Raw genomic sequence first — 123,497 nt, forward strand, 5'->3', positions numbered from 1 at the left:
GCAACAAAGGTGACGTGAGCGAGGGACCCGTAACGAACCTCCAACGTTGGTCTTGGGTGGGCTACAAGACGTGTATCCTGACCCGGAATTCTGCCATGCCAACAGGTTTTTCTTCAGGTCTGAAAAGCCAAGCAGTTCTCACAACAAGATTAACAGCAGTTTCTGTTAGAGGCAGTCTGTGTAAAAGCCTCATTTGTAAAACCAGTAGAAAGCACCCTTAAGAAGGTGCCAACTATATAAAAGGACAGTTTGTGAATCATTCGCCGTCCATGATTCAAAATGTTCTTAGAATAAAGTAGCTTGTGCAAAATTAAGGATCCTTTTAACGCGGGACCCCTTGAAGAGTTAACCCTAGACGGGTTCAGTACTTGAAAGTAGCAAAGAGAAAGTTTGGAAACTATGTACATTCAGTTTTCAACTTTTCTAGATTACTGAGACAGTTCTGGCGGTAGCACTGGTGCCGGCATTCCTCTTGGATACCGATGGCCGTCAGGTGCTACATATGATTCTCCCTCACACCAGATGGGGGTCTGAGTGCCCACTGAGTTCTGTTCTGGAGTAACCTTGGCACAGGTTACCGTTGGAGTGGGTTCAGTAGTTACCGCAGTTTCTGTGGTAGTAACAGTACACACTGTGGTCTGAGTAAAGTGCAGGTAGAAGTGACAGTAGTAGTGGTTGTAGTGGCAGTTGTCTTGACACAAGGTGGCACTGTTGTGACAGGAGACGGCATAGCAGGGGTTTTAGTGTGGCATGTCACAGTGTCTCTTTGCTTGTGCACATTTAAAGCAAACCAGCCCTTTTCACCAAGGTGCCTGGTGTAGATGACAGTATCTCCCAGATTCAGGTCTCTGTCTGGATGTCCTTCCCAACTTAAGACTTCCACAGTTTCTCCCTTCTGTTTTTCTGCCCCGGGGAACCCCATAAAGTCTGGTCCGGGATTCACCCAGTGGTACATTGTCCGTTCTGCATATAACTCACCCGGCAGGGTGGTGGGTGTAATTGGAGCCTTCATGAATTCCTCCATTCCCGTGGTCTGGTCCCAAGGCTCAAGACATTGAAGCCGGTGGGTACCGCGGGGAGGTGGCACTGCTACGGGGCCTATCAGCAGTTCCTCTGTCACTGGGGCAGGGTCAGCATCCTTACCTGCCACAGCGGTGTCTCCGGTGCCGGTCGTTCCACTGGCGGCGGCGTCTGCAACGGTGCTGGCAGCAGCTCTGGAGGCGAGGCAGGGAGCGGTGTTGGAGGCGGTGTGGATTCCTCTGCAGTCCGACATGCGGCCTTGGTGCTCAGCTGCATCTGCAGGAGCTGATCGATTAATTCCTCCACGCCAGCCTGTAGGAAGTCACGGCCAACGGGTGATGCTCAGCTGCGGTGCCTCTCCGGGTGGCTGGGGGAGTCCTCGGCCTCTACCCCTCGGTCCGGCTCCGGGCAGCTGACCATGGCATCCTCCACGTGGCTCGCTCCTTCCTCTTCTTTCTCCCGCTCTCTTCTCTGGAGGCGGTTTCTGTTTCTTTGTCTTCGCCCGCCATGGAGTATCAGGAGGTGGATCTCGGCTGCTGACGGACACGTCCTCAAGGTGCAGAGATATGTAGACTGGGCGGCCATTATTTTTCGCACTTCTCAGTTCGTTCATGCCCACGACGGCACGCCCTTCTTCTTCTCCTGCGCTCCTCATGGCGCTGTAATGGTGGCAGTTTTTGCAGGAATTTTGGCGGTCTTTTGCAATACACAGTCCTTTAGTAAATCACAGTTCAAGCACAATTCTGGCACAGCTCTTATGCACACATGACCCGATTTTCAGGCTTAAGTAGATCCTGTTTGTGATGCCAAAAGAGGCGCAGTGAAGAACGAGGACACAAGGTTGCAGTCTCTTTACCTTTTTACTGTAAGCTTCAGCATCCACAGTCCAGAGCACCAGATCACAGGGCAGGCAGAGTCCGGCCGGTCTGAAGGCAAATCCAGAGTTCCCTTATCCAGGTGGAAATCAGTAGCCTTCCTCTAGCGCCTGGGTGTTGTAGTACCTTACTGCTGAGCCTCCCATAAAGTCTTCACAACTGTTGTAGATGTTCTAGATGTTATGTCTCTTTCTCTGTCCCTTGATGGATAGGATAGGACAAACCCATATGACTGGTGGCCTGAGGCTTTTAACAGGGACTCTAGCACGCCCCCACAAATTGCCACTGTGCCTCCTGGGTGTTGGGCAGATCAGTAAATTGAAATTATCTGTCCTGCCGGTCTCTGGAGCAAGGCATAAAGGACTGTTGCTCCCTCGGTGTTCTGGCTACCGGGATCCTGCGCCTCAGAAGGAGGCAGCCTGTGTAGGGCAGAACTCCTTCTGGTTTCCTCTCCTTTTGCTATGACTTCTCCTCACTCTCCACAACACAGTTCTCTGTTCGTGTCTCTTTCTTGGTAGCTGCCGCACGTCGGGCAGCCGCAGCTCCGTGACCTTCTGTCTAGGCCTCTGACAGGATCCCACCCCTGTCAGGGGCCCACTAACTGAGCGGAGCTCAGCTAGCAGCTGCCTGAGTGGAGCTCAGTCAGCTTCTTTCTGCCTCACTTTCTATCCAGACCACCAATTTTACCTAATTGTGAAGAGTGCCCTAATAAATAAGAGCATAGCTCCCCCTGGTGGACTGGAGTATGAAGTGTGTTGTGTGTTGGTGGTATCTGGTAAAGAGATCTCCTTTATTGCCTTCAAATGTAACATCACTCCCCCCTAGAGGAGAATGACATTACTGCAACGACCAGGACCCTGGGGCACTGCATATCCATTCTGCCCCCATATGATTTCCCCATCCTGCCCCATCTGTCCCATGATCCTGACCCATCTGCCCCATGATCCTGACCCATCTGTCTCCATCGTATCCATTCTGCCCCGTGATCCTGCACCATGTGTCTCCATCCTGCACCATGATCCTGCCCCATCTGTCTCCATCCTGTGTCTCACATCCTGCCCCCGTGTCTCACATCCTGCCCTCGTGTCTCACATTCTGCCCCGTCTGACACATTCTGCCCCCTGTGTCTCACATTCTGCCCTGTGTCTCACATTCTGCCCTGTGTCACACATTCTGCCCTGTGTCACACATTCTGCCCCCTGTGTCTCACATTCTGCCCCGTGTCACACATTCTGCCCTGTGTCACACATTCTGCCCCCTGTGTCTCACATTCTGCCCCGTGTCACACATCCTTCCCCCGATGTAGTTTTCATACCTGCCCCGAGTTGCTATCATTCCTGCCCCCTGTGTTTCCATAACTGCCCCCTGTGTTTTCATTCCTGCCCCCTGTGTTTTCATTCCTACCCCCCCGAGTTTTCATTCCTGCCCCCCGAGTTTCCATTCCTGCCCTGTGTTTTCATTCTTGCCCCGGTTTCATTCCTGTCCCCTGTATTTTCATTCTTGCCCCCTGTTTTCATTCCTGCCCCGTGTTTTCATTTTTGCCCCGTGTTTTCATTCCTGCCCCCTGTGTTTTCATTCCTGCCCCCTGTGTTTTCATTCCAGCCCCGGGCTTGCCTCATTCAGTTAAAAAAAAAACACCTTTCTTACCTGGCCGCTGTCCAGCGCCGACATCCATCCCAGGCATTTCAGCGCGGACTCGCCGGCTAATGACAATGACGTCATACGCCGGCGACGTGCACGCTGACGTCAGCTGCCAGCCTCCGATTGGCTGGCGGCTTCAACTGTTGCCTTGCGGGCCCAGACAGTTTCAGTGTACCGTCAGAAGCCTGCAGGATAAGGGACATACATAGCAGTATGGTGGATATATGTCAGGATGGGGCCCAGGATAAGGGACATACATAGCAGGATGGTGGATATATATCAGGATGGGGCCCAGGATAAGGAACATATACCATCAGACTCTAGTTACGCCACTGTTTGTCACATATGCATCCTCTTTCTCCATCGCATCTTCCTGCTCCTCAGATCACCAGGGACAACGTTCTGTACTGCTGGAACCAATGAAGGATAAATTGCTAGTCATCACCAACATTTAGATTAGTTCCAGCAGCACATTCAAGAGAAAGTGCAGTGCAGTAGCGAAATTAATGGCACTAATAGCAGTGAGCTTAGCTATAATGGGATGCAGAGGTTGCAGTCAGATTTGTGCCCTTGAGTCTGTGGGGGATCAATTACTCCATAAGAGGAAACCTGGTTTGTTACTGATAAGTAAAAGTTTGGGATCCATTGCAAATTTGTAATACTGTTAATAATTACGCAGATGAAACAGCGCAGAGAATGAGGAGACAGTGACAATAAACAATAAATATTTGATTAACACAGATGAATATATATTTAATACCTATGGCACAATGTCAAAGTTAAAAGTGAGCAGTGGCAATGCAGTAAATTATGGCACAATAAGAACATCCTCCATCCCGGTATAAAGTATATGTCCCTCACCCTGGCTCCATCTTGGTATTTATACAGTATATCACCCATCCTGTTAAATGTTCTTAAGGCCGGCGTCACACTTGGCGTAAGACAATACGCCACGTATTATACGTCCGTACTACGGCCGTAATACGGAGAAATGTTCCCAAAATAGTGATCCGTAGGCAGGGTGTGTCAGCGTATTTTGCGCATGGCATCCTCCGTATGTAATCCGTATGGCATCCGTACTGCGAGATTTTCGCGCAGGCTTGCAAAACCGACATCTAATGGATTTATGTGCTCAAATGTTCGGGAAAACATATATACAGTATATATATATATATATATATATATATATATATATATGTCATTGAGACACATATATATATATTCTGTATTTAGATTTCATTCAGCGCGATATCTGTGAACAGCCGGTAATTCTATTGCCGGCTTCTCATTTCTCCTTCCCAAACCCGACAGGATATGAGACATGGTTTACATACAGTAAACCATCTCATATCCCCATTTTTTTTGCATATTCCACACTACTAATGTTAGTAGTGTGTATGTGCAAAATTTGGGCGCTGTAGCTGCTAAAATAAAGGGTTAAATGGCGGAAAAAATTGGCGTGGGCTCCCGCGCAATTTTCTCCGCCAGAATGGTAAAGCCAGTGACTGAGGGCAGATATTAATAGCCTAGAGAGGGTCCATGGTTATTGGCCCCCCCGGCTACAAACATCTGCCCCCAGCCACCCCAGAAAAGGCACATCTGGAAGATGCGCCTATTCTGGCACTTGGCCTCTCTCTTCCCACTCCCGTGTAGCAGTGGGATATGGGGTATTGAAGGGTTAATGTCACCTTGCTATTGTAAGGTGACATTAAGCCAGATTAATAATGGAGAGGCGTCAATTATGACACCTATCCATTATTAATCCAATTGTATGAAAGGGTTAAAAAACACACACACACATGATTTAAAAGTATTTTAATGCAATAAACACAGCGGTTGTTTTAATAATTTATTGCTCTCTCAATCCATCAGCAACACCCTCGCTTGGAAAAATAATAAACGCACAAGATACATACCCTCAGCTGAACCGTCACGTCCCACGAGGTAATCCATCTGAAGGGGTTAAAATATTTGACAGGCAGGAGCCCTGTTAATGCAGCTGTGCTCCGTGCCTGTAATTCCCCGGCGAATGAAGGAAATGTAGGTCATTGACCTACATTTCCTTCAGTCGCGGTGATGCGCCCCCTGGTGGATGTCCTCATATGACCTGGAGCGTGGGAAAAAGTTCCCAGGCTGCAGTTCATGAGAACATCCAGCAGGGGCGCATCACCGCGACTCAATGTAAGTATAGATCACTCTGCTTTCCTTTCAGCACCCGGGGATTACAGGCACGAGCGAGTGGTTTATCGCAGCTCATGCCTGTAATATTAGTTAACCCCTTCAGATGGATTTCCTCGTTGGATGTGATAGGACATCAGAAGGTATGTATCTTGTGCGTTTATTATTTTTCCAAGCGAGGGTGTTGCTGATGGATTGAGAGAGCAATAAATTATTAAAACAACCGCTGTGTTTATTGCGTTAAAATACTTTTAAATCATGTGTGTGTGTGTTTTAACCCTTTCATACAATTGGATTAATAATGGATAGGTGTCATAGTTGACGCCTCTCCATTATTAATCTGGCTTAATGTCACCTTACAATAGCAAGGTGACATTAACCCCTTATTACCCCATATCCCACCGCTACACGGGAGTGGGAAGAGAGTGGCCAAGTGCCAGAATAGGCGCATCTTCCAGATGTGCCTTTTCTGGGGTGGCTGGGGGCAGATGTTTTTAGCCAGGGGGGGCCAATAACCATGGACCCTCTCCTGGCTATTAATATCTGCCCTCAGTCACTGGCTTTACCATTCTGGCGGAGAAAATTGCGCGGGAGCCCACGCCAATTTTTTCCGCCATTTAACAGCTACAGCGCCCAAATTTTGCACATACACACTACTAACATTAGTAGTGTGGAATATGCAAAAAAAATGGGGATATGAGATGGTTTACTGTATGTAAACCATGTCTCATATCCTGTCGGGTTTGTGCAGGAGAAATGAAAAGCCGGCAATTGAATTACCGACTTTTCACTAACACCGCTGCGTATTTCTCGCAAGTCACACTGCTGGTCCGTGTGGAATCCGTATTTTTCTCGCCCCCATAGACTTTCATTGGCGATTTTTTTGCGCAATACGCTGACAAACGCAGCATGCTGCGATTTTGTACGGCCGTACAAGACCGTATATTACGGATCCGTAATATACGGCTGATAGGAGCAGCCCCATTGAGAATAATTGTGCCGTATGTTATGCGAGTTTTACGGACGTAGTTTCTGCGCTCTTACGTCCGTAAAACTCGCCAGTGTGACGCCGGCCTTATTCTGAGCCCCATCCTGCTATATAACCCCACATTCTGGTATCTGTCTCTAAGGGTACATTTCCACTGGCGAGAGACAAATCGGTCCGTAATCTGGACCGAAAAAAGGGATGTAGCGTATGCGATTGTCATGCGAGTGTCATGTGAGTGCAATGCGAGTTCATTTGCGATTTTTTTCTCAGCCGAAATCGGACTGAGAAAAAAATCGCAGCAAGCTGCGTATTGCTGCGATTCTCGGACGAGACTCGCCAATGCAAGTCAATGGGTGCGAGAAAAAAATCGCACAGCACTCGCACCATGCGAGTACTGTCCGATTTGTACGCACCGGTGTCCTTTGAAAAGCCGGCAAATCAGTGCTGTGTACAGTAAAATCACACTGACAGGTTAGAATAGAGTAGATATATACACATAGAATAGGTATATATACATATATATATATATATATATATATATATATATATATATGTCAGTGAGACACCTATATATGTATATTTATATTTAATGCAGCGCAAGATAGCATTAAAGCCGCTAATTTAATTGCTGGCTTTTCATTTCTCCTTCCCATACCCGACAGGATATGAGACATGGATTACATACAGTAAACCATCTCATATCCCCCTTTTTTTTGCATATTCCACACTACTAATGTTAGTAGTGTGTATGTGCAAAATTTCGGCGCTGTAGCTATTAAATTTAAGGGTTAAATCGCGGAAAAAATTGGCGTGGGCTCCCGTGCAATTTTCTCCGCCAGAGTAGTAAAGCCAGTGACTGAGGGCAGATATTAATAGCCAGGAGAGGGTCCATGGTTATTGGCCCCCCCGTGGCTAAAAACATCTGCCCCCAGCCACCCCAGAAAAGGCACATCTGTAAGATGCACCTATTCTGGCACTTGGCCACTCTCTTCCCACTCCCTGTAGCGGTGGGATATGGGGTAATGAAGGGTTAATGCCACCTTGCTATTGTAAGGTGACATTAAGCCAGATTAATAATGGAGAGGCGTCAATTATGACACCTATCCATTATTAATCCAATTGTATGAAAGGGTTAAAAAAACACACACACATGATTAAAAAGTATTTTAATGAAATAAGCACACAGGTTGTTTTAATATTTTATTGCTCTCTCAATCCATGTGATGACCCTCGCTTGGAAAAATAATAAACCAACAATATACATACCCTCTCTGATGAACTGTCACGTCCCACGATGTAAATCCATCTGAAGGGGTTAAAATATTTTACAAGCAGGAGCCCTGCTAATGCAGCTGTGCTCCGTGCCTGTAAGCCCCGGGGAATGAAGGAAATGTAGGTCAATTACCTATAGTTACCTTCAGTCGCGGTGATGCGCCCCCTGGTGGATGTCCTCATATGACCTCGAGCGTGGGAAAAAGTTCCCAGGCTGCAGTTCATGCGAACATCCAGCAGGGGCACATCACCGTGACTCAATGTAAGTATAGATCACTCTGCTTTCCTTTCAGCACCCGGGGATTACAGACACGAGCGAGTGCTTTAACGCAGCTCCTGCCTGTAATATTAGTTAACCCCTTCAGATGGATTACCTCGTGGGACGTGACAGTTTATCGGAGGGTATGTATATTGTGTGTTTATTATTTTGCCAAGCGAGGGCCTGGAAATGGATTGAGAGAGCAATAAAATATTAAAACAACCTGTTTGTTTCTTTCATTAAAATACTTTTTAATAATGTGTGTGTGTTTTTTAACCCTTTCCTACAATTGGATTAATAATGGATAGGTGTCATAATTGACGCCTCTCCATTATTAATCTGGCTTAATGTCACCTTACAATAGCAAGGTGGCATTAACCCTTTATTACCCCATATCCCACCGCTACACGGGAGTGGGAAGAGAGTGGCCAAGTGCCAGAATAGGCGCATCTTCCAGATGTGCCTTTTCTGGGGTGGCTGGGGGCAGATGTTTTTAGCCACGGGGGGGGGGGGGCAATAACCATGGACCCTCTCCTGGCTATTAATATCTGCCCTCAGTCACTGGCTTTACTACTCTGGCGGAGAAAATTGCGCGGGAGCACACGCCAATTTTTTCCGCGATTTAACCCTTAAATTTAATAGCTACAGCGCCGAAATTTTGCACATACACACTACTAACATTAGTAGTGTGGAATATGCAAAAAAAAGGGGGATATGAGATGGTTTACTGTATGTAAACCATGTCTCATATCCTGTCGGGTTTGGGAAGGAGAAATGAAAAGCCGGCAATTGAATTAGCGGCTTTAATGCTATCTTGCGCTGCATTAAATATAAATATACATATATAGGTGTCTCACTGACATATATATATGTATATACACCTATTCTATGTGTATATATCTACTCTATTCTAACCTGTCAGTGTGATTTTACTGTACACCGCGTGAATTACCGGCTTTTCAAAGGACACCGGTGCGTAAAAATCGGACAGTACTCGCATGGTGCGAGTGCTGTGCGATTTTTTTCTCGCACCCATTGACTTGCATTGGCGAGTCTCGTCCGAGACTCGCAGCAATACGCAGCTTGCTGCGATTTTTTTCTCAGTCCGATTTCGGCTGAGAAAAAAATCGCAAATGAAAAGACACCTATTGAATAACATTGGTCCGAGTGCAATCCGATTTTTTATCGGATTGCACTCGTCCGTTTTCCTCGCCAGTGGAAATGAGCCCTTATCCTGGGCCCCATCCTGGTATATGCCCAGTTCGGATGCTGTTCTTTAATGTATAGAAAACAATAAACCATTATACTCACCAGGGGCATACATAGAAGTCATGGGGCCCAATAGCATAAGTATAACGCACTCCTCATAGTTCTACATACAGTATAATGCACAGCCCAGAGTCCTCCCTATACTATAATGCACCCCCATAGTCCTGCATATAGTATAATACACCCCCATAGTCCTCCATATAGTATAATGCACCCCCATAGTCCTCCAAATAGTATAACGCACCACCAATAGTCCTTCGTATAGTATAATGCACCCTCATAGTTCTCCATATCATACATTGCACCCCTCATAGTCCTCCATATAATATAATTCACCCCTATAGTCTTCAATATAGTATAATGATTCTCATAGTCCTCCATATAGTTTAATGACCCCAATAGTTCTCCATATAGTATAATGCACACCATTGTCCTCCATATAATATAATGCACCCTCCATTGTCCTCCATATATAAGGTATAGCGCATAGTCCTCCATATAGTATAATGCACAGCCCACAGTCCTACATATAGTATAATGCACCACATAGTCCTCCATATAATATAATGTACCCTCCATAGTTCTCCACATATAATGCACTCCCCATATTCCTCCAAATTATATAATGCACTTGGGTCTGGTCTCTCGGGTCTTCACTCTGGTCTGGTCTCTCATAATAGCGGTGTCACGACTCTTGTCGGGTGTCCAGGGACCAGGAGCTCCTTCCCTGTACCTAACGCTAGGGGTCACCCCAGCTCACCCTGCTCCCCAGATTACTTCTGATGATGAAGACACCAGGGCCACGTACCTTGCCTTAACTCCTGAATCTACCCTCTGTCTGTACCCTTCCCCCACCCAGGGAAGAGGGGAGTAGTAGTGTACCGCAATACACCAACCAGACTTAACAAGGTAACACGAACAGGGGTAGCAGAAAATGTGAAACATACAAATATACAAACACACATATAACAGAGATATGCACCGAGGAGTGGAGGATGAGGTTAAACCAAAGTAGGAGAAGAAAGGGAATTATCACACAATCAAAACCTAGCAACAGTCACAGATAAATCCACCAACCGACTACCCAAATAACTACCAACAACAACCTCCAAGCCATGCAGCAAAAGCTACTCTGACAATGTGTGTTAGTCAGGACCCAGATTATACGGGGGCCCGGCTTTATTTGCCGGAGGCCCCCTGACTGGCCGGACGGTTTACAAGATGTTTTATGTCCCCGTTCTCCGGCACGCGTGGAAGGAGTTAACGTTTACAATCTCCCCCCCTCCCCTTTTTCTTTTGGCTTTTACATGCGTCACTTCCGGCGGGAGGGTTACTTCCATTGGCGCACTATATTAAGTGGTGCCTGAGGTGATTTTGGCTTCTTTGATCAACGGATGCTGTTGAGCTGCCCACCCACCCTCCCATTGTGGTGTTTCATTTAGGTGTTAAATGAATGGAATTGGTTAGATATTTATTAAAGTTTATGCAAGTGATCTGCATCTGATACAGAAGTGGCTGCAGCCAGAGTCCTCCACCCCAGCCCAGATGGACAGATTTATTCACTTCCTTCCTAGGCCAGTGCAGGGAGACTCCTGTAACGCCGACAACCTGGTTGGCCTAGTGAAATGTACCAGGTGATTGAGAAGCCCATAAAAAAACTGGGTGTGGTCGCATCCCCATTCTGGGGTACCCAAAAGGAGCCTTCCTCTCAAAAGAAGGGTAATAGAGCCATAACTGGGGGAGGCCAAGGTCCTAATGGGTCACTGAGGGGTTTCCAAAGGTCACTGGTAAGGACTTAATTTGTTGGACATGTCACGATCTGAGCCACAACCGTTGTCATATGTCCACAGAACAAATGGACTGCAGCATAGGAAGGTGCTGTTGGAATTATGCCTATCCAGCCTGCAGTGTGGTGTGGACTATAAGCCCAGGGAGGGGCCACAGGCATGTCCTGTGACAATAAATAGGGTACTGGTGTCAGGCTTCTTAAACTCCAGGAGTTTGGTGACCCAGATAACTGTCACACTCCCACACCAGCTGATCCCTGGGAAACTTGTGGGAGTCCACTGTATTCAAGGGGATGCCAAGAACTAACTCATTGCAAGAGTTATCATAAAAGTGAACTGTGGCACTGAGTCACATGAGGTCGGAGTACTTAAAGACCTGCTACATCCAGTAATAATAGGTTATGATTTTGGCTTGTTCTAAGACTTACGGCAAAAGGCGGGGTACCACGTTACTCAGTCAGTGGTTGGTCCAGCTATGAAGAATCCCCATGTGACCTTGCTGGCTATGAGGAAGAGGCGATGACCCATGAGGCCAAGATTCCTGAGTTGGGAATTTCTGGGGAGAATTTTGAGACTGGTCAAATGGAGAACCTTAAGTTAAATGGGGCATTGTACAATGTAACTGTGATAAATGGGGTTGCCGGTTGTTGTGCATGGAATCCTGATGGAACCACATGTGTGGGTCAACCAAACACCGTTTTGGTTTCCGAAGCCTGCTGTGAAGTGATATAGATGGCAAAAAAAATCTTGAGCTTGGGTGTTGTGAAGGACTAAAATTAAGAAAGAGTAAAGCGAGCTTCATTTTGTGCTTGTGACTCCATCTTGTTGTTTACGAGATAAATTCTGTTACTTAACTAGGCTAAAGTTCATAACTGTTATAAAGCCAGATTGTTCTAGTCTGAACAAGATATGAGACTCGAGGGTGTATTGTTGTGCAAGACCTTGACGCACAAGCTGTTATGCTTTTTTCTATGCCACAAAAACACGGCCATATATGTAGTTTCTGGTTTTCCTGCATTCTTATAGGTTAAGTACTGTGAGCGTGTTCTTATAATTGGTTGAAGTATAACTTGCTAAGATTATAAAAAGTGCGACACAATAAACGGGGTTAGGGATTTACGTTGATCCTCCCAAATAGAGATGGATCGCCCCCACGTCAAGGGCAATGGGGTACTCGGCACCGGGTCCTTCGGTGCTCTGCGGGGGATGTCACGGTGGCCCGACCCGGTCCGTGGCCCTTCGAGGGGCGTCTAATAATGGAAGAAGTTTTTATGGTTTTGGGAAAGGTCTTTAAAGGGGTAGTTTGTGATGCCACCTGTGGTATTCGGTCAGGGTGACCGACGCTGCTTAGGGGTCCACTGGGGTGATGTGATGGCAGCTAGATGGTATACCTTCCCACAGGTGAAGTGTATCCACAGGGCTTCCCAGAAGTGTAGATGGTGATAGTGGACGATGTAAGGCGCAGAGAATAACGAGGACACAAGGTTGCAGTCTCTTTACCTTTTACCGGAGGCTTCAGCATCCACAGTCCAGGGTACAGACCACAGGGTAGGCAGAGTCTGGCCTGTCCGAAGGCAAATCCAGAGTCCCCTTATCCAGGTGGAAATCAGTAGCCTTCCTACTAGCGCCTGTGTGTTGTAGTACCTCCCTGCTGAGCTTCCCGGTAAGGTCCTCACAACTCTTGTAGATGTTCTAGATGTTATTTCTTCCTCTCTGTCCCCCAGATGGTATGGATAGGACAAACCCGTATGACTGATGGCCTGAGGCTTGTTTATAGGGACCCTAGAGACGCCCCGACCCCCACAAGTTGCCACTGTGTCTTCTTAGGTATTAAGGTCGGGCAGTCAATTACTCCCTCGGTGTTCCGGCCACCGGCTACGCGCCTCAGAAGGAGGCAGCCTATTACAGGGCAGAACTCCTCCTGGTGTTTTCTCCTTGTGCTATGATGTCGTTTCTCACTCTCTACAACACAGTTCTCTTCGTGTCCGTTCTTAGGATGCTGCTGCACATGGGGCAGGCGCAGCTCCATGTCTTTCTGTTCTAGCTAGACCTCTGACAGGATCCCACCCCTGCCAGGGGCCCTCTGTCTGCAGCTCCGATGTTCCTCCTTTCCCCCTGTCTGCCTGACAGGTCTTGCCTGGGCAAAGCCCAACCAGCTTCTCTCTAACTTTCTATCCAGCCCACCAGTTTTACCCTTCTGTGAGGAGTGCCCTAGTAGATAGGAGCAAGGCTCCCCCTGGTGGTCTGGAGTGTGAAGTGTGGTGTATGGTTTGTGATACCTGGTAAGAAGATCTCCTTTATTGCCATCAGACATAATATCACTCCCCCTGGTGGAGGAATGACATTACTGCAACGACCAGGACTCTGGGGCGCTGCACTCCCCCCCTTCCCCATTAAATCCAGTACTCCCGGACTGGGAAAAGAAAACAACAATACATTAGCAAAAAGACATGCAACATTTTGGAATGCTGTAAAGCAAGTTAATATAACAATGCTTCAATACTTGAACGTTGCAAAACAAGAACATATTTACATTGCCAGCTTACTTCTGTAGATGACCAAGTACAGATACACTTTCTAACTATGAAATACTATTACCTATACAGGTATACTATCTATTTAACTACTAAGTGCAATTTCAAAACAATAAATTAACATTTTATTTATTCAAGCATAAAACAGTTACTTTTCTTTAAGTGCAAAGTCTTTTAATTAACTACCTGAGGCTCACTAGAGGACTCACTAACCCCCTACGGGTTCACTCTATTGAAATGCTGAACCGGTGTCACCCCCCCCCCCCCCCTACGAGTTCACTGTATCTTTCTTCCAATTTCTTTATTCTCAATTTTATTTAAAGTACATCATCTAACATTTCCTGTTCTTAACTACATACTATCAGCTACGTATAAACATTATTACTATCTAACTATCTAAAACAACATTATTTTGCTTAGGCAAAGTGCAACAAATTAACATTCCCTCTAAGAGGAAACCAAGTCTTTTCGAGGTAGTGCACAATAATCACATCAGCAATATGCAAGTCAGTTTAAAGGTGACGTGATGCAATATGATATGAGGGACCCGTTACAAACCCCCAAACGTTGGTCTTGGGTGGTGTTAGGATTTGAACCTGCGACTCTTTGTTTGCTAGTCTGTTCCTTTGCTTGCTAGTCTGTTCCTTTGCTTGATGAGCTATTTGGAACTTACTTGACTTCTGCCTGAAACCATATGAACTTCGTCTGGGATAGAGATCATCAACTGCCCTGCTGATTTGTCCCCGCCCTGACTGAGCTTGATTGGACTTGCTATATATACCTGGCCCTGTGCAGCTTCCTGTTGCTGAGTATTTTGTGTGCTCAGTCTAACTGAGTGAAGCAATCTCTGAGCTCCTGGTTGGAAGGTGTCTTGCTGGCATCTCCCTGCTTCTTATTGATATTCTGCTGCTACTACCCTGAACTCCTGCTGCTCATGCAGACTCTGTGCACGTGTGTGATCCAGGCCGGCCCCTGCTCGGGCTGGTGCCTGCATCTGCGGATATATTGAACTGCCACTGCCATATATTGCATCTCCAGAGGTCTTTCCACGGTCCGGTCACTTGTATACATCTGCTTTGGCCACTGACCTTCAGTCCTGTATCGCCAGTAACGTGACAGGATACTCAGCCTAAAAATGGAGGCCGCTGGGGCAGAAACTATGGAGACACGCGTCAGAAAACTGCAGGGTGCAATGTCCAATCTGCACGCCGAACAGATGAATGGAAAATCACGGATGAACACATTTATTATACAAAACGACCATAATGTCCAGAATCTCCAACAAACTATCCAAGATTTGCAGAATACGGTACAGGTGTTGACTGTCCGAATTACACAGCTAGAAGGACAAGCTTCCATCTCAGCGTCTGACAGGCCTCCCAAATTGCCACCGTTTCGTTTTGGAGGTGATCGAGATAAATTTTGTGGATTTTTGAACCAATGGTATCTGTTCTTCGATACACATCCTAATCAGTTCCCGACCGATAGGTCAAAGGTGTTATGCATCATTATGCTGTTAACCCACAAAGTGATCACTTGGGCTAATCCTCTGATTGAGACTCGGGACGCACATTTAGACAATTTGAATGAGTTTATTCGGGCGATGCAGCAGATGTTTGATGACCCAAATCGTGCAGCTACAGCTGAATCAACGTTGCTGGCATTACGACAAGGCAAACGTCCCGTCGCAGAATATGCTATGGAGTATAGGAGGTGGGCCGTCGACACTGAATGGAATAATGCAGCAAAAGTAACCTTCTTAAAAAGAGGACTTTCTAGTGCAGTAAAGGACGAACTTGCCCGTGGAGAGACCACTTCAGATTTGGATGATTTCATCAAACATTGCATCCGGATTGATACCCGTCTGTCTGAACGACGACAAGAGAAGTGGAACTCCATGAATCGCTCAACTAACTCATATAACCCTTCCCTGCCATCGGTCATCAAAGAAGTGCCTAGCCGGAATCCCCGGGATACAGAATCAGAGCCGATGCAAGTAGACGCGATCCAGAGACGAGCGAGTGCAGAACGAAGAGAACAAAGGTTTAAAGAGAATCTATGTCTTTACTGCGGGGAAGCAGGACATTTTCTCATTAACTGTCCAAGTCGTCCCACAAGCCGTTCACAAAAAATGGTGGCGGCCATAATGGACCCTGACTCCTCCGACGAGGAGTCTTACATTTCAGAGACTGATTATGCTAAGGATGAGATCCAGTCTAAATCATCCATAGCTCCACATGTTAGGAAAGAGAACCGAGAATCCCATTATTTTGTAACTATTAAACTGAAGGTCAACTCCCTGTGGATCACCGCATCAGCCATGATCGATTTTGGGGCCAGCGGGACTTTCATGGATTCTGCGTTTGCTCAAAAACATGGCATAGAGGTGCAGAAAAGATGTTCACCTATTGTGATGGAGACAGTAGATGGATCTCCACTGAATTCGGGACAGTGGACCATGAGACAGGACTTTTGGAGATCTATATTGAGTCACAGCACCGCGAGATGTTGACATTCCTAATTATTTCTTCCCCACATTTTCCCATTATTTTAGGTCTGCCCTGGTTACAGAAGCAAAATCCTAGCATCGACTGGGAGATGAAAAAGATCAGTTTCCCCGTAATGGACATTCGGGCGGAAGTTCCAAGTGAGTCAACATTAGAAACAGGCCAGAATTCAGAATTACCTCAGCTACCAGTGGTGTATGAAGATTTTCTAGATGTCTGTGACAAGAGGGGGGCAGATACACTTCCCCCGCATCGACCATACGACTGCCCAATAGAGCTACTCCCGGGGGCGGCTATACCGTTTGGAACTGTGAAGGGTTAAACTAAGATCAAAACTAAAGGCTTTATTTTTTTTGCTTGTACCTCTGTCCTGTTTCTCACGAAGATAACATTTTGTTACTTAATTAGGCTATGGTTTATAGTTGGTGTAAAGACCTTGAGTATTCTAACTCGAGCCAGGGAAGGGACTCGGGGGTGTATCACTAGATAAGACTTTGAGGCACCTGTTAATATGTTGTTTGTGCCAAAAAGACACGACCATATATGTAGTTTCCATTTTTTTCTGTATTCTCATAGGTTAAGTTTTTCCTGCATTTTTATAGGTTAAGTGCTGAAAGTGTGTTTTTATACTATTGGTTGAAGTAGAATTTGCTAACATGATAAAAGTACAACACAATAAACGGGGGCTAGGAATCTCCTTTGATTCTCCCAAACAGAGCTACGTCTCCGTCTGGTCATTCTCAGTTGCCGGCAACACCCTGTTAATTAATTTGAAAATCACTAAGGTCAACCGTGAAGGGTCACTTTAGATCCTCCCTCAACAGCTTGGCGCCCAACGTGGGGCTCCCAATTAGGGACTCCTCTTCCCCGGAGGACAACAAGACAAAGGACCCTCGGACCGGACACAGGCACTGGAAAATTGGGACTGATCATCCCCCACAACCACGGTAAGTTGGCAGTTATACTGTTCAGACTGACCGTCTGGTGTGGTTTTCCTGTGTTTGTTGCTGCAAAGAGGATCTGAGGTTGTCCCCTATGGTGGGGTGATTCTTGGGTGGAATCATATAGAGGTGTAGTTCCGTTGGGGGCCCAGTGCTCGAACCGTACCTCATAAGGGACGGACACCCCGGATTGACCAGTGATTGTAATTCTCTTTTTAGTCAAAATATCCTGAATTCCTGATCACTGTTAGAATCAGGCGCGGTGAGGTGATCGAAGATTGGGTAGGATACGTAACTCAGGAATATATAGAAGTATACAGTATATATCCAGGAGGTGTCCGGAGGGGAGTCTAAGACGCCCTCCTCCTTTCACTGAGTACCGCGTTTTTGGGTTGTCCCAGTGGGGGACAGAGAGACCCGTGGAACAACCGTAAGGCCACTCGGTATTGTGCACAAGTAAAATCAGGATATTTAGCTCAAAAGGTGAATCATGTTTCCGTGGAACAAAAAGAAGACTTTGAATTTGCGTGATGGATCTGATACTGTTAGTCTTATGATTCAAAGACGGGGAAAGAAATCTGTCAGGAATGCAGGAAAAATATTCTCAATTATGGGTTTTCCTAAGGGCGGGAGGCTACAGCCTACGTTATGGGACGAAGGTATCAGAAAGAACAAGGGAAGGTTGATTGATAATGGTTTGTTTAAAGATGCTGTGGAATTCCGTAGTCTGGCACATGAATTATGTGACGAAGGGTATGTGGAGGTAGAAGAGGAAGTGAGTTCTGATTGTCTCTGTTATTGCTACGTGGAAAAAGGAAAGCTGTCTACTCCTATGATAAAGTCTGGATGTTTTGTGGTGCAGGAAGGTATTGAGAAAGCGTTTGAGAATAATGTGTCAGAAAGACAAACAATTAAAAATGATGATCTGGAACAGGGGGTCTCCCTGCTTGATGATAAGGTCCCTCCCCAGGAAATCAAGCCTCTTCTCCCGACTGTAAGCTCTGTGCCCCTTAACCCCAAAGCTCCAATATATCCTGGGTTGTCAAAACTCAGTGCGCCCCCACCCTATGATCCTGCTGGGTGGATTTGTGATGTATGCAGAGTTATTAATTCTCAGTGGAGACAGGTCTGTTACAATTGTGAAGCAAAAAGACCCGGAGTTGTAGCCCCCATTTTTCCCTTGCTAAACGCTGATGGCACCTATTATCAGCCACCGCCAGCACCGGTCCCTGCTATGCCTAGTATTGCTAGCGGTTATGAGTTTCCACCCCCTCCTACTTTATTCACCCGCTCAGAGACGGGATACACAGAGGAGACAGAAGATTTCCAGGAAATGTATTCCAATGTTATTCCTGGACCCAACCGTCATGATGTGCTCTTTAGGATAGGGACAGGGGATCTTACGAAGCAGCACGTTGGGGCCATAGTAAATGCTGCAAATAATCAACTCCACCATGCTGGGGGACTGGCCGCAACAATTTCACAGAAGGGCGGACCCATGATACAGGAAGAATCTAATTCATATATACAAACGTATGGCCAGGTAGAAACAGGACAGGTCGCAGCAACCAGAGCAGGACAGCTGCCGTGCCAATATGTAATACATGCAGTGGGACCACGATATGATCCTACCAATATCCCAAGATCCCAACAATTACTTACCGAGGCTGTCCAGAATGCAATCTTGTATGCCTCCTCTGTACCCCCCGGTACGATGCCTCAACGTACAATGGCCATACCATTAATCTCTGCCGGTATCTTTCAATATTCCAGGAAGGATGCTGCCATGATCATAGTATCAGCAATAGAGCGGTGTATACAGGAAAACCCCATAAAATTGGAGGAAGTCCGATTTGTCCTTGACAGCCGCCTAACGGCCCATCAGGCAATACAATCTCTAACTGTAACAGAGCCTCCTGCCCCGCTTCCGCAGCAGATGCCTCTTGTACCTGTACTACCGCCACCTCCTCCCGCCTCCGAGTCAGTAATATCAGAGTTTGGAGAGGATGATGTGGAAACTACTCCTGACAGGCCAAAGTATACCCCCTTTTCTCCATCGCAGATAGACACCCTTTGTAACCAGTTACCCGATCCAGAAGCATCCCCCATGGCCTTCTATAGACAAATAGCAGCAAATCGAGAGATTTATTCCACTCCCCGGAGAGATCTGTTACACTTACTCCAGGTGAAGGCTGGAGAGGGGTATTTTCCAATTATTGAGGGTGGTATAATGTATAATGTGAACCTGGATGGGGGAACCTATGAGAGTGGTGTTGATTTCTGTAATGCTTTAAAGGTTTGGGCACAAGATAGACTAGCGGACCAAGCTACCTCCCTAACAGATGTCACACAGGACAAAGGGGAGAGTGCCGAGAAGTTCTATGGGCGTCTTATGGTAGTGTTTAAAGATTTGGGATTCTCATTGTATAATAAAGCCCATTCACATCTTTTTGTGGCAGCTTTGATGTCTGGCCTTAAATCTGAATTGAAAGAGGCAATAATGTCGGTTAGACCTGACGTCGAGAATTCCACTCCGGACGATGCATTAAAAGTAATTAAAAGTTTTCAGAAAAATTTAGCACGTTCTGCATCAACAGGAAAATCAAGGGTTAAAACTGTAGCTGCAGCAGTCTCTGCTCCAATTCCAGTCCCCACCCCAGGTACAAGCATGCAGTTGGCTCCTTATCAGTGGCCTGCCCAGCAGCAAATTCCAGTTCCAGCCCTCCCACCTTCTGGAAGTATCGCTCCCCAGCCCCGCCGCACCAGTTCTCGCTTGCAGTGTTGGCGCTGTGGCCGACCCGGTCACTTTCAGAGAGATTGTCACACCCCTGCTGACAGATGCTACCCTCAAGTTCCCCCTTCCAGTCACAACCTGAATACAGGGAACCCCAGAGGATACCCCAATTACAGACAGCCTCAAAATCCTGATAATCGCCCATACTGAAGGGGTGGCCAACCAGGGTCTGCCATCACAATGTCCTCCACCAAACCTGGGGCATGCTCATCTGTCACGCTTCCTGTCGGGGACACCCTTGTTAAGTTCATGGTAGACACTGGGGCGGCCAACTCTATAATCAAGTCATCAGATGTACCTACAGATATCCCTATTCAATTCTCAGACCAAGAGCTTGTTTTAATTGGAGTAGATGGAAAACCCAATAAACATACTCTTACAAAACCCATTCCTGTGGGGCCTTTCCCTGAAGTTACTGCTCAGTTCGTAATCTCTCCCACATGTCCTGTAAATTTACTGGGGGCAGATTTATTATCACAGTTCCGATCCAGAATACAATTCCAAGATGATGGTCAGATGGTCCTCACATTATATAACCCTTATGCAGATGAACACCATGAGGAGATCTGTATCCTACATGCCCTTCCCACAGTGATGATGGCCCTGATAGGCCCAGATCCACCCCCAATCATGCCCGAGGACCAGCGACTCGCTCCATATCTCTCAGAGATACCACCCAAACTTTGGTCAAAAGGGCCAGATGATATAGGGAAAATGCCTGTAGAACCAGTAAAAGTGTTTCTCAAACCTGGTGCCCCTTTCCCCAAAGTCCATCAGTACCCTTTGAAACATGATCAGGAGCAGGGCCTCAAGGGGCAAATACAAACGTTACTCGATAATGGTGCCCTGGTACCCTGTGTTTCCCCATGTAACACGCCCTTGTTTCCCGTTAAGAAAAAGACACCACCCGGCCAACCCCCTGCATACCGGCTGGTACAAGATCTACGGGCAGTTAATGCAGTTACTGTTCTAGAAACTCCGGTGGTGCCTAATCCACATACTCTCTTGTCCCAGATACCTCAGGATGCTGCTTGGTTCACAGTTATTGACCTTGCCAATGCCTTCTTCAGCATCCCATTACACCTAGATTGCCAGTTTCTGTTTGCATTCACTTATCAGGGACGACAATTGACATGGACAGTTATGCCACAAGGGGCCCAAAACAGTCCCAATCAGTTTGCAAAAAATATGGGCGAGTGTCTTTTACCCTGGCAGTTAGAACATCCCTATGTCACGCTGCTTCAGTATGTGGATGATCTTTTGTTGTGTGCACAAACAGAGCAGGAAGCCATTGTTGCCACTGTTAGCCTCCTCAAGTATCTGGCAGATCTGAACTGTCGGGTTTCGGCCTCGAAACTTCAGTTTTGCCTTGGTCAAGTGATATTTTTGGGTCACTGTCTCCTTCAGGGTGCCAGACACCTCACAGAAGAAAGAAAAATAGCCGTCAGCTCCCTTCCTTTCCCAAAAGATGAGACTGAACTCCAGCGTTTTCTTGGACTATGTACTTATTGCCGTCAGTGGATACCGGATGCATCCCGCATAATGCAACCTCTCTACAATGCCTTAAAAGATGGTATAATGAACTATAAGGAAAGATCACCAGTTTGTATGGAAAGCCTTTATCGTGCCTTCTCTGAATTAAAGCGACTTATTGCATCCGCCCCTGCCTTGGGCATCCTGGACTATACTCGACCATTTCATTTGTATGTGTCTGAGAATGAAGGACACGCAGCAGGGGTACTTACACAGTGGCATGGCAATAGGCAACGACCAGTGGGCTATTATTCGGCCCGCCTCGACCCTGTGGCCCGAGCATCACCAAGTTGCATGAGAGCAGTTCACGCCACTCACTCGTTGCTTGACAAAACTGCAGACATAATTCTTGGACATGAGACGCACATTTTTGCCCCGCATGATATCGCAGCAATACTGACACTCCAACAGCCAAGACATTTGACCGTACAACGACACTTACGGCTGCAGTGTTCACTCCTTTTGCCTGACTACGTCAAATTGCATCGCTGTACTACAATCAACCCTGCTACTTTACTGCCGGTCCCCAAGAAGGATGGCAGTGATGAGGATTACCTCCAACATGACTGTTCTCAACTTCTGACTGAAGAAACAGCTACTCCGCTAAATGTCAGTGAAAATCCACTTCCAAATCCTGATCTGGTGTTATACACGGATGGTTCAAGATATGCTGATGAGTTTGGCAGATTCCACACCGGATACGCTGTTACTACGGAAGACACTGTGGTGCACGCAGCTGCACTCCCTCCCTCACAGTCAGCACAAGAAGCAGAACTTCAGGCTCTGTCTACTGCATGTGTTCTGGCCAAAGACAGGCGAGCTAATATATACACGGACTCACAGTATGCATTTGGTATTGCTCACGATTTTGGGGCTCTATGGGCCAATCGAGGGTTTATTACTACTGCCGGAACACCAGTCAAGAATGCTGAAGCTGTTAAAACCCTCATGGACTCAATCAAATTACCTACCCAGGTGGCCATTATCAAGGTCAAGGCACACGGTCCAAGGAACAGTCCACAGAGTGTTGGTAACGCTTTTGCGGATATGCAAGCAAAAGCCGCTGCTCTTCTGCCTGTTGAACTGACCATACCTACTATGGTGACCACACGCTCTCAGCGTAAACAGTTACAAGAAACACTGACTTTACAGGAACCTGATGATCCACGACAGACTGAGGTTTTCTGCCGGACCCCACGAGACCGCTTACTGACGATGCAGAGAATGTCTCCAAAGGAAGAAGTGAAGCAGTGGAAGGCTGATGGAGCATGTATGGACAATGGTCTCTGGAAAAAGGACCAACTTGTGTGTCTCCCAAAGCGGATGTACCCTGCTATTGCCACGTGGGCACATGGGCCCACACATCGAGGAAAAAACCAGGCCCTTGCCCTGGTACAAAAATTCTACTGGGCTCCAGGTATTTCTACAGTCCTGACAGCACTCAACCGTGCATGTAATATCTGTCAGACCTGCAATCCCGGTCAACTTCAGCGTGTACCCCCGAAACACCTTGCTAAGCCCGATTATCCTTTCCAAAGGCTCCAGGTGGACCACATCACGTTGCCTAAGTCTGGAAGGTATGAATATTGTCTGGTAGTTGTCGACATGTTCTCCAGTTGGCCAGAAGCATTCCCAGTTACCAACATGACTGCAAAGACCACAGCGAAGAAACTGGTGATGGAAGTTATATGCAGATACGGTGTTCCAGAAGTTGTCGAAAGTGACCAAGGTCCGGCTTTTTCTTCTCATGTGTATCAGGAGGTTCTGACAATGCTTGGATCCACTGTAGCCCTCCATACTCCGTACCATCCACAATCCAGTGGGAAGGTTGAGAGGTTGAACGGCACACTGAAGGGACAATTGACCAAAATGATGCAGGAGACTACGGCTCCATGGCCAGAGCTCCTACCCATTGTACTGTACCACATTCGCACTACCCCTATTGCAAAACATGGTCTGTCCCCATATGAGATATTGTTTGGTGCTAGGCCCCCAGTTGCAAATTTCCAGCCTCAGCAGTTGTCAGAGGAAACTGACCGTACTGTTCAATATGTTATTCAGCTTAGTAGAAATCTTGCTAACACCCATGCTCTAGTTTCTTCTTCCCTTCCAGATTCAGCAGAAACGGACACTTGTCACAACTTGAAGCCTGGTGATTTTGTGGTCGTGAAAAGGCATGTCAGAAAACACGGACTAGAACCCTTGTATGACGGTCCCTACCAAGTCCTCCTCATCACCCCTACGTCAGTGAAACTGGAAGGAAGGCCGACGTGGATCCACGCATCGCACTGCAAGCTGGTCAAACAGACTAGTAGCAAATAAGAGAACATAATGTTTTGGTTTTTCGCATTTTCCATATTATTATTGGTAACCGCATGGGACAGCCTAAATTCCCCAACTTCCTTGAATAATAAGTTTGTACAACATCATGAAAGATTACTGAGAGATTTGTTGGATAATTCCCAGTCTCTGGCAGATTGCTGGATTTGCACACATTCACCAGTGTCAGCCACAAGTATCCCTTTTTTGGCTATTCCCGTCCCACCTGAGGAGTTGTTTGCCTGGACTAACTGTTCTGACACATTCGCTAACAATGCCACAGATAATGCTAAATTATGGAATACTACTGTCGGTATACCTATTGTGGGATGGGTGGGGTACCCCTGGTGGCAAGGTAACCTTTCAGGAAGCGATACACACCTTCAATATCTGGCCTATGAAGGAGGGGTTTGGGTACCTAAGAATAAGACTAGTCTAACTAATCTAGGGCAAGTTCCAACATATGGTTTACAAATTAGTTTTGATGTGACTTCATACTCTACTGATGCTTTCAAACCAATAATGTTAGAAAGAATGATACATAATACGTCATGGAAATTTTCTAGTCTGTTTTTACAAGGTTCTAAAGATATCTGTGCTAGCATTCCTGGCAATATACCTTGCAATGAGTCCTCTGGATATGTGCCAGGAACCCCCACTTGTGGGAATCCTAATGTAGGTTATTGTAGTCCTCTAGGACAGTCTCCACCTTGGTGCATGCTCCAGAATGTCTCAGCCTTCGTAGACTTAGCGCATAGATTGGTACTACAACATTCAGCCTTATGGGATTTACCTGTTGATATGTTCTGGGTGTGTGGAGACAATGCTTACAAATGGTTGCCAGTAGGGCTAAAGGGCACTTGTACTCTAGGTCGATTGACCCCGGCCACCTTTGTCCTCTCAAGTAAACAGTTGGATACACAGACTATACCCAAACACACATTATACAAAAGAGCTGCAGATAACTCACCCCGCCCTTCGGGGAGACCACATGTAGTACAGATGGGTATAGCCAATAAAATTGTCAGTTCTATTTTCATTTACCCTATGATTACACAAATGTGGGATAAATTGGTTAGGGCCACAGACTATCTAGATGATCAAATTTGGGATATATTGGATATACTTAATACTACTGTTGCTGTCCAAAACCAACTTATCATAGTCACTAATCAACACACTGTAGTACTGGATTACTTAACAGCAGCACAGGGTGGTATGTGTCAGGTTATTGGACCCGCATGCTGTCATTATATAGATCCTAATAGCACTATGAAGTTAAAGTTAAAGTTAGAGGATATTCAAAGACTCAGAGATCAATATGATAAAGACAATGACCGTAATAAGGACAGTTGGTGGACAGACACCTTCTCCTTTCTTAATCCAGCCAATTGGTTTAAGGGATTTGGGGGCTGGATAGCTGGAATCTTGCAAAGTTTGTTACATATCGCTGCCTTTATCCTTGTTATGTATGTAATACTAAAACTTGTTCTTTGGTGTATTTCTGTATGTATTAGGAAATTCTGCACTAAGACAACTAATGATGAAACCAAAAGTGTTGCCACCCCTGCTCTTCTCTACACCGATTTCACAAAGTTACCTGATGAAGATGTTGAAGCCAAGCGCATGGCTATTTTCAAAAGATCCCCACCATTGTCATCAACAATTATTATTCGTAAATTCTAGCATACAGGGGGGACGGGTACGCCGCAACAGCCATGGCTGGTAACATGGCACCAGTCATGTGAAGACCAGTACCCCTCGAGCTTATAGCTTGGGATAGTACCTCTGATGCTGGACATTAATTAACAAAATTTATCTAGGGGGGATTGTGAAGGGTTAAACTAAGATCAAAACTAAAGGCTTTATTTTTTTTGCTTGTACCTCTGTCCTGTTTCTCACGAAGATAACATTTTGTTACTTAATTAGGCTATGGTTTATAGTTGGTGTAAAGACCTTGAGTATTCTAACTCGAGCCAGGGAAGGGACTCGGGGGTGTATCACTAGATAAGACTTTGAGGCACCTGTTAATATGTTGTTTGTGCCAAAAAGACACGACCATATATGTAGTTTCCATTTTTTTCTGTATTCTCATAGGTTAAGTTTTTCCTGCATTTTTATAGGTTAAGTGCTGAAAGTGTGTTTTTATACTATTGGTTGAAGTAGAATTTGCTAACATGATAAAAGTACAACACAATAAACGGGGGCTAGGAATCTCCTTTGATTCTCCCAAACAGAGCTACGTCTCCGTCTGGTCATTCTCAGTTGCCGGCAACACCCTGTTAATTAATTTGAAAATCACTAAGGTCAACCGTGAAGGGTCACTTTAGATCCTCCCTCAACAGAACTATCTACCTTCTAGCAGGTCCTGAACTAAAGGCTCTCAAGCTATCACCGAGTGGCCTATTCCTAAAAATGTGAAAGAGGTCCAACGTTTTGTGGGGCTCGCCAACTTTTACAGACGTTTATTAAAAATTTTTCAGAAATTGTGGCACCCATCACGCAACTGACAAAAAAAGGAGCAAATTTCATCTGGACTCCCCAGGCGCAAGAAGCATTCTCTCGTTTAAAAATGAAATTCACGACGGCTCCCATATTACGCCATCCTGACCCAGAATTGGCATTCATCATCGGGGTGGATGCCTCAGACTGTGCAGTCTGTGCTATCCTCTCTCAGACGACAGGGGAAAAGAAGTTGCTGCATCCATGTGCATTTTTCTCACAACGTATGTCCTTAGCCGAAAAGAACTATGATGTGGGTAATAAAGAATTGCTCGCCATTATATCAGCATTCAAAGAGTGGAGACATCATCTTCAAGGGGCTGCACAGCAAATTTTGGTGTTGACCGATCATCGCAATCTAGAGTTTATCAGGTCTGCAAAATGCCTCTCTCCTCGGCAGACCCGTTGGAGTCTGTTTCTGAATCAGTTTAATTTTGTTTAATTTTGTAATTTCATATCGACCAGGTTCCCGTAACAAGAAGGCAAACGCATTATCCCGAATGTTTTCAAGTGAAGTTAACCTCGTAACAACACCCAAACCTATTGTGGCCAATACTAAAATTGTGGGAGTAATACATGATGGAGATTTGCTGGAAGATCTGAAAGCAGCATGCGAAACAGACTCTTTTCTATCACGTCCATCAGGGGACTTACACCTATTTTTCAAAAATCAAGTATGGACTGATGGTCGACGACTATATGAGCCAGAAGCAGCTCGGATAAAAGTTCTACAACTAGTGCACGACTCTAAAGTTGCAGGGCATAAAGGGGTACAGAAAATGCAGGAGTTTTTGTCACATTTCTTTTGGTGGCCGAACTTTCAAGAAGACGTGAAGAAGTATGTTAAGTCTTGTGACATCTGTGCCAGACATAAGACTCCACGTGTATCTCCTATGGGACTATTGCAGCCTCTCGCCATTCCAACGCGGCCATGGGGATCGATTACAATGGACTTTATAGTGGATCTACCTGATTCCAAGGGAAAGACATCCATTCTGGTAGTAGTGGATCGACTTACGAAAGCAGTGCATTTTATCCCGTGCACAGGTCTGCCTTCAGCAAAAGATACAGCTGATCTGATAATTTGCAATGTTTTTCGTCTCCATGGAGTGCCGGATGAAGTCGTCTCAAATCTAAGTGTGCAATTTACATCTAAATTTTGGCACAGTCTGTGCTCAGCACTAGACATCAAGGTACGATTGTCAACCGCTTATCATCCGCAATCTAACGGTCAAACAGAACGTACGAATCAGACGCTGGAGCAGTATCTTCGTTGTTATATTTGCCATCTGCAAGACGACTGGGTAGATTTGTTGCCATTTGCGGAGTTTTCATACAACAATTCACAGAATGCCTCTACGAAACAGATGCCATTTTTTGCAAATCTTGGATATCATCCAAACATCCTTCCCAAGAATCCTTGGGAATACCAATTAATACCAGCAGTCGCAGAAAGAATCTCTCTCCTACAGAAAAATCTGAATGTCCTGAAAGACACATTAAGGGAAGCTCAGGAGAAATATAAAAAAGCTGCTGACAGGTATCGAAGACCCACTCCCACGTTTAGGATTGGAGATCGAGTGTGGTTATCCACTAAGAATTTGAAATTGAATATTCCTTCTCCTAAATTAGGACAGAAGTTTGTGGGACCATACAAAATCAATAAGATTGTGAGTCCATTGGCCGTATTCCACGTGTCTTTGTTGAAAGCCGCCACAGACAATCCATTCCCAGAGCGATCCCCTCCGCCTCCCGATTCAATTGAAGTGGATGGACAGGAGCAGTTTGTGGTGGAGAACATCTTGGATTCTCGAATTCATAGAAATGGTTTACAATATTTGATCAAATGGCAGGGCTACGACACGGAAGAAAATTCATGGGAACCGGTAAGCAATGTCAATGCTCCCCGTTTGATTAGACAATTTCATCGGCGGTATGCTGCAAAGCCTGGGCAAATTGCGTCCAGAGGCCGCCGTTAAGAGGGAAGTATTGTTAGGATTTGAACCTGCGACTCTTTGTTTGCTAGTCTGTTCCTTTGCTTGATGAGCTATTTGGAACTTGCTTGACTTCTGCCTGAAACTATATGAACTTCGTCTGGGATAGAGATCATCACCTGCCCTGCTGATTTGTCCCCTCCCTGACTGAGCTTGATTGGACTTGCTATATATACCTGGCCCTGTGCAGCTTCCTGTTGCTGAGTATTTTGTGTGCTCAGTCTGAGTGAAGCAATCTCTGAGCTCCTGGTTGGAAGGTGTCTTGCTGGCATCTCCCTGTTTCTTATTGATATTCTGCTGCTATTACCCTGAACTCCTGCTGCTCATGCAGACTCTGTGCACGTGTGTGATCCAGGCCGGCCCCTGCTCGGGCTGGTGCCTGCATCTGCGGATATATTGAACTGCCACTGCCATGTATTGCATCTCCAGAGGTCGTTCCACGGTCCGGTCACTTGTATACATCTACTTCGGCCACTGACCTTCAGTCCTGTATCGCCAGTAACGTGACAGGTGGGCTACAAGATGTGTAATCCTGACCCGGAATTCTGCCCCGCCAACGGGTTTTTCTTCAGGTCTGTAAGGCAAAGCAGTTATTTTTACAGCATAATTAACAGCAGTTTCTGTTAAGAGGCAGTCTCTGTAAAAACCTCCTATGTAAAACCAGTAGAAAGCACCTTTAAGAAGGTGCAAACTATGTTCAAGCAGTTTGTGAACCATTCACCGTCCATGATTCAAATGTTCTTTTAAAGCAGTGATGAACTTGTGCAAAAACATAGGATCCCTTTAAACAGGGGATACCTTTAAAAGTTAACCCTGGATGGGTTCAAGCAGCAAAGAACGAACAGTTAACTATTTACGTTTTATGGCCAGTTTCTTCGAGGTTTATTCTGGCGGTCTCCACAAGGGCTTTACCTGACACGTAGCCCTCTGTGGCTTAGGATAGTTCGGGTCCAAGATCACTCCCGATGCCGGGTACACACCGTTAGTCCGTTTCCCATGCACGGTCAGGTCGTGCGCAGCAATAAAAGTTTGAGTAGCTTGATGGTAACTGCCAGTTACAGTGGGGGCCACCGCAGCCGCGTTAGCGGTGAGTTCTTCTCCCAGGGTCCTGGACACCGCTAAGAGGGCTGTGCATCTCTGCACATCCCGGGCCCACCAGCTGTTTCCTTTCTGGTACCAGAGGTAAGTCACGACATCCCTGAGGTTCAAGGCCGGAGCCGCGCTGTCTCCGCGGAGGCAGGACTCTACCTCTTCCCGGGCGACATGGACCCTCACCGGCAACCCGATTTCTTGGATAAAACCTTTGTCTTTTTGGTGTTGGAATACCACAACAACACCTCACTTCGGTGGAGGATCGTCCAGCGATTCATCTCGGGCTTCCCGTTCAACTTCCCTCTCATACTCCGCAATCAGATGCCGCCGGTATTCTCTCCAGGGGAAGGGTCCAAGGTCAGGTCTTCGTGGACTGGGGCCTGGTGACAGGGATGCCGGGGCTCTAGCAGTCGTGTTGATGAAAGGAGCGAGTGCGGGGGAAGAGCAGATTCCCGGAATGCCGCTGCACCGAGTGCCTGCACGCAAAGCGGCTCTTCCAGCGTCGCTCCTCTCCTCCGGGGAAGGCGCCAGGACCAGCGATGGTGCAGACAGCGGAGCTCCCGTGAACAGCTCCCAGGGATCCACGCTCTCCAGTGGTGGCATGCCGGAGTAATCCTCCGGTGATGGGGGTCTGTGCGGGGCCATTCTCCTCCGTGGGTCCCCACCAATTTCCAGCTCCATTCCTTCCTCTCTCGGAGAGCGGTTTCATTTTTGCTGTCCCCACCCACCATGGAGAATCAGGAGGTGGACCTCAGTTGCTGACGGACATGTTCTCAAGATACAGAGATATTTAGACTGGACGGCCATTGTTTTTCACGCTTTTCAGTTCGTTCACACCCACAACTCCACGCCCTTCTTCTTCTCCTGCGCTCCTCGTGGCGCTGTAATGGCGGTGGTTTTGGCGGGAATTTTGGCGGCAAATGGCAATACACAGTCTTTAAGCAAATCACAGTTCAAATACAGTTCTGGCAGAGTTCTTAGGTGCACATGACCCGATTTTCAGGCTTAAGTAGATCCTGTTCATGACGCCAAAGTTGGATCGCCCCCACATCAAGGGCAGTGGGGTACTCGGCACCGGGTCCTTCGGTGCTCTGCGAGGGATGTCACGGTGGCCTGTCACGGTGGCCTGACCCGGTCCGTGGCCCTTCGAGGGGCGTCTAATAATGGAAGAAGTTTTTATGGTTTTGGGAAAGGTCTTTAAAGGAGTAGTTTGTGATGCCACCTGTGGTATTCGGTCAGGGTGACCGACGCTGCTTAGGGGTCCACTGGGGTGATGTGATGGCAGCTAGATGGTATACCTTCCCACAGGTGAAGTGTATCCCCAGAGCTTCCCAGAAGTGTAGATTGTGATGGTGGACAATGTAAGGCGCAGAGAATAACGAGGACACAAGGTTGCAGTCTCTTTACCTTTTACCGGAGGCTTCAGCATCCACAGTCCAGGGTACAGACCACAAGGTAGGCAGAGTCTGGCCTGTCTGAAGGCAAATCCAGAGTCCCCTTATCCAGGTGGAAATCAGTAGCCTTCCTACTAGCGCCTCTGTGTTGTAGTACCTCCCTGCTGAGCTTCCCGGTAAGGTCCTCACAACTCTTGTAGATGTTCTAGATGTTATTTCTTCTTCTCTGTCCCCCAGATGGTATGTATGGATAGGACAAACCCGTATGACTGATGGCCTGAGGCTTGTTTATAAGGACCCTAGAGACACCCCGACCCCCACAAGTTGCTACTGTGTCTTCTTAGGTATTAAGGTCGGGCTGCCAACTTGGAATTGACTGTCCTGCTGGTCTCTGAAGTAAAGCGTAGAGTCAATTACTCCCTCGGTGTTCCGGCCACCGGCTACGCGCCTCAGAAGGAGGCAGCCTATTACAGGGCAGAACTCCTCCTGGTGTTTTCTCCTTGTGCTATGATGTCGTTTCTCACTCTCTACAACACAATTCTCTTCGTGTCCATTCTTAGGATGCTGCCGCATGTGGGGCAGGAGCAGCTCCGTGACTTTCTGTTCTAGCTAGACCTCTGACAGGATCCCACCCCTGCCAGGGGCCCTCTGTCTGCAGCTCCGATGTGTCTCCTTTCCCCCTGTCTGCCTGACAGTTCTTGCCTGGGCAAAGCCCAGCCAGCTTCTCTCTAACTTTCTATCCAGCCCACTAGTTTTACCCTTCTGTGAGGAGTGCCCTAGTAGATAGGAGCAAGGCTCCCCCTGGTGGTCTGGAGTGTGAAGTGTGGTGTATGGTTTGTGATATCTGGTAGGAAGATCTCCTTTATTGTCATCAGACGTAATATCACTCCCCCTGGTGGAGGAATGACATTTTGCAACTACCAGGACTCTGGGGCGCTGCAGAGACACATCTCCGTCTGGTCATTCTCAGTTGCCAGCAACGCCCTGTGGGTTAGTTTGTAAATCACTTGGTCAACCATGAAGGGTCACTCCAAATCCTCCCCCAACAGTGTCATCAAGGCCTTTAAGAGCTGCTGGTCCAGCACCATTGTCCTTGTGCCAAGGACTGATGGAGAATAGCGTTTCTGTAACAACTTCAGGAAACTAAATGAGGTGTCTAAGTGCGACGCATATCCGATGCCCCAAGTCGATGAACTGATTGAGAGGCTAGGGTCAAGCAGATACATCACCACTCTGGACCTAACAAAAGGGCACTGACAAATTCTCCTGTCACAAAATGCCAAGGAGAAGATGGTCTTCTCTACAGCTGATAGTTGCTTCCAGTGTACTAGTATGCCGCTCAGGCTGCAAGGAGTCCCAGCTACCTTCCAGAGGGCTATGGACCGGATCCTAGCACCTCACTAAAAGTACACAGCAGCTTATCTGGACGATATTGTGATCTTCAGCCCAGATTGGGGAAGTCATCTGCAGAAGGTCCAGGTGGTACTATATGCGCTGAGAAAGGCAGGCCTTACCATAAACTCAAAGAAGTGTGCCACGGAGAAAGAGGAGGCAAAATAACTGGGCTACATCTTCGGGAGAGAAGCAATAAAGCCCCAAGTGAATAAGGTAGAGGCAATCGAAAATTGTCTGCAACCAGTCTTCAAGAAACAGGTTCCGGCTAGGGTTAGTGAACAGTTTAAGAGTGGGTGGGAGGCTGTTCACCATATCTTCACCCCAGGCTGGGGTTTAGAAAATAAATAGATCTCCAGAACTGTGCTCATGTTAAAGAGAGCTGAACCTTGTGTTTGTTTTCCTGAGCAGGTGGATCCCCGCATCAACAGGGACTGTACCATTACTTATGTTTTAAGTTCCTGTTAGGCCAGAAAAGCCTTATTAATTTTTCTAACTCTGCGCTGGTATAAGCAGTACATTTAAATAAAGCAGTGGAAGATTTAAAGAGACAGTGTTCCTGTGTCTACCTCTGTGTGCAGCCAAGTTAGCGGATCTACCATAATAGCATATACATCTAGTGTAGCTTACCATGTACCATATATCTGAAAAGATTCCTGACATCCGAAAGAAAATTAAAATTACTGAAGATCAATTGTCCATACCGCGGACCTGTAATAGAAATCTCGGGACTCCTTTATGCTGACAGTTCTCTATTCCTTCTATTATTTATTATATTTGTATAATCAGCACCATATAAAATGATCTGCTAGTTATTTTCATGCATAGCCCAGGATTTTAAACAAACTTTTTTTCTGTTTGATGATGGAGTTTAGATCATTTTTCTTAGTTTTCAAGAGTTTAACAAGCTAAAATAGGAAAATTGATGCACCTAAAAATGTTATTTACTTTGTAATAAAAAAGCAATCAGTAGAGTCAACGCCGGAGCTTCATGAAAAAAGTTGCTAAATTACTGTTTGCTGGAAATTTATCTAAAACTAGTTGTGCTAAATTGTATTGTAAGAAACAGGGCTGGTGTTCAGTCGCAGATCTGCTTTCTTGAAGGATGTTTCTTGGGAGACTTTATCTGAATAAAGGCTATATTTTGCTTTATGTTTACATTTACTCTTTAATACTAGACTTTTTGGTGGAAATCTGTCCACACCACTTGGGTAATCTTGGGTAGAGTGTCGAACTGTAGGTGGGCTTACCTTCAGCCAGGTAAATGGCTAAAGGTTAAGTTTTAATTCATGGGCCAAAGCAATCTGTTTTGTTGGCATTGTCGCAGGGGTGGTATTATTTCTTTATGTGGCTGAAAGGCTGCTGGCCTTCTCAACATAAATGAACTAGGCCTTCTTCAATTAAGCATTTGCTCCATCAATCCACTAATTGTCTATGAGACTGATGGAGATAGCAGAGTACATTGCTCGGCTATTTACCCATATTTTTCTTACTATAAGACGCACTTTTTTCCCCCAAATTTGGGAGAATAATGGGAGTGGGTCTTCTAGTCAGAATGTAGCTTAATAGAGAAGTAGTGGCAGTGGAATGGAGTCACAGGAGCCAGGGTTACTGCTGAAGGAAGACGGCTGCGGCAGGAGTGGGACAAGCTATGGGCCGCAGGCTAGACTGTGGGCCCTGGGCTTTAATCCCTTTCTGACATTTGTCATAATAATACATCCTTGTGCCCTGGGCCTATCTTACCAGGGACGTATTATCATGACATCATGATCACCCGCGCACACGGGCTGTGTGTGGGCGATCGCCGCCGGGTGTCTGCTGATTCTGACAGCTGACACCGGTCACTAACTGCCAGAAGCGGTCACACACTGCTCCAGGCACTTTAACCCCTGAAATGGGGGCATTCCGTGGGCCGGCAGAGGGTTGACAACCCCTTTGCTTTTGATCGGAGACTCCGTGTTGTTGCCACGGTGATCTGATGTCTTCATGACGACATTCGAGTCACCAGAACTAGAAAACTTGCTTATCATGCCCAGTGCATGATGACCAAGCTTCTCTGTCAGTGCAGAGCTGACAGTTTCTACAGCATGAGGATGCTGCTGCATCCCCATGCTGTACAAGCGATCAGCCCGCAAAAAATGACAGTGCCATATTGGGACAAAGTAAAAAAGTTTAAAACCCTAAAAACATTTTTTTTTAAATAATTTTACATTTTTTTTTTTAAATATTAAAATAATAAAAATATCAAAACATTTTATCTATAAATAAATCTTAGAATGAAAAAAAAATACCGTAAACAATAAAAGTACAGATATTTGGTATTGCTGCGTCCGCAACGACCTGACATATAAAACTGTCCCACTAGTTCACCCCTTTAGTGAAAATCATTAAAAAATAAAAAACAAGACAAAAAACAATTCTTTATCATTGGTATTGTAGCTTTCATGCACCTTAATTGTGCTGATATTTCATTCTCAGGGAACGATGATTAAAGCACCATTGTCACAAGGATGTCACGTCCCCCTGGAAGAACTGAAGTTAGTAATGAATCACAGTCCTCTTTAGAGACGGTGTGACTCATGTCTTGTTTTAAATGGATTTACTTTGCAGAAATATTGATCAGTTAATGGACACAGAATGGTCAGATTTTGGCAAGACAAAAGTTTTGTCACCCACAGAAAGTATTGTGATATTCAAACAAATAATTAACTTAACCCCTTTCTGACCTCGGACGGGATAGTACGTCCGAGGTCAGAACTCCTGCTTTGATGCGGGCTCCGGCAGTGAGCCCACATCAAAGCCGGGACATGTCAGCTGTTTTGAACAGCTCACATGTGCCCACAATAGCGGCGGGTGAAATCACGATTCACCCGCCGCTATTAACTAGTTAAATGTTGCTGTCAAATGCAGACAGCGGCATTTAACCGGCGCTTCCTGCCATCGGGCCGGAAATGAGCGCTTCGCCGACCCCCGTCACATGATCGGGGGTCGGCGATGCTTCTGCATAGTAACCATAGAGGTCCTTGAGACCTCTATGGTTACTGATGCCGGTTTGCTATGAGCGCCACCCTGTGGTCGGCGCTCATAGCAAGCCTGCAACTCAGATACAGAGCAGCGATCTAATGATCGCTGCTATGTAGCAGAGCCGATCAAGTTGTGCCAGCTTCTAGCCTCCCATGGAGGCTATTGAAGAATGGCAAAAGTTAAAAAAAAAAGTTTTTAAAAATATAAAAGTTTAAATCACCCCCCTTTCGCCCCATCCAAAATAAAACAATAAAAAAAATCAAACCTACACATTGGTATCTCCGAGTTCAGAATCACCCGATCTATCCATAAAAAAAAGCATTAACCTGATCGCTAAACAGCGTAGTGAGGAAAAAATTTGAAATGCCAGAATTATGTTTTTTTGGTCGGCGCGACATTGCATTAAAATGCAATAACGGGCGATCAAAAGAACATATCTGCACAAAAGTATCAATAAAAATGTCAGCTCAGCACGCAAAAAATAAGCCCTCAACCGACCCCACATCACGAAAAATGGAGACGCTACATGTATCGGAAAATGGTGCAATTTTTTTTATTTTTTTTAGCAAAGTTTGGAATTTTTTTTCACCACTTAGATAAAAAATAACCTAGACATGTTTGGTGTCTATGAACTCAAAATGACCTGGAGAATCATAATATCAGGTCAGTTTTAGCATTTAGTTAACCTAGATAAAAAAGCCAAGCAAAAAACAAGTGTGGGATTGCACTTTTTTTGCAATTTCACCGCGCTTGGAATTTTTTTCCCGTTTTCTAGTACACGACATGGTAAAACCAATGATGTCGTTCAAAAGTACAACTCGTCCCACAAAAAATAAGCGCACATGGCCATAATGTTGGAAAAATAAAAAAGTTATGGCTCTGGGAAGGAGGGGAGTGAAAAACGAACACGGAAAAACGGAAAATCCCAAGGTCATGAAGGGGTTAAAATACAAATATATGTTGCATAACATTGGTGAATGAAGTTGTGGTGCTATTAGAGTCATATTTAATATTTTGTGTGACTTCCATGAGCTTGAAGGACTGCATCCATGCGGTTCAACAATGGTTCATACAATTTATTAATGAAGTCATCAGGAATAGCAAAGAATGCAGTCTTACATGCCTCCCAGAGTTCATCTAGATTCTTTGGTTTTGTCTTCCAAGCTTCCTCTTTCTTCCTACCCCAAACATGCTCAATGATGTTCATGTCTGGTGACTGGGCTGGCCAGTCTTGAGCACCTTGATCTTTTTTGCCTGGAGGAACTTTGTTGTAGAGATGGATGTATGACATGGAGCACCATTCTGCTGCAGAATTTGACCCCTTTCATGATTTGGAATATAAGCGGTAGCTAATACTTCATGATATTTTAAGCTATTGATATTGCCTTCCACCTTGCAAATGTTTCGCACACCCCCATACTGAATGTAACCCCAGACCATGATCTTTCCACCACCAAATTTAACTGTTTTCTGAGTGCATTTTGGATCCATACGGGCTCCAGTAGGTCTGTTGCAGTATTTGCGGCAGCTGTGGTGTAATTCTACTGAAAATTCATCAGAGAAATCCACCTTCTGCCACTTTTCCAGCGTCCATCTGTTTAGCAGGCTGTGGGACTTGCCACACGTTTTTTTATTTGACTTTTGTTTAGTGCTGGCTTCTGGGCACTGATTCGACCATGGAGGCCATTTCGAGACAGAATCCTACAAACTGTTCTAGTTGACACAGGGACTGGCGGTGCTCATGCCCTGTCTGTGTCCTGGAGTCCTGGCGTCCGCGTCTCTGTGTCTATGGCAGCTCCGGGTACTCCGTTCCCGTGTGTGCGGTCACGTGATTAGGACGCTTGAACTTCTGGGTCCTCCTGACCGTGCATGCGCCATATACACCCGGGTCATGGCTATAGGATTATGTCCGATATAAAACTCCCCCTTATCACCTCCTGACGAAGGAAGTTATCCCGAAACGTGCGTCGGGGTGTGCGGTGACGGGACGTGGCGACCCTTAAGGGCATTTGTCCACGTTCAGGAAACGCTGCGTGTTTGACGCTGCGTGGGGCCGCAGCATCAAACACGCAGCGTCCAGATGTTCCAGCATAGTGGAGGGGATTTTATGAAATCCCGTGTCCACTATGCGTGGTAACACGCATCCGTCGGCCCTGCGAATCCGGACATGCTGCGCGTCTTTTAAGATCGCAGCATGTCCGTGTTCCTTGCGGCGACGTAGCGCCGCCGCAAGGAATAACACAGGGCCCTATGCGAGGGGTGCGATGATCCAGGATGTGTGCAATGAACACATCCGGCATCATCGCGTCCCAGAAGGGGGCGGGGCTTAGCGCCGAGCGGGTTTGCCGCTCCTACGAAACCGCCGGTCATCCTGATCGTGGACACGTACCCTAAAGGTATATTATACATATTTTTCAGCGCTATTCCTTTTGCACTTTTGAACTTTATAAATTACAGATTTGCATCAATTGTTGTGACCGTAATGGTCTGGGGATTTTTCTGGCTCTGCACTGTTTTTTTTTGCTTTGCACTGTGCACATGGTTTTTGGCAAATTTTTTGCAATTATCAGTACATAATTTTAACATAGTGATTGATTTAGTAATATTAATTGCACATTTTTTTGCTTAATATCTCATATTTGAAATACAGTCAGAATTTATTATGTGCATGTGCACTTTAGATATTGCATTTTGACCTTCAGCAGTGCTGGCTTCTCCCCTCTTTTTGCTTTTATATTGGTATGTGGCTGACCACCACTGTTGCCGCGCACGCTGGGTCATATGCGCCATTCTTTCTGGGTTCACTATGATTGATAGGCTGCTGTGCACACACACACAGCAGCCCTGCCCTGCCTCAGGCTCTAGTTAATTAGGCAGCTGTGTCTCAGCCAGTTTCATCCTTTAACTTTGGTGTTGGTTTGGCAGTGTGGAGGCCAGATCTGATATGTCCGCACAGGACCTGATCGGCCTTTATCCGCGCTCGCCTTCCTGGCACTAAGGGAGTGATTCTGTCAATGCTCCAGGTACAGTTTGTCATATAATGTTATGTAATGTGGTCTGTCCTTTTTTTTTTCTCACTCTCTATACATTTAGGAGGCCGTAATGGCACAAAGTAAATAAAAAACGTAGAGTTAGGACTGCCCCATTATGAGATTGCCGTGAAGTAGCTCAAAGAATTGATCAATTATTTGCTAAATATCTCATATTTGAAATACAGTCAGAATTTATTATGTGCATGTGCACTTTAGATATTGCATTTTGACCTTCAGCAGTGCTGGCTTCTCCCCTCTTTTTACATTTTTTATCCACATTGATCTTGTTCACCACTTGTTATTTATTCTATTATTTATATATATATATATATATATATATATATATATATATATATATATATATATATATATATATATATATATATATACCTTCTGGTTTTTTTGGTATGCACTAATAAGGAATATATCTGTAAAATAATATATTTGGGTCTACCACTTTATATCTGATATAGTTTTCATTATATATACATATTTGTAACCCTGCCCTGATACGCGTACACTTTTTATCAATTATTTTATTAAATTGCCATTTCTACCCAATAAAGACGTCTTTTAACTGATTTTCTGCTTGTGATACACTTTTTGGCTATCCATGTTTCTGATTGGTGTGGTTGATGGACACACTATAGTTGTTCTCACCCTTGTGACCTTACTACGTCAGTTTAGGCTACTTTCACACTAGCGTAGTTTTGCCTACGTCGCAATGCGTTGTTTAGGAGAAAAAAGGCATCCTGCAAAGTTGTCTGCAGGATGCGTTTTTTGCCCATAGACTTACATTAGCGACGCATTTAAACGTATGGCCACACATCGCATCCGTCGTGCGACAGATGCGTCGTGTTTTGGCGGACCGTCGGCACAAAAAAAGTTCCATGTAACTTTTTTTGTTTGTTGAGTCTGCCATTTTTGACTGCGCATGGGCGTCCGAAACTCCGCCCCCACCTCCCCGGAACTCACAATGGGCAGCGGATGCGTTGTAAAACTGCATCCGCTGTCCACGTTGTGCTACTAACACACTGTCCGTCGGTACGTTGGTCCGACGGTTTGCGACGGCTCATACCAACGGACTAGTGTGAAAGTAGCCTAAGACAGTTTTTCAGAGCCACGTTGGGCTCGTACAGGGCTGTGGCCCGTGCCTTTAATAGCCACATCTGTATATGGACAAGGGGCAGTGGAAGGTAACGGAGACCAACCACTGTCGCCAGAAGATGGACCATCAGTCCACAGTGCTTTCCTGGAAAGAACACCATGCCAGCCGTTGCCGGCGTTATTGAGTTCGCTGCAGGAGCTGCAGTTTAAGGATTTCCTGACACAAGTGTTAACGAACTGCCTTTATTTTGAACCGTTGTTCTTCACCTCAAGAATATCTTTTGACTTATTGTACTGTTTATCTCCCCTGTCTAACCCTTTGTCTCCCGACATCCTTTTCCCTTTATGCTGTCTAACCCTTTACCTCCCTGCGTGGAGTAAGGGTATGTGTCCACGTTCAGGATTGCATCAGGATTTGGTCAGGATTTTTCATCAGTATTTGTAAGCCAAAACCAGGAGTGGGTGATAAATGCAGAAGTGGTGACCTGTTTCTATTATACTTTTCCTCTAATTGTTCCAGTCCTGGTTTTGGCTACAAATACTGATGAAAAATCCTGACCAAATCCTGATGCAATCCTGAACGTGGACACATACCCTAACACTGTTAAATTAAATCCCTCTGTTAACCCTTGCTCTGCCTTCCATCCTTCACTGCATCCCACGTTCCTGCTAGCTTCTTACACAGGGATAGTTAGGTTCCCAGTTCCAGGGACAGTTTCTCCCTTACTCAAGACCGTCACAGTGTGACAACCATTGCTGCATTGTTGTTTTTTTAATTTCAGCGCTCGAGTGGTGTCACTAATGTAAGTTCACTGTCCCTAGTCTCGTACTTACCAGTCTGCGTCTTCTTCGGTCGGTATTCTGCAGGTTGTGACCTGTCCAGTGCTGAATATAAGCCGGAAGTCGCAGCTTAATGTTAGTCTATAAGGGTGTGTTTCCACGTTCAGGAAACGCTGCGTGTTTGATGCTGCTTAGAGCCGCAGCGTCAAACACGCAGCGTCCAGATGTTACAGCATAGTGGAGGGGATTTTATGAAATCCCGTCTCCATTATGCTTGTTAACATGTCCGGCGAACCTGCGATTCCGGACCTTTTTAGAACACAGCATGTCCATTTACCTTGCGGTGATGCTGCGCCGCAGCAAGGTAAAACACAGGGCCCTATGTGTGGGGTGCGATGATTCCAGATGTGTGCAATGAACACATCCGGCATCATCGCGTCTACAGAAGGGGGCGCCGGCCATCCTGAACGTGGACACGTACCCTAACATTGCAAGCTTGTTGATCATTACTTCTAACTTCCGGTCAGTCAGAAGTTGGGGTCGCTAGATGATAGATTGGGACTGGAGTGGTGCTGAGAAGAGCTAAAGATGGCAGATGGTGAGTATAATACTAGGGGCAGGAAACTAACATTTGTGGCAACACTCCAGCATTGAAATAAAAAAAAAAAAACGCTGGTTGTATTTTAAGGGTATGGGTCCATGTTCAGGATTGCATCAGGATTTGGTCAGGATTTTTCATCAGTATTTGTAAGCCAAAACCAGGAGTGGAACAATTAGAGGAAAAGTATAATAGAAACACATGCTCCACTTTTGCATTTATCACCCACTCCTGGTTTTGGCTTACAAATACTGATGAAAAATCCTGACCAAATCCTGATGCAATCCTGAACGTGGACACATACGCTCCGGCCTCTTTCACACTTCAGTCTTTTTTTTTCCGTCCAAATCCATCGTTTTGTGAAAAAAAACTAATCCAGCAAATGTTTCTGCTGGATCCGTTTTTTTTTCTCATAGACTTGTGTTAGGAACGGATTGTGACAGATGGCCTTCCGTTTCATCCATTCTTTAAATTCCGGCTGCAACTACTTCAACGGATCCATCAAAAAAACAGATCCAATGCATCCGTTTTTTACAATGTGCACAGGATCCGTCTCTTCAACATTTTGACGGATTGTGACTGATTGTAAAAAACGAAAGTGTGAAAGAGGCCTAAGAATCTCCTATCTAATGGCATGTTATAATATCTTGTCGCTAGCTAATGATATAGAAAAAATACACACGAAAATGGCACTTTCATAGGAAAGAACCTTGTTCACAGAATAGGGGTGGCAGCTGTTTTATATTTTGCAATCACCTCAAGTTCTTAGGGCAGTCCCACACGTCCAGATAATTCCGGTCCCGGAAAAATCGGTACCGGAATTATCCGTGCCCGTGCGTTTCTGTGGCACATCAGTGTGGCACACGTGCGGCACACGTGTGCCGCCCGTGTGCCGACTGGGTACCACACGCACCGTGCAGGAGACAGCGCTAGAGATAAGCGCTGTCCCCCCACGTGGTGCTGAAGCCACCATTCATATCTTCTCTGCAGCAGCGTTTGCTGTAGAGAAGATATGAATAATCCTTTTTTTTTGTTTGTTTCTCGTGTTTAACATAAAGATCCATGTCCCCACCCCTCTCCCACCCCCTGTGCGCCCGCCCGCTGTTATTAAAATAATCACCCGGCTCCCTCGCTGGCGCTGCTTCCGGTCCTGGCCGCACCTTCTACTGTATGAGCGGTCACATGGGGCCGCCGATTACAGTCATGAATATGCGGCTCCACCTCCCATAGGGGTGGAGCCGCATATTCATTTCTGTAATGAGCGGCCCCACGTGACCGCATACAGGAGAAGCTGCGGCCAGGACAGGACACTGCGAGGGAGGCGGGTGAGTATTTTAATAACAGCGGGCAGGCGCACAGGGGGTGGGAGTGGGGTGGGGACATGGATCTTTATGTTAAACACGAGAAACAAAAAAAAGGATTATTCATATCTTCTCTACAGCAAACGCTGCTGCAGAGAAGATATGAATGGCGGCTTCAGCACCATGCTGGGGGGGACAGCGCTTACTGTAGTGATGTCTCCTGCACGGCACACGGACTGCACACGGACAACATCCGTGTGCGGTACGTGTTTTACACGGTCCCATTGACTTTAATGGGTCCGTGTAATCCGTGCGCTCCCACGAACACTGACATGTCTCCGTGTTTGGCACACGGAGACACGGTCCGCAAAAAATCAATGACATCTGCACAGATGCATTGATTTCAATGTGTCTACGTGTGTCAGTGGCTCCGGTACGTGAGGAAACTGTCACCTCACGTACCGGAGCCACTGACGTGTGAAACCGGCCTTAAGTGGTAAAATATAACTGAGGCCGATCTTCCTTTGTCCGTCGCTATCAAAATGACTGTGTCATCAGGATAAAGAATAGAGAAAAGTACAGGAGTTCAAGAGCACTGTCGCCTACAATCCCAAGGACCATAGTTTATGGTTGGAGACTTATTGCAGACAATTTACACAAGTGTTCACAACACAAAACCAGTTTCTGGGCAGGAGCCTTTGTTAGATGATAAACATGTACAATATTCTCTCTCTACAGGATAGGTTATAACTTGCCGATCAATGGGTGGACAACTGAGGATGGTAACCAGAGCTGGCTCCAGGTTTTCGTGGGCCCCGGGCGAAATAATCTCAGTGGGCCCCTTTAAAACATACCACAATTCATAATGCACAGATAAGAAATATAGGTATCGTACAATGCCAAAGAGTTCACTTACTTCTTACATTACATGAGTGATATCTATTATAAATTCTACAATACGTCAGAAAAATATTTAGAATTGATAGTACTCAGTGGTTGGTCAGAAATCGGAGAATCCGGTGCAGCACACAATGCGTGCCCTGGGGGGATTCAAAAGTTTTCATTTTAGACCGGATAGTATAGTCCTCCATACAGTATTATGGGTACCACATAGTCCTCCATACAGTATTATGGGCACCATATAAACCTCCATGCAGTATTATGGGCACCACATAAACCTCCATACAGTATTATGAGCACCACATAGTCCTCCATACAGTATAATGGGCACCACATAGTCCTCCATACAGTATTATGGGCACCACATAAACCTCCATACAGAATAATGGACCCCATATGATGCTCCATACAGAACAATGGGCCCCATATAATGCTCCATACAGAATAATGGGCCCAATATATTGCTTCATACAGAATATTGGGCCCCACATAATGCTCCATACACAATGGGCCCCATATAATACTCCATACAGAATGGGCCCCATATATTGCTTCATACAGAAAAATGGGCCCCATATAATGCTCCATACAGAATAATTAGCTCCAAATATTGCTCCATGCAGAATAACGGACTCCATATAATGCTCCATACAGAATGGGCCTCATATAATACTCCAGACAGAATGGGCCCTATATAATGATCCATACAGAATGGGCCCCATATAATACTCCATACAGAATGGACCCCATATAATACTCTATACAGAATGGACCCCATATATTGCTCCATACAGAATGGACCCCATGTAATACTCCATACATAAAAAAAAAAGAAATCAAATACTCACCTCTCCTCGCTGGTTGCTGGTCCGGAATCCTCAGCGTTGCCGTCTTCCGGCTCTCTGCACTGTGACTGCTAAGAGCAGAGGGTGCACAGTAGTGACATCATCGCGCCCTCTGCCCTGGGATGTTACAGAGTCAGAAAACGTGAAGAGACTGTAGCTGCACAGGAACATGGAGAGGTAAGTATTGTAAGTGCCGGGTCCCTGAGCAAGGGGGAGGCCCACTTGCTGGTGCTGGCATCGGGTTCCCTCCATTCCCCCCATAATGTGCCAATGTCCCTGATGTTGATGGGCCCACCTGGTTGCTCAGGGCGCCAGCACTTGCCCAGGTGCTAAGGGTGATGACACCGGCCCTGATGGTACCTTCCTCAATCAGCAGAATTTTACTGGGATCTTTTATCCTGCTTACAAACTGGAGCTATGGGTGAGCATGTGCACTGCCACTCAATTCTAACAAGGATAAAAGTGTCTAGTTCTGCCGATTGGTGCAGGTCCTAGCAGTTGAACCTCCACCAATCAATACGTTATCATCTATCATGTGGATAGGTCGCAATTTGATTTCCCAGGAGAACACCTTAAAATCTCTGTACAGAAGGATGAGGATAGTGTTGAAGGCCTACCTCAAAGCTGATATTAATATCATTATTAGCTTTTATCCTGATAGTACCAGGGACTGCAAGAAGGGATTCGGGTTACATCATGGCCCTCTTCGGAAAATGTATAAAATAGAGGTTAAAATTATAACTTCCATAGTTATTTTCTATGATATACTCATTAACTCGTTCAACATGACTCACCCAAATATCATCCCAATTCACAGAAAAGATAGTTCTGCCTCCTCTGATTAATCTGTCATGATAATTTACTTTTGCACTAAGACCGGTAATGAGACTTCTACTTTATCTTGTACTTCAAGCACTGCTGGACATTAAAGTTGGTCTCTGATCATTTAACCCCACGAAAAAGCAGTTTGACCAGTCCTGAGTGGAGTATATGTGTCACCCCACTAGTCTCAGTGATCCCGAAGAAGCAGGCTCCAGCATGTATGATGCTGAGAGGTGTGTTAATGGGCCTGGATTTTGGGTCCGGGTTTTAGGAACGACTGGAAGGGCGGAACGGGACTGGTTGTTCCCATCCTTCATCCATCCTGAACTGCTCCATAAGCAATTGCCATCTGGGCTGGTACCTGAACTGGGCCGCTCTGTCACTTGGTGTCTCCTGGTATCTTCCGCTGTGCAGGGATCAATGCCGCACTCCTTCTACCACGAGTCCCACATGACCTCCTTTTTTCACATTCATGTTATGCACGTGAAGGATGAAAGAGGAAATGACACCTCAGCGAGTCAGCATGATCATTACCTAAGGCCAGCCAGCCTCGCATGAGCAAGCCGAGTTATGTAGCTTTCACACAGCTACACGCAGTAGCATGTTAGTGCAGGAACCAGCAGATAGAAGGACTTTTCCCCGTGTGCGGGAGGACGTGTTAGCTGAAATGCTTCTGTCTGTCCGACAGCTGCTGACTCTGATTTGCTGCTCCCATCTTGCTACACATGATCTTCGGTGTACCCGCCATGGAGCATGGCTAGTTATAAAAAATACAGGGGAAACCACATCAAAATTTTTTTAATTATTTATAGTGCAATTTATGGGTCAATTGATGCCACTTTTCCTGGTGTCTACCCCTAATTTGACCTGTTTTGGCAGCTTTTTGGCCCCCTGAAGGTGTTATCTATGTGCTTGGTTTTGCCTTCCGTTGAAGTCAATGGGGTTCAGATATGTTCGTTAAACCGATCGGTGAACATTTCAACGTTTGCCGATCCGAACCTTGAAAAGTTCGCTCATTTCTAGTTATCTTTTTTTCCTCTACTTGAGTTGTAGAAAAATAAAACGTATTTTAGTTTCAGTTATTTAAGGTAGCTGGGTAAACATTCCCTGGTCATGATTAAATAATCTTTGCTTTGGATTAAAAGGAGCAGTGGAACATTAAGTATTTCAAAATATCACATATATTTGCTACTCTATCTGAGAGCAGCGCGATATAGGGGCAGAGACCCTGATTCCAGTGATGTATGACTTACTAGGGCTGTTTGCTGCAGTTTCAATAAAATCGCTGTTTTATTTGCTGCAGATCTAGCAGTTCTCTGAATGCTGAGCTCCAAAATAACTCCACCCCCACCACTGATTGACCTGCTTTCTGTGTACATAAGCAGAAAGCAGCCAATCAATGGTGGGGATGGGGTTATACTCTCTCTATATGCGCTCTTGAATATGTGTGCTCTCAAATGCCAGGGCTGAGTTTCAGTTCAAGTCCAGCTCTGCGTATAAAGGTATGTGTAGACAGGTGGAAAGACATGTTGTGCTGGTCAGTCCTGATCAGTCGGACTAAGGCCTGTGATATTTGAAAGAGTGAGCCACTTTGCTGTATGGACTATGCCAGAAGGCTGTACATTTGTTTTTGGTGCACACCTTTGCATTTTTATGAAATCTGCCAGTTTGGACAAAGATACCTCAAGCCTATGTGAACACTACTGTACGCCAAAAAGGGCTGAATCCTTACACCCCTTAGCTTAATAAGGAACATTGGAAGTAATGCATTTGTACATGCACGGCCTACTCCCTAAAGTATCACACATATCTACAGTGGCGTAATGCCTCTGTGACTGTGTCTCATGGGTCAGTGCATTATACTTTATGGAGTGCTATGGGCTGTGCATTATACTTTACGGAAGACTATGGGGTGCATAATACTTTATGGAGGACTATGAGCTGTGCATTATACTTTATGGAGCACTATGGGGTGTGCATTATACTAAATGGATGACTATAATGTGCATTATACTGTATTGATGACTATGGGCTGTGAATTATACTACATGGATGACTGTAGTGCCATTATCCCTGCAGGCTTCTCTCTTCCCCTGATAGGGATGCCAGCTTACTTACTGCCGCGGCCCCCATCCTGCACTTTATCTTGCTTCTCTGGCTGCTGCTGGGGGTCTGCACATGACGCACAAATCCCTGGCACTGTGCTTAGGGCGCAAGCCGACCTGAAGTGTCCGCAGCCAATGGATGGGAGACACTTAGTATTTAAGGCACCTCCTCCTGAATGGAGGTGCCTGAGCAATGGGTATTGTAGTCCCTAACATGCTGCTTGTTGTCATGTCCCCAGTACCCACCACTCAGTCTACTTGTCCTGTACCTGTCTACCCATACTTGCCTTGTCTCCCTCTATTTCAGCTGAAACCAGCTTGCACCTGCCAGTGCCTTTCTGTATACCTGTCGGATCAGTCTGCATCTGCCAGTGCTTACCTGTATACCAGCTGAACCAGCCTGCACCTGCCAGTGCTTATCTGTATACCATCCGAACCAGCCTGCATCTGCCAATGCCTATATGTAAAGCAGCCGGTTTTATGGACTGAGCTGGGTTAGCATAGCGGTACTGTAACCACAAGGAGCAGCTCGGGAAGGTAGCATAGTCAGGAATTGCCATAGGTTGTACCTAGGAGCAGCAGTATAGCTAAAGGATCAGCAGGTTGCATAGTCAGGTATAGCCAGAGGTCGGTACACGGTAGAAGTCTGCAGCGCCCCCACACCGCCGCAGGGCCGAGGGGTACCCGGAGCCGGGCCTCTGGGTCTCAGTCCTGGGGTTGTCACGGTGGCTAGACCCGATCCGTGGCCCTGTCTGTCAGTGGGGGACGTCCGGTGCAATAAGTGGTGTTGTAACGGTGCAGTTGTGGGGTGCAGGTCGCGGTAAATAACGAGGACACCAGGTTGCAGTCTCTTTACCTCTTTACTGGAGATCTCTGAGTCCTCAGTCCAGAATACGGTTCACCAGGCTGCGCAAGTCCGGCCGGTCCAATGGCACCTCCAGAGTTCACTTCACAGGTGGAAATCGGTGCCTTCCTTCTTAGCGCTATGTGTTGTAGTCCTCCTCTGCTGTGCTTACGGAAAGTACCCCACAACCGTTGTGTCTGTTTCTTAAGTTCCCTCACAACTCGATTAAATGATGTTCTTCTAATCTTCCGTCCCTTCCTGATGTTACAGTTAGAACGGCACCCGTTTGTCGGATAGGCCTGGAGTTCTTCCGGGACCCTAGAGACGCCCCTCTCCCGCAATTGCCTCCCAAGACTTCATAGGTGATATGTGTTAGACAGCCCACCTTAAACTGACTGTCCTGCCGCTGTTTAGAGTATTGCTTGAAGCTGAATGTTATAATACCCCCTCGGCGTTCCGGCCACCGGTAGTGCGCCTCAGTAGGGTGTTGCTCCGGTCTTACAGCACGACCCCTACTGGAATTCTCCTATTGCTTGATCTCGTTTCTCACTCAGCACAATCTATCTCGCTTCTAGTCCTTTCTTGGGTCCCGCCGCTTCCCGGAGCTGGCGCAGACCCGTTACGTTCTTTTCAATGCCAAGCCTCTGTCAGGATCCCACCCCTGACAGAGACCCTACTGTCTCTTCCTCCACAACACCCTCTGCCACTAGGTGTTGCTTCGTCCAATCCAGTCAGCTTTCTGATCTAACTTCCTGCCTGACCCCCAGTTTACCCACTATGGTGGGGAGTGGCCTAATGAATAGAACCCTTAGCTCCCCCCGGAGGCCCGGCTGTGAAATGTATTGGTGTCTGTGATACCTGGTCAGATGAACGCCTTCAGTGCCATCGGACGCACCATAGCTCCCCATAGTGGCGGAGCCACAGTACTGCAACGACCAGGACTCTGGGGCGCTGCACTCCCCCCTGGTTAAACACAGTACTCCGGGACTGGGAAGAAAACAACAATACAAGTTTAGCAAAAAGACATACAATTTTGTTGAGTGCAAATAATAAGTATACTTGAACAGAGCTTCCCTTTATGGGAGGTGAGGACACTTGAACGTTACAAAACATGGTTAAATATTAAAACATTATAAACTACAGGCTATAAATAACTCCTGTTACCCAACCGGGTATTCTACTAAGTGCAAAAACTGCTGAATAACATTTTAACATTGCCCTTAAGGACATACACTCTGTATCCACCAAAGGCCTTCCTATAATCACATTATAAGGTAAGTTAACTTGTTCATTCTCCTTCTTTGAGTCTGCAGGACCGCCTGTCCTATCGGCACCAGACCTACTGCCTCTCCTTTCTGTTACAGGACCGTCCCGTTCAGCCAGGACCTACTGCCTTTTCAACTGCTATACATAGTATAGGACATAACATACTTTCAGTTTTAGATGCTTTGAGCCATCTACGTATGGCTCTTAGGAGGACTCACTACCTAACCCCTACGGGTTCACTTTCTGTCCTCTGTAACACATTACTAACTCTTTCTTAACTTTCTATGGAGGACTCAGGGTTTACCTTCTATCCCCATTTTCTTATCAACATTATCAACTTTCTTCTTAGATCATCAACCTTCATTAATACTTTCTTACTTCCGACTATGCAGGACATTCTGTCTACCCCTAGGGGCCTACTGCACCTTCCTTCCGTCTCTCAATCTTTCTTCTAAGGAACATTATCAGCATTTCTTTACAGTTAACCAGTTGGATACATATAACTTTTTCATGTAAGTATCATCATTTTCTCTTATCAAACATCATTGCTATCTATCAGTCTTAAAGCAATACCATTTCTTTAAGTGCAACACGTGAACATCCCCTTTAAGAGGGGACCAAGTCTTTAGGAGGTAGCATTTGTTCTCTAGCTACCAGTCCTTTCTCAGCAAAAGCTCCGGTATGGTATCTTCACAAAGAGTCTTTAAGTAAAACCAGTAGGAAACACCCTTAAGAAGGTGTAAACTATTTACAAAGAAGAGTTTGTATCATGCACGGTCCATGATTACTGCAGTTCTTTCAACTTGTGCAAACTTGAGGAAAAATAAACAAACAAGAAGGATCCCGGGTCAGCAGAGGGATCCCTAGGAATTAACCCTGGACGGGTTTAGCAGCAAACAATCAGGAAACAAACAGTTAACGAAGAACTATTTACATTTTCATTTTTAAAGCAGTCATGCTTACTCATTCTTCGGGGAGGAAGGTGGTTTCTTCCCGGGCCTCACCAGACCAACGGGTCGTCCGACTGGTTCCAGGATCGGGTCCCGCCCCAACAGCGACAGGATCCCTCGCCGGGATGTTCTTTTCGCTGAAGCTCCGGCACGCCCCCAAGGTGCATGGTAAGTCCGGGTGCTCCGTTGTTCTTCGGGGCCAGGTTCAGCGGCCTTTTCAGCGGGAGATTTATCCTCCGGTGTTCCGGCAGTGGCTTGTAGTGCGACGCACCGCTGGACGCCCCGCGCCATCCAGCCAGCCTCTCCCATGGCTCTCCTCCATCTGGTATAAGTTACTGCATCACCAGGCTCCAGATCGCGAGGGAATCGTCCTTCACAAGGCTCCACCTCCTCCCGGTCCACATGAACTTGTAGCGGCTCTCCAATCTCCTGTATAACCCCGCGTCCATGTTGAGGGTTGAAAGAGACCACCACACCCCAATGAGACAAGGGGGGCTCCGCAACGGAGGTTAAATCAATCTGGGCTGCCGGTTGTGGTCGGTTCCGCCATGCAGCCATCAAGCGCCGCAGGTGCTCAGCCTCCGGCAGGATCTTCATGCCCCGTGCCTGCAGCGTACCTTCAGCCGCGGCCGGGTGGGAAGGAGCAGGGGACACCGGAGACAGACGGATCTCCGTGGGCTGACCCAGCCGAGCGAGTACGCGGGCATCAGCCTCCAAGCGGCGTGCTATTTGTCGGGCCTCGGCTGCCGCGACACACTCCTCGGACAGTGGCAAGGGGGGTCGGCCCATCGGTGGCCCCGTGAGGGTCAATCCCCGCAACGTTGGCGCGTCTGGGGCTATGTCAAGTGGCGCAGCCTCAGGCTGGATCGGGTCAGTCCCACGCGGTGCTCTCGGGGTCGCCATCTTTTCTCCTTCTCCAATGTCCTCTTCCCGCGGTCTCTTTCGTGGGCGGCCCCGTCGCCATGGTCTCCACCCTCCAAACAGGATCAGGAGGCGGACCTCGGCTGTTGACGGACACGTCCGCAGGACACAGAAATACTTAGACTGGGCGGCCATTGTTGTTCGCGCTCTCCAGCTTACCTACGCCCAGTCCACGCCCCCCTTCTCTTCCTGCGCTCTCCTCAGCGCTGTAATGGCGGCGGATTTTGGCGGCAAATGGCGCAGCACAGTTCTTGCAATAAAGTACAGTCCAAACACAACAAATCCCAGTTCCAAGGCACACATGACCTGATTCTTCAGGCTTAAGTAAATCCTGTTCGTGACGCCAAGTTCTGGAGCGCCCCCACACCACCGCAGGGCCGAGGGGTACCCGGAGCCGGGCCTCTGGGTCTCAGTCCTGGGGTTGTCACGGTGGCTAGACCCGGTCCGTGGCCCTGTCTGTCAGTGGGGGACGTCCGGTGCAATAAGTGGTGTTGTAACGGTGCAGTTGTGGGGTGCAGGTCGCGGTAAATAATGAGGACACCAGGTTGCAGTCTCTTTACCTCTTTACTGGAGATCTCTGAGTCCTCAGTCCAGAATACGGTTCACCAGGCTGCGCAAGTCCGGCCGGTCCAATGGCACCTCCAGAGTTCACTTCACAGGTGGAAATCGGTGCCTTCCTTCTTAGCGCTATGTGTTGTAGTCCTCCCCTGCTGTGCTTACGGAAAGTACCCCACAACTGTTGTGTCTGTTTCTTAAGTTCCCTCACAACTCGATTAAATGATGTTCTTCTAATCTTCCGTCCCTTCCTGATGTTACAGTTAGAACGGCACCCGTTTGTCGGATAGGCCTGGAGTTCTTCCGGGACCCTAGAGACGCCCCTCTCCCGCAATTGCCTCCCAAGACTTCATAGGTGATATGTGTTAGACAGCCCGCCTTAAACTGACTGTCCTGCCGCTGTTTAGAGTATTGCTTGAAGCTGAATGTTATAATACCCCCTCGGCGTTCCGGCCACCGGTAGTGCGCCTCAGTAGGGTGTTGCTCCGGTCTTACAGCACGACCCCTATTGGAATTCTCCTATTGCTTGATCTCGTTTCTCACTCAGCACAATCTATCTCGCTTCTAGTCCTTTCTTGGGTCCCGCCGCTTCCCGGAGCTGGCGCGGACCCGTTACGTTCTTTTCAATGCCAAGCCTCTGTCAGGATCCCACCCCTGACAGAGACCCTACTGTCTCTTCCTCCACAACACCCTCTGCCACTAGGTGTTGCTTCGTCCAATCCAGTCAGCTTTCTGATCTAACTTCCTGCCTGACCCCCAGTTTACCCACTATGGTGGGGAGTGGCCTAATGAATAGAACCCTTAGCTCCCCCCGGAGGCCCGGCTGTGAAATGTATTGGTGTCTGTGATACCTGGTCAGATGAACGCCTTCAGTGCCATCGGACGCACCATAGCTCCCCATAGTGGCGGAGCCACAGTACTGCAACGACCAGGACTCTGGGGCGCTGTAGAAGCAGTATAATCTTGGATGAAGTAGCAGGTGAAGGAGAGCTTAACTAAAAGCTGGGAGCTCAATAATCTCGCAAGGAATGAAGTCCAAAGACAGGTTTAAGTAGGATGTGCAATCAGAGTACAGTGCGGAGACAATCAAGAACTCAAGATGGAGGCAATCAGAAACCACACAGGTACTAGTATCTGGGTTAGCAAGGAACTGTCTAGTGAGCTGAATAGTTCAAAGGGAAGAGCTGCCTCCTGGTGCACAAGAGCTGTTGGGTTCAAGTCCTGACAGCTGGAATAGACCGCACCTACCAGCGTCTATCTGTATACCAGCCGGTTCAGCTCGCACCTACCAGAAACTACCTGTATACCAGCTGGAAAATCTGCACCTGCCAGTGCCTATCTGTATACCAGCCAGCCCAGCCCACACCTGCCAGTGCTCATCTGTAAACTAGCCATACCAGACCGCACCTGCCTGTGCTTACCTATATACCAGGCATACAAGCCAGCATATGGGGTTCCTGTGTTCCAGCTGTGTCTGTCTGTATCAGCTGTACTCTCCTACCAGGCCATTTCAGATACCTGTCCCTTGGGGGTCAGCTGCCATGCATCCGAGGTCTGTCCTGGAGTAGCACCTGGTGTCCATAGGAAGCCAAGCTTAACCCCACCAACAGGGGCTCTATGGAAGAGTCAGGTTCTCCATGGCACATTAGTTCCACCATTCCCGTTACAGTGACTATGGGCTGTGCATTCTACTACATGTATGGAATATGGGCTGTGCATTATACGTTATGGATGACTATGGGCTGTTTATTATACTACATGGATGACTATGGCTGTGCACTATAGTTTTTGATGACTATGATGTGCATTACACTGTATGGATGACTATGGACTGTGCATTATACTGTATAGATAACTGTGGCTGTGCATTATACTTTATGGAGGACTATGCAGTGTGGGTTATACCATATGGAGGACTATGGATTGTGCTTTATACTGTATGGAGGACTATGCGTTGTTTATTATGCTGTATGCAGGACTGTGGGCTGTGCAGTATATTACATGAAGGACTATGGGGGAAGCATTATACTATAGGGAGGACTGTGAATTGTGCATTATACTATATGGAGGACTATGGGGAGGGCATTATACCAGGATGAAGGGTGCATACATTTATATATATATATGTGTGTGCTTCTCATAATATTAGAATATCATAAATAAGTTAATTGATTTCAGTTCTTGTCACGCTGCTGCAATGCTGGTAGGTCCAGGCTCCACTAGATGGCAGTAGAGTGGAAACAGTACTGCACTTAAATAGAGCTGGCCTGCAGTGCAACAGTGAGGCTACCACGAGAGGCAGCAGAATAGTTAAACAAGCCGGGTCAAATTCTAGACTGCAGCACAGTACCAAAGGAATAAGCAAACTCACGATCAGATACAAGCCAGGGAATCAGTAACGGTCAGGAGCGAATAAACCAGAAGACAAAAGACAGAAGCAGGTCAGGATACAAGCCAAGTCAAAACCAGGGAGTCAGCAAACTAAAGGGAAATATTGAGTCAAGACGGCAAACGGGGTAAACAGAGACATGGGTTCAGACAGCAAATGCAGCAGGACAAATCAGAGCAATCGGAGTCAGCTACAGCAGCCCTAGGCAAAAACTATAACTGACATCGCTTGCAGGAAGCAGCGGTGATAAATAGCAAGCATGAACCCAGACTGAGGCTGGGAAAGGTTAACTCTTGCCATGTCCAGACCAGGAAAAAGGGAAAACAGGACTCAAAACTCATATTATATAGAGTCAATACAAACAGAGTGATCTATTTCAAGTGCTGTAAGCCATTATCATCAACATAAACATAAATAAACACTTGAAATAGATCCCTCAGATTGAAATAGATCCCTCTGTTTGTAATTACTCTATATAATATGAGTTTCACTTTTTGAATTGAAGAACTAAAATAAATTAACTTTTTGATGATATTCCAATTTTGAGAGAAGCACCTGTGTGTATATACTGTATATGTCAATGTGTCATGAACTGATGTAAAGGGATTGTGGTGCTCCAGCAAGTACGCAACATAATGCTGTCCATAAGCATGAGGATGTGAAAGCTCGGCCCATCTGAGCCTATCCACAACCCAGTCACAACCCCAAACTAATGGAGACCACTGTCCCTTCCTTTTACTGATAGCTACAGGTCCAAGGATGAATTGACAGCTTATACTAATAAAGGTCACCAATTCCTAGAAATTCCATTTAAAGTGGGATTAGAAGATGAACTTTTCTCTTCCGATCAGCTCCCCAGGTCCAGCGATGCTTCTCTACTTCTTCTCGAGCTGCGGCGGTGACATCCCAACTACAATCACTGGGCTAAGGGTCTCGAAGAACACTGAGTCCAGTGATTAGTTGCAGCCGTGCAGTGTGCAGCCACCTCCATAGGGCACCCCATCACTATAGACTTTTCAAATCACATAATAAAAAATGTCTGAATGTTGCACTCGCAGTATCTGGAGATATTTAAATCAATTTACATGAATTTTATATTATTTATTGTTATTTAATGGCCTTCCGGCTCGATCCCGAGCTATGGCGGCTTGATGGATAAACGATCCATAGAAGATCGATCTTATGCAAGCCTAGATAGGTCCACCAGGGTCTTCTCTACTGTTATCTTGATAGTATCAAGCAGGGTTGGACTGGCCCACCAGAGAACCGGAGAATCCTCCGGTGGCCCCTGGCTTCTCCTTCAGAAAAGTTCATAGTGCAAACCTTGCAGTTCCTATGGGGCTCTTCATTGGGGGAGAAATGTGGGCCCTCAGAATCAAATCCTCCGGTGGGCCTAATGTTCTCCAGTCTGACACTGGTATCAAGTCATTGCTTTATCAATACCATAGATTTTTAAAATTAAATAAACAACTAGTAGCATCAGACCTAAGACCCCATCCACACCCAAATAAACCGGGACAAGTTTTTTTTTTTATTACTTGGTTTTACTTGGTTGAAAAACCGTGCATGGACCTGTACTGTCAACTCTTCCTTTGCCGCATGACCTAAATCCCATCTGAGCTCTCAAAAACTAAAATAACACTTGTCACGGTGATATACTTGTGATGGCTTCCCCCAAGCAGTCCCCAGGCATCTCCAGGTCATTCTGAGTGACAGATCAGTCACGACAACTCTGCTCTTGTCCCTACAGCACACAAGTCTTCAAAGCCCTCGCAAGGTCATCCCCCTGATTTGTTCTCATGTTCAGGGAAGATGAAGTCTGCTGAACCAGAGTAGGAACCTTTGCTACTTGGGGATTATTTTTAAACTCACCCGAATGGAGTGTTTAATAAATTATTCATTGGAGGGAAGGGAAAAAAAAACCACACAGGCTGCAGCAGAAGTGCTGATGTCAGGAGGCAAGTGCAGTGTAGTATGGTGCAGTCAGAATAAGGAATGCCTGCCAGCCAGCTTCTTCCCAAGCCGCTGTCCTCACTACTTCACAGTGCACACACATACTCTCAGCCTGGGGGATGATGGCGCTTATTATTAAGGAACCCCTGCTCATTTTTATTTTGCTTGGATGTATACAGGACACGGTTCAACTTAAGAAACCGGTGAGATGTCCGTCCACATGCAGCTGCACCAAGGAATCAGTCATTTGTGTCGGTTCTTCCTGGATCCCAAAGACCATCCCCAGCGACATCAGCTCCTTGTAAGTGACATGTCGGATGCAGAAGTTGCATGAATGAGGAATGGAGAATCCTAACCAATTTGTATGAGCTTTTTTCTTTTATAAAGTACGGCTCTACAGTCAGCTTTCAGGTCTTAGGTCCGTGCGGTTGTATTAAATATCGCCCTGTGATTGTCATATTCAGAATGATAGTCGTACATGATGTGCATGCAGAAAGGACAATGCTTTAAAATTTGGGTACATGAAACACTTCCAAAGAGCAAAGACTTCCATACCGGTGTGGCATGTATATAATGTATGCTCCCAATTATGAGATAAATTACCCTTGTTGTCTCATTGTGCAATCCGGACAATCCTAAATATCCTTCTTAATAGACGTGTATGATAATCCTTCTGACAGTAAAGTGTGAAGCTGATTTTTTATCTTGTCTTTGACTCTCCAAATTCTCATAAAAGTTTTAGTCTTAATGTTGTTGGCAGTGCGGTTTGTGATTCAGGTCGAATGCAGATCTTTTTTTAGCCTAAAAGGACCATTCTTTATTTAGTTAAAAAAACAAGCAAACCCTCCATGTAGCAATTCCGGCCTATGGTACGCTGATATGCTTAGAGAACACTTACCTTTATAAGGCTCTGTTCACACTGCCTTCAGGGGTTCAATCGGTGGTTCTGCCATTTTTTGACGACAAGAATAATGGAGAATGCATCAGTATTTATGGCTTCAGAACAACTAAAGAACTCAAAAGAACCTTTATGGACCCATTATAAGTTTATAGGTTCCATCAGAACTTGATTCTATTTTATGACTGATCCAGGACAGTGTCATGGCTTCTGTTATGACCCTCAGCCTTAAGCCTCCCATTCACATTAGACTAATGTCGGCCATATGTGAATGGGAGCCCATCTATGATTATTGTCAGGGAAGATAAGGATCCAGCATGTCCGATTTTGGGCTGACGATCCTTTTGTTCTCTAACGATAAGCCTCCACCAGAAGGGTCCAGCAGTGGGTCTCTCATAGAGAACACAGGAGCGAGATAGGGGCGTTCATCCGCAAGCTATCTAAACTGTATTGGGGGCTTTACACCTATACTGGTTATGTAGGGAGTTGTAATTACAGGCAGAATCACTAGTATGTAAGTCTTTATCTCAGTAAGTTGGGCGACTACTAGTGATGGGCGAGCATGCTCGGCATTGTTCAATACTCGATGGAGTAATAATCTCGTAGCAAGCAATGCTGAGTTTCGTGTGGTGCTTGAGTGTTCGGAGAAATTATCGAGTTTGTCCAACACTTCCATTTTGCTCGCTACTTGAGTCGAGTACATCCGAGTGTCCGACATGCTCGATACGAGTTCCGGGCACTGTAGAACTTCATTGCTCGATCAACACTAGCGACTACCAATATTAGATAGACATTGCATCTCCCAAAATACTTGGTGCCCATTTTTTCCTAACTTATTAATATCAGATCTGTCTAGCTAGGCAGAGGTCACACCTGAGTTATGGAAGTCCCATTTGTCTCTTCCATTCTAAGACCGAACAAATTGAGTTGATGTTCAAAACAAATCTGTTGCTTAGTTGATACAGAGGTAGAGGTAGTGTACCATTTGTTTTCTGATGTGGCATTTTATTTTGAACTGGAAAAAAAAGTTCTACATGGGGCTTTTTTTTCTGTTCTGAAAGCTAACATATAATGGAAACGAGATGGAAATCCTAATAATCGTTGGGGCTCTTCTTCTTCTGTGTGGACCAGTTATGCAACTGATCCATTTTCATTTGGTCCTAGAACGGAACCAACAAACAAAATTCCCGATCTCAGATGTGAATCCAGCCTTTTACCTTGATCCATTCTCCTTCATTGCATAATTATTACATAGATTTGCTCTAGGAAACATTGACAACCGGTAAGCATGTAGTAATGGCAGCCAAGGTAGTTCTCAAGTAGATTTCCAAAACCAATGAGAACATTAAAAGACGTCACTTAAAAGGACAACTAAGGCACAGCATGGACCCTATATAGAACAACTCAGTACCACATTTGCACATGGAAACATACTCCAAAACCATGTTCACACGTTCAGTATTTGGTCAGTATTTTACATCAGGAGTGGGTGATAAATGCAGAAGTGGTGACGTGTTTCTATTATACTTTTCCTCTGATTGTTCCACTTGTGGTTTTGGCTCACAAATACTGATACGAAATACTGACCAAATACTGAACGTGTCCACATGGTCTTACATAGGTTCTGTTACAATTGGCCACGATCCATTTTCCCCCATAGTTATAATGTGTAATGTGGATGAAATAAGTGCGACACATAAGACACACATTGTGAAATCAGATCTACATGTCACACATTGAAACAAAACCTAACTTTTAGCTCCTGGCTCGTAAAATCCTAGCATCAGAATAAGTGAGATTTTTTTGGATGGACTTGATTTCAATACTGAAAACAATTCACAAAAGCAGTGAAATACCAATTCTGAGTTATAAATCCAGGCCTGTGTAGTATTTTTAAAAAGCATCGCCAGCCAATGTGCCAATGCTGCTAGCAGAAGAACATAGCGTGCAATATATGAAGATCCTGACTCAGCTCACAAGTTGATAACATTTTCTCCTGGGAATAGACACAATAAAGAATCGCAAACACAGTCAAATAGAATGGGGCAAAATCACAAGTGGGCACAGGGCACCATGCCCATTTTTAAGAAATCTTATTTTTATCCTGTACAGAGATACCTCCATAATATGGCAAGCCATAATTCTTTTCATAAGTCAACCAGTGCTCTATATGGCTCCACTAGTATCTCCACTTATCCTTATAAGTGTCAATCACTTTATCCATAAAAGCACATGTAAAAACATTACTAATAAAGATGATAATGGCCCTGTGGCCATAACCATCACCTAAAAGGCCATTTCTCCTTCCTCATCAGTTTTGCGGTATCTCCTCTTCTTCAGTCAGAACACACTTAGATATCTCCAGGGTTTTCAGTCGCAACCCAGGCCCAGGAGATTGGAGTGACCCAAAAGGTACTTTTGGCCCATGTAAGAAGACCAGTACTATTATAGACCCATGATAGTTGGGAACTCTGTTGGAGCTGGTGGGAGCATCAAATGACTGAAGAATAGATATCAGGAAACCAGCGAGGAAGGAGAAATGGCCTAATAGATGGTGGTTATGGCCACAGGGCGTGTTTTCGTATGCTCCTGCTGTGCACCCCATCAACCTGAAGACAGGAAGGTCAGTATAAAAGCTCCCTCATTAGACAGTTCACACATAAAATTCTTGCACCACCTTGCTGGGTGTATGGGCAAAGTTCCCTGTGACAGAGGGAGAAGAGCAGGGAGGACCTGTGGACTGAATAGAAGCAAGCGGTAGAAATGTTCAGTTTGAAATGCGAGTTGCCTTTAATCTGTGATTATGTCCATCAAAAGATTGAGAGATCTTGAAGAGGACACTAAGCCATCAGATAAAAGGAGCTGCCTGTGAGCCCAAACTAGAGGCCCCGTCTCACATAGCGATTTACCAACGATCACGACCAGCGATACGACCTGGCCGTGATCGTTGGTAAGTCGTTGTGTGGTCGCTGGGGAGCTGTCACACAGACAGCTCTCTCCAGCGATCAACGATCAGGGGAACGACTTCGGCGTCTTCAACGATGCCGAAGTCCCCCTGCAGCACCCGGGTAACCAGGGTAAACATCGGGTTACTAAGCGCAGGGCCACGCTTAGTAACCCGATGTTTACCCTGGTTACCAAAAAAAAAACAGTACATACTCACCATCTGATGTCCGTCAGGTCCCTTGCCGTCTGCTTCCTGCTCTGACTGAGTGACACCAACCTCAGATTCCTCTGAAGTAGAGGAGACCAGTAGCTCTTGGGAGTTTCAGAGGAAGGTCCAAATAAACAGCATCCCATTGTGTGTGTGTGTAAGTAGTTAACAGGACTGTGCCACTTAAGTTGGTCTCATCAGATCGAATTTGGCTGACACTGTGCGAGTAGTGGATGGTTGGAGTCCTGTAGGAGGGTTTGTTGGTGCTGAAGCTAAAATCAAGCATACATCCTTGCCAGTGGTTTAACTTTAAGTTTGTGGGTCCCAAAGCAAAATCTCCACCATAGTCCCCTACTATCATGGGCCTATATTAGCATTGGTCTTCTTATATGGGCCAAAAGTACCTTTTGGGCGCTCCCTAAGATCCCAGGCCTGCGTGTGACTGCAAACCCTGCAGATATCTAAGTGTACGCTGAACAAGGTGGGTTGAGTGTGGAATTCTCTTTGTGATAGAAGCCTGAAATATCTGGTCAAAAGTTAACCTGAAAGTTGCTGGCCATGAGATCTGGCTGGAAGGAGAATGGAGTTTATCTGCATAATGTTAGGGATGAACTAGGGTACCTTTACACAGTGCAATTTTGATCGCTACGACGGCACGATTTGTGACGTTCCAGCGATGCATTTACGATATCGTTGTGTCTGACACGCTACTGCGATCCGGATCCCCGCTGAGAATCGTACGTCGTAGCAGATCGTTTGAAACTTTCTTTCGTCGTCTAGTGTCCCGCTGTGGCGGCATGATTGCATCGTGTGACACAGGTTGTATACGATGTGCGCACGGTAACCAACGGCTTCTACATCACAAATACGTCATGAAATTATCGCTCCAGCGCTGTGTATTGCAACGTGTGACCGCAGTCTACGACGCTGGAGCGATAATCATACGACGCTGCAACGTCACGAATCGTGCCGCCGTAGCGATCAAAATTGCACTGTGTAAAGGTACCCTTATAGACCTACGAAGGGAAACAGTGGTGAGAAATGTTCCCAAATGATCCTTAGTAAGTGTTATTAGTAAAGCGACTGTGTGAGCCTTGTGCCTCTCCACAAGAACCATTTTGCACTATTTTGTGGAAACTGAACAAATTTTGTATAGGTAATGTGCTCAGATACTAAAATGCTGCCCACCTCAGTCAGGGAGACATGCATTGGGTTGCATCAGTGTATATTCTCTCATCTGAGAGAATCGGGCCTATTATGCTAATCACACTCTGATCAGACTCTGCTCCGATTCTCTGGATGAGGAGAAGATGGGAAGAAAATGCCTCCATCCTCTCCTTATGTCAGGCCATGAAAATCAGACCACACTCAGATGACATTGCAGTGAAGTCCGATGTTTTCCATGGACTAATTGACTTGCATGGCTGAGGGCAATCCAAATATCATATCCAACTCATGTATGCTGTGATATTTTCCTCGGCCCCGTAGATTAACATTGGTCCAAATGCAATCTGATGTTTTGTCAGATTGCACTCGGACAGAAAATACGGCCATGTGCATGAGCCCTAAGGGAAAGTCCTGTATGGTGTGTGCGCTCCTGGTAATTACACTGATTTGTAGGTGCTTAGATCATCACTTCACTATTTGCTTTTTTCTTTACGTTAGTGAATAGCAGCCATTATTCTGGTATATATTAGTGGTACTGAGGCTTATAGTCTCTTTATACACCATTACATGCCATAGTCAAACATTTTCTGACTTTTGTTTCCCTTCACTCTTGTAGGAGTTTGGTCAATGGGACGTTTTCTGAGATCAAGGACAGAATGTTTTCTCATCTGCCCTCCCTACAGCTGCTGTGAGTACTGCCCTCCGTAACAAAACCTCCACTGTAGCCCCTTTCATTGCTGTCGGTACAGGGTATCATTGCCATTCTGAACACATCTCCTCTCACAGAGTCGCTCATTGCTCGGATGTGTTTTTGCATTTACCGAACATCTAGAAGACGTAACAGGCTCCCTGTAAGAGTTGTTGTGCGCTCCGTACATATACACTGAAGAAGATATCCACTGATTTCTATATTACAAAGGATAAAATATCTAACTGCAGTTCTCTAAGATGTCTGTAAGGGCGCACAGCATGAAACCTTTATGGTTACTAAGATTAGCTGATAGATTAAAAATAAATATGATTATATAATACGTTTTAAAAATTAATATTGAAAATTCTAAGATTCTGCACACAACATAAAAATCTGCAAATATATAATTATGCAAATATTTTATATATTAGAAGGTAAATCAGCAGCTATTATTTGGTACTTATGTTTATTTTACTTGCTGAGATATTGTAGCCAAACCTGAGTGTAGTCAGGGACAGATGTGCTATACATTTTGATGCAACCTTCGTTGGGAGACTACTCCTTTAAAGGGAATCTGTCATCAGGTTTTTGCTATGTAATCTAAGGACAACATGAGATAGGGGTTGAAACACAGACTTCAATGATGTGTCACATATCAGACTGCATTCTGTTGTTTACTTACAATGAAGGTTTTATGACCTGTTGATTTATTATTGCCTGGAATAGAGCAGCTAAAACAGCGGGAGACCTAGTCCGACCACACCCCTCTCCTGTGATTAGCAGCTCACTGTCAATACACAATGTACACAGAGAACCTACTACAGATGGAGTTAGCTTTTCAGCTCTGCTTCATGTTACATCTAGGCACTCTGACTGAGTCATAACTGCTGCACCCAGTAAACTAAGTAATACATTGCTGGAATCAGGATCTCTTTTCCTACATCATGTTGCTCTTAGTTGAGGTTGCAAAAACTTGCTGACAGATGCCCTTTAACCACAGTTTGACTAACATAGTACATGAAATCTGACTATTGGGATGAAAATTATTAGAATTCATGGTGCCCCATAGCAGAAGTTTTAATTGGGCCCTCCCCCCAACAAAAAAAATAACATTTGGCATCACAGAAAAGCATATCTCACAACTTTGCAATCATTCCAAAGTAATTTTCCTCATACGGAAGCTCTAGATTCCCTTACGTTGTGCCCATAAAGTATGATGTCAACAAAAGTGCCCCCAAATACAGTATGATGCCCCCCCAGTATAATACACTCCCCATAGTCCTGCATACAGTATAATGCAGCCCATAGTCCTCCATATAGTTTAATGAACCCATAATCCTCCATATAATACAATGCACTCCCCATCGTCCTCCATATAGTATAATATACTCCCCATAGTCCTACATACAGCATATTGCACTCCCCATAGTCCTGCATACAGTATAGTGCACCCTCATTGTTGTCCATACAGTATAATGCACCCCATAGTCCTCCATACAGTGTAATGCACTCCATAGTCTGCCATATAGTATAAGGCACCCCCCATAGTCCTCCATATAGTATAATTTACCCCATAGTACTCACAGTATAATGCCCTTGCCATAGTCCTCCATATAGTATACTGCACCTCATAGTCCTTCATACAGTGCAATGCACTCCTCATAGTCCTCCTTATAGTATAATGCATTTCCCATAGTCCTTCATACTGTATAATGCATTCCATAGTCCTCCATATAGTATAATAAACTCCCCATAATCCTTCATATAGTATAATGCGCCCTCTATAATATTCCATACAGTCTAAAGCATTCCCCATAGTCCTTCTTACAGTCTAATGCACCCCATAGTCCTTCATACAGTATAATGTACCCCATAGTCCTCCATATAGTATAATGAATACCCCATAGTCCTTCATATAGTATAATACACTTCTCATAATCCTTCATACAGTATACTGCACTCCTCATAGTTATCAATACAGTATAAAGCACTCCCCATAGTCCTCCATGCTGTAAAATGCAATCCATAGTCTTCCATATAGTATAATGAACTCCCAATAGTCCACCATATAGTATAATGTTGCTATGATTGTGTAACAACTCATTTGGGAAGATAGGTAAGACACTAAAGACTGCAATTTACCCTTTGGGTCCTGTTGTGAATTCTGTTCTCAAGCTCCCTCCTGTAGTTATTAATGGTACTTTGGCGAGTTCTGTTCATGGACTCCCTCTGGTGGCTGTGAGTGGAGCTGCTGGTTCTGAGATTCCTTCTCCAGCTGATCTCGTTCAGTCCTTGGCTGGCTGCTCTATTTAACTCCACTCAGATCGTTACTTGATGCCAGCTGTCAATGTCCTAGTACTGGTTCAGTTCTCTTGGATCTTTCAGATGACCTGTCTACTTCAGCAAAAGCTAAGTCCCTGCTAGCTTGTTTGTTACCACTGTGTTTTTGTCCAGCTTGCTATTATATTTAATCTTGTTAGCTGGAAGCTCTGGGATGCAGAGTGGCACCACCGCGCCGTGAGTCGGTGCGGTGGTTCCTTTTGCACACTCTGCGTGGTTTTTTGTTAGTTTTTTATGCTGACCGCAAAGATACCTTTTCTATCCTCAGTCTGTTTAGTTCAGTCTGGCCTCCTATGCTGAAACCTATTTCATTCCTGTGTTTGTGACTTCCATCTTAACTCACAGTCAATATATGTGGGGGCTGCCTATTTCTTTGGGGAATTTCTCTGAGGCAAGGTAGGCTGTATTTTCTATCTTTAGGGGTAGTTAGCTCTTAGGCTGTGAAGAGGCGTCTAGGCAGAGTCAGGAACGCTCCACGGCGATTTCTAGTTGTTGTGATAGGATTAGCGGTTGCGGTCAGCAGAGCTCCCACTTCCCAGAGCTCGTCCTGTATTGCTAGTTTGCTCATCTGGTCATTTCTAGTGCTCCTAACCACCAGCCCAACATAACAGGGTCCCTGTACAGAGTAGAGATCCTGACTCTGCAGTCTCTATTGGTTCCTTCATGTGCTGAGATAGCCCTAACTACAGACTAGTAAATGGCAACTAGGACATATGCTGCCTGAAAGGCTGTCGAGTGCTTCACATACCTTTTAAAGAACAGGAGGGCAGAACAGAGTGCAAATTACCTACAAAAGGGAAGGTGTGCGGAAATAGAAAGAGATCCCAGAGTGAGTAAAACAAACCACTCTGGGTCACCAGGGTTTTGCTACCCCATCTGAATCTGTCACCAGGGTTTTGCTACCCCATCTGATAGCAGCATGATGTAGGCAAATACACCCTGAATCCAACTATGTGTTACTTACTTAGCTTTTTCTGCTGCAGACCAACCATTTCTATGAAAACTGAGCTCTGTATAACTGCACTCACCCCACTGATTGCCAGCTTTCCGCCTATGCACTGTGAAAGCTGCCAATCAGAGGAGACGGGATAATTGGACTACATGGCAGCACTTTTGCTAGTTGTCCAGTAATAACCTTCTGCTAATAAAGAAGTTATTTTATCAAAAACACTGCAAGCAGCGCAGTAAGTCAGACATCGCTGAAATAAGGGTCTCTGTCTCTACATTGTGCTGCTCTCAGATTAAGTGGCAAAAACGTAATGACAAATGCCCTTTAAGGGACCATGGCACTAGTACAATGCTTCAGCTCCATTTTTTTCTCTAAACAAGGCACATCATTTCTAATCTGTGGGTTGCCGAGCCGTAGTAGCCTGCTCTGCAGTCAGTTAGTGCATATTCTAACTCCTTCAAATGATCTTATTTTACACTAGTTTAATGTCATGCTGGGTGAGGGAGAAGCAAGGTGCACAACAACACAACAACGGTGAGAGGGTGGGGAAGCCCAAACACTAGGGAAGGGGTGAGTGGAGACCCCTAGTTAGATCTAACACCCTGTCTGCCCTAATCGTTCCTAAATATGTTCCGCTCTTATCGCCGAGCAGGAGCCTAATCCTTGCCTGACCCTAGTGATAGACTCTGGTTAAAGAGGGGATGGGGTAGCGCTAGTCATTCCCACTACAACTAAATACAGAGCAGGTGGACAAACGAGGGCATACACTTAGCTCGAGAAGACCACCGAGATATCATGCCATCAATCCTCCAAGAGGCTCCAAGAAGACACAAGCCGACTTCTAGTACTTCAAACCAGACAGAAGGAAACTGAACTAATACCAGCACCCTGCTGAAGAGACTGAATGTATTTAAACCTTCAGCAAAGTTGTGCTAATTAGCAGCAGGAAGTGAAGGTAACTTTTGGGTTCTAGAAAAAAAATAAAAAAGGTACCCCTGTCAGGTGCCTCTAATAGCCATGGGTGGAATTGTGATCCACCTGCTGCTGTTAAGTAGTTAAATGCCGCTGTCAATCTCGACAGCGGAATTTAACTATTGCAAACTGGATGTGGAGCACCCTGTCAGGGCAGTGGGGTACTCGGTACAGGGTCCGATGTTCACTGGGGGATGTCACGGTGGCTGACCCGGTCCGTGGCCCTGGGATGTCCATGTAAAAGGAGAAAGGTCTTTAACCCCTTTCTGCCAGCTGACGTACTATTCCGTCAGCTGGCAGATCCCCTGCTTTAAGGTGGGCTCCGGCACTGAGCCCACCTTAAAGCCACGACATGTCAGCTGTTTTGTACAGCTGACATGTGCACGCAATGAGCGCGAGCGGAATCGCGATCCGCCCGTGCCCATTAACTAGTTAAATGCCGCCGTCAAGCGATGACAGCAGCATTTAACTAGCTGGAAGTGCTCGCACTGCTGACCCCCGTCACATGATCGGGGGTCAGCGGTGCATTGCCATAACAATCAGAGGTCTCCTTGAGACCTCTATGGTTGTTGATGGCCGAATGCTTTGAGCGCCACCCTGTGGTCGGCGTTCAAAGTACACGACCATTTCTACTACATAGAGGTGATCTTTACTTCACCTCTATGCAGCAGAGGCGATCGTGTTGTGCATGCTTCTAGCCTCCTATGGAGGCTATTGAAGCATGCCAAAATTTAAAAAAAAGTGTTTAAAAATATAAAAAAAAATAAAAAATATATAAAAGTTTAAATCACCCCCCTTTCGCCCCAATCAAAATAAAACAATTAAAAAAAAAACAAACCTACACATATTTGGTATCGCCGCGTTCAGAATCGCCCGATCTATCAATAAAAACAAAGGATTAACCTGACTGCTAAATGGCGTAGCGAGAAAAAAATCAAAACGCCAAAATTATGTTTTTTTTGGTCGCCGCGACATTGCATTAAAATGCAATAACGGGCGATCAAAGGAACATATCTACACCAAAATGGCATCATTAAAAACCTCAGCTCGGCACGCAAAAAATAAGCCCTCAACTGACCCCAGATCACGAAATATGGAGACGCTACGGGTATCGGAAAATCGCGCAATTTTTTTTTGCAAATTTTGGATTTTTTTTCCACCACTTAGATAAAAAAAACCTAGGTGTCTATGAACTCGTAATGACCTGGAGAATCATAATGGCAGGTCAGTTTTAGCATTTAGTTAACCTAGCAAAAAAGCCAAACAAAAAACAAGTGTGAGATTGCACTTTTTTTGCAATTTCATCACACTTGGAATTTTTTTCCCGTTTTCTGTTACACGGCATGGTAAAACCAATGGTATCACTCAAAAGTACATCTTGCCCCGCAAAAAAAAAGCCCTCACATGGCCATATTGACGGAAAAATAAAAAAGTTATGGTTCTGGGAAGGAGGGGAGCGAAAAACGAAAACACGGAAAAAGCTCCGGGGGTGAAGGGGTTAAAGGGATAGTTTATGTTCGTGACGCCAGCTGTGGTATTCGGTCAGGGTGACCGACGCTGCTTTAAAGGGTCCGCTAGGGTGATGTTATGGCAGCTAGATGGTATACCTTCCCACAGGTGAAGTATGTCCCCAGGGCATCCCAGTGTGTAGACAGTGGATGGTGAGAGGCGCAGAGAAGAACGAGGACACAAGGTTGCAGTCTCTTTACCTTTACTGAAGCCTTCAGCATCCACAGTCCAGGGCACCAGATCACAGGGCAGGCAGAGTCCGGTCGGTTTGGAGGCAAGTCCAGAGTCCCCTTGTCCAGGTGGAAATCAGTAGCCTTCCCTTGCGCTGCGGTGGTGTTGTCCCTTACTGCCTACGGCTTCACATAAGGGTCTCACAAATGTGGTGTTTCATTCTCTCTGTCCCCCATAAAGGATAGGACAATACCCGTATGACTGGTGACTTGAACCTGTTTATGGGGTCTCTTAGATAACCCGGCTCTGTAGGTGTCACCGTGCCTCCTGGGTGTAGGTGCAGACAGGTAACCTGCAATTAGCTGTCCTGCCGGTCTCTGAAATAAGGCGTAGAGGTCCTTACTCCCTCGGTGTTCCGGCTACCGGGATTTTGCGCATCAGAAGGAGACAGCCTGAGCGGGGCTGGTCCCCTTCTGGTATCCTCTCCTTTGCTTCGACTTCCTTCACGCTCGCTGCAATACAGTTCTGCCTTTCAATGTCTCTTTCTGGGAGCTGCAGCTCTGAGGGCATGTACAGCTCCTTTTACCTTCCATCCTCCTCAGGCTCTGGTCTGGAACTTTCTAACTCTCCCTACAGACTACCAGTTATGTATATATATGGGGCGTGACCTAATAAATAGAAGCAGAAGCTCCCCCTGGTGGTCTGGAGTGTGAAATGTGTTGCATGTTTGTGATACCTGCATGCAGTTATCCTTTCTTGCCTCCAAACAAAGCATCACTCTCCCCGAGAGGAAAGCAATACCACTGCGATGACCAGGACCCTGGGGCGCCGCACTTGCGCGTCTTAGCTCCGCCTATCGGCCCCTGTGTCACTTGACTATTAATGTATGTAAAACGTAAAAGAAAATTAAAAAATAAAAGTTAAAATCACCCCCCTTTTTGCCCCATTCAAAATAAAACAAGTAAAAAAAAAAATACACGTATTTGGTATTGACACATTCAGAATCGCCTGTAACGAGAAAAGAAACCAATACCCCAGAACTACATTTTTTTGGCTGTACTATTGCAATAAAATGGAATAAGGAGCGATCAAAAGATTGCATCTATCCCAAAATTATGTCAATAAAAACATTAGCTAGGCGCAAAAAATAAGCCCTCACCCAGACCCAGACCCAGATCCTGAAAAATGGAGACGCTACAAGTCTCGGAAAATGGCAACATTTTTTTTTTTTTTACAAACTTTGCATTTTTTTTCACCACTTAAATAAACAAACTCGTAATGACCTGTGAAATCATAATGGAAGGTCAGTTTTAGCATTTAGTGAACATGGTAAAAAAAAACAAACTGTGGAACTGCACACTGGTGTCATTCAAAAGTACAACTCATCCCACAAAAAACAACCCCATCAAAGGGTTGTCTCACAATTATCTGCTTCTGTCTAACAATAAGCATTGGTACCGTATGGCTCTTTATGATAGTTGCAATGATTACTTTTGCAGCACAGCGATATTTCAATGAAATGTAGCTGTTGAAGGCAGAAAACATGACAACCTGGAGACTGCTAATGGCAGGACTGCTCCATTATGGGGTTGTGTGATGCAATCGCAGGGTGGCACACAGAGATATGCACATGGCTGACCTCCTCTGGAAGGACTGCGGATGGTCATTTTCTAGAATGCATTGAATCTAGTCATTTGTTCATTTACCAATTCACTATTAATTTAGATTTAACCTTATTGATGAAACTAAAGCCCGCCATATACTGTATTTTTCGGACTATAGGACGCACCGGACTATAAGGTGCACCCAGGTTTTAGAGGTGGAAAATAGGGAAAAAAATATTTGAAGCAAAAAAAATGTGGTAAAATATTTAATAACATAAATAACATACTATTATATGTGGTGTTATTATATATAATAGTACGTTATTATGTTGGAAGCTGCGGGACCAGTGTGGTGTCTGTGAAGTACTATATGAAGACACTGGAGGGTGAGTATAAGAATGGGGGCACAGGGCTTATAGTGAAAGCACCACTCCAGCACTGCAAAATAACACTGGACTGCTGCTTTAAAATCCCATGGGAGAACTATAACTCCCAGCATGTCCTGCAGATCCTATGACATGCTGGGAGTTATAGTTCACCAAAGGAGTGGCAGAGTGCTTTATTGTGTTTTGTAAAGACTAACCTCTTAATTGTGGGAGCCAGCCTGTGGTGAGGTAAAAGCTGGAGCATCCCATGGCTGCACACACAGAGCCCTCTCTCTTGTTGCCTTTCCACAGTGCACGGAAGCTGCAGATTCTAGGTGGGAGTCTGAAGGACCTATGATGATGTCAGAAGAGGAAGGGCTCTGAGCTGCCATGTGATGCTCCAGCCCGCCCACTTCTGACATCCCACAGGTCCTCCTTGTGCACCACAGACAGCTCAGCGTCCAGCACAGGCAGGTATGCAGCGATCTCCTGGCCCCTGCTGCTGCTGCCTCCTCCCCCGGACACACAGATTCTCCCCAGAATCAGTGCTGGGGAAACTGTGTCTCGCTGCTTAAGTGCAGTATTCATTTGCTGCTCACCGCTCAGCTGATCGGTGGGCGGGGAGCCGCTAATGAATATTCACTGCACTTAATCAGCGGGGCCATGTGGTTTCCCCAGCAGCTGATTCCGGCAGCCGGGACATCCTGAAATGGGATATCATTGCGATCCCACTCGCTGCTGCCCCCCTCCCCACATGCTATATCCGTACTATAAGACGCACCCACACTTTCCTCCCAAATTTGGAGGAAAAAAAGTGCGTCTTATAGTTGGAAAAATACGGTACTTTAGATAACCATTATTTGTCCGAGCATTGGGCTGGCAGATATCTCATCCAACTGTCCCATACGCAGGAGCGCTCCCTCCTGTGATTTCAGCGAGGAGTCACTGCCAGACATTTCTTGCGGCTGCTTATCTCTTCAAGAACAAATTATTATTATTATTTATTTATATAGCACCATTGATTCCATGGTGCTGTGCATGAGAAGGGGTTACATACATATAGTTGCAGATATCACTTACAGTAAGCAAACTAAAAATTACAGACTGATACAGAGGGGAGAGGACCCTGCTCTTGCGGGCTTACATTCTACAGGATGGTGGGGAAGGAGACAGAAGGTTGAGGGTTGCTGGAGCTCCGGTGTTGGTGAGGCTGTAGCTTCGGCAGTGATGAGGAGGCAGCGGGGTCAGTGCAGGCTGTAGGCTTTCCTGAAGACGTGGGTTTTCAGGTTCCGTCTGAAGGATCCGAATGAGGATGATAGTTGGGCAAAGAATTCCAGAGGATGGGGGATATTCGGGAGAAGTCTTGGAGGTGGTTGGGTGAGGAGCGAATAAGTGTGGAGGTCTTGGGAGGACCGGAGATTACGTGAGGGAAGATATCGGGAGATTAGTTCAGAGTTATAACAAATGAATCTGCAGTCCGAATTGGACATGCTAGATCTTTGTCTGCCCCAAAAATAATCTGTTATGGACCCCATACACTTTAGGCTTTTGTTGAGAAATGCCGATTTTGACGGCTGGCGTTAGTCTAATGTGGATGGAGTTTTTTACCCTTTAAAAGGGTTGAGCACTACTCGGACAACCTCTTCTCAATCAGTGTGTTGGCTCGAACAAAATAATAACATTTATACTCACCTCTGGTGCCAGCGCTGTTTTGGGGGCGTTGGCACTAGCTCTCCAGGGGCTTATGTCACATTGTTGTGTCACGCGATCCCTGCAGCCAATCCGTGCTGGCTTCACTCTTCCCACCTTTGGAGGAATCAGACATGGAGGCTGCTTTCTTACTTTTTCTTTGATGTTTGATTCATATGAAGGTGGGGAGAGTGAAGCCAGCGCGGATGGCCACAGGGATTGCGTGGCACAACAAAGTGACAAGAGCATATGGAAGCGCCAGTGCCGACCCCAATGGAACAGCGCTGGCTCCAAAGGTGAGTATAAGTGTTGTTATTGTACTTGGGGCAATATAGGGATTGAGAAGGGGTTGTCCGATAGTGGACAAACCATTTAAAGGGGTTGACCAACAGAGCACAGTATATATATATATATATATATATATATATATATATATATATATAAAATCTCCAATGTCAAACATTTGTACTGATTCATGACTATTTAATTACAGAATGTCCCTTACCCACCCACCTTAAAATGCAGGTTGTACTATTGCAAAGCATTATGGACCCAGATTTTAAAACTGTAAAAAAAAAGTTGCTTTAAAGAGAAAAAGGTGCAGACCTAATGAACAGAAGACCCCTGGGCTAGAAGTGTGTGGGCTCTTTGGTATCCTTCCTTGATGAGACATTTCCATAGAGGAAATACTTAACAAGCCACGTCCTTTTTATTCCGTTACGCTCCAGGTATCTGACATCTACAATCAGTTACTGCATATCCTGACCCCTTGAAATGACTCAGTTCTTGCAGGCTGAAGCTACTGCCAATGAATTTAATCATGACTCTGTATACAGTGTGCTCTCTAGTGAAAGTTACAGGTAGACACAAATTTATAATCTCGAGAAATGTAATATTCTCTGATAGTAGATTGTCCTACTTCTCAGATCCCCAGAATAGGGCCCCATCTCCAGCTGCTGTGAAAGGAGACATTAGAGTTTCAAAAACTGCTTAGCAAGGGTTTTGGAACCGTGTGATAGAAAAACTGAGCTCCAACCCTTATAAAAATTAATTAACGTATCAGCTTATTCTTGTGAACCAATTTTGGTTAATTAAAAATGGCATATTTTTAAGGGAGTCTGTCACCACAAAACCCTAAGTGTGGCCAAAAAGTTCAGTGCACCTTCCCTAGTGATGAGCGATCGTGCTGTGATAAGGTGCTATCCGCTCGAGGGCCATCAGAGTGTCTGTGGTGTGCTCGAATACTATGTTCAAGTGTCCGCAGCAGCATGTCTCGCGGCGGTTAGACAGTCACAACACATGCGGTTAGACAGTCACAACACATGCGGTGACTTCCTGTTTGTTAGCCAGTCCCTGCCTGTGTTGTGGCTGTTGAACAGCTGTGAGACATGCAGCCGCGGAAACAAGAAAATATCATTTGAGCACGCCGAAGACACTCTGTTAGCACTCGAGCAGATAACACCTTACCCGAGAGCGTTCGCCCATCACTAGTGGAGATAGATGGAAAACAAACAGGTGGGAAGGAGCACTGGACTGTTCGGCCACACCAAGGAGGCACCGAGCGCCTATGCTTTGTTTGAACAGTCACTATGTGCTGACAGACTCCCTTTAAGGTTTAGAAGCATAACCTACTTATATGTTATATTCTCCCCAGGTCGGAAATATAATACAATACTGTGATTTTACATGAATGTATCAGTGTAAATGCAGTAAATTACTTGGCTGTAAATATATGAGATATGAGGGACACAGTCATTTCCCAATAACCTACAGAGTTCATCTATTATTAATCCTAAACGGTAGATCTAAAATAAATATCTCCTGTAAAGAATGGTATTTTTGCTGTAATTATTTCTTTGGAACCTTTACAACCCTAATTCCGCCCTCCTAATGGTGTTTTTCACATTGTTAATATACATTAGACGCTTTTTCAGACTTGGCATTTACAGAAATCAGCAGTTAACATTTAATACACCTCCTCGCAGAAAAGGAGAAAAGCTCTGTATTAGACCTCATTAATCAAAGCTAAATCAACGCTTGGAAAATGGACGTGTGCTCCAAATGCATTCTTCATGCAAAGTACATAGCTGGGATTTATAGCGAATTGAGGGCGAGTGGATTACAATTTTTTATATTCTCAGCTATTTCTTATATATATTGTACTCTTCAAGGCGTTAAGCCTTACGCAGAAATCTTATTAAAGTGAATTGTATAAAACTAGCCACTAATAATATTCTCTCATAAGTATGTACGTTTTCAAAGAGGTTCTTAAAACTGTGAAATAAAGTAATTGCGGGGGAAGACTTTTTTCTCAATATACTGTCAGTAATCCACTGGAGAAAATGTCAGTCCATCTCTCTCCAGGTTGACAAGACTGATTTTGCCGTTCGCTATGTTGTATATCTGCTGTAATTGAGGAGATTTTATGTTTTACGTAAAAAAGTAAGTACGGTAATCTATGGCTTATATACTGTACAATATTGGACAAAAGTTTGAGGCAGGTGTGGAAAAAGTTCTGCAAAGTGAGAATGCTTTACAAAAAATAAAAGTTAATAGTTGATTTTTATTAATTAACAAAACAGCGAAGTGAATGAAGAAAAGAGAAATGTAAATCACATCAATATTTGGTGTGTCCAACTGCCCATCCTTTGACTTCATGACAGCATCAATTCCTCTAGGTATGCTTGCACACAATTTTTGAAGGAAGTCTACAGAAGGATTATTCCAAACATCTTGGAGAACTAGCTACATATCATGGGTGGATCTAGACTTGTGCAAAACCTTCTGTCTCTTCTTGTGATCCCTAATGAACTTTAAATGATTACAAATAAACTTTAAATGCTTTCAATAAAAATGTTGTACTAATTGTCTTCTGCAGCTCGCATGCATTACAATGCACTGCAAAGTGCTTAATCCTTGTCTGTTAAATCTGTTAGATGTCTCCCTGTCAGTTAGGTCTCTAGTCCCTCTCTCTCCTACCCTGAACACCCATCTAAGCTCTCAAATTAAATCAGAGTTCAGCTTAGATCAATGCAGAAGAGGAGAGAAAGGAGCAAGAGACTGAGTTGTCATGAAGACGTTTGATGGATTTAGCCCAACAGAACTAATCAGCTTGTAGTGTATTTGGATGCAGGCAAGCCGCAGAAGACAAATAGTACAATTGCTAATAAGTTTTAATGCAGAAATCATATACAATGCAGTTAGGTGTCACGCTGATGACTTGCACGGGTGGTTGGCGCCACCATACTCACAGCGTTCACTGCTCTGCTCTCCTCAGTCATGAACTGTGTCGCTGAGCTGCCTCTTATAACATTTCCAACACTACTGCATCCTCCTGCTACTGGTAAATCTCCATCTGGCTATAGAGAGGCGCGACTAGTTTCTTCAGAAATCTAACCCTATCGTGTTCTGCAGCGGTGAAATTCTCTGGCATATACCCAAACAGGAGGTGGTTTATTAGATCACTCCTTCCATCACTCCTCGACTGACCAAGGTGCTAGTTCAATTTGAGTCTAGTTTCTTGCAAGGTGCTTTCTCGTTTTGTCTCTCTTGTGTTCTAACCCGGCACTTTGATTGACAGCCAACTCTGTATCTCATCTGTGCAATATGGCCTGTCAATGTGTTTCCGTTCACACTCACAGTATAATGAGAGGAGAGCAGCTCATCCAGGATGACACACCAATGCGAGCTGTGGCAAGAAGGTTTGCTGTGTCTGTCAGCGTAGTGTCCAGTGGCTGGAGGCGCTACCAGGAGACAGACCAGTACAGCAGGAGACGTGGAGGGCAACAACCCAACAGCAGGACCTCTACCTCCGCCTTTGTGCAAGGAGGAACAGGAGGAGCACTGGCAGAGCCCTGCAAAATGACCTCCAGCAGGCCACAAATGTACATGTGTCTGCACAAAGGGTTAGAAACTGACCCCATGAGGATGGTCTGAGTGCCCAACGTCCACAGATGGGGGTTGTGCTCACAGCCCAACACTGTGCAGGACGCTTGGAATTTGCCACAGAACACCAGGATTGGCAAATTCGCTACTGGCTCCCTCTGCTCTTCATAGATGAAAGCAGGTTCACACTGAGCACATGTGACAGACGTGACAGTCTGAAGACGCCATGGAGAGTGATCTGCTGCCTGTTTGGCAGTGGGTCAGTAATGGTGTGGGGTGGCATTTCTTTGGAGGGCTGTATAGCCCTCCATGTACTCGCCAGAATTAGCCTGACTGCCATTTGTGATGAGATCCTCAGACCCTTTGTGAAACCATATGCTGGTGCAGTTGGCTGTGGGTTACTCCTAATGCAGGACAATGCCAGACCTCATGTGGCTGGAGTGTGTCAACAGTTCCTGCAAGATGAAGGCATTGAAGCTATGGACTGGCCCGCCCGTTCCCCAGACCTGAATCCGATTGAGCACATCTGGGACATCATGTCTCGCACCATCCACTAACATCATGTTGCACCACAGACTGTCCAGGAGTTGGCAGATGCTTTAGTCCAGGTCTGGGAGGAGATCCCTCAGGAGACCATCCGCTGCCTCATGAGGAGCATGCCCAGTTGTTATACAGTAGGGAGGTCATACAGGCACGTGGAGACCACACACAATACTGAGCATCTTTTCCTTGTCATGAGGCATTTCCACTGAAGTTGGATCAGCCTGGAATTTGATTTTCCACTTTGATTTTGAGTATCATTCCAAATCCAGACCTCCATGGGATATTCATTTTGATTTACATTGATAATTGTTATGTTTTATTGTTCTGAACACATTCCACTATGCAATGAATAAAAATTTGCAACTGGAATATTTCATTCAGTGATACCTACGATGTAGTATTTTAGTGTTCCCTTTATGTTTTTGAGCAGTGTATTTCCCGATGGCTACATTTTCAGTAAGGCAGCCAGACAGCATTGTAAAACGCTATATATCTGCAGATTAACCCTATATAATTTAGGGGCTCAAAATAATGTAACAGGTTCCTTTTAAGGCAACTGTAAATGAGTTTATTTCCTAAAGTTCTGTACAAACATTACAATTTTTTAGAAGATTATGCAAAGATTTCTATAGTCATTAACTTCTGTTTCTCGGTATATACTGTAACCTCATTCTGTCTACTGTTCTACCAAGTTTCAAGCAAGGGCATACATATAAAATACCAGTAAAGTGTATTCTTGCTCCCTTTTACTATCTGGTTTATCAATGGGGCTTCCACTTACAATAAAAATATGTCTCAGAATGGTGAAGTGGGATGGACTGACACAGACTATGACGAGACACTGGTTGGATTTGTACTGCGGCTTTTTACTCTTCTGTGTGCTACACTACCAGAAACTTCAAGCTACTGTATGTCGTTGGGTGAGGGGAAGAAAGTTTTTTTTTTCCTGTCAGTTTACTCAATGTAATTCTGTAGAAAAGGCACTTTATGAAAACACTTAAAGGGGTTTTCCCACAAACAAAAGTTGATTTTAATTAAGAATTCATTTTGGAATAATAATAACTTCCACAATTGGATGTGTTTAAATAAAATATTCCTGTGCTGAGATAATCTTATAACTGGGCCCCTGCTGTGTACTGTGTAATGGCTGTGTCTGACCGTACAGGAACATGGTCTGATCATACCACAGCTCCTGGGCAGGGGAGGATGAAGAAAGGATACAGATAGCACAGCACGGGATCACAGCTGATTCTTTCTGTGAGGTAAAATATTTCCCTGCCTGCTTTTAAACAATGTTTTACTTCAAAGAGAATCATTTGCGATCCCATGCTGTAATGTCTGTATAGCCTTTTTCTCCCCCCTCCCTGCCCAGGAGATGTGGTATGATCAGACCATGGTCCTGAACAGTCAGACACAGCCATTACACAGTACACAGCAGGGAACATTTATAAGATTATCTCAGCACAGGAACATTTTATTTAAACACATCCAATTGTTTAAATTATTATTATTCCAAGATCTATTGATTAAAATCAACTTTTGTTTGTGGGAAAACCCCTTTAAGTTTAACGGTGTAGAATAAATTGTGCATATTTAAGCTGTAAAAATGAGTTGGTGGAAAAGTAACTAAAAAATAAAATAATAATGCAATTTTTCTTACAGTTTAAAAGGCTACCTGACCTATTCTATAAAACGTGTTTTGCTTATGAAATGTATGCCTGATTTTTTTTCTCATGCATTTTTAAAACTGCTATAACTTTGCATGTACTGATTTTAGCTTTTTTGTATAATTATTATTGCTGTTATTATTATCCTTTTTGCTTGCTTTTATCCATATTTTATTTTGATAACCTTTATGGACTCAAATGCCAGTGCTTATTTTGGGAACCACATGACCACTACACGCCCTATATATAAAGATTTGACTTTATTAATGCTGCATGCTCTACACAATGGGCAGACTCCATCTGAATAGTGGTGCGGCCACCCAAAGTTCTCTCTGAGATGACTGCACCTTCTAATTTAGGAAAATGGGGTGCAGCAAGTCATCGGGAGCAACTCAATAAACTGATGTTGATTCATGCCTGCATTGATGACTAAGAAAGCTTTTAGGAGTGCTCTATGCTGTTTAGACATTTACTTCACTTGTAGACGGCAAAGTAGGAGGAAACCTAAATTATTGCCGCCCTCTAATTCCTCTATGATAAAAACACATGGCGAAATAAAAAATGAGAAATACACAGATAAAATAAAAAGAATATTTTACCAAAACAGAGAACTACAATTATAAAACTTGGAACCTACCGTATAAACTGTTCAAAAATGTACTAATTAATAGTCATTCTATCACAGCAGCAGCACAGACACTGATTTAAAGGGAGTTTTCATCAATAGTTTTTTTTACCTTAGCTTGCCCCATTGAAAAACAATAAAATACACTTTTGTTGCCCTTCCCATGTTCAGTGCTGCATTACTAGTACTGGGACTCAATAATAGGTCACTGGGACCCAGTGTTAGGCCGGGATCACACATGCGAGAAATACGGCCGAGTCTCGCCTGTTAATACCCGGCATTGCTGCCGTCACTCAGGAGCGGAGTGTGCGGCTCCATGTATTGCTATGCGGCCGCACGCTCCGATCCTGACTGACGGTGGTAATGCCGGGTATTAACATCTGAGACTCGGCCGTATTTCTCACATGTGTGATCCCAGCCTAAGGCAAACCTCTAGTCAGATCTTTGTTGTCAGGCTAATGACTGCTTTGCGACCGCTGCAGTCAATCACTGGGCTTAACCGCTCTACCAGTTGCTTGGCTGCAGTGGTTACTTGCACTGTAATCGTGACAGTAAAATAGAAAAATAAAATACTCAGAGCAGCAACAATAAAATTATAGAAATGAAATTGGTTAGTTATGATCTGGTGCCGAGTCCTCTTTAAGCAGGCGGTCCCTCACTCTCTAGTGTTCGGGAGGAGGAGAGTAGAGGTGTCACATTTTAGGCTGGGGTCACACAACTGTGTTTCTTTCAATCAGTCCAATTATGCTACTTTCATTCACATGAGCGTAAAAATCGTCCGAGTGCAATCTGATAAAAATAAGGATTGCACTCGGACTAATGTTATTCAATGAGGCTGTCACGCAGTGACTAAGGACTGTGGGTGCTTACCTGATCCCTTGAACTAGGGGGCGCCCTAGTCTATCCCTACTCCTGAATGTGGAGATACCGAGGTCAGGTACTATGCTCTTATCTTAGCCCTTATCTGTTCCCTCACCCACCCAGGGAGGTGTGAGGCCGAAGTGTATAGGATTACACTAACTAGACAGACACACAGGGATGAAAGAAAACTACAATCATACAAATCTTCTCAGACAACAACAGAGTGGAACACAGAGGAGGGAAAGGTAGGAGAAACCAAATAGGAGAGGATGAGGATAAGCACGCAGTCCAGCTCCAAGCCAAAATCGCCTGAACAACTCTCCGAATGCCTACTCCAAACACGAACTACTCAAACACCAAACTAGGCAGAATGAACTCAGAACAGCCGATACCACCCCAGAGAACTAGAGGAGTTCAACCAAGAAGTTTAACCCTTGCAGCGTCAAAGCAAAGAAAGCCAACACTGCTGTTCTAATTACCACAGGTGTATGCGTCACCAGATGCTGCGATCGTCTGACCCCATTCTGTTGCGGTATCCCCGTGAGAGAGGCAGTGCAGATCTGCATTTTTATTCTCAGCTGTATTCTGCATGAGGAAAAATTGCAGCATATTGTGAATTCACTCCAAAATCAGATGGGTGCGAGAAAAAAACATCGGATATCATACTGACCATTAGTATACCATCCGATTTTTATTGATACGTTACAATTCTGTAGCATAGGAAACCAAATGTTCCTGTTTAATAACTGCTGAAAACGGATGGCACACGGATGACAAGTGAGAAAAAAATCGTCCCACTTTTCTGGATGAAAATTGGACCAATATTTCTATGTCCGTGTGACCCCAGCCTCACCCTCTCAATAGCTAATACAGTTGTGGCGTAAATGCTAATTAGGGTTCAGACGAGCGTATAATACAGACGGGTGCTGTCTGAGAAAGAATCGGACACTGACTAAAGTAGCTCAGTAGGGCTGTCCACATGACAGTTTTTGCAGACGTGCAGTTTTTTCAGATTGTCCATGGAAAGGGCTATTCTCCAACGAGTCACGGATAGGACTCGCCCACTTAAGTCTATGGATGCGCAAAAAAAATCGGTGTAGCACCCAGTTTTTATAGATACATTTCATTTATTAACCTAGGAAACTGTATTTGACCATGTACATTTTAGGTGTATGAAAACGGATCGCACACGGACGTAAAAAAACCGGACACGGTGACGATATGGATGAAAATCGTCCCAGTTTTCTGGATGAATTTTCATACGCTCGTCTGCAGCCGCTCTTAATAAAGATGAATGAATTCCATCTTTTCATGCCATTATATACATAAGAGCTCAGCGATACTTTACATCCAGTTTTTGTAAAGCACTCCTGAAGGTTTTCTTAAGATCACATTTAAAATGCAGAGTGCCCTGCTGTACGGGGAGGGCGAGGCGATGAAGATTTTAGCTAAGAGCATGAGTCCTCCTGAAGCCAGCGCAGGTTGACTCAGCAGAGAAAGGCAGAATATTGCACTTCTCAGAGCTTTGCAAGAGCAGTCAATAAATTCCGCTTGACTAATTCTGAGCACCATAAAGTCTGGTTCGCTTCTAACCTGCTGTCTTCATTTTCAGCTTGCTGAATTCTAACTCATTTACTGTCATTCGAGACGATGCCTTTGCTGGTCTCTTTCACCTTGAATACCTGTAAGTGCTCCACTTAATGTCATTTCTTTGATTCTGTTCGTCTTCATCTTTTGGCATGTGCAATTGTATGAACAAGTATTCATGTGAATTTATGACCTACCTAATCCTTGGAGGACCTTAAGTTTATTCAATCACATTGGTTTTAGTTTAATACTATGGGACTCTTAGGTTCCTTGGTCCTCGAAGGGTTTGTAAAGAAGCTGCAAATATAAAAACGAAAAAAAATTAAATTAGTCCTTTTTGTGTTCATTTAATTTTTATTTGAAGTACAATATATTTTTGTAAGCCCTACCTCGTGAAATTAAGCCCTACCTACATGACATCTGGGAGCTCCATGGAACCCTACTATTCAGCTTTAGGGTTCGCTCACACTGTAGTATGTTTTCTCATGCGAGAGAATCGGGCTGATTATGCTAATGACCCTTGAATTTGAGCCAAGTTTAATCTTCGTATGATCCGAACCTCTCGCATGAGAGATTCACAGCACAGGTATGGAGAAGATGGAAACTTAATTTCTCCATCCTCTCCATTGTCTCTGTGAAGCATACATCAGGCAGCACTTGGATGACATCCGAGTGCAGTCCAATGTCTTACACTCACCCGTAGACTTGTATGGGTGCACGTGGTCCGAATATCAGAGCCACTCACAGCATGCTGCGATTGTTTTCTGGACTGCCCATAGAATAACATTGGGCCGAGCTCTATCTAATAAAACATCGGCTAGCACCCGGCCGTGTTATATGCCAGTGTGAGCGAACACTTAGAAACAAGGAATATTTACATGGAGAGGATAATACTCAACTGTAGATCTTTTGAGGCAAGTGCATAGTAAATGCTTTGCTTTTTTGACATGTAACCAAGTAAAGAACAAGAAAAACTGAAAATAGTTTGGAGGACATGCCCTTTTTTATTTAATATGAGAAAATCATGAAAGGATTCATTCTTTAACCATGCTGTGACTTTCTCCTGAGGGAGAGGGAGAGAGCTGCCTTATTCAGAGTCTGTGTAAGACTTGCTGGATACAGCCTAATGTGAATTAGCACTTAAGAAATGTTATTTATAATTAAATTGTATTTTTTATGCAAACTTTTCTTGTGTTTCCAGCTCCTTTTTAAAGGGAGTCTGTCACCAGTTTTTTGCCACCTAACCTGGGAGCAGCATAATGTAGGGGTAGAGACCCTGATTTCAGCGATGTGTCACTTACTGGGCTGCTTACTTTTTTTAAATAAAATCACTGATTAATCAGCAGGTGATTATCACTAGAGGACTAGTAAACCTGCTACCAGGTAGTTAAGCATATTAATGAACTCTGTATGAACCCACCCCCATCACTGATTAGCATATTTCTGAGTACACTGTACATGGGCAGAAAGCAGCCAATCAGTGGTGGGGGCGGGGTTATACAGAGCTCAGCATTCAGAGAGCTGTTAGATCTGCTGCAGATAAAACAGTGATTTTATCAAAATGACAGAAAGCAGCTCGATAAGTGACACATCACTGTAATCGGGGTCTCTGCCCCTATCTTATGCTACACTCAGATGGGGCAGCATAAACCTGGACTCAGAGTCCCTTTAAAATGTTATAAAGTGAGTTTTTGTACTGTATTTTTCTCACTTTTGGGTAGACAATCCCAATGCGAGGACCTAAACTGAACACTGAACTAAAACTTCACCAAACGGCCTGCATCTCAGTTGAAAGAAACATGAGAACTGATTTTAAACACATACAGTTAGGTCCATATATATTTGGACAGAGACAACATTTTTCTTATTTTGGTTATAGACATTACCACAATGAATTTTAAACAAAACAATTCAGATGCAGTTGAAGTTCAGACTTTCAGCTTTCATTTGAGGGTATCCACATTAAAATTGGATGAAGGGTTTAGGAGTTTCAGCTCCTTAACATGTGCCACCCTGTTTTTAAAAGGACCAAAAGTAATTGGACAATTGACACCAAGGCTATTTCATGGACAGGTGTGGGCAATCCCTTCGTTATGTAATTCTTAATTAAGCAGATAAAAGGCCTGGAGTTGATTTGAGATGTGGTGCTTGCATTTGGAAGGTTTTGCTGTGAAGTAAACATGTGGTCAAAGGAGCTCTCCATGCAGGTGAAACAAGCCATCCTTAAGCTGCGAAAACAGAAAAAAAACATCCGAGAAATTGCTACAATATTAGGAGTGGCAAAATCTACAGTTTGGTACATCCGGAGAAAGAAAGCACTGGTGAACTCATCAATGCAAAAAGACCTGGGCGCCCACGGAAGACAACAGCGGTGGATGATCGCAGAATAATCTCCATGGTGAAGAGAAACCCCTTCACAACAGCCAACCAAGTGACCAACACTCTCCAGGAGGTCGGCGTATCAATATCCAAATCTACCATAAAGAGAAGACTGCATGAAAGTAAATACAGAGGGTTCACTGCACGGTGCAAGCCACTCATAAGCATCAAGAATAAAAAGGCTAGACTGGACTTTGCTAAAAAACATCTAAAAAAGCCAGCACAGTTCTGGAAGAACATTCTATGGACAGATGAAACCAAGATCATCAGAATGATGGAAAGAGTAAAGTATGGTGAAGGTGTGGTACAGCTCATGATCCAAAGCATCTCACATCATCTGTAAAACACAGCGGAGGCAGTGTGATGGCTTGGGCATGCATGGCTGCCAGTGGCACTGGGTCACTAGTGTTTATTGATGATGTGACACAGGACAGAAGCAGCCGAATGAATTCTGAGGTATTCAGAGACATACTGTATGCTCAGATCCAGCCAAATGCAGCAAAACTGATTGGTCGTCGTTTCATACTACAGGTGGACAATGACCCAAAACATAAAGCCAAAGCAACCCAGGAGTTTATTAAAGCAAAGAAGTGGAATATTCTTGAATGGCCAAGTCAGTCACCTGATCTCAACCCAACTGAGCAGCATTTCACTTGTTACAGACTAAACTTCAGACAGAAAGGCCCATAAACAACCAGCAACTGAAAACCACCGCAGTGAAGGCCTGGCAGAGCATCAAAAAGGAGGAAACACAGCGTCTGGTGATGTCCATGAGTTCAAGACTTCAGGCAGTCATTGCCAACAAAGGGTTTTCAACCAAGTACTAGAAATGAACATTTTATTTAAAATTATTGAATCTGTCCAATTACTTTTGGTCCCTTTAAAAACAGGGTGGCACATATTAAGGAGCTGAAACTCCTAAACCCTTCATCCAATTTTAATGTGGATACCCTCAAATGAAAGCTGAAAGTCTGAACTTCAACTGCATCTGAATTGTTTTGTTTAAAATTCATTGTGGTAATGGCTATAACCAAAATTAGAAAAATGTTGTCTCTGTCCAAATATATATGGACCTAACTGTATGTCTTTCTGTTCTTATCTGCCCAGTAGGGAGAGAAATTCAGTTTACTTTTTTAATTTTGATTTTCTCATTTTGCTATGCAAAGTTTATTGCCGCAAATTCAAAGCAGATGTTATCAAACTAAATAACAGGCACCCTTTAACAAAAAATGAAAATACTACCCAAAATCTGGCACTGATCCCAAAAACTGCTCTGAAATCTGTGAAGCAGGCTCTACGTATATAGTACCGTGCTGTGCTTGGCTTTATACAGCCGTCCCAAAGGCAATGAAGGGAGAGGGAGTTAGGCATGTGCACCCCCGCTCCATTCAAGATGGTGCTCAGCAGAGCCATTTTTGAGGTTCCTGGGCTCTGTCCTCATGCTAGCTGGGGTCCCTGTAGTATGACCCCTAGCTATTAGTAACTCATCCTTATCCTATCTTTTATCTTGGGAATATCCCTTTAAAGGGGGCTCTTTAATGAAAGACAACCCTGTACTTGATGATTGCATCTAAGGTTTAGCTTCTAAGACTATCCTCTCTGATCACACTAACATTTCAGTATAAAGTTAGAAAAGAAGGGAATATCTCAATTACTACTTATAGGGGTTGTGCACTAATTGGACAGCCTGTGTTACTCAGTATATTTGCCGCAGGAAAATAACAACACTCATACTCACCTCTGCTGCCGTTCCAGCGGTGTTGGCACTGGCCCTCCCGGGGATTGTGTGACATTTTTATGTCATGCAATCCCTGCCGCCAATCAGTGCCATCTTCAATCTTCCTACCTTCGGATGTATCGAACATCAAGAGGAAGTCAGAGCTGCGGCGGACCGCTTCACTTCCTCTTGATGTCTGATTCATCCATAGGTGGGAAGAGTGAAGCCAGCGAGGGTTGAGTGCCAGCACTGCTGGAATGGCGCCGTGTCGGAGGTGGGTATAAGTGTTGTTATTTTACTGTGGGACAAACATGCTGATTGCTGGAATGGTGGACAACCCTTTTAAAATAGAAAAGAATTAAAAAATTAAAAAGCTTATAACTGTGAAAATATCTTAAAACAAGACTCTTGGTTTAAGTAAACTTCCTCCTCTGAGATTTTTGAAGAATGTAGTGAGGGCATGCACAAAATACATGTCGTTGTAACAGGCCATAGTATACCCCGAGTCCTCACTGTACCCAGGATTAAAGCCTAGGCTTGATTATACCCCGGGCATATTACGGTTTAGGCCATTTCATACCCAATTATGCCTGATTATACCCCTCTTGATACCAGCAGTGTTGAATGATATACACATGAATTACTTAATTTTTCCACATCTTATTGGGGGTACAGGTTTGTCAGGTAAGTTGTGTGAGAAGATCACTGACTTAAATCTTAAAGTTATAAACACATAGACTTTAATTACCTGAAGCAGAAATACATAAAACAGTAGAAAAATATTAGCCTTCCACAAAGATATAATGAGGTAAAGAATCTACCGCACTTCTCAGTAGTTACACATTAAGCTGTGACCGAGTATGATAGAAAGAGATCTGAGAGACAATGATCCACTGTTGCAATTAAACATCTCCGAGTCTAGGCAGGAACATTTCCGTGACTGCTGCAGCCAGTGATTGCCTGCGGCGGTCTCATATTCATCCAGTCAGAGGAGAAAGCATAAAGAGCATAAGAGAACCAGTAAGTGATCAGTATAGTGAGTATGTTCGTTTTTTGTTTTTTATTTCTCAGCATAAAAACTTCAGGTCGGACAGCCCCTTCATGCATGGTGCCCAGCCTAGAATTTTTATCTTAAAATATGAATGAAAGCTTAAGATCCAAATATTGTACAAGTAAAGGGTGCAGCGAAAACAGTCATGCTATGGGTAGAGTTGGCTGTAACGGATGACTACCAATGACCCAATGATGATTTACTCATATGGAAGCTGAAGGGAAGCGCATCACTGGATCACCAGGACACTCATGCAAAAACTGATGATATAAAAGGTTTTAAGTTAAAATTAAATGTAAGGAATGGATAAGTGGATGCTGGTGGAAGTGCAACCTACAAGCTCTGTCCTATGTACATAGCAGCAAAAACATGTTTGCTGGTCAGAAGTAGCACTGGCGCCCTTGTGCACATATCACCAATGCAGCTGGGGCTATTTGGGTGCGCTTTGGTGCAAAATGACCTTGTTTCTCACAAGCCGTGGTCTTTCTGCTATTGCATGAAAATCCTTCCAGCACTGCCTACTCTTCAGTTGGGTGGCTAAGCGGTCTTAAAGATAAGTGTCAAGTGATTCAAACTGCCCAAATGACGGGCAGGCTGCCTAACTGCAGATAGCTAAACACTGCTGTGTTTCAGAGAAAGACTATTGCAACAGGAGCGGAAAATAGGCAGACTGGTCATCTGGGCGGGTCTCTGTCTACTTCATCCCGCCCAGTTCTTACTGATGGACAGGTCACCCCTATACATAGGTAGGACACAGAGCCTGTCCCTGGCTCCTGCTGCCTGTCAGGCAGTACATATCCCCTGGCAGGTTCTCTTAAAGAAACTTCCTTGTTAAAGATAAGCTCCTCTTCGACATGATGCTTTGGGACTGTTTGGGGGGAAGGGGGGGTAAGATATTACTGTATGGCCATGTTCACATGTTCAGTATTTGGTCAGTAATTTACCTCAGTATTTGTAATCCAAAACCAGGAGTGGGTGATAAATCCAGAAGTGGTGATGTGTTTCTATTATATTTTCCCTCTGATTGTTCCACTCCTGGATTTGACCTACAAATACTGATGTAACGTGTGAACGTGGCCTATGACTGATATTCCCGCTGAGACGTATACATATAACACCTGCTCCATAATATTGTTTTTCTTCTTAGGTTTATTGAAGGAAATAAAATAGAGACTATTTCCAGACAAGCGTTCCGAGGCCTCCGTGACCTGACCCATCTGTGAGTCCGGGGATCTGTTTTGTATTCTGCTCAGATTTGTTCACTTTGTCGCTGTGCATTCATTTCGGCGGTGGAGGCTCATGCTCAATTACTTGTGTCTTTTTCTAGATCCTTGGCCAATAACCAGATTAAGACGCTGCCAAGGGACATCTTCAGTGATTTGGATTCTCTTATTGAACTGTAAGTATCTTACGGTTCCTCTTGATTCTCTATTAATCCTTGTCTTTCACTGTTTATTCTTGTTTGTGTGGCCATTTACCCATGTGATATAAGAAGCCGTGCCATGGCTAGTTACATCCATCTTTCTTTAGACTGTACAGTTGGCATCACCGATTTCCACAGAAGCTGGATAATCTGTAACTTCCCACAAAGTCAGTGATTTGATTCAACTGTGCCCTATGGCAAAAGAATAAGTTTGGTTAGAGATGTGCAATATCGTTTGTTTTTTTGCTTGATAGGATAAATGATGTCATCTTATGTATAAAATTACGCAATGCATATAATATATGTTCATGTGTGCTGCGCAGAAGTAAGAAAATTGGGCAAGGACCTCACGTGTTCAGGTCTACATGCTTCACCTTTTTCCTCCAAGGGCAGTATTCGTCAAGGATGAGCCTCAGTAGCCAGTTTTTTTTTTAAAGTCTCTCTCCCATGGCAATGGAATCTGTCAGTAGGATCAACCCTCGTTAGATATCTAGGAGGGCATGAAGCTCATAAAATCACAGCTTTGGGGGGGTCACGCTGAACCACCCCGCTGTTACCTTTTTGTCACAAACAGCCCTCTGTTGCCCCCAATCGTCAGGACAACTACACAATTGGCCAACGATTAACGGATGAGGTTGTGGCTGTTACCACTTATAGGCCAATTATCATTGAGCGTATGGTATATATACCTTCGATTCCAGCTCATGGAATATATATATACCCCGGTAAGGTGACTGCTAACTCCATGATAACCCAAGAAATACTCACTGCCACCACCTATCATTTTTTACAGACCTGGTTTCTGGTAGCGTATGGCTTTCAGGACTATGGTTTACAGAACAAAAGGAACAGAACTATAAAATTTTATATTTAATCCAGAAAGATAGGCACTGTATATAAAATATATAAAAAAGATTTTACAAAATGGACAAATTACTTAGAATAAAAGGATAAACAAAAGAAACTTACTACGTTGGTCACAGAGATGGCTTAGCTAGCGAAGGAGAGCATTTCGATTGGAAATGTCCAAGGCATGGGAATCATGCATACATTGATATGTATCTCTCGGCAGGAACCCAGTTCATAATTCGCCTTGTCCTTTTATCAGCACCTAAGTTACACCCACACACCTCCCCTCATAACAGGGCTGGTCATGGGATGTGGCTTCAGTTTCCGAAAATTATGATATTTCCAATTTCCATGATATTTACAAGCAGGATATATTACCGTCATATGTTTTCTCATGATTTTACCGTTACCCAGAGAACAAACATTACCCAAGTCACACCATCACACCAGGCGGTTATTTAATTAGAGGGATTATAGTGAACCCACGGCAAAGTGAGTGAGTTCGTCATGTCCGTAGACGTCGAAAAATCTATATCTCATAAATATTGGGTCTCTACAAATCCCAATATTTCTAACTTTACATCGGCACCGGACCGACTAGTTGCAGACATCCAGCTTCCTCTGAGGTAACAATATTTACGGCTAAAGGTGTTAGATATTCGCTTCCGTTCCTTTCAAATCCAAGACTCTATGGCTGTTTCCCCACAATAGATATCCTTTTTCAGTCACTTGGGTACTGCAAAACGTCTGGGGGTCAAAATTAGTTTTAATTAGCTTTGTCACTTCCCAGCCATATGTAATTTACTCTCTTCCCATATGTTAAACATGTGGTACTGTTACGAAAAGATGTTTGTAGATTGTAAGTTCTATCTAGTGCTGCAAATTCTCTGTGAGAGAGGATGGGGGTGAATGCCCCCTCACTGGAGATGTGTTATGGAACGTAATATTTTCTAAGACAAGGTGAATACAATGATACCTGGGTATCTGCAATCTGATGTCTTATTCCAGAGAAATCTACATTGTTTTAAAAATGTAAATGAGCTGTTAAGATCTATGGGTCGGACATAGATCTCCCCGAGAATCTGCCTCTAGAGATAATTTTACATGAAAGGAGGCGTTACCAGTGTGAGACATGTAATGACTGACAGTCCATTTTACTTATCTACATGTCTCACACTGGTAACATCCCCTTACATGTAACATGAGTTCTGGAGGCAGTCTCTCATGCAGATCTATGTCCGGCCCATAGATCTTAACAGCTCATTTACATATAAAGAAAAATGCAGATTTCTCTAGAATAAGACATCGCAGCTATCAAGGTATCATTTTATTCAGCTTTCTATGATCTACATGCCCATATAGATGACTTAGGAGAGTGGATCCTACTGACAGATTCCCTTTAATATAGCAGGGTACCACCCCTATTATCTGCATCACTCACAGTAAAGTGCAGTTCACCTACATATCTGGGGTATTAAACATGAATGGTTGTACTTTCCTTTAAGGTGAACCTATCAGCTGATTAATGCTGCTCAAACCACAGGCAGTATAAATCACATCTCGGCTCCATGATTGAAGCCAGGTATATTTTTCAAATATAGTCAGAAGATCTGGTAGGGGGCCATAGAATTAAATAAAACTAATGTGCCTCCGCCCCTGGTAGCATTCTTCCAGTGCAGCTACCGGTCATTGACAGGTCGATAAAAATAACTAGATGGGTATTTCCTGAAGGAACTACAGATAGTGCTTTGGAATGGTGCCCGGGCTGCCCCTGCAAGACTTTCACACTTGGGTGCCCCTCAGGCGGTCCGATTTGGTGGGTTGGGTCAATCTGGGTCTGATTTTGTGGGCGGGGTAAATCTAGGTCCGATTCGGTGGGCGGGGTCACTTTTGGTCCGATTCTGTGGGCGCGGCCACTCTGGGTCCGATTCGGTGGGCGGAGCCACTCTGGGTCCGATTTGGTGGGCGGGGCACCTTAGGGACCAATTTGGTGGGTGGGGTCACTCGGTCCGATTTGGTGGGCTGGGCACCTCAGGGTCTGATTTGGTGGGCTGGGCACCTCAGGGTCCGATTTGGTGGGTGGGGTCACTCTGGGTCCGATTTGGTGGGCGGGGTCACTCTGGGCCCAATTTGGTGGAAGGGGTCACTCTGGGTCTGATTTGGTGGAAGGGGTCACTCTGGGTCTGATTTGGTGGAAGGGGTCACTCTGGGTCCGATTTGGTGGGCGGAGCCACTCTGGGTCCGATTTGGTGGGCGGGGTCACTCTGGGTCTGATTTAGGGGGCGGGGTCACTCTGGGTCCGATTTGGTGGGCCGGGCCCCTCGGGGTCCGATTTGGTGGGCCGGGCCTCTCGGGTTCCGAATTGGTGAGCGGGGTAATCTACTATCTAATTATCTAAGGGCACTTCCGTCTTTCTGTCTCACAACACCGCTACGTCATCATCTCGTGAGACCGCAATGCACTCTTGGGACCGGAGCGCGCAACAAGCATCGGGTACCGGCCACTCCAGGTGCAACAAGCATCGTGTACCGGCCGCTCTAGGAGGTGCAACAACCATCAGATACCGGCCGCTCCAGGAGGTGAGTATGTAACTTTTTTATTTTAATTCTTTTTTTTTTAACAGGGATATGCAGTATACTATGTGACTGGACAATATACTACGTGACTGGGCAGTATAACTACGTGGCTCTGCGCTGTATACTGCGTGGCTCTGTGCTGTATACTGCGTGGCTCTGCGCTGTATACTACGCGGCTCTGCGCTGTATACTACGCGGCTCTGCGCTGTATACTGCGTGGCTCTGCGCTGTGTACTGCGCGGCTCTGCGCTGTGTACTGCACGGCTCTGCGCTGTGTACTGCGCGGCTCTGCACTGTGTACTGCGCGTTCTGCGCTGTATACTGCGCGGCTCTGCGCTGTATACTGCGCAGCTCTGCGCAGCTCTGCGCTTTGTACTGCGCGGCTCTGCGCTATATACTGCGTGGCTCTTCGCTGTATACTACGCGGCTCTGCGCTGTGTACTGCGCGGCTCCGCGCTGTGTACTGCGCGTGTCCGTGCTGTGTACTGCGCGTGTCTGCGCTGTATACTGCGGGGCTCTGCACTGTATACTGCGGGGCTCTGCGCTGTATACTACGCGGCTCAGCGCTGTATACTGCGCGGCTCTGCGCTGCATACTGCGTGGCTCTACGCTGCGTACTGCGCGGCTCTGCGCTGTATACTGGGTGGCTCTGCGCTGTGTACTGCGCGGCTCTGTGCTGTGTACTGTGCGGCTCTGCACTGTGTACTGCGCGGCTCTGCGCTGTGTACTGCGCGGCTCTGCGCTGTGTACTGCGCGGCTCTGCGCTTTATACTGTGCGGCTCTGCGCTCTGTACTGCGCGGCTCTGCGCTGTGTACTGCGCAGCTCTGCGCTGTATACTGCGCGGCTCTGCGCTGTGTACTGCGCGGCTCTGCGCTGTGTACTGCGCGGCTCTGCGCTGTGTACTGCTCGGCTCTGCGCTGTGTACTGCGCGGCTCTGCGCTGTGTACTGCGCGGCTCTGCGCTGTGTACTGCGCGGCTCTGCGCTGTGTACTGCGCGGCTCTGCGCTGTGTACTGCACGGCTCTGCGCGGTATACTGCGCGGCTCTGCGCTTTATACTGTGCGGCTCTGCGCTCTGTACTGCACGGCTCTGCGCTGTCTACTGCGCGGCTCTGCGCTGTGTACTGCTCGGCTCTGCGCTGTGTACTGCGCGGCTCTCCGCTTTATACTGCGCGGCTCTGCGCTTTATACTGCGCGGCTTTGCGCTGTGTACTGCATGGCTCTGCGCTGTGTACTGCGCGGCTCTGCGCTGTGTACTGCGTGGCTCTGCGCTGTGTACTGCGCGGCTCTGCGCTGTGTACTGCACGGCTCTGCGCTGTGTACTGCGTGGCTCTGCGCTGTGTACTGCGCGGCTCTGCGCTGTGTACTGCACGGCTCTGCGCTGTGTACTGCGCGGCTCTGCACTGTGTACTGCGCGTTCTGCGCTGTATACTGCGCGGCTCTGCGCTGTATACTGCGCAGCTCTGCGCAGCTCTGCGCTTTGTACTGCGCGGCTCTGCGCTATATACTGCGTGGCTCTTCGCTGTATACTACGCGGCTCTGCGCTGTGTACTGCACGGCTCTGCACTGTATACTGCGTGGCTGTGCAATATACTACGTGGACATGCATATTCTAGAATACCCGATGAGTTAGAATCGGGCCACAGTCTAATAATCATAAGACTACGGATAGTGGTTTGGAATTGTGCTGTACTGTCACTTTAAGAGCTGATATTATCTGACAAAACTTGTGACCTGGTGAGCTGATGTAGATTTCATAGGAGTTGGCATAGTAACTGTGTCTGACTGCGCATATCAATGAGCTAATCAGCCAGGTGGCAGTTATTTTTAGAAATTGCCTCAGAAACCAGCCCATTATAAACGTATAGGAAAATTTCTCCATTGAAACGCATTGAAAGACTTTTTTCAAACACAAATTGCGCAAAAACTACAAATCCGATCGACACGAAAAATACTTAGCACACCTCTCAGGAACGCTGGCTTCGAAATGACACCTCACTGGAGTCTGTGAGTTTAGCGGTTCGGGCCGCATTACGTGCGGACTGAATAATAAGAATAAGAAGAAGTTTACCACGGTGGAATAACAGTATAGTGCTTTGTTCCAAAGCACTATAATTAAAGGGAACCTGTCAGGTTGGATAACGCTATTCACCTGCAGATATAGGGTTATTCTGCAGGTTAATAGTGTTATGGAGGATCCCAGCAGCAGTATTTAAGGTGCGGTACTCAGGAGAAAATGAACTTTATTTCTCATGGGAGCCTCCGGCTTTCAGTCATGCAGGTGTGTCCAGAGCGATTACAGTCACCGCTCACAGCACTGAGAGAAGTGGCTGTAAGCACGCTCCAGGACTGACTGCCAGCAGGCTCAAGAGTGCAACAGTACAGAGTCGGCTGTCAGTCAGTGACGGGGTGTGGTTATTGCTGTCGCTACCTGTGCTCTCAGCGGTGAATGTAATTTCTCTGGGCACACCGGAATGACTGAAAGCCGGCGGCTCCTGGGAGAAATAAAGTTAATTTTCTCCTGGGTGCCGCACTCTCAGTATAGCATACAGGCACCTCCATTACACTAATAACCTGCAGATTAAACCTATATATGTAGGTTAATAGCATAATCTCTTTAATATCATAAGTTAAATTAATTTGACACGTTAAAGAGGACCTTTCATCAAATTTTTCTTGTTGAACTGGACGTACAATGTAATAGTGGCTGTAAAGCTGAATAAAGTGTTTGCTTTTTATTTTGTCTCTCCAATGTGGAGATATTGGCACTCAAACTATTCGGCACCTAATCAATTTTTGCTAAGTCCAAATGGGTGATATCAGACACTTTTCACTTCCCCCATTTCAATTGTGACCATTAGCTTCTCTGAAAGAATTGAATACAAAAACAAGAAAAAAGAGTTTTTAGCTAAAAAAAAATATAGGATTACATACTGTATATAAAAAAGTATTATTTATGTAATCAGAAAACATATAAGATGACAATCCCCAACACACTGGTAACCTGGCAGTGTATATACTGTAGTAAGATAGAATAGGTACATTAAAAGTATCAGGTTAACAAGTAATGGGCACAACAGTAAAAAAACTTACATTATGAATATATACCCATTCACATACAGTCATGGCCAAAAGTGTCACTCTTAAAATTGTTCAAGAAAATTAAGTATTTCTCCCAGAAAATTATTGCAATTACACGAGTTTTGTTATACATGTATTTACTTCCTTTGTGTGTATTAGAGCTACACAAAAAAAAACTAGAAAAAAAGGCAAATTGAACATTAATTGACACAAAAGAAACCTAAACGGGCAAGACAAAATTGTTGCCACCTTTCTAAAGTTGTGGGTAAACAACTTTGTTTTTGTTTCAAGCATATGATTCTCATTCAAACTCACCTATGGCAAGTAACAGGTGTAGGCAATATGAAAATTACATCTAAAACCAAATTAAAATGGGAGAAATTGGCTCAGTCTTTGCATTGTGTGTCTATGTATGCCATGCTTAGCGTGGATAACAGAAAGAGGACTTGAGAACCAAAACTGTTGAACAATATCAACAATGTCATGGTTACAAGTTCATCTCCAGAGATCTTAATGTTCCTTTGTCCATGGTACTCAACATAATCAAGAAGTTTGAACCCATGGCCCTCTAGCTAATATCACTGGGCGTGGACGGTAGAGAAAAATTGATGAAAGGTTACAACCAGGTGGACTGGCCATCGGGCATTTCTGGCAAATGCCAGAAGGGCCGGTGCCAGTAGTGGGCCGCTCGATCCGTGCACGCTGTGCCGCTGTTAGCGGCACCAGCGCCGACTCACCCCCCCGCCAGCGCCGCCGCATTCAACTATACCGGCATCTATGACGCCGGTACAGTTGAATGCAATGATGGAGGAGAGAGTGTCTCCTGACGCTCCCTCTCCCATCATTCCCCACTCTGCCTCTGACACTGCAGTTGCGCGATGATATGACGTACCTGCTGTGTGCCGGGCAGACTGCAGCCGCTGAGACCGGAGCCAGGAGCAGCGCGGGGCACAAGGAGAGGTGAGGATTGTATGGTTTTTTTTAAATACATCAATGAGTGATAACTGGATTGTGGGGCTATTGGGGGCGCTACATTACATTCTATGGGGGGGTGTATTACATTCCATGAGGGGGCTGTATTACATTCTATGGGGGGCTGTATTACATTCTATGGGGGGTTGTATTATATTCTATGGGGGGCTGTATTACATTCCATGGGGGGGCTGTATTACATTCTATGGGGGGCTGTATTATATTCTATGGGTGGCTGTATTACATTCTATGGGGGGCTGTATTACATTCTATGGGGGGCTGCATTACATTCTATGGGGGGTTGTATTGTATTCTATGGGGGGCTGTATTACATTCTATGAGGGAGGATTGCATCATACCCTCTTATGGGGCTACATTACATTCTATGGGGAGGTAGGCTGTATTATATTCTATATTAAATGTATTTTATGTAATAAATTTATTATATTCTATGAGGGGTGATTGCATCATACTCTATGAGGGGGCTACATTATATTCTATGGGGAGCTGCATTATACTATATGAGGAAGGCTGCATTGTATTCTATGGAGGGGCTACATTATATTCTATGGGGGGCTGCATTATGCTCTATGAGGGGGCTACCATATATTATATATGCAGGAGATACATTATACTATATGAGGGGGCTGCATTATATTCTCTGGGGGGTTACATTATACTGGGGGCTACAATATATTCTGTGGGGTGGCTGCATTATACTCTGGGGTGGCATCATTATACTATATGTGGACTGCATTATACTGTATCGAGGACTATGGGGAATATAATATACTATATGAAGAACTATGAGGTGCATTATACTATGGGAAGTGAATTGTACTACATGGATGACTATGGTGTTGCATTATGCTATATGGAGCACTATGAGGAGTGTATTATACTATATGGAGGACTGAGCAGTGTATTTTAATATATGGAGGACTATGAGGAGTGTATTATACTATATGGAGGACTGAGGAGTGTATTATACTATATGGAGGACTGAGGAGTGTATTATACTATATGGAGGATTGAGGAGTGTATTATACTATATGGAGGACTGAGGTGCACATTATAATATATGGAGGACTATGGGGTGTATTATACTAAACAAGCAAAATGCTGCATATTCATCGAGTGATTAGATCCTTGTTCTCAGCAGCACATCGCCGGTGTAAACTGTAGTTGTGCTACTGATAACATGATACTGTATGGGGACAGATTGATCTAACTGTGATTGTTCTGTTCCCTTCATTCTTTCTCAGTGGGTGTAAAGAGGCCGGGAAACAAGCGAATGACCAGTATTGTCGATCACACTCGTTTAGTGGCCTGAGATCAGCGCATGTAAATACAGCAGAAATGCTTCGCAGGGAGACCAGGCAAAGATGATGACAGTTGTAGTTAGCACCTGGCGCCTGGGAATAGCGCTAACTCTACTGCTTTTCCCAGCCGCCAAAGCATTTAATTCTGGTATGTGTAATGATTTTTAGAGTTGATGTCAGCTGCGTAATGTCAGCTGCTATCAATCCCTGGTGTAAGTAATGGAGAGGTGTCTATCAGACACACCCACTACTAGCCCAGACCTTACGAGATCCAGTCGCCGAGCTCAGCGCAAGACCCAGAATATCTGAAGAGCGGTGACGTTACTGATGTCACCGCTCTTCAGAGTCACCGGGTCTCATGCTGCGCAGCGGAGCCAAAAGTGGCTATAGGCAACGTTTATGGAGCATCAGAATGAGGTTATCTACGAGATCCAGTTACGTAGGTAAAGTAGCAGCTTTTCTTGGTACTGCAACTAAAAGCAATAGGACCGAGCTGTAATGCTGGATACAGCTGTAATTATATGTGATATAGTCGTGTTACACTCCCCTCACTTCTTGTAACCTACAAGTGTACAAAGATATTCTACAGTCACCATGTGACAAGTAGGCCTGTGTAACTTCAAATGCCAGGGCTGAATTTTAGTCCCAGTCCAGCCCTGGTTACAACCCAGGATAGCCCGGATGGTGGATAAGGAGCCCCAATCAAGTTCCAAAGAAATTCAAGCTGTTCTGCAGGCTCAGGGTGCATTGGTATTAGTAGCGTGAACTATCCATCAACATTTGAATGAAATGAAACACTATGGCAGGAGACCCAGAAAGATCCCACTGCTGACACATAGACATAAAAAGCTAGACTGCATTTTGCCAAAATGTGTGTGAGTAAGCCAAAGTCCTTCTGGGAAAGCATTTTGCGGCAGATGGAGACCAAGATAGAGCTTTTTGGTAAAGCATATCATTCGACTGTTTACCAAAAACGGAATGAGGCCTTCAAAGAAAAGAACACAGTGCCTACAGCCAAATATGGTGTAGGTTCAAAGATGTTTTCCTGTTGTTTTGCTGCCTCTGGCACTGGGTGCCGTGACTGTGTTCAAGGCATCATGAAATCTGGAGATTACCAAAGGATTGCAGTGCCCAGTGTCAGAAAGCTGGGTTTATGTCCTAGGTCATGGGTCTTCCAGCAGAACAATGACTCCAGATATACTTCAAGAAGCACCGAGAAATGGATGTAAACAAAGGGCTGGAGAGTTCTTGAGTAGCCGGATTAAAATCCCATCGAAAACCTGTTGAGAGATTTTGAAATTGCTGCTGGGAGAAGGCACCTTCTGGAGCTGGAGCAGTTTGCAAACGAAGAGTGGTCCAAAATTGCAGTTGAGAGATGTAAGAAGCTTGTTGATGGTTATAGGAAGCGATTGATTGCAGTTATTTATTCAGAAGTTGTGCAATCAAATATTAAGTTGAGGAAGACAACAATTTTGTCCTCATTTTTGTAGTTTTGTGCGAAATTATGTCCAATCTGTTTTTTTGTGTTGCTCCAATGCACACAAGTGAAATAAATGTGTATAACAAAACATATGTAATTTCAATAATTTTCTTGGAGAAATACTTAATTTTCTGGAACAATTTCAAGGGTGCCAACACGTTCGTCCATGACTGTACACATACCTCCCAACCGTCCCGGATCCCGCAAGACTGTCCCGATTTTGACAGTCAGCCCCGCGATCCCGGGTGGGACATTAGTTGTCCCGCACTATGCAAGGTTTGTTGCTGTTTTTTTTTTTTTTTTATAAAAGCTGGGTCACCTCCCGACCGACCCCGCCGCTCGCCCCCCTGGAGCGCCCCCACACCGCCGCAGGGCCTAGGGGTACCCGGCACCGGGCCTCTGGGTCTCAGTCCTGGGGTTGTCACGGTGGCTAGACCCGGTCCGTGGCCCTGTCCGTCAGTGGGGGACGTCCGGTAGAATAAGTGGTGGTGTAGCGGTGCAGTTGTGGGGTGCAGGTCGCGATAAATAACGAGGACACCAGGTTGCAGTCTCTTTACCTCTTTACTGGAGATCTCTGAGTCCTCAGTCCAGAATATGGTTCACCAGGCTGCGCAAGTCCGGCCGGTCCAATGGCACCTCCAGAGTTCACTTCGCAGGTGGAAATCAGTGCCTTCCTTCTTAGCGCTATGTGTTGTAGTCCTTCCCTGCTATGCTTACGGAAAGTACCCCACAACTGTTGTGTCTGTTTCTTAAGTTCCCTCACAACAACTCGATTAACTGATCTTCTGCTAATCATCCGTCCCTTCCTGACGTTACAGTTAGAACGGCACCCGTTTGACGGGTAGGCTCGGAGCTCTTCCGGGACCCTAGAGACGCCCCTCTCCACAAGTTGCCCCCCAAGACTTCATAGGTGATTTGAGTTAGACAGCCCGCCTGAGACTGACTGTCCTGCCGCTGTTTAGAGTATTGCTTGAAGCTGGATATTATGATACTCTCTCGGCGTTCCGGCCACCGGTTGTGCGCCTCAGTAGAATGTTGCCTCGGTCTTACAGCACGACTCCTACTGGTATTCTCCTATCGCTTTGATCTCGTTTCTCACTCAGCACAATCTATCTCTCTTCTAATCCTTTCTTGGGCACCGCCGCTACCCGGAGCAGGCACGGTCCCGTTACGTTCGTTCTCGTTGCCAAGCCTCTGTCAGGATCCCACCCCTAACAGAGACCCTACTGTCTCTTCCCCTACAACACCCTCTGCCACAAGGTGTTGCCTGGTTCCAACCCAGTCAGCTTTCTCTCTAACTTCCTGCCTGACCCCCAGTTTTACCAGTCTGTGAGGAGTGGCCTAATGAATAGAACCCTTAGCTCCCCCTGAAGGCCCGGCGGTGAAATGAATTGGTGTCTGTGATACCTGATTAGATGAACTCCTTCAGTGCCATCAGACGCACCATAGCTCCCCATAGTGGCGGAGCCACAGTACTGCAACGACCAGGACTCTGGGGCGCTGCACTCCCCCCTGGTTAAACACAGTACTCCGGGACTGGGAAGAAAAACAACAATACAAGTTAGCAAAAAGACATACAGTTTTGTTTGAGTGCAATAACAATAAGTATACTTGAACAGGCTTCCCTTTATGGGAGGTAAGGACACTTAAACGTTACAAACATGGTTAAACATTAAACATTAAAAATTACAGGCTATAAATAACTCCTGTTACCCAACCGGGCATTCTACTAGTGCAAACATTTGGATAATACATTAACATTGTCTTTAGAGGACGCACACTCTAAGTCCGCCAAAGACCTTCCTATAATCACATTATAAGGCAAGTCAACTTTTACATTCTCCTTCTTTAATCTGCAGGACCGCCTGTCCTATCGGCGCCAGACCTACTGCCTCTCCTTTCTATACAGGACCGCTCCTTTCAGCCCGAGCCTTCTGTCTTTTCAACTACTATACACGGTATAGAACATAACACACTTTCGGGTTTGAAAACACTGAGCCATCTACATATGGCTCCTAAGAGGACCTACCACCTAACCCCTACGGGTTCACTCTCTGTCCTCGGTATCACATTATTAACTCTTCTTCTTACAATAACTAACTTCTTATGGAGGACTCAGGGTCTACCTTCTATCCCCCCTTTTCTATCAACATTATCAAATATCAAACTTCCATCTTTACTCTTCTTACTACCGACTATGCAGGACACTGTGTCTACCCCTACGGGCCTACTGCATCTTTCTTCCAGCTCTCATTCTTTCTTCTAAAGGACATTATCAACATTTCTTTGTCTTACAGCCAACTAGTTCAATACAAATAACTTCAACATACAAGCATTATCATTTTCTTCCAAGCATTATCATTACATTACTGTTCTGAAACAGTATCACTCATAAGTACACAGTTGAGCATCCCCTTTAAGAGAGGATCAAGTCTTCATGAGGTAGCGTATCTCCTCAGGCTACCAGTCCTTAGTCAGCAAAGGCTCCGGTATGGTATCTTCGCAAAGAGTCTCTTTCCAAGTAAAACCAGTAGGAAGCGCCTTTAAGAAGGTGCGAACTATATACAAGAAAAAGTTTGTATCATGCACGGTCCATGATTACTGCAGTTCTGTAAACTTTTGTGCAAACTTGAGAACATAAACAAAACAACAAGGATCCCGGGTCAGCAGAGGGATCCATAAGGAATTAAGCCTGGACGGGTTTAGCAGCAACAGTAAACAAACAGTTAAAGAGAGAACTATGTACATTTTCATTTTTCCGAGGTTTATTCTTATAGTAGGTTGCACGGCATCAGTTGGTAGTGAACACTTCCTGGCCTGGGAAGATCTGTGTTCAACTTCTCATCCGATGCGGTATCAATGTCACTAATCGGTCTTTCAGGTATAATCTGGGTTCGAATGTCAATTTTGGTAGTAAGTTCAGTGGTAGAAATAATGCACTCTGTAGTAGTAGTGCTGGAACTCGTCGGTTCAGAGGTAGTCTTAGTCAGGGCAGCAGGTAGCGCTGCTGCAAGATCAGTCACTGGAACGGAGTCAGTAGCGGTGGCACTAGCAGTCACTGGAGTGGTGTCAATCATCAGGGCAGGGTCGTTCTTCCTACCTGCTTCAGATGCGGTTCCTCCGGTGCCGGTCTGCTCCGTCTCCGCTGGGGTCTGGAACGCTGGTTGCGGGGCCTTGTGCTGCGACGCTGTCATCTCTGCTTGCAGCACCTCGCTTTCCGGCAGGGCCTTGCTTTCTGGCTTCGGAGCACTGGAACTTCTTACTTGCTCCGGACCAGACAAGGCTGCCGACAGACGTCTGGCGAGGCTCCCGATGATGGTCCTCTTCCACCCGGCCTCAGTGCTCAGCTGCATCTGCCGGGGTTGGTGGATCAGCTCGTCCGCTCCGGTCTGCAGGAGGTCAGCGTCCACTGTGGAGGTCTGGCTGCGGTGCCTCTCCGGGTAGCTGGGGGAGTCCTCGGCTCCAACCCCACGCTCCCGCTCCGGGTGGCTCGCCATGGCGTCCTCCATGTCGCTGACTTCTTCTTCCTGGTCCTTTTCCCGCTCTCTCCTCCATGGGCGGTTCCGTTTTCTCTGTCTCTGCCCACCATTGAGGATCAGGAGGCGGATCTCGGCTGCTGACGGACACGTCCTCAAGGGGCCGAAATATTTAGACTGGGCGGCCATTGTTTTTCGCGCTCTTCAGCTTGTTCACGCCCACTTCCACGCCCTTCTTCTTCTCATGCGCTCTCCTTAGCGCTGTAATGGCGGCGGTTTTGGCGGGAACTTCTGGCGGCAAGTGGCAACACACAGTCCTTGTAATAAAGCACAGTCCAAGCACGATAAATCACAGTTCCAAGGCACACATGACCCGATTCTTCAGGCTTAAGTAGATCCTGTTCGTGACGCCAAATTGGAGCGCCCCCACACCGCCGCAGGGCCTAGGGGTACCCGGCACCGGGCCTCTGGGTCTCAGTCCTGGGGTTGTCACGGTGGCTAGACCCGGTCCGTGGCCCTGTCCGTCAGTGGGGGACGTCCGGTAGAATAAGTGGTGGTGTAGCGGTGCAGTTGTGGGGTGCAGGTCGCGATAAATAACGAGGACACCAGGTTGCAGTCTCTTTACCTCTTTACTGGAGATCTCTGAGTCCTCAGTCCAGAATATGGTTCACTAGGCTGCGCAAGTCCGGCCGGTCCAATGGCACCTCCAGAGTTCACTTCGCAGGTGGAAATCAGTGCCTTCCTTCTTAGCGCTATGTGTTGTAGTCCTTCCCTGCTATGCTTACGGAAAGTACCCCACAACTGTTGTGTCTGTTTCTTAAGTTCCCTCACAACAACTCGATTAACTGATCTTCTGCTAATCATCCGTCCCTTCCTGACGTTACAGTTAGAACGGCACCCGTTTGACGGGTAGGCTCGGAGCTCTTCCGGGACCCTAGAGACGCCCCTCTCCACAAGTTACCCCCCAAGACTTCATAGGTGATTTGAGTTAGACAGCCCGCCTGAGACTGACTGTCCTGCCGCTGTTTAGAGTATTGCTTGAAGCTGGATATTATGATACTCTCTCGGCGTTCCGGCCACCGGTTGTGCGCCTCAGTAGAATGTTGCCTCGGTCTTACAGCACGACTCCTACTGGTATTCTCCTATCGCTTTGATCTCGTTTCTCACTCAGCACAATCTATCTCTCTTCTAATCCTTTCTTGGGCACCGCCGCTACCCGGAGCAGGCACGGTCCCGTTACGTTCGTTCTCGTTGCCAAGCCTCTGTCAGGATCCCACCCCTAACAGAGACCCTACTGTCTCTTCCCCTACAACACCCTCTGCCACAAGGTGTTGCCTGGTTCCAACCCAGTCAGCTTTCTCTCTAACTTCCTGCCTGACCCCCAGTTTTACCAGTCTGTGAGGAGTGGCCTAATGAATAGAACCCTTAGCTCCCCCTGAAGGCCCGGCGGTGAAATGAATTGGTGTCTGTGATACCTGATTAGATGAACTCCTTCAGTGCCATCAGACGCACCATAGCTCCCCATAGTGGCGGAGCCACAGTACTGCAACGACCAGGACTCTGGGGCGCTGCACTCCCCCCTGGTTAAACACAGTACTCCGGGACTGGGAAGAAAAACAACAATACAAGTTAGCAAAAAGACATACAGTTTTGTTTGAGTGCAATAACAATAAGTATACTTGAACAGGCTTCCCTTTATGGGAGGTAAGGACACTTAAACGTTACAAACATGGTTAAACATTAAACATTAAAAATTACAGGCTATAAATAACTCCTGTTACCCAACCGGGAATTCTACTAGTGCAAACATTTGGATAATACATTAACATTGTCTTTAGAGGACGCACACTCTAAGTCCGCCAAAGACCTTCCTATAATCACATTATAAGGCAAGTCAACTTTTACATTCTCCTTCTTTAATCTGCAGGACCGCCTGTCCTATCGGCGCCAGACCTACTGCCTCTCCTTTCTATACAGGACCGCTCCTTTCAGCCCGAGCCTTCTGTCTTTTCAACTACTATACACGGTATAGAACATAACACACTTTCGGGTTTGAGAACACTGAGCCATCTACATATGGCTCCTAAGAGGACCTACCACCTAACCCCTACGGGTTCACTCTCTGTCCTCGGTATCACATTATTAACTCTTCTTCTTACAATAACTAACTTCTTATGGAGGACTCAGGGTCTACCTTCTATCCCCCCTTTTCTATCAACATTATCAAATATCAAACTTCCATCTTTACTCTTCTTACTACCGACTATGCAGGACACTGTGTCTACCCCTAGTGGCGGAGCCACAGTACTGCAATGACCAGGACTCTGGGGCGCTGCACCCCCACCCCCCGCCTCCCACCCACCCACCCTCCTTGAAGACGATACTCACCCTGCTCCAGCGATGCCTGGTTCCGGCTTCTGCAGCGCTCCTGAATGAGCGGTCACGTTGTACCACTCATTAAGGTCAATGAATATGCGCATATTAATTGACCTTAATGAGCGGTATCACATGACCGCTCACGCAGGAAGAAGATGCACTGCTGAGCCGGGAGTGCATACAGGAGGGGGAATATGAGCCATGCATACAGAGGGGGGAATATGAGCCATGCATACAGAAGGGGGAATATGAGCCATGCATACAGAGGGGGGAATATGAGCCATGCATACAGAGGGGGGAATATGAGCCATGCATACGGGGGGGAATATGAGCCATGCATACAGGAGGGGGAATATGAGCCATGCATACAGGGGGGAATATGAGCCATGCATACAGGGGGGGGAATATGAGCCATGCATACAGGGGGGGATATGAGCCATGCATACAGGGGGGGAATATGAGCCATGCATACAGGGGGGAATATGAGCCATGCATACAGGAGGGGGAATATGAGCCATGCATACAGGGGGGGGGAATATGAGCCATGCATACAGGGGGGAATATGAGCCATGCATACAGGAGGGGGAATATGAGCCATGCATTTAGGGGGATGGGGAAATGAGCCATGCATACAGGGGGGGAATATGAGCCATGCATACAGAGGGGGGGAATATGAGCCATGCATACAGGGGGGAATATGAGCCATGCATACAGGGGGGAATATGAGCCATGCATACAGGGGGGAATATGAGCCATGCATACAGGAGGGGGGGTCATTATACAGTATTAAGCATCATGTGGGATCATTATACAGTATGGAGAACTGTGTGGCCGTTATACAGTATGGAGCATCATGTGTGGCCGTTATACAGTATGGAGCATCATGTGTGGCCAATGGCCATTATACAGTATGGAGCATCATGTGTGGCCATTATACAGTATGCAGCATCATGTGGGCCCATTATACTGTATGGAGCATCAGGTGGGGCCAGTACACTGTACGCAGCATCATGTGTGGCCATTATACAGTATGGAGCATCATGTGTGGCCATTATACAGTATGGAGCATAATGTGGCCATTATACAGTATGGAGCATTATGTGTGGACATTATACAGTATGGGACACTGTGTGGCCATTATACAGTATGGAGCATCATGTGTGGTCATTATACAGTATGGAGAATCATGTGGGGCCATTATACAGTATGGAGCATCATGTGCGGTCATTATACAGTATTGAGCATCATGTGGGGTCATTATACAGTATGCAGCATCATGTGCGGTCATTATACAGTATGGAGCATCATGTGTGGTCATTATACAGTATGGAGCATCATGTATGGTCATCATACAGTATGGGGCACTGTGTGGCCATATTTTTTGTTTATAATTATTGTATATGAAACAGTGTGATCAGCAGTGCTAAATGGGTGTGGTTGGGACGTGGATATGGGTGTGACTAATTATGAATGGGTGTGGTCAGAGGCGTGGCCTAAGCGCGCCACAAACTTTGTCCCTCTTTCCCATCTTCAAAAGTTGGGAGGTATGCTGTACATATGGCAAAAAACGGGTGTTTCGCATATAATGATCTTGCTACCCAGAGGGTCTGCGTCATACAGCATTATAAAGGTAGAAGAAGTGCATGCCGTCAGTGGAAACAATCTGATCACACCCACTTGGACTTAACAAATGTTAACTCATTGGGTGACAATATTTTTATTGCTAATCTCTCAGCAATGGAGCAGCGAAATATAAAACAAAACAAAAAGAAAAAACCTACAAATAAACATTTTATTCCCCTCTGCAACCACAACTACATTGCGTATCCAATTCAACATGAAACATTTGGTGTAATGTCCTCTTTAAATAGTCCTGTGGTCAGACAAGCTACGAGACCGCATCAGCAGGAACCTCCTAGTATCAGACCATTAGCAAAAGTATCATTGAAATTCCATCAAAAACATGCTTCTTCCTCACTCTGGAGCCAAACTTAGGTCATCTTTGAAGATCTTATTTTTTTTTAGCAGATCTGCAGGTTGTCAAAATTTTGCAGACGCAACTGTTTTAAATATGGTAATTACCGTTAGTTTTTATTATTAGTGTTATTATTATCTTTGTTATTATTATTATTATGGTTGTTGTGATTTATTTGCACTCTTTTTACCTATTTTCTGTTTGTTGGGTGACACAATTGTCTATTATATGATGCATTTTTCCTGTCCAGTTGTAGATTTTTATTCTGCGTGCTCTGCTATAATAGATTTACGCTACTGCTTTCTAATATAATAAATCTACGGTAATTGTTAATAATTCATGAGCCTAAACATCTTTTCACCCTTGTAAATATGGAAGGAACCCCACAGAGACTGTCTCTTCATATAAATACATGTCATACCCTTATATCTCATCATCTTTACTATGGCAATATCTTTCCCAATGCTGTGAGATATTAGAGATGTAATGGACTATGCTCCTACTAATGTACTTTTAATGTTCTTTTTCCTGCATGCTGACAATGTTGCTTACAGTCAATCCTGCTCTTCTTCACTTTGTAAAGGGTTTAGAATCATAGCGCAAAGCTCCAGGGACCTGATGGTAAATCTGTACCAGGTCCCCCCTCCAATTTAACCCATGATATGTATGGTCCCGCTGAATACTGTGTGGCAGAGAGGGGTGGGCATTTTAGAGCCCGGGTGCACCCCATGCTATCCATCCACTAAGGACTACCATATATGCAAACATTCATCTGTAGGGTAATATTTCCTATGTAGACCATTGTTTTTCTGTCTTTCAAAGCCAAGTTCTGCCTAATTGTCTAAGCACACTTTGTTGCACATTAGCTTCTTAACACCACAGTTATTTTAGGAAGCAATTTTTTCTTCAATTCGCCTTTCGATAGCCATCTTTTTTTTAAATATTTTTGTTAAAGTATGTAACAACTCTGCTGGCATCACGGCATGGCCTCTCATCTCTCACACTATCTTACCCACTGCTCCAGGCCATGATGTGGTTTCTGTTTCTTGCCAGCTCCATATTCTGTGCCTCTGCTCTCTGCATGCTTCCTGGCTGTGTGTATAGGGGGGCGGCGCCTGAACTCTCTGGTTCTTATAGGAATCAGGTGCATCTGTCTAATCTGTTCCTGACCAATTACCAAGAGGCCTCCAGTATTTAGTGCAGCTCCACCCAGTGGACTGGGCCTGTGCAATGAGTTAGCTCAGTTTGTGTTTAGTTTCTGAATTTGCCAGGCCTTGCTCTGTGTTATTCCCTCTGTAGAGGCTCCTTGCCTTGATCTTGTTGTCCGCCTTCCAGGAGGCAGAATATCCTGGTCCCTTTGTCTTTGTCCTTGTGTCTTGTTTCATTGCCTTGTCTGTACTTTGTCTTATCTCGGTTTCCTTGTCTGGAGCTTCCTTCCCTTTTGTGTCTTTCCTTGTGTTCTCAGTCTGCTTATGCTCCGCACTCTTGCGGCTCTGCCTGCTCTGTACATTTGTGGCTTTACCTCTGCTCCGCACTCCTGCGGTTCTGCTCCTTTCTACTCTGCTTATCTTCTGCTGCTGCAGTAATCTCTTGCTGCAACTCCTCTCCGCATTTCTTGCGGTTCTGCTCTGCTTTGCTGCTGCAGTAATCTCTTGCTGCAGCTCCTCTCCACATTACTTGTGGCTCCGCTCTGCTTAGCTTCTGCTGCTGCGCTAATCTCTTGCTGCAGCTCCTCTCCATATTCCTTGTGGTTCTGCTCTGCTTAGCTTTTATTGCTGCGCTATCTCTTGCTGCTCTACCGCTCCAATCCGCAGCCTTGCGGTTCTCTTCCTGTCTGAACAGGTCCCAACCTGTTCCTTCTTTCTCCTTTCCTTCTGGCTTGTTTCCGTACCTGCATCTCCTGTGTTCCTTCATACCTCATTCCTTTCCTGCACCTCCTGTGTGAACAGGTCCCTACCTTTTCCTCCATACTGCGTATCCATTCCTGCACCTCCTGTGTGAACAGGTCCCTACCTGTTCCTTCATACTACAAATCCATACCTGCAACTCCAGTGTGAACAGGTCCCCACCTGTTCCTTCATACACCACATCAACCAGCCCTGTGTTCTCTGCCGTGCCTGCCAGCCCTGTGTTCTCTGTCGTGTCTCTGCCAGCCCTGTGTTCTCTGCCGTGTCTCTGACAGCCCTGAGTTCTCTGCCGTGCCTGCCAGCTCTGTGTTCTCTGCCGTGTCTCTGCCAGCCCTGTGTCTCAGCCGTGCCAGCCTACTCATCTGAGTTTCAGCCGTGCTCTTCTGCCAGTCCTGCCTGATGCCCGCACCAATCCTGGTGTTCCTGTCTCCCAAGTGGGATCAGCAGCCACAGCCAGACACCACTCTGGAGTAGCACCTGGCAGCTGCCTGCTGCACAAGCCTGTCCTCACCATCAGAGGCTCCAGTAAAAACCCAGGCAGCTGTCATAGTCACGCCCCTTCCAGGGTAGTCTGGTTTGTGGCACAGTGGGGCCACAAACCCCCCAAGCTCACACCCACCAGTCAGGGCGTGAGCATGACAAAGTAGTAGTCTCAACTTCGTAACATTGAAAATGTTTTGTAAAAGCAAGCAACTTTGCAAGACCAAATTGCTGGATTCGGTCAACTTCAGTGCCCTGACACTCCACCGTTGTTGCAAAGGCAAGCCCAGATCAGATTAGTGGTATGACCATGCCACTGGTCTCAACTGTCAACTGATTAGACAACCCCTCTAATCCTTTAGCACAATTCGACATACCAGTTTGTCGGCGCTGAGGTCCACATATGTGGAGGGGGCTCAGAAGCTGAGTCCTCTCTGGAGCGCTCCCAGTAGGGCATTGGGGTACTCGGTACCGGGTCCTTCGGTTCGGGGGATGTCACGGTGACTGACCCGGTCCGTGGCCCTAGGGATGTCCGTGTTGAAAGGGAAAGGTCTTTAAAGGGATAGTGTTCGTGACGCCACCTGTGGTATTCGGTAAGGGTGACCGACGCTGCGGTGAGGGGTCCGCTGGGGTGATGTTATGGCAGCTAGATGGTATACCTTCCCACAGGTGAAGTGTGTCCCTAGGGCTTCCCAGAAGTGTAGGTGGTGATGGTGGACGATGTAAGGCACAGAGAATAACGAGGACACAAGGTTGCAGTCTCTTTACCTTTACTGGAGGCTTCAGCATCCACAGTCCAGGGTACAGACCACAGGGTAAGCAGAGTCCGGCCGGTCTGAAGGCAAATCCAGAGTCCCCTTATCGAGGTGGAAATCAGTAGCCTTCCTTCTAGCGCCTGTGTGTTGTAGTACCTCCCTGCTGAGCTTCTCGGTAAGGTCCTCACAACTCTTGTAGATGTTCTAGATGTTATTTCTTCCTCTCTGTCCCCCAGATGATGTGGATAGGACAAACCCGTATGACTGATGGCCTGAGGCTTGTTTATAGGGACCCTAGAGACGCCCCAACCCCCACAAGTTGCCACCGTGTCTTCTTAGGTATTAAGGTCGGGCAGCCAACTTGGAATTGACTGTCCTGCCGGTCTCTGGAGCAAGGCTTGGAGATGGTTGCTCCCTCAGTGTTCCGGCCACCGGCTACGTGCCTCAGAAGGAGGCAGCCTATTGCAGGGCAGAACTCCTTCTGGTGTTATCTCCTTGTGCTATGACTTAGTTTCTCACCCTCTACAACACAATCCTCTTCGTGTCCTTTCTTAGAATCCTGCCGCACGTGGGGCAGGCGCAGCTCCGTGTCTTTCTGTCTTGCTAGGCCTCTGTCAGGATCCCACCCCTGACAGGGACCCTCTGTCTGCAGCTCCGATGTTCCTCCTTTCCCCCTGTCTGCCTGACAGGTGTTGCCTGGGCAAAGCGCAGTCAGCTTCTCTCTAACTTTCTATCCAGCAAGGCTCCCCCTGGTGGTCTGGAGTGTGAAGTGTGGTGTATGGTTTGTGATACCTGGTAGGAAGATCTCCTTTATTGCCATCAGACGTAATATCACTCCCCCTGGTGGAAGAACGACATCACTGCAACGACCAGGACTCTGGGGCGCTGCATCTCCATGTGCTGAAGATGCCATCACATAGTATCACTGTAGCACTATATTACGCTGTATCACATAGTAATATATAATCGCGGCTCGTCAAGTTCAGATTTTTTTTCTTTGTGCAGCCAACTTACCCTGCCGTTTGAGACTCTTGATTTAGATGTGGTAATCTCTGGCAGCAGCCATCTTGGTACTCTTGTGAAGCCCAGAAGCTCTGACTCCAGAGACAGACTTGAAAGCCCAATAAAATAATTCTCTGACATGATAGCTTGTAGTCGGAGAGGAATCCTAGTACTCAACCCAGTAATATAAGGTCTTTTAGAATATATTGTGGCGATTATGGAGTTGAGATGTGGGATCCTCCATGTGCCTCAGATCCTCGACCTTTTGTGACCAAATTCTCACCTATGGGTTCTAATCTCGAGATGTCTCCACAGTTGTGCGATACAATCCCTAGTTGCACTGACCAGGTGTCTTGGGATGGAGACATGGTATGATTTCAGGGCAATGTCATTGTGATATCACACAAGTAAAATGTCAAGGAGCGGAAGAGAAGTTAAAAGCAGGCTTTGCCAAAAGATGTGAAGTACAGTACCCTCATTTTTACATCCATGTCATCACCGGCATGGAGCTCAGCATATGTATGGATGCGATATGGATGGGACTTTATACCATCTTGATCGAATTTTGTTGAATGTACCTCTCAAAAATTAGATCGATGGTAAAGCCTGAGCTTTTGTGTATCTGAGATGAGAAAATTTCCTAATTTTGCAAAGAAAAAACGATGAGCCTGGCTGAGAGAAGATCTCAAAACAACATAAAAGAAAGAGTGAGGGTGTCCAAGCGCTCCCAAGCCCACACTTAGCATTTAAAGCAGCTTTTTGCAGGGAGGAAAGCAAGTGAGGCCTAAGGGGCAAGGATCCGTTGCATTATTTAGTGAGTTTAAGGTCATTCAGCTTAAATAAAGTCAACAGCCCTAATATGAAACAAATATATATATTTTAATAGCAATATATTTTTTTCTGATTTTTTTTTTTTTACACAATAAATGTGAAATGAGTCTTTTAGGTGACTTGAGCATGTGATCAGGAAACTTTTCTGTGTTCCTGCACATGTGAATAGAGAGAGCCGCTCATGTTTGGTGACCTCTCCATTCCTGACGTATACTAAGTGGCCCCGTTCTCGACATCGATGCATGTCCTAGTGGTGGGATCAGGATCTTTGGGATATTTATGGCATAACATGGGAATAACTCTCTACATTGCTACTTTCTTTAATGAAGACTGAATTTCTCGATAGATAGAAATGTTTGGTTTCTTTTAACGTAATGAAACAAAGAAACTATTTAATGTGATAAATTCCCTTAAGATGAAAGGAAATCATCAGATTGTCAAGTCAGCCATTGTCTTACATGTGATACATTCAATGGATGCTATTGCCCTTTACATCACATACTGTGTGGGATGTGCAGCCTCTGCTCTCAGGTTCGTTGATGTGGGACCTTCATGATGCAACCAGAAGTACATGGGCAATGGGGTAGACAGACTAGTGGTACAACAGGTGTGAGTAGATAATAGATGTGCAAACTTAGGGCTTACAAAAAATAGTTTAATTTTTGTGCTTACAGCATTTATTACTAACAATTAGCTACACTAATAATTGAAAAAAACACATTTTATGGACCCAATAGACAGTGCTAAACTTTACAGTGATATCTCAGCGAGGACTTGATGGGTTGTTGTACAATAGGTGAATATTGGACTATTGACTCCTTGCTCTCTCCTATTTATATACGTTTAAAAAAAAAAGTGCACTGAGAGTCTACAGTCTCTCTTCCTTTACACTGCACTCCCCTCCCCTGCCTTCTGCTTGTTACAACTGAAAAAAAAATCTGTCAACCACAAGCAGGAGACAGTGGACCTCAGATAAAACATAAAACTCCCCTGACTCAGGTTCTTTCCACACTGCATTAGCTGTGTACATTGGTTATATTGTGGTGGGAAAGCTCCCAGCATGTATAATCCTTAGCATAATTAACCACCATATTTCAGAGAGTCAATTATCTACGTAAATAGTACAACATTGCTGAATGCAGAGAGTCCAGCGAATTTCTATAAAATGCAGCTTCACTTTACTCTCCTCTGCCTCCTGCTCATAAAAAGGGGTTTCCACAACTTTGGTACTCTATTATTAGGATAGTCAACAATATATGATTGGCATTGATCAGTGAGTGTATATCCTTAAACTTGTGGACAACAATGCAAAATTTATAACAGGGCCCTCAATTATCACAGGTCTTTAATAGTAATGGTCTTCATTCTAATAATGACAAAAGGTACCTTTTAGACCCCCTAAGCACCAGGGTGCAGGTGCGACTGGTACCCTTGCACCCACAATAGTCACACCCCTGTTGCTTATGCCTTGCCCCCTTTTTTGGTAATAGACACAGTTTCGTGCATTCTGTATCAACTCAGTCTCATGCCCACTAAGCTGCAATACCAGGCGCAGCTACTGCATAATGTGGCGCTGCCCTCTCAATCAGCTGATCAGCAGTTGTGCTAACAGAAACTGATAGGAATACCATGACCTCTGAGAACACAGCATCCCCAAACAGCAGAGGAATGCAGAATCAGGGGAGTTTCATACCTTTGTAGCTAAGGGTGCTTTTACATTGTGTTCCGGCACTGTTCAGTGGCCCCCATTGAGGTTTATGTCCAAACCCTCCTGTAATACGGGATCGGACGTATGCTTCGGGCCTTAGACTATAATGGTGCCTGCAAAGCGAATGTGCTCTGACGTGCATCTTTTTCGGCCATGTACGCCTACTGGAGGCGGCCATCCAGACATAGTAGACTGTTATGATCCCAGTGGCTTAGGATCACAAATCTAACCAGCTAAGTCAGAGATAATAGGACAAGCTCTGGGGATGTGGTAACTGGACTGACCGCAAACCTGATTCTAACCAAACACACTAAAGGTAGCCGAGGAACGTTTCCTGAAATCCTAGACGTCTCTTCAAGGCCTGAGAAACTGACTACCCCTAAAGAGAAAGTCAAGACCTCACTTGCCTCAGAGAAATACCCCAAAGATATAGAAGCCCCCCACAAATAATAACGGTGAGTTAAGAGGAAAAGACAAATGCAGAGATGAAACAGGTTAAGCAAATGAGGCCCGCTAACGCTAGATAGCAGAAAATAGCAAGGGATCTGTGCGGTCAGTAAAAAACCCTATGCAAAAATATCCACGCAGAGAATGCGAGAACCCCCACACCAACTAACGATGTGGGGGGAGCAACTCAGCACCCCAGAGCACCAGCAAGCAGGGAAATCACATGTTAGCAAGCTGGACCAAACACATCATATACTAGGACACATCTTGAACACAGATGAGCAAAAAATAAGCAAACAAAACTTAGCTTCTCTTGGAGAGACTGATACCGGATGTAGACAGGAGCAAACAGAATAGTACTGAATACAACGACAGCAGGCAACCACTGAGAGTCCAGATGAACTAAAAAGGAACCAGCTGATCCAACCTCAGACCTGCAGAATGACAAAAGAGCCACCAGAGGGAGCCCAAATACAACACTCACACAGTACCACTTGTGACCACAAGAGGGAGCCCAAAAACAGAGTTCACAACAGTAGACTGCATCTGAGTATCTTCCTCCAGTAGTTGTATATGCCAGAAAATTATGCACTATTATAATCTATGGCCCCGTTGGCGAAATACTGTTTTGTGTGTGGTTCGGATGTAAGCTCCAACGGGAGCCACTGAATGAGTGCCTAACCACAGTGTGAAAGTAACCTAACCATTGTAAGGGCAAAATTCCTCTATCACTACACGCCTGGTCTCCTAGATAGAGCAGAAATAGTATCTCCAACAGCTCTCTATGAATGGGGGACATACTGAGATACAACGAGGGTGGGGCATGGTGGATGTCCATCTCCACCGACCTTGCACTAGATTTGGTGCCATAATGTCCCATGGAAATAAAATAAATAATACAAAACAAAGTACTGTATTTATCGTAAAAAAAAACAAACAGATAAATGTATGGGGCTTGTCGTATTCTACAGTATAGCATTTTTATGTCCATATCTTTGTGTTGTAGAGACTTACGAGGCAATAGGTTCGAGTGTGACTGTAAAGCTAAGTGGCTATTTTCATGGCTGAAGATGACAAACTCCACTGTGTCGGATGTGCTTTGTACCGGTCCATCTGTGTACCGAGGGAAGAAGCTGAATGAAATAACGAGCTTTGATACAGACTGCATAACAACTGGTATGTTCTCACCTTAATGAGGTTATTATAATGATAAACGTAGATTGCAAAAACCAGAGATAATTTGCATTTCTTAGTTATATAGTGATTTGCATTATTTTAAGCAAACCCAATGCCTTCTCCCATCCATAGTGTGCAATCATTTTATTTATTAACAAAAAAACTCAAAAAAGAAGAAGACATGAAGATAGTATGTAGATATAACAAATTCATATAAGTTTAAGGGACGGTTCTATCACCACATGTGTATTTCTTACCAATTAGGGACTAATTGGTGAACATACAGTATATGCAACAGAAGAGAAGAAAAACCAACATTAAAATCCAAGATAAATGAATTAAAATATACAACTTTATTAATCAAACAATAAAATTATGAGGGTGTGGGAGAAATGACAAGTAGAACAGAGGATGCAATTCCACGTCGCACTTTAAAAATAAAGCTGAATCAAAAAAAAAATGTAAAAGATGTGTGGGGACTATTAATATAGATCAAATGATATAATAAATAATATTTAAATAATCAATTTAGAAAAGTGGAAAAAGGGCTTGGGTATATATCCAATCTAATAGTACCCACTGTAGGGTTTTGCACTCACTCAGCTGAGGTTGAGGTAGGCACAGGAAGCGGTTTCGTAAAAAATAATGTTCAGTCAGGTTTATTAACCCCATAAACCTGCTCATGTACAAGCAAACAAAAGATAGCCTTTTCCGGCACAAAGTGAAAACAAACAGAAATTCAACAGTCCATATAGTACTGCTGGTCAGCCCGCTCCGGTCAGTGTCCTTAGCAAACACACTGGAGGCCTTCACACCTCCAGTCACAGACACTGAATGAGACGCTGGGTTTCCATTTTATCTGCCAAGCTACGCCCCTGGGGTTGGGATATGTGAGCAGTCATTCCCACCCATCTCTTGTGACTGCTCATAAAACCAGGCCCTGGAGTGGCCTAATAACTCTCTCAGCACTATATTTACTGGAGCATGCTTTCCAAGCTCACATCATCGAAACTACCAACCACAATGATACCTATCTCCCCTCAAGGACCCGTACGGCGGCCATCTTACACCACATATCTAAACGGTTTATAAACACAGAAGTATATCAATACAGGCAGTATTAAAAACAGAACATGTATCTCTGAGCAGCATATATAGTTAGGGAAGGTGCATGTGCATATATGTCCTGAGACAAAGCATAGTCACCTTAAGATGGAAGATATAATGTTATTGAAGGTTGACATCAGGCTATACCAGCAGAGTTGTGAGACCATATGTAAAAAACTGTACCTGTATGAGAGAGAGTGAGAGGTAAGGCTAGGTTCACATTACGTTATAGGTGTCCGTTAGACGGACTACGTTACACCACGGCATAACGCGGTGTAACGTAGTCCCTTAACGCCACCATTATGTCCTATGTCGGACGCATCTCTAGCGCACAATGGGCGTACGCTAGCGATGTGCCGACATTGAGTGACGGACCCTGGGACGTGGGCTGCAGCGTTTCCGGGTCCGTCATTGCTAGCGCAGATAGAGCATCTGCTAGCTCTATCTGCGCTAGCGCAATGACATATCGGCACTTGCGTTAACAGCAGTCCGTTAACGTATGTGTTGAACGGGCTGCTGTTAACGCAATGTAAACCCAGCCTAAGTGTGTAGGGGAAGCGTCCACCCTGACCAGTGTTTCGGCATCTACCTTCGTCAGGGGGTCAATCATTTTATTTAGTTGAGACTTTTTTTATTTAGTGTTAATTTTTATGGTCTTTTCCATGGGGGTGTGGCTCATAGTAATCTTTGGAAACGTGTATTTATCCTGTCACGCCTTCATGGTAAAGACCATAAATCTAGCACTATGTAAAGAACACCATATCTCTGGAATCGTATGGCACATTTTAAAAAATAAAAAAGCAAAATACTCATGAAAGCAGTGGGGATAAATGAAAGCAAAAACTTTAGACTTTTTACCTACTGACAGGTCTTCTTTAAGACTTGAATATTTTCTTGCATTTCCTTGTCTATATTCAATCCTCAGAGATTTTAAGGTTTACCATCAAAATTTAAAGGTGGGCAAATGTGGGTGCTGGTACTTTATTTGGAAAAGCCAATGAGTAACAGAGAAAGACCGGATGAATAGTTGACATTTCAGTTATTTATTTTCCCAATCAATGTACTATTCTAAAATATCAGTAACCTACTAATAATAAGCGTTTATGATGGGTACTGAATTCCTGAAAAAAATATATAAAAATATATAAATATATATTTTTTCATGTTGTCAATTTACAGATTTTGTCGTTCATCAAATTTTGCCATATGAATCAGTTTCTGTCGATACCTTCCAATATAAGAATGATGTCTTTGTGGCTATAGCACAACCGAGCATGGAAAACTGTATGGTGCTGGAGTGGGATCACATTGAAATGAACTTCCGAAGTTATGATAACATCACAGGTACAGGAATAATATAGGTATTTCAGTTTTACAAGAATTGTGATCATATTCTAATCCAAAATGTAATTTTTCCATAAAATTATAACAGTTTTTGCCTCTTTTACACACAGAAAAATAGATGGTCGACCTTCCGCATAGCCTTGACAGATTAATACAAATAATTCCATAGATTCAGTTTGGTTGACCACTCAAGTAAATGCCTCTTGGGACCGTAGAATGTGGTTCTACAGGGTGGTTTGGACTTGGTCATTTTCCTACGAGCACATATCCAACTATCTTCTGTTTATATTAGAATGCCAAACATATGGCAGAAACCTGAAATTTAAGTCAATCTGATGAGACTAAAATCGATGATCATAATGTTCACAATTACATTGTATTTTGAAAAACTTTTTGTCAAAATAAATGAATAAACTGCAAACTATAAAGGTGGTTTATTTTATATGTCAACTTTTTGTAACCCAGTTGTCTTTATTGGCAGGCCAATCCATTGTCGGATGCAAAGCCATACTAATCGATGATCAAGTATTCATGGTGGTGGCCCAACTCTTTGGTGGATCTCACATATACAAGTATGATGAAAGCTGGGCCAAATTCACCAAGTTCCAAGACATTGAAGTTTCACGTATTTCTAAGCCAAATGACATTGAACTGTTCCAGATTGAAGGGGAAAACTTTTTTGTGATTGCTGACAGCTCAAAGGCAGGTCTGACCACTGTGTACAAGTGGAATGGCAAAGGCTTCTACTCCTACCAGTCCCTCCATGAATGGTTCCGCGACACTGATGCAGAATTCATCGAAATTGACGCGAAGCCTCATCTTGTATTGTCCAGCCGATCTCAAGTACCTCTTATCTTACAGTGGAACAAAAGCACCCAGAAATTTACCCCTCTGAGTGATATCCCAAACATGGAGGATGTCCTGGCTGTCAAAAGTTACAAAATGAAAGATGAACTCTACATTTCATTGACCAGGTTTATTGGAGATTCCAAGATCATGAGATGGAGCAACAAGCAGTTTATTGAGATCCAGGCACTACCGTCCCGTGGAGCAATGGCATTGCAACCCTTTATCTTTAAGGATAGATATTACCTAGCTCTTGGCAGTGATTATACGTTTTCACAAATATACCAGTGGGATCCCGAAAATAAGCTTTTTGAGAAGTTCAAGGAGATCTACATACAAGCACCGCGTTCTTTCACAGCGGTGTCAACTGATCGACGGGATTTTATTTTTGCCTCCAGTTTTAAAGGAAATACACAGATTTTCGAACACATCATAGTCGACCTGAGCTTGTAAGGACATGGATAAGGACACAGACTGATATCTCCTGAAGAAATACAGGGACCTATATTATGTGCTGGGAAACCTGGCATATGAGCATCAGCATCTGTTTGGCATTATGTTCACATACATACTTTGGGTAATTTGCATGATTTTACTCATTTATCAATTTTAATAATTTTCAACCCTTTTTGTAACAAGTACTGAACGTCTATAACAAAACACTATACTTTTTCAGAAAACATCGAATGAAGCTGTTTGTATATTGCCGGTAGTGTAGATCACAGCTGGAAGGCCGGTTGTGGATAGTAATGTCTCAACAGCTGGGGAACCTATGTAGCCTGTCAACTCTGAAGAAAATAAACTCTTTCTACAGTTGCGTTGTCTGTACCCCGTAACAACCATATTTTGTATATACATCCTACACTATTATTCTCATATCAGATGTACTGCACCTTTAAATGCTTGTTTTGTACAATATGTATTAGCCTTAGATGAAACGGTGACTATAAGAAGAGGAACAAAGTTGACTCTGGTGCCACCTATTGAGTCAGAGATCCACATCCTGTAGTCCAGGGGCCACATGTGGTCCAGACTGCAATTTTGTGTTACAATCTGGACATAAGAATGCATGTATGTTAGACAGATCAAATGTAGAAAGAAGAGGAATGTCATGCACCTTACCACAATTCCCATAAACTCTAACAGAGAGATTCACATGCATGCGGTCTTCCTCCCTGGAGGGCTGATCGGGGGGCCTCATTTTTCACTATAGGTGGGAATCCCTCCTTCTATGGGCTAGTCCCAACACTTAACTATGTCTTACCCTATTCACTGTCTGTTGCTGGGCAGAACTCAGCTTCCTAACAGTACATTGCAAAACATTACAATACACCACATCACAATCCACACTACACATCACCATCACCATGATGCATGACATTATACACACTACACTGTACATTATACACAGCACTGATGACTTTGAGGGGGAACAGAGCAATATGCTCATCTCCTTACATAAACACTTTTGGCATGACATAAATGTCTCAGATGGAAATATCCCTTTAAAATTTCTTGCAGCGTCTGTATGAGATTGTGACTCTCAGACCAGGAAAAGTTGGGTGCACCCCTGCTATGAGTCAGTGCCTGACCCTTTATATACAAGGGTACCATGGTAAGATCCAAATATTACAGTGAATACATAGAGCATATAAAACAAGAAAAGAAGGCTGTATAGATTTACCAAGGTAGCCAAAAAGACATGCAAAATGTGGGGGGCTGCAATGGAGGGTCTGAGTAATCTCTGTATAGTCTAACGCACAAGAAATATTGTAAGCGCAAATATTTATACAGAGCCATTCTCTCTGAGTAATAGTGTATGAGAAGCTTTAAAAGTGACATCCACTGTTCAGAGTCCAAAAATGCGTTGTTTTCACTAACTGTACCCTAAACAGCAGGAATGAGGACATGGTTTTCAAAGTTCAGATGGTAGAGGCATCCAGTCTAGAATTATTAATGCATAACCTCCTGCAAATCACTGCAGTTCTAATTTTTAAAACACAAAATTTTTACAGCAAAAAAACACACTATAATTCTACAGTAATATATTTTTTGCATTAACATATTACATAATTTATATATGTCATATTTCTTTTAAATTGTTTTAAAGATTTTTTCTTGCTCAAAAATGTTTTGTGAAATACCCCATAAAAATCCCCGAGCTTCCCTGATTCTGCCACTCTTTTCCATTTTTCACTGTGCCGTTGCATTGCAAAGATATTCACATTTATTGATTTTGTAGCTCAGTATGTGAAATCTCTGCTTTACAATCCAACTGAACATTTTTCTTTGGGGCATTACCTTTCATTCCTCCCTCACAGATACTGACAATGCTATGACTGGCAGAGTTTAGCAAAGTGGTTGAAAGCACATGCAGCCCGAGAAGACTCTGAAGAAAACACCATTTGGGCTGCAAACAGAGATTTCACATACTGTGCTCCAAAGTCAATAAATGTGAATATCTATGCAATGGAGCAAGGCATTGCAAAACAGAAAAAAGCATCAGAATCAGGAGAGCTTAAGGATTAGGTTTTATGCTTTAGATAGACCTTTTGTTGAACAGCAGAGAAATAAGTCTAAATACACATATTGCAGATATGGTCAGCAGTTTGCCTCCATATTTTTAAATATTTAATCAGTAATTCCCATTATAACTGATTGTATTAAAAATTATAGGCCATTTTTTTACGCTGACACTGAGTTGTCATAGCTGCCATGTATCCCACTGTCCCATAAGTGTGCTAGCGGGCGGGCGTACATGTTGTACACAAGTATATCCTTACTTACAGCAGTGGTATTTGGGCACTAAATAATAGTATTACTTGGTTTTCATGTGACGTTATTACTTCCGCAGTGTTTGGCATTATTATTTAGATACTCAATATTAGTATTATTTATGTATTTCGAGTCACTGTTAGGTGAACACTATAACAATATTTATTTTAGTTTTGCAGTATAGTATCATGTTCTATGGGGTTATTAGGGCATACTGTTTTGGAGTACCATATAGTGACTTTTAGGTGTACAGTTTGTGGTTACCTTTAGTTGATATTATTGCACTAAGTTTCAGTCAGAAATATTAATTGCTTCATTCATTTTCAGCCCCCCTGATATGCAGTTTGTAGCTGGATTCAAGTTTCTGATTTTTCTCTTGTGGGAGTGTCCCTCCTAGTAATATAGGCTGGATGTGCATCCAGTGTCTCCATTAGCTCTTATAGGAGCACAGCTTCTATCCTGCATTCATTTCCTCTTCATGGGCTTTTCTACAGGCTGTTTTCTCTAAATCATTTACCAAAATCTCTGAAAAAACGTTATACTATAACATTCTCATTAAAGGTGCAGCACAGCTTGAAGCTTTTGAATGACTTTGCAAAAAAGAGCATAAAACATAATATACGAGAAGGTGATATGATTTTCATAGTTATTGTGATTCACAGACAGCGTCAAGCACTGAACTGAATACACTATGCAAAAATATTATCCCATTTCGAGAATTTACAGAATTATACAGTTTTCAAGGATGGAAACATGCACTAATGTAAAGTAACTGTAGTTTATATTAAAAAAACAAAAAAAGTTTAATAAAATGAATAGAATCCATTTAAGAATGTACATACTGTATATCTTTTGGTACATTAATATGTTTTTAATGGTATGCTGTTAGGAACTTGTGCATTGATACAAATAAAGTCATTTCAATCTATTTTACCTTTCTTGCTAATTAATTAATTTTATTTGCAGAAGAATATTTATTTATTTATTTATTTGCAGAAGAATATTTATTTATTTATTTATTTGCAGAAGAATATTGAAGAGAAGGTCTAAACTACATGCATAAAACCACGTACAGTATGTATCTGCTTTTCTTGCATGTATTTATGAAGTTCAGTGCATTTGGCATTCATTAAAACCATAACTCCATTTGCCTTCTATAACTTAAAGCCGAAAAATGAGGTACCTGAGAATCCGTCAGTGAGCTCGTTCTGACGGGGAGTCAGATTCTTAGTTAACTCATCCTGCAGCCAGATATGATCAGGTCAACAATCAACTTTAAAAACCAAATGATGCAACATTTTTATCTAAACCCAACTGCAACAATTATTTTTAGCCCAAATACATGCATTTAAAAAAAAAAAAAAATTTCCTCAAATCAAAAATTTTCAATATAAATTTGTTTCAAGACCCCAAATGATCATCCAATCTACAATACACCTCAAAATAAGTGTTACTCACCTGTCAAGGCTCAGGCACCTGCTTTTGGCTCCAGCTCCTAATGATGGATGCTTTTTGCAGGTTATTGGGCAAACACCTGTGACATCCTCATATAAAGCCTTGTAGAGCTGACTCAGGCAGCCATGCACAGTCTGAGTATTCAGGTACCATATGTACTAAAGGAGTATGGATCGTTATCCAATTCTCTCAACACACGCTGATGACCCGATTCATCAAGACAGGAGTTGTTCATGCCGTTCTTGATGAGGGGTTATGCTGAAATCAGACGATCCTGATTCATGAAGAGGTGCAGGGTTCTTCATGAATCTGGAGCGTCTGTCGAGTGGCATGCGTCTCCCTAGAGAATGGCCCAGTGCGTCATGAGTTAGAGGAGATTTGGTGGCCCACGCACGCTATGACACCGTCCCACGGTGAAAAATTAGCATGAAATTGCCAAGAGTCACAACTCAGAGTTGGGGCTAAACTTTGCAAATTTTCCAGCCTTTCACAACAGAATTGTGGTGTAAAAGCGTTGATGAAGCGAGCCCTTCATTTTTAGAGCAGATCTACCCCAAAATCCTACTCAAAAGCTGCTTCAAGCATGACTGGGAAAACTGACATTATTTGGGGAAAATCAGCTCTGCTTTTCATAAGAGGAGTTATTTGCCATTTTTTTTCCTGAAAATGTTTTAATAAAACACCTGATAGGGGAAAAAAGTGCCAGTCACTTCTTTGAAAAGGATCCTGATGGAATATACCCTAAAGTAGGCACTGTCATATCAAAAGGCTGCAAAACCCTTCAGGAAACCTTTCGAAAACTGCTCAAAACTAGAGTTGAGCGACTTTCATTTTTTTAAGATCGAGTCGGGTTTTGTGAAACCCGATTTTGTCCAGAGTCGAGTCGAGTGCAGTCGGCCGATTATCGCTAAAAGTCGGGGATCGACCGAAACACGAAACCCAATGCAAGTCAATGGGGAAGCATAGTCGGCAGTGAGTGGAGGCCAGGAAAACACCTACAGTGCCCATTTTAATGCCAAAAACATCCATTCTTGTTTCTGAAGCTTGTCAATCTTAATTAACTTTATAATAATAGTTGGGCATAGGGAATTGGGGGTCATTTGGCAAAAGTTGTGGGGGGAGTAGGGCTGGCTCAAGTTTTTCGTGGGCCCAGGAAATGCGGACTACGTCACGGCGGTGTTGCAGGGAAAGGTAAGTATTTCAACGTTGCAAGTGCTGTGATCCTGAGCAAGCAGGGGGGGCCCACTCGTTCGCATTGGCACTGGCACAGGGCCCCTCAAAGTACAGCGGTGTGTTTGCATGGCGGGGGCGCCTCCCACCAGCAGCGACACTTTTGCGTACTCTGAGTGGCCCTGTGCCAGTGACGTCGCCAACGAGTATGCCCCCCCACCTGATGAAGGAACCTGCACTTTCATCTGCACCTTCCTCTCTGTCCCTGTGTAAGGTGGTATAACATGCGGGAAGGGGAACCTTACTTTCAGCAGGGTCAGATTCTGGCTGTGTAGAGTATAAGGGGAATGTAGTGGTCTAGGTCAATGTACCAGCAGACTCATCTAGCAGTGGCTGGGCAATGGGCAGGATGAGGAGGAAACAGATATAGGGCCAAAGAATAAAGTAGGCTAAATGCAGTTCAAAATTGGTAACAGGACTAAACAGGCGGCATTGCTTTGTTCAGTGGAGTAGCAAACCCAAGAGCAGCAGACACTGTTTCAAGGGCCTAACCACACTAGTAGGCCAAATGCAGTTTAATATCTGATAGTATAGGGCGAAAGCCAGAATGTGGAAGCTCAGCTTTGTTCAGTTGAGGACAACACCAGGCAGGGGCAGACAGACACCTTTAGTAGGCCGGAACAGCCAATTTTTTTAAAAAACAGCAGTTAGTAAGAGGCAGAAGGTAGAAGCTCAGCTTTATTCAGTTGAGGACAACACCAGGCAGGGGCAGACCCCTTTAGTAGGCCGGAACAGCCAATTGCATTTTTAAAAATGGTAATTTGGAACTGAAGGTTGAAGCTCAGCTTTATTCAGTTGAGGACAACACCAGGCAGGGGCAGACAGACACCTTTAGTAGGCCGGAACAGCCAATGGCATTTTTAAAAATGGTAATTTGGAACAGAAGGTTGAAGCACAGCTTTGTTCAGTTGAGGACAACACCAGGCAGGGGCAGACAGACACCTTTAGTAGGCCGGAACAGCCAATTTTTTTTAAAAAACAGCAGTTAGTAAGAGGCAGAAGGTAGAAGCTCAGCTTTATTCAGTTGAGGACAACACCAGGCAGGGGCAGACAGACACCTTTAGTAGGCCGGAACAGCCAATTGCATTTTTAAAAATGGTAATTTGGAACTGAAGGTTGAAGCTCAGCTTTATTCAGTTGAGGACAACACCAGGCAGGGGCAGACAGACACCTTTAGTAGGCCGGAACAGCCAATTGCATTTTTAAAAATGGTAATTTGGAACTGAAGGTTGAAGCTCAGCTTTATTCAGTTGAGGACAACACCAGGCAGGGGCAGACAGACACCTTTAGTAGGCCGGAACAGCCAATGGCATTTTTAAAAATGGTAATTTGGAACAGAAGGTTGAAGCACAGCTTTGTTCAGTTGAGGACAACACCAGGCAGGGGCAGACAGACACC

General features: G+C 45.0%; 1 protein-coding gene across 2 annotated transcripts; it reads left to right on the top strand.

The window, feature by feature from the left end:
* Positions 1 to 55,671: 55,671 nt before the first annotated feature.
* LGI2 (leucine rich repeat LGI family member 2) lies at positions 55,672 to 120,343 on the top strand. Of its 2 annotated transcripts, XM_077279952.1 has the most exons (8): positions 55,672 to 55,984; positions 61,519 to 61,590; positions 80,386 to 80,457; positions 86,655 to 86,726; positions 86,835 to 86,906; positions 113,173 to 113,342; positions 115,629 to 115,793; positions 116,275 to 120,343. In XM_077279952.1, exons 1-8 carry the CDS (start codon positions 55,803 to 55,805, stop codon positions 117,090 to 117,092), a joined length of 1,623 nt encoding a protein of 540 aa, XP_077136067.1. In that variant the 5' UTR covers positions 55,672 to 55,802; the 3' UTR covers positions 117,093 to 120,343. The 2 variants fall into 2 exon arrangements, with proteins under 2 accessions (XP_077136067.1, XP_077136068.1); XM_077279953.1 differs by lacking the exon at positions 80,386 to 80,457.
* Positions 120,344 to 123,497: the final 3,154 nt, after the last annotated feature.

Source organism: Ranitomeya variabilis, chromosome 1 (assembly GCF_051348905.1).
Source record: "Ranitomeya variabilis isolate aRanVar5 chromosome 1, aRanVar5.hap1, whole genome shotgun sequence".
Lineage (NCBI taxonomy): Eukaryota > Metazoa > Chordata > Amphibia > Anura > Dendrobatidae > Ranitomeya > Ranitomeya variabilis.

Excerpts from the sequence above, each read along its gene's own strand:
- LGI2 (XM_077279952.1), top strand. The coding sequence starts at position 55,803 with ATGATGGCGCTTATTATTAAGGAACCCCTGCTCATTTTTATTTTGCTT. Across the intron at positions 55,985-61,518 it reads CCCAGCGACATCAGCTCCTT|GAGTTTGGTCAATGGGACGT; the intron begins GTAAGTGACATG and ends TCACTCTTGTAG. Across the intron at positions 86,727-86,834 it reads CTCCGTGACCTGACCCATCT|ATCCTTGGCCAATAACCAGA; the intron begins GTGAGTCCGGGG and ends GTCTTTTTCTAG.